Source organism: Salmo salar, chromosome ssa06, assembly GCF_905237065.1.
Source record: "Salmo salar chromosome ssa06, Ssal_v3.1, whole genome shotgun sequence".
NCBI classification, from domain to species: Eukaryota; Metazoa; Chordata; class Actinopteri; order Salmoniformes; family Salmonidae; genus Salmo; species Salmo salar.
Genome location: NC_059447.1, coordinates 89,585,103 through 89,720,894, shown reverse-complemented (window position 1 = coordinate 89,720,894; position 135,792 = coordinate 89,585,103). Strand labels below are relative to the sequence as shown.

At 43.4% G+C, this 135,792-nt stretch overlaps 3 protein-coding genes across 22 annotated transcripts; 2 read left to right on the top strand and 1 right to left on the bottom strand.

The window, feature by feature from the left end:
* The first annotated feature begins 46,758 nt into the window (after positions 1–46,758).
* ylpm1 (YLP motif containing 1) lies at positions 46,759–94,571 on the top strand. Its single transcript, XM_045719537.1, has 24 exons — positions 46,759–47,642; positions 48,145–48,354; positions 49,400–49,591; positions 50,724–50,924; positions 51,173–51,636; positions 51,871–52,756; positions 52,868–54,711; positions 57,558–57,702; positions 64,557–64,704; positions 66,415–66,516; positions 66,665–66,851; positions 67,153–67,179; positions 70,954–71,156; positions 73,392–73,555; positions 73,885–73,947; positions 75,553–75,672; positions 76,223–76,399; positions 76,619–76,702; positions 76,898–76,981; positions 77,774–77,851; positions 82,545–82,596; positions 85,440–85,567; positions 85,981–86,171; positions 94,232–94,571. The coding sequence occupies exons 1-23, from the start codon at positions 47,040–47,042 to the stop codon at positions 86,125–86,127; spliced, it is 6,309 nt and encodes a 2,102-aa protein (XP_045575493.1). The 5' UTR covers positions 46,759–47,039; the 3' UTR covers positions 86,128–86,171; positions 94,232–94,571.
* A 3,236-nt stretch (positions 94,572–97,807) lies between these two features.
* LOC106608298 (prospero homeobox protein 1) lies at positions 97,808–110,812 on the bottom strand. Its single transcript, XM_014206165.2, has 5 exons — positions 110,545–110,812; positions 108,167–109,790; positions 104,335–104,436; positions 102,623–102,817; positions 97,808–98,222 (listed from the first exon to the last, which is right to left on the bottom strand). The coding sequence occupies exons 2-5, from the start codon at positions 109,787–109,789 to the stop codon at positions 98,052–98,054; spliced, it is 2,091 nt and encodes a 696-aa protein (XP_014061640.2). The 5' UTR covers position 109,790; positions 110,545–110,812; the 3' UTR covers positions 97,808–98,051.
* A 209-nt stretch (positions 110,813–111,021) lies between these two features.
* Positions 111,022–126,033, top strand: LOC106608299 (dihydrolipoyllysine-residue succinyltransferase component of 2-oxoglutarate dehydrogenase complex, mitochondrial). 20 transcript variants are annotated; one of them, XR_006770368.1, is made up of 16 exons: positions 111,038–111,175; positions 115,320–115,353; positions 115,877–115,919; positions 116,120–116,187; positions 116,294–116,527; positions 116,716–116,824; positions 116,946–117,074; positions 117,238–117,311; positions 117,484–117,581; positions 119,003–119,133; positions 120,068–120,141; positions 120,739–120,822; positions 120,999–121,166; positions 121,438–123,445; positions 123,631–123,670; positions 123,991–126,033. XR_006770368.1 is itself a non-coding variant. In XM_014206166.2 (15 exons), exons 1-15 carry the CDS (start codon positions 111,113–111,115, stop codon positions 121,570–121,572), a joined length of 1,341 nt encoding a protein of 446 aa, XP_014061641.1. In that variant the 5' UTR covers positions 111,022–111,112; the 3' UTR covers positions 121,573–126,033. The 20 variants fall into 20 exon arrangements, 6 of the variants coding, with proteins under 6 accessions (XP_014061641.1, XP_045577111.1, XP_014061642.1 ...); XM_014206166.2 differs by having other exon boundaries at positions 111,022–111,175; positions 116,294–116,368; positions 116,472–116,527; positions 121,438–126,033; XM_014206167.2 differs by having other exon boundaries at positions 111,029–111,175; positions 116,123–116,187; positions 116,294–116,368; positions 116,472–116,527; positions 121,438–126,033.
* Positions 126,034–135,792: the final 9,759 nt, after the last annotated feature.

Here is a 135,792-nt window from a genome sequence, read left to right as displayed (position 1 = left end):
CTCAGACCTCTCAACAATAATAACATGGTGTATGGACTCTGACCTCTCAACAATAATAACATGGTGTATGGACTCAGACCTCTCAACAATAATAACACGGTGTATGGACTCAGACCTCTCAACAATAATAACACGGTGTATGGACTCAGACCTCAACAATAATAACACAGTGTATGGACTCAGACCTCTAGTCAACAATAATAACATGGTGTATGGACTCAGACCTCTAGTCAGCAATAATAACATAGTGTATGGACTCAGACCTCTAGTCAGCAATAATAACATAGTGTATGGACTCAGACCTCTCAACAATAATAACATAGTGTATGGACTCAGACCTCTAGTCAGCAATAATAACATAGTGTATGGACTCAGACCTCTAGTCAACAATAATAACATAGTGTATGGACTCAGACCTCTAGTCAACAATAATAACATGGTGTATGGACTCAGACCTCTAGTCAGCAATAATAACATAGTGTATGGACTCAGAACTCTAGTCAACAATAATAACATGGTGTATGGACTCAGACTTGTAGTCAACAATAATAACATAGTGTATGGACTCAGACCTCTAGTCAGCAATAATAACATAGTGTATGGACTCAGACCTCTAGTCAACAATAATAACATGGTGTATGGACTCAGACCTCTAGTCAGCAATAATAACATGGTGTATGGACTCAGACCTCTCAACAATAATAACACGGTGTATGGACTCAGACCTCTCAACAATAATAACACGGTGTATGGACTCAGACCTCTCAACAATAATAACACGGTGTATGGACTCAGACCTCTCAACAATAATAACACGGTGTATGGACTCAGACCTCTAGTCAACAATAATAACATGGTGTATGGACTCAGACCTCTAGTCAACAATAATAACATGGTGTATGGACTCAGACCTCTAGTCAAAAATAATAACATGGTGTATGGACTCAGACCTCTAGTCAACAATAATAACAGTGTATGGACTCAGACCTCTAGTCAACAATAATAACAGTGTATGGACTCAGACCTCTAGTCAACAATAATAACATGGTGTATGGACTCAGACCTCTCAACAATAATAACATAGTGTATGGACTCAGACCTCTAGTCAACAGTAATAACATGGTGTATGGACTCAGACCTCTAGTCAACAATAATAACATGGTGTATGGACTCAGACCTCTAGTCAACAATAATAACATAGTGTATGGACTCAGACCTCTAGTCAACAGTAATAACATGGTGTATGGACTCAGACCTCTAGTCAACAATAATAACATGGTGTATGGACTCAGACCTCTAGTCAACAATAATAACAAGGTGTATGGACTCAGACCTCTAGTCAACAATAATAACATGGTGTATGGACTCAGACCTCTCAACAATAATAACACGGTGTATGGACTCCGACCTCTAGTCAACAATAATAACATAGTGTATGGACTCAGACCTCTCAACAATAATAACATGGTGTAGGGACTCAGACCTCTAGTCAGCAATAATAACATAGTGTATGGACTCAGACCTCTAGTCAGCAATAATAACATGGTCTATGGACTCAGACCTCTAGTCAGCAATAATAACATGGTGTATGGACTCAGACCTCTCAACAATAATAACATGGTGTATGGACTCAGACCTCTCAACAATAATAACATGGTGTATGGACTCAGACCTCTCAACAATAATAACACGGTGTATGGACTCAGACCTCTCAACAATAATAACACGGTGTATGGACTCAGACCTCTCAACAATAATAACACGGTGTATGGACTCAGACCTCAACAATAATAACACAGTGTATGGACTCAGACCTCTAGTCAACAATAATAACATGGTGTATGGACTCAGACCTCTAGTCAGCAATAATAACATAGTGTATGGACTCAGACCTCTAGTCAACAATAATAACATGGTGTATGGACTCAGACCTGTAGTCAACAATAATAACATAGTGTATGGACTCAGACCTCTAGTCAGCAATAATAACATAGTGTATGGACTCAGACCTCTAGTCAGCAATAATAACATAGTGTATGGACTCAGACCTCTCAACAATAATAACATAGTGTATGGACTCAGACCTCTAGTCAGCAATAATAACATAGTGTATGGACTCAGACCTCTAGTCAGCAATAATAACATAGTGTATGGACTCAGACCTCTAGTCAGCAATAATAACATAGTGTATGGACTCAGACCTCTCAACAATAATAACATAGTGTATGGACTCAGACCTCTAGTCAACAATAATAACATGGTGTATGGACTCAGACCTCTAGTCAGCAATAATAACATAGTGTATGGACTCAGACCTCTAGTCAACAATAATAACATGGTGTATGGACTCAGACCTCTAGTCAGCAATAATAACATGGTGTATGGACTCAGACCTCTCAACAATAATAACACGGTGTATGGACTCAGACCTCAACAATAATAACACAGTGTATGGACTCAGACCTCTAGTCAACAATAATAACATGGTGTATGGACTCAGACCTCTAGTCAGCAATAATAACATAGTGTATGGACTCAGACCTCTAGTCAACAATAATAACATGGTGTATGGACTCAGACCTGTAGTCAACAATAATAACATAGTGTATGGACTCAGACCTCTAGTCAGCAATAATAACATAGTGTATGGACTCAGACCTCTAGTCAGCAATAATAACATAGTGTATGGACTCAGACCTCTCAACAATATTAACATAGTGTATGGACTCAGACCTCTAGTCAGCAATAATAACATAGTGTATGGACTCAGACCTCTAGTCAGCAATAATAACATAGTGTATGGACTCAGACCTCTAGTCAGCAATAATAACATAGTGTATGGACTCAGACCTCTCAACAATAATAACATAGTGTATGGACTCAGACCTCTAGTCAACAATAATAACATGGTGTATGGACTCAGACCTCTAGTCAGCAATAATAACATAGTGTATGGACTCAGACCTCTAGTCAACAATAATAACATGGTGTATGGACTCAGACCTCTAGTCAGCAATAATAACATGGTGTATGGACTCAGACCTCTCAACAATAATAACACGGTGTATGGACTCAGACCTCTCAACAATAATAACACGGTGTATGGACTCAGACCTCTCAACAATAATAACACGGTGTATGGACTCAGACCTCTCAACAATAATAACACGGTGTATGGACTCAGACCTCTAGTCAACAATAATAACACGGTGTATGGACTCAGACCTCTAGTCAACAATAATAACATGGTGTATGGACTCAGACCTCTAGTCAACAATAATAACATGGTGTATGGACTCAGACCTCTAGTCAACAATAATAACAGTGTATGGACTCAGACCTCTCAACAATAATAACATGGTGTATGGACTCTGACCTCTAGTCAGCAATAATAACATAGTGTATGGACTCAGACCTCTAGTCAGCAATAATAACATAGTGTATGGACTCAGACCTCTAGTCAGCAATAATAACATAGTGTATGGACTCAGACCTCTCAACAATAATAACATAGTGTATGGACTCAGACCTCTAGTCAACAATAATAACATGGTGTATGGACTCAGACCTCTAGTCAGCAATAATAACATAGTGTATGGACTCAGACCTCTAGTCAACAATAATAACATGGTGTATGGACTCAGACCTCTAGTCAGCAATAATAACATGGTGTATGGACTCAGACCTCTCAACAATAATAACACGGTGTATGGACTCAGACCTCTCAACAATAATAACACGGTGTATGGACTCAGACCTCTCAACAATAATAACACGGTGTATGGACTCAGACCTCTCAACAATAATAACACGGTGTATGGACTCAGACCTCTAGTCAACAATAATAACACGGTGTATGGACTCAGACCTCTAGTCAACAATAATAACATGGTGTATGGACTCAGACCTCTAGTCAACAATAATAACATGGTGTATGGACTCAGACCTCTAGTCAACAATAATAACAGTGTATGGACTCAGACCTCTAGTCAACAATAATAACAGTGTATGGACTCAGACCTCTAGTCAACAATAATAACATGGTGTATGGACTCAGACCTCTAGTCAACAATAATAACAGTGTATGGACTCAGACCTCTAGTCAGCAACAATAACATGGTGTATGGACTCAGACCTCTCAACAATAATAACATGGTGTATGGACTCTGACCTGTAGTCAACAATAATAACATGGTGTGTGGACTCAGACCTCTCAACAATAATAACATGGTGTATGGACTCAGACCTCTAGTCAACAATAATAACACGGTGTATGGACTCAGACCTCTCAACAATAATAACACGGTGTATGGACTCAGACCTCTCAACAATAACATAGTGTATGGACTCAGACCTCTAGTCAGCAACAATAACATGGTGTATGGACTCAGACCTCTCAACAATAATAACATGGTGTATGGACTCAGACCTCTCAACAATAATAACATGGTGTATGGACTCAGACCTCTCAACAATAATAACACGGTGTATGGACTCAGACCTCTCAACAATAATTAAAAATCAATCAGGATATATTAGCAGTAATTACAATTTATGCATTTACATTACTAGCATATCTCGAACTATTGTTCTTTATCCAGAGAAGTTTATCCAGGATATGTCATTGTGTAACTTATGTGCCATTTAGAGTACTCAAACATCTGGTGGAGAATGCAGTCACAGTGACGGTCTGTCATGGGTTTTTCTATTTTATTTATTTATTTCACCTTTATTTTGCCACGACACCAGTATGGCTGCACTGTCACGGGGTTGCCACGACACCAGTATGGCTGCACTGTCACGGGGTTGCCACGACACCAGTATGGCTGCACTGTCACGAGGTTGCCACGACACCAGTATGGCTGCACTGTCGCGGGGTTGCCACGACACCAGTATGGCTGCACTGTCACGGGGTTGCCACGACACCAGTATGGCTGCACTGTCACGGGGTTGCCACGACACCATTATGGCTGCACTGTCACGAGGTTGCCACGACACCAGTATGGCTGTACTCAGAGGTATCGCGGTAAGGAAAAAAACATGAAGCGGCCTGTTTTTTTCATGAGGAAAAAAACCTGTTTTAAACACACAGCCTTTTGTTGTCACCCAGAGTCCCATTTTTTTTTTTTTTCCCCATAGACTAAATCACACAGCATTTTGTTATATTTTCCCCCATAGACTAAATCACACAGCATTTTGTTATATTTTCCCCCATAGACTAAATCACACAGCATTTGACATAAGGCAGGTTTTTAAATGACCATAGAGTTTAGTCTCTTTGTTTTATTTTTTTATTTTTATTTTTGCTTTGGATAATTGAGTACTGTTGTATTGCAAAACTGGTATTGTGTGAACCGTATTCTGTCCTACCCTGGGCAGAGAGAGAGGGAAGAGAGAGAGGGAAGAGAGAGAGGGAAGAGAGAGAGGGAAGAGAGAGAGGGAATAGAGAGCCCTGTTGCCCTCTTCAGAGATCCATGTGGGGAACAGACACAGTATGAAGTTCCATTGACTCACAGTAATGTAATGCGTAGCAAATTATAGCTCAATACAGTAGAGACAGACAGCCATTCCCACGGCACCACCAACCTCCCTCCTCTCAAAGATGGAACTATTCCTTTAAACCCATACACTGTTCAAAACATCTCTTCTACTGTCAACCATAGGAAATGGACGTTAGTGTTCTGCTAACAGTGTCCCTGTCCCCATAACGGGCTCGAACCAGTGATCCTCTGCTCGCAGACACACATGACCACGCTCTTTGACAACGTACCAGCCATTTGATCTATCGAAGAAAAAAAAAAGTAATTTGGTAGCTCCATCTGCAATCGTTCAAGCTAGCTGTTGAGTGAGCTTACAGTACGTTTCTGTTACACCTAGTCGACTGTAATGTTGTTGAGGATGAGAGGGTTATTAGGCAAAAAAGATAACTGACTAATTCAGTGATTTAAAAAAATAAAAATAATAATGTAAGGATGTTATTAGATCAGAGACACCATGCCCTATGTGCTGCTCCAGAATCAGTTATCTCCCCCAATGGTAAACCACACCTGCTGTGCATCTAAAATACACAACTGTCCCCAGGTCAGATTTTACCACAGTATTGTAATATATTTGGAATTAAGTTAGCTATGCACATGCTCAGTTCGTGTTATAATGGATCAGAAAAGGCTAAAACCAGAATTTACATTATTATGGTGTTGGGTTAAATGCAGAAGATGCATTCAGTTGTACAACTGACAAGGTATCCCCCCCCTTTCCCTTATTTATTATTATTATCATCCATTCTAATAACAGACTAAGAATTCAATCCCGTTATGTTTTGTCGGCTATAAACCTTTTTTTAAAGGCAATGTTCCCACGCACAGTAAATGCTGCATGTGTCGGCTAAATCGGAAATGACCTATAAAAGTCTAGCTCTGAATCTACCCCTGATCAGATTGAATCCTAAGACAAAGACAGTTTCCCTCCGTGTGTCTCTCTCTCTCCAATGAGTGGTAAGTTTCACTTCTATTCCCTCCTCTGTTCCCAACTCCCCTCCCCCTCACGCTCAATTAATGTAAGAAAATAAAAGGGAAAAATGCTTAATTTATTTTAAAGAGGCTTAAATGGTCATATATCCAATTAATTTGAATTGTCTTCATAAGCTGATGATCCTCAATAGAAATAAGGCAGTTAAATGTCAGCATTGACTCCATCACCTCTGGGACCGAGAGGAGACCGGTTTAACAGGCTTGGCACTGAAGGGTTTGGCTAAATGGTTCTAGACCCCCCCCCCTAATACAATTTCATGGGTGTCTTTAACAGTTTAATAACAGTTATTAAGATGAGATATAACTGTTATATTAACAGTGTTATAATAAAAGTGATCACTGGGCTATGCAAAAAAAGCCAAATATGGACAATGTTTGTATTTACGCTGACTGTTTCATTTTTTTAATTTTTGGTTGCACTTTGTTTACAATGTTGAAATGACAATTGAAATAAACTGGAAGTGTGAGCCGTTAAGGGTTGAAGCTGCACTGATGCAACGGTTCTGAATCCTAAAATACTATACATGTTTGGATTTGGCCCTGTGCTTTCACAATGTGTTTTTGTTTTGATTCAGTATTTAAAATAAATTAAGTATTATATTTCTAACTAATATATTATTAAACACCTATTTTGAGAACTGAACATTTTAAAGAGATATACAGTTAGCTATATTTATTTAAATGATCTCTAGATGTGTTTGGGAAACTTAGAAGCCATGTGTCCTGATGTCTCTAAATGGTGGGAAATAACATAATAATTATATAAGAACAGAGCAGACATAACATGTAATGCAGAAGACCGTCTTTGTCCATACTTTAATTCAGATTTTGAAATGACTCCTGGTTAGGAAGCGGGCCATGCTTTTCCCCTGAGACCTGGTGGCACAAAAAAATAATCTAACATCCTTGTCTGTCGGTATTAAAAACATGTAGATGAACCTGTCGGGGGGGGGGCAGGGGCATTCCTGGGAGGAAGAAAGCTTCTTATTTGCTGTTCCATTTGTGGAGGACTAGAGTTTCTTATCACCATGCACATAGAGATTACTAGATTTACATAAAAACACGGACGACAATGTGTCTCCGGGTTTGTTGTGGCCCGTGGTGTACTAACCAGTGAAGGTATGGGACACAGTATGCACCGTAGAGATTTGATTACCCTAGAGGGGTGGATTCCACCTTAAATATGGTAGTTTGTTATGTATGATTTATCAGGGTAAGAACGAAAGCTTTGGTTCATTGTGATACTTCTAAATGTATCCCACCTTTTTAAAGAGAGACTAGGGATAACTGCATGTATTTTCATCTCAGAAGCCAAATAGAATAATGTAGTTATTTGGTACAAAATTAAGGAAAACATATTAGGGAAAGATTATGGGGCATTTGATGTGTTTTGTTGTGTTCATGCTCACTGTATTCATGTGTAAATATGTGTTTTTGCTTTTATTTGACTGGGTCAGTTCTACCAGTGCACTAAATGTACAGTGACAATAAAATCTCATGGTTTATTCATCACAGTGTTTGTTTTTTTGTTTACCATTCTGTTGCAATATTTCAGAAATATACAACATCTAGAAATATTCTTACAGGCCCCCTTTTGAGGCTAGCCTGGATACCAGTCTTGTAACTAACATTCCACTCCTTGCCACTCCTGTCTTTGGCTAATAACAATAAAGACTGGTACCCAGGCTATTTTGAGGCCAGTGTCGCAATGAAAGGTCAACGTTAGCTGTGGCAGTCTATTTTTCCATCTAGAGGAGAAACAACGACATAAAATAATCTCAATCTGTTTGACAGAGATCCTTTTTAGCACGGGATGTTGTGGATGATTTTGAGAAAGGGGGTGGGTGGGGGGCCGGGGAAGGGGCTGTACGGTAAGTTGATTAAACATGGCCCCCCATCTCTCCTCAAACTATCCCCATCCCCCCCCCCCACATTGACTAAGCCTAAAAGCCTGAAAGACAGACGCTAAATGAATTGACTTCTACTGGATGAACCACAAAGGAAGTGAATGTGTCATCGGTTGGATGTGCTTTCAAGTCTTCATGTTGTTAGCTAGCCACCACAAGGTCAAACGGGACACTGTGTTGACAGCCATGCAGCCGACCAGCTGACAGTCGGGGGGGGGGTTACACCCCAAGGCATTGTCCTTCCAGCTCCCAGACGGACACAGAATTGACCGCCAAGCGTTTCCTTTCACTGTTCATTTAACGTTATTATTATTCGTGAGATGTATAGGGAGGAGGGGGGAGAAAGGCTGGTTGGGGGGGTGGGGGTAATAGGGGGGTAACCTGCCTGCCCTTGTCAACTGTCTATCCCCTCTAGGCCCAAATGACCTAACTTATCATTGTGTCATGGACTTGAAAGGGCTTTCCCCCACCCATTTTTTTTATAATGTAAACTTTATTTTACTAGGCAAGTCAATTAGGAATGTCGTCCTACCAACAGTAGGAGACCAATACTACCTACCTGTCCTACCAACAGTAGTAGACCAATACTACCTACCTGTCCTACCTACCTGTAGGAGACCAATACTACCTACCTGTCCTACCAACAGTAGGAGACCAATACTGTGTCTCCTACAGGAGACGGGGCTGGGGTTAAAAATAAAAATGTGGGACAAAACTCACATCAGGACAAGAGAGACACCACAACACTACATAAAGAGAGACCTAAGACAACACAGCATGGCAAAAACACATGATAACACAACATGGTAGAAACACATAACACAACACAAAATGGTAGCAACACAGCATGGTAGCAACACAGCATGGTAGAAACACAACATGGTAGAAACACAACATGACAACAATACAAAATGGTTGCAACACAGCATGGTAGCAACACAACATGACAACAATACAAAATGGTAGCAACACAACATGGTAGCAACACAACATGACAACAATACAAAATGGTAGCAACACAGCATGGTAGCAACACAACATGACAACAATACAAAATGGTAGCAACACAACATGGTAGCAACACAGCATGGTAGCAACACAACATGACAACAATACAAAATGGTAGCAACACAGCATGGTAGCAACACAACATGACATCAACACAACATGGTAGCAAAACAACATGATAGCAACACAAAATGGTAGAAACACAACATCAAATAAAATTGTATTTGTCAAATGAACCAAATACAACAGGTGTAATGCTTACTTACCCACCTGAAACCAACAATGCAGTTTTAATTATAAAAATAAAAATAACAAATACTTAAAGAGCAGCAGTAAAATAACAGTAGTGAGGCTATATACAGGGGGTACCGGTACAGAGTCAATGTGTGGGGGCGCAGATTACTCGAGATAATTGAGGTAATATGTACATGTAGGTAGAGTTAAAATGACTATGCATAGATAATAACCAGAGAGTAGCAACAGCGTAAAAGAGTGGGTGGAAGGGGGGGTCTTATTGGGGGTAGAAGCTGTTAAGAAGCCTTTTGGTCCTAGACTTGGCACTCCGGCACCGCTTGCCATGCGGTAGCAGATCGAACAGTCTATGACTAGGGCGGCTGGAGTATTTGACTATTTTTAGGGCCTTTCTCTGGCACCGCCTGGTATGGAGGCCTCGATGGCAGGAAGCTTGGCACCAGTGATGAAGTGGGCCATACTCATTACCCTCTGTAGTGCCTTGCGGTCGGAGGCCGAGCAGTTGTTATGGCTTTACACCCCCTGCTATATTGTGGATAAAGATTTACTCGTCGAACAGAACACAGAGGGTGTTCTTTAATAGAAGCGTCTCCGACAAAATCCAGGTAGAATCAGGAATTCCCCATGGCAGCTGTCTAGGCCCCTTACTTTTTTCAATCTGTACTAAGGACATGCCACTGGCTTTGAGTAAAGCCTGGGTGTCTATGTATGCGGATGACTCAACAATATACATGTCAGCTACTACAGCGACTGAAATGACTGCAACACTTAACAAAGAGCTGCAGTAAGTTTCAGAGTGGGTGGCAAGGAATAAATTTGTCCTACATTTTTCAAAAACTAAAAGCATTGTATTTGGGACAAATCATTCACTAAACCCTAAACCTCAACTAAATCTCGTAATGAATGAAGTGGAAATTGTGGATACTTAACTGCCTGGATTGTAAACTGTCATGGTTATAACATATTGATACAACAGTAGCTAAGATGGTGAGCAGTCTGTCTATAATAAAGCGCTGCTCTAACTTCTTCACAGCACTATCAACAAGGCAGGTCCTACAGGCCCTAGTTTTGTCGCACCTGGACTACTGTTAACTTCTATGGGCTAGCGTCCCACCGTAGTCAACAGCCAGTGAAATCGCGTGGCGCGAAATACAAATACCTCAAAAATGCTATAACTTCAATTTCTCAAACATATGACTATTTTACATCATTTTAAAGACAAGACTCTCATTAATCTAACCACATTGTCCCATTTCAAAAAGGCTTTACAGCGATAGCAAAACATTAGATTATGTCAGCAGAGTACCCTGCCAAAAATAATCACACAGCCATTTTCAAAGCAAGCATATATGTCACAAAAATCTAAACCACAGCTAAATGCAGCACTAACCTTTGATGTTCTTCATCAGAAGACACTCCTAGGACATTATGTTATACAATACATGCATGTTTTGTTCAATCAAGTTCATATTTATATCAAAAAACAGCTTTTTACATTAGCATGTGATGTTCAGAACTAGCATACCCACCGCAAACTTCCGGTGAATTTACTAAATTACTCACGATAAACGTTCACAAAATATATAACAATTATTTTAAGAATTATAGATACAGAACTCCTTTATGCAATCGCGGTGTCAGATTTTAAAATAGCTTTTCGGCGAAAGCACATTTTGCAATATTCTGAGTAGATAGCTCGGCCATCACAGGCTAGCTAATTTGACCCACCAAGTTTGGTGCTCACTAAACTCAGAATTACTATTAGAAAAATTGGATTACCTTTGCTGTTCTTCGTCAGAATGCACTCCCAGGACTTCTACTTCAACAACAAATGTTGTTTTTGTTCCAAATAATCCATAGTTATATTCCAATAGCTCCGTTTTGTTCGTGCGTTCAGGTCACTATTCGAAGGGTGACGCGCGAGCGCATTTCTCTTGAACGCGCATCTCAGTGTCACTGTCCCCAGGCTGACCACTCACAAACAGAGCTGTTGTACTTGGCCCAGAGACAGCAGACACCCCAGTCCACTTTCTGGCAGCTTTAGAGAGCCAATGGGAGCCTTAGAAAGTGTCACGTTACAGCACAGATGCTGTATTTTCGATAGAGATGCAACAGAAGGACAACAAATTGTCAGACAGGGCACTTCCTGTATGGAATCTTCTCAGGTTTTGGCCTGCCATATGAGTTCTGTTATACTCACAGACACCATTCAAACAGTTTTAGAAACTTTAGAGTGTTTTCTATCCAAATCTACTAATTATATGCATATTCTAGTTTTCTGGGCAGGAGTAGTAACCAGATTAAATCGGGTACGTTTTTTATCCGGCCGTGCAAATACTGCCCCCTAGCCCCAACAGGTTTTAAGTTGTGTAGTCAGACGCCACAAAGAGGGACTTAGGAAATGTGCAATTGCCTCAGAACAGGGCAGCACGGCTGGTCCTTGGATGTACACAGAGAGCTAACAATAATATGCATGTCAATCTCTCCTGGCTCAAAGTGGAAGAAAGATTGACTTCATCTACTTGTATTTGTGAGAGGTATTGACATGTTGAATGCATCAAGCTGTCTGTTTGCACTACTGGCACACAGCTCGGACACCCATGCATACCCCACAAGACATGCCACAAGAGGTCTCTTCACAGAACAGACAATGGGATGCGCACAGTACTACATAGAGCCATGACTACATGGAACTCTATTCCACATCAGATAACTCTTTGATTTAAAAAACATATAAAAATACACCTTATGGAACAGTGGGGACTGTGAAGAGACAAACATAGGCACAGACACATGCATACAAACAAACGATAACATACACACACATACAGTGGGGCAAAAAAGTATTTAGTCAGCAACCAATTGTGCAAGTTCTCCCACTTAAAAAGATGAGCGAGGCCTGTAATTTTCATCATAGGTACACTTCAACTATGACAGACAAAATGAGAAGAAAAAAATCCAGAAAATCACATTGTAGGATTTTTAATGAATTTATTTGCAAATTATTGTGGAAAATAAGTATTTGGTGAATAACAAAAGTTTATCTCAATACTTTGTTATATACCCTTTGTTGGCAATGACACAGGTCAAACGCTTTCTGTAAGTCTTCACAAGGTTTTCACACACTCTTGCTGGTATTTTGGCCGATTCCTCCATGCAGATCTCCTCTAGAGCAGTGATGTTTTGGGGCTGTCGCTGGGCAACACGGACTTTCAACTCCCTCCAAAGATTTTCTATGGGGTTGAGATCTGGAGACTGGCTAGGCCACTCCAGGACCTTTTGTGCCTTTTTCTTTTGTGCCTTTTTCACCACACTGTCTATATGGGTGGACCGTTTCAGTTTGTCCATGATGTGTACACTGCGGATCTTTCCACCTTCTCCATTGCTGTCCCGTTGATGTGGATAGGGGGGTGCTCCATCTGCTGTTTCCACGATCATCTCCTTTGTTTTGTTGACGTTGAGTGAGAGGTTGTTTTCCTGACACCACACTCCGAGTGCCCTCACCTCCTCCCTATAGGCTGTCTCGTCATTGTTGGTGATCAAGCCTACTATTGTTGTGTCGTCTGCAAACTTGATGATTGAGTTGGAGGCATGCATGGCCACGTAGTCGTGGGTGAACAGGGAGTACAGGAGGGGGCTGAGAACGCACCCTTGTGGGGGCCCCAGTGTTGAGGATCAGTGAAGTGGAGATGTTGTTTCCTACCTTCACCACCTGGGGGCGGCTGTCAGGAAGTCCAGGACCCAATCGCACAGGGCGGGGTTGAGACCCAGGGCCTCAAGCTTAATGATGAGCTTGGAGGGTACTATGGTGTTGAATGCTGAACTGTAGTCAATGAACAGCATTCTTAAATAGGTATTCCTCTTGTCCAGATGGGATAGGGCAGTGTGCAGTGTGATGGCGATTGCATCGTCTGTGAACCTATTGGGGCGGTATGCAAATTGCAGTGGGTCTAGGGTGACAGGTAAGGTGGAGGTGATATGATCCTTGACTAGTCTCTCAAAGCACTTCATGATGACAGAAGTGAGTGCTATGGGGCAATAGTCATTTAGTTCAGTTACCTTTGCCTTCTTGGGTACAGGAACAATGGTGGGCCCTCTTGAAGCATGTGGGGACAGCAGACTGGAATAGGGAGAGATTGAATAGGTCCGTAAACACACCAGCCAGCTCGACTGCGCATGCTCTGAGGACACGGCTAGGGATGCCGTCTGGGCCGGCAGCCTTCCGAGGGTTAACACGTTTAAATGTCTTACTCACGTCGGCCACAGAGAAGGAGAGCCCACAGTCCTTGGTAGCGGGCTGCGTCAGTGGCACTATGTTATCCTCAAAGCGAGCAAAGAAGGTGTTTAGTTTGTCTGGAAGCAAGACGTCGGTGTCAGTGTTGTGGCTGATTTTCTTTTTGTAGTCCGTGATTGTCTGTAGACCCTGCCACATATGTCTTGTGCCTGAGCCGTTGAGTTGCGACACCACTTTGTTCCTTTACTGACATTTCGCTTGTTTGATTGCCTTGCGAAGCGAATAACTACACTGTTTGTATTCGGCCATATTCCCGGTCATCTTTCCACGGTTAATGCGATGGTTCGCGCTTTCAGTTTTGCGCGAATGCCGCCATCTATCCACGGTTTCTGGTTAGGGTAGGTTTTAATAGTCACAGCCGGTAAAGCATCTCCTATGCAATTCCTTATAAACTCACTCACTGAATCAGCGTATATATCTATATTATTCTCTGAGTCTACCCGGAACATGTCCCAGTCCACGTGATCAGAACAATCTTGAAGCGTGGATTCTGATTGGTCAGACCAGCGTTGAATGTTCCTTGTCACGGGTACATCCTGTTTGAGTTTCTGCCTATAGGAAGGGAGAAGCAAAATAGAGTCGTGGTCAGGTTTTTTAAGGATCCCCATTAGTTTCTGCCAAGGCAGCAGCCTTTACAACCCCAAGAACACCATCCCAACCGTGAAGCATGGAGGTGGAAACATCATTCTTTGGGGATGCTTTTCTGCAAAGGGGACAGAACGACTGCACCGTATTGAGGGGAGGATGGGGGGGGCGGAGGGACCTCCCGCACTTCAGCGTTCTGCATTGGACCAGCTACCACCGGCCTGAGGAGAGACACATGAAACGAGGGGTTAATATGGTAATACGAAGGAAGCTGCAACCTATAACACACCTCGTTTATTCTCCTCAGGACTTTGAACGGCCCCACAAATCGCAGACCCAACTTCCGGCAGGGCAGGCCGAGGGGCAGGTTCCGAGTCGAGAGCCAGACCCTGTCCCCCGGAGTAAACACGGGGGCCTCACTGCGGCGGCAGTCAGCGCTCTCCTTGTGCCGCCCCCCAGCCCGTTTAAGGGATTCCTGGACGGCACTCCAGGTCTCCTTAGAGCGCTGTACACAGTCCTCCACCGCAGGAGCTTCAGTCTGGCTCTGATGCCAGGGCACCAGGACCGGCTGGTAACCCAACACCACCTGAAAGGGCGACAGGTTAGTGGAGGAGTGGCGAAGAGAGTTCTGCACCAACTCGGCCCACGGTACAAACCTCGCCCACTCTCCCGGCCGGTCCTGGCAATAGGACAGCAGAAACCTGCCCACATCCTGGTTAATTCTCTCCACCTGCCCATTACTTTCGGGGTGAAAACCCGAGGTCGCTCCATAAACGCCCTCCACACTCGGGACGTGAACTGGGGACCTCGATCAGAGACGATGTCTTCAGGCACACCGTAGTGCCCGGAAGACATGCGTAAATAGGGCCTCCGCAGTCTGTAGGGCTGTAGGAAGACTAGGCAATGGGAGTAGACGGCAGGACTTAGAGAACCGATCCACAACAACCAGGATCGTGGTGTTCCCCTGAGACGGCGGGAGATCCGTGAGGAAATCCACCGACAGGTGGGACAATGGCCGCTGTGGAACGGGGAGGGGCTGTAGATTCCCTCTAGACAGGTGTCTAGGCGCCTTACACTGAGCGCACACCGAACAGGAGGAGACATAGAGCCTCACGTCCTTCACCACAGTGGGCCACTAGTACTTCCCTCTAAGACCTCGCACTGTCCGTTCAACCCCAGGATGACCCGAGCAGGGTAGCGTGTGTGCCCACTGAATCAGGCGATCGCGAACACCGAGCGGGACGTACTTCCGCCCTGCAGGACATTGAAGGGGAGGGGTTTCTGCATCCACCTCCCAGACCACCGGTGCCACCAGACAGGAGGCTGGAAGTCTGGGAGTGGGGTCGATGGTCCGCTCCTCGGCGTCATAGAGAAGAGACAGTGCGTCAGCCTTGGTGTTCCGGGAACCTAGGATGTACGAGATAGTAAACTGGAATCTCGTAAAAAACATAGCCCACCTGGCTTGGCGTGGGTTCAGTCTCCTCGCCGCCCGGATGTACTCCAGATTACGGTGATCAGTCCAGATGAGGAAAGGGTGTTGCGCCCCCTCTAACCAATGTCTCCACACCTTCAGGGCTCTAACCACAGCTAGCAACTAGTTTTCCGGACCCCTCTTTACCTTTCATAGTGGAGGTGGACGCGTCCACCTCCACTATGAATGGTAAAGAGGGGTCCGGGTGAGCCAGCACCGGAGCGTCGGTAAACAGGGCCTTAAGCCGACAAAAAGCTATGTTCGCCTCCGCCGAGGAGCCGCACCGGGCCCCCCTTCATCAGTGAGGTAATGGGAGCCGCCACCTGACCAAAACCCCGGACAAACCTCCGGTAGTAATTGGCAAACCCTAAGATCCGCTGCTCCTCCTTAACCATGGTCGGAGTCGGCCAATTACGCACGGCCGAAATGTGGTCACATTCCATCACCACCCCAGATCTGGAAATGCGATACCCCAGAAATGAGACGGCTCGTTTGGAGAACTCACACTTCTCAGCCTTGACATACAAGTCATGCTCCACCAGTCACCCAAGCACTTTACGCACCAGGGACACATGTTCGGCGCGTGTGGCGGAGTAAATCAGAATGCCGTCGATGTACACCACCACACCCTGACCGAGCAGATCCCGGAGAATCTCATACACAAAGGATTGGAAGACGGCTGGAGCATTCTTTAACCCATATGGCATGACGAGGTACTCATAATGGCCAGATGTAGTACTAAATGCGGTTTTCCACTCGTCCCCATCTCGGATATGCACCAAATGGACGCGCTCCAGAGATCCAACTTTGTGAAGAAGCGCGCCCCGTGAAATGACTCCACCGCCGTAGCGATGAGAGGTAATGGGTAACTGAAACCCACCGTGATGGCATTTAGACCTCTATAATCAATGCACGGATGTAAACCTCCATCCTTCTTCTTCACAAAAAAGAAGCTTGAGGAGACAGGTGATTTGGATGGCCGAATGTATCCCTGCCTCAAGGACTCAGTGACGTATGTCTCCATAGCCACTGTCTCCTCCTGAGACAGAGGATACACGTGACTCCTGGGATATGCAGCATTAACCTGGAGGTTTATCGCACAATCTCCTCGTCGATGAGGTGGTAATTGAGTCGCCTTCGTTTTACTGAAGGCGTTAGCCAAATCGGCATACTCTGAGGGAATGTGCACGGTAGAGACTTGGTCTGGACTCTCCACCGTAGTAGCACCGATGGAAACCCCTATACACCTGCCCGAGCACTCCCTCGACCACCCCTTAAGAGCCCTCTGTCTCCACAACATTTTGGGATTGTGAGTGGCTAACCAGGGAATACCCAGTACCAACGGAAATGCTGGGGAGTCAATGAGGAAGAGGCTGATACGCTCCTCATGACCCCCCCGCATCACCATAACCAGTGGCGCAGTAACCTCCCTAACCAGGCCCGACCCAAGTGGTCGACTGTCTAGGGCGTGCACGGGGAAGGGTTGGTCCAACTGGATAAGGGGAATCCCTAACTTATGGGCGACCCCACGGTCCACAAAACTCCCAGCCGCGCCTGAATCGACTAGTGCGGGGAAAACTCAGGAAAAGACACTAAGACATGCATGTGGCCAACAGAGTTTCAAGCCCTGTTTCTTTGTGTTCTGGAACGTAGCCCTGTTTCTTTGTGTTCTGGAACGTAGCCCTGTTTCTTTGTGTTCTGGAACGTAGCCCTGTTTCTTTGTGTTCTGGAACGAAGCCCTGTTTCTTTGTGTTCTGGAGCGTAGCCCTGTTTCTTTGTGTTCTGGAACGTAGCCCTGTTTCTTTGTGTTCTGGAACGTAGCCCTGTTTCTTTGTGTTCTGGAACGTAGCCCTGTTTCTTTGTGTTCTGGAACGTAGCCCTGTTTCTTTGTGTTCTGGAACGTAGCCCTGTTTCTTTGTGTTCTGGAACGTAGCCCTGTTTCTTTGTGTTCTGGAACGTAGCCCTGTTTCTTTGTGTTCTGGAACGTAGCCCTGTTTCTTTGTGTTCTGGAACGTAGCCCTGTTTCTTTGTGTTCTGGAACGTAGCCCTGTTTCTTTGTGTTCTGGAACGTAGCCCTGTTTCTTTGTGTTCTGGAACGTAGCCCTGTTTCTAAGTGTTCTGGAACATAGCCCTGTTTCTTTGTGTTCTGGAACGTAGCCCTGTTTCTTTGTGTTCTGGAACGTAGCCCTGTTTCTTTGTGTTCTGGAACGTAGCCCTGTTTCTTTGTGTTCTGGAACGTAGCCCTGTTTCTTTGTGTTCTGGAACGTAGCCCTGTTTCTTTGTGTTCTGGAACGTAGCCCTGTTTCTTTGTGTTCTGGAACGTAGCCCTGTTTCTTTGTGTTCTGGAACGTAGCCCTGTTTCTTTGTGTTCTGGAACATAGCCCTGTTTCTTTGTGTTCTGGAACGTAGCCCTGTTTCTTTGTGTTCTGGAACGTAGCCCTGTTTCTTTGTGTTCTGGAACGTAGCCCTGTTTCTTTGTGTTCTGGAACGTAGCCCTGTTTCTTTGTGTTCTGGAACGTAGCCCTGTTTCTTAGTGTTCTGGAACGTAGCCCTGTTTCTTTGTGTTCTGGAACGTAGCCCTGTTTCTTTGTGTTCTGGAACGTAGCCCTGTTTCTTTGTGTTCTGGAACGTAGCCCTGTTTCTTTGTGTTCTGGAACGTAGCCCTGTTTCTTTGTGTTCTGGAACGTAGCCCTGTTTCTTTGTGTTATGGAACGTAGCCCTGTTTCTTTGTGTTCTGGAACGGAGCCCTGTTTCTTTGTGTTCTGGAACGTAGCCCTGTTTCTAAGTGTTCTGGAACGTAGCCCTGTCTTTCATTTTTGTTCATTGGTTTCACCTGTGTTAATTACTCCCCTGTTTTCATCAGCTCCTTATTTAGTTCAGTTCATTCTGTTTGGGCCTTTGTGAGATATTGCTCGTCTTGACTCTACTAAGCCTTTTCCTAGCTCGTTTGTGAGAACCAGTTATAGCCTTCAGTCCTAGTTTTGATTCACCTGCCTGTCTGCCTACCTGTGTATGACCATTGCCTGCCTGTGACCACGATTCCTGCCTTCTGCGAAGGTGAAATAATCACCTGCCGCGCTCTGCGCGTCAATCTACACCTTTTTCTCCCTGAGTATTCATTACATTCAGCGCATGTGACAAATAAAATTTGATTTGATTTGATTTGGTGTCAGGCAGTGGCTGAGACAGCGGATGTTCTGACTTTATACACTGCACTCTTTGAGAGAGGTAGTTAGCAAACCAGGCCAAAGACCCCTCAGAGACACCAATACTCCTTAGCCGTCCCACAAGAATGGAATGGTCTACCGTTTCAAAAGATTTGGCCAAGTCAATAAAAATAGCAGCACAACATTGCTTAGAATCAAGGGCAATGGTGACATCATTGAGGACCTTTAAGGTTGCAGTGACACATCCATAACCTGAGCAGAAACCAGACTACATACCAGAGAGAATACTATAGACATCAAGAAAGCCAGTCAGTTGATTATGGACAAGTTTTTCAAACACTTAATAAATGGTCCCGTATAGTCCCGTGTGGCTCAGTTGGTTTCCAATAATCTGAAAGAACAGAAGAAGGAAACCATCAATATGAAACCAGGTGAGAGAGAGAGAGGAGTGAGTAGTGGAGATAGACCAGGTGAGTGAGTAGTGGAGATAGACCAGGTGAGTGAGTAGTGGAGATAGACCAGGTGAGTGAGTAGTGGAGATAGACCAGGTGAGTGAGTAGTGGAGATAGACCAGGTGAGTGAGTAGTGGAGATAGACCAGGTGAGTGAGTAGTGGAGATAGACCAGGTGAGTGAGTAGTGGAGATAGACCAGGTGAGTGAGTAGTGGAGATAGACCAGGTGAGTGAGTAGTGGAGATAGACCAGGTGAGTGAGTAGTGGAGATAGACCAGGTGGGAGAGAGAAGTGAGTGAGTGGAGGAGATAGACCAGGTGGGAGAGAGAAGTGAGTGAGTGGAGGAGATAGACCAGGTGAGAGAGAGAAGTGAGTGGAGGAGATAGACCAGGTGGGAGAGAGAAGTGAGTGGAGGAGATAGACCAGGTGAGAGAAGTGAGTGGAGGAGATACAGGTACACCAGGTGAGAGTCAGTGGAGGAGATTGTCATAGAATGGAACTACATCAATATGCTCAGTGTGTAATTAAAGGAGGAGGAGGTCATGATTTACATCTTCTGGCGTTTGACCCCTACATGACCAAAAGTATGTGGACACCTGCTTGTCTAACGTCTCATTCCAAAATCATGGGCATTAGTATGGAGTTGATCCCCCCCTTTGCTGCTATAACAGCCTCCACTCCTCTGGGAAGGCTTTCCACTAGATGTTGGAACATTGCTGTGGGGACTTGCTTCTATTCAGCCACAAGAGCATTAGGGAAGTTGGGTACCGATGTTGGGGCGATTAGGCCTGGCTCGCTGTCTGTTCTAATTCATCCCAAAGGTGTTCGATGGGGTTGAGGTCAGGGCTCTGTGCAGGTTCTTCCACACCAATCTCAACAAACTATTTCTGTATGGACCTCACTTTGTGTATGGGGCCATTGTCATGCTGAAACAGGAAAGGACCCTTCCCCAAATTGTTGCCACAAAGTTGGAAGCACAGAATTGTCTAGAATGTTATTGTATACTGTAGCGTTAAGATTTCCATTCACTGGAACTAATGGGCCTAGCCTGAACCATTAAAAACAGCCCCAGACCATTATTCCTCGTCCACCAAACTTTACAGTTGGCACTATGCATTCGGGCAGGTAGCGTTCTCCTGGCATCCGCCAAACCCAGATTCGTCCATCGGACTGCCAGATGGTGAAGCGTGGTTCATCACTCCAGAGAACTCGTTTCCACTGATCCAGAGTCCAATGGAGGTGAGCTTTACACCACTTCAGCTGATGCTTGGCATTTCGCATGGTGATCTTAGGCTTGTGTGTGGCTGCTTGGCCATGGAAACCCATTTCATGAAACTCCCGACAGACAGTTATTGTGCTGACGTTTCTTCCAGAGGCAGTTTGGTACTCAGTAGTGAGTGTTGCAACCAGAGGACAGACGATTTTTATGCACTACGCGCTTTAGCACTGGGCGGTCCCATTCTGTGAGCTTGTGTGGCCTACCACTTTGCGGCTGATCCGTTGTTGCTCCTAGACTTTTCCACTTCACAATAACAGCACTTACCGTTGACTGGGGCAGCTCTAGCAGGGCAGAAATTTGACGAACTGACTTGATAGAAAGGTGGCATGAGTCACTGAGCTCTTCAGTTAAGCCATTCTACTGCCAATGTTTGTCTATGGAGATTGCATGGCTGTGTGCTCGAATTTATACACCTGTCAGCAACGGATGTGGCTGAAATTTCTCTCTCTAACCTTTATTTAACTAGGCAAGTCAGTTAAGAACAAATTCTTATTTTACAATGACGGACCTACCCCGGCCAAACCCGGACGACGCTGGGCCAATTGCGCGCCACCCTATGGGACTCCCGATCATGGCCGGTTGTGATACAGTCCGGGATCGAACCAGGGTCTTTAGTGACACTTCTAGCACTGAGATGCAGTGCCTTAGACTGCTGTGTCATTCGGGAGCCAAATCCACTCATTTGAATGGGTGTCCACATACTTTTGTATAGATAGTGTACCATAACATGATAGATAGTGTTTTCCTCTCCTCTCCCTCCCTCTCCCACTCTCCCTCTCCCTCCCTCTCCCACTCCCCCTCTCCCTCCCCCTCTCCCTCTCCTCCACTCTGCTGGCCGTCTCAAGGACAGGTAAGGGTGCCTTTCCCTGTCTACCTCTCTCGCTTTTTCTTTCTCTCTCTCTCTCTCTCTCTCTCTCTCTCTCTACCCCTCCCTCTCCATCCCCCTCCCCCTCCCCTCCCTCTACCCCTCCCTCTCCATCTCCCTCCCCTCTCCACCTCCCTACCCTCTCCTCTCCACCTCCCTCCCCTCCCTCTCCCCTCTCCAACTCTCCCCCCTCTTCCTCTCCCTCTCCCCTCTCCTCCTCCCTCCCCTCCCTCTCCCCTCTCCACCCCCCTCATCTCCATCTCATCTCCATCATCTCCCTCCCTCCCTCCCCTCCCACTCCCTATCCCACTCCCTTCTCCCTCTCCCCTCTCCATCTCCCCCCCCTTCCCTATCCCCCTGAAGTGAGTGCCATCTATAGCTCACTGGAGGTACTGACTCAGGAGAAAGCTGGGAGAAGATTACTCTGGTATTCCAACATGTATTTTGGACTTTACAACTATCTCTATACCACAGGACATATAGAAGGGAACAGCTGTAGACTGACTCACAACACCTGCAAACAACACACCCATGACATTACACATTACTTTTGTCCTGCAGACAGTCCTGTTGTACTGGTTTTAGTGTAGATTATCCTGCAGACAGTCCTGTTGTATTGGTTTTAGTAAAGATTATCCTGCAGACAGTCCTGTTGTACTGGTTTTAGTGTAGATTATCCTGCAGACAGTCCTGTTGTATTGGTTTTAGTAAAGATTATCCTGCAGACAGTCCTGTTGTATTGGTTTTAGTAAAGATTATCCTGCAGACAGTCCTGTTGTACTGATTTTAGTATAGATTATCCTGCAGACAGTCCTGTTGTATTGGTTTTAGTGCAGATTATCCTGCAGACAGTCCTTTTGTCTGCACTATGTAGGGAATAGGGTGCCATTTGGAACACAGTCAGGGTGAAGAATATGCTTCAGCCCCAGAATATTCTTCAACCCCAGAATATGCTTCAGCCCCAGAATATTCTTCAACCCCAGAATATGCTTCAGCCCCAGAATATGCTTCAACCCCAGAATATGCTTCAGCCCCAGAATATGCTTCAGCCCCAGAATATGCTTCAGCCCCAGAATATGCTTCAGCCCCAGAATATTCTTCAGCCCCAGGGGAAACGGCTGCTCAGAGACGACTAGATTTTGGCTTCAGGGTCGTGACAGCTGCTTAAATACACAAAGATAAGAAAATAAAAGATAAATTAGGCCCTCACAGAAAGGCATTGACAACAGGAATCGAATTAAATCAAATGTTATTGGCCACATACACATGGTTAGCAGATGTTATTGCAGGTGTAGTGAAATGCTTGTGCTTTTGGATCCAACAATGCAGTAATATCTAAAAAGTAATCTAACAATTCCACAACAACTACCTAATACACACAAATCTAAAAAGGGTGAATGAGAATATGTAGATATAAATATATGGATGTGCCATGACCGACCGGCATCGGCGAGATGCAACAGGTGGTATAAAATACAGTATAATGATATGGGATGAGTAATGCAAGATATGTAAACATCATTATTAAAATGGCATTACTAAAGTGACTAGTGATCCATTTGTTAGAGTGGCCAATGATTTCAAGTCTGTATGTAGGCAGCAGCCTCTCTGTGCATTTGTAAAAGTTTGTGAGGGTTTTAGGTGGGTATGGGTGGACCATTTCAGTTTGTCCATGATGTGTACACTGCGGATCTTTCCACCTTCTCCATTGCTGTACCGTTGATGTGAATAGGGGGGTGCTCCATCTGCTGTTTCCACAATCATCTCCTTTGTTTTGTTGACGTTGAGTGAGAGGTTGTTTTCCTGACACCACACTCCGAGTGCCCTCACCTCCTCCCTGTAGGCTGTCTTGTCGTTGTTGGTAATCAAGCCTACCGCTGTAGTGTCGTCTGAAAACTTGATGATTGAGTTGGAGGCGTGCATGGCCACGCAGTCGTGGGTGAACAAGGAGTACAGGAGGGGGCTGAGAACGCACCCTTGTGGGGCCCCAGTGTTGAGGATCAGTGAAGTGGAGATGTTGTTTCCTACCTTCACCACCTGGGGGCGGCCGTCAGGAAGTCCAGGACCGAATTTCACAGGGCGGGGTTGAGACACAGGGCCTCAAGCTTAATGATGAGCTTGGAGGGTACTATGGTGTTGAATGCTGAGCTGTAGTCAATGAACAGCATTCTTACATAGGTATTCCTCTTGTCCAGATGGGATAGGGCAGTGTGCAGTGTGATGGCGATTGCATCGTCTGTGGATCTATTGGGGCGGTATGCAAATTGCAGTGGGTCTAGGGTGACAGGTAAGGTGGAGGTGATATGGTCCTTGACTAGTCTCTCAAAGCACTTCATGATGACAGAAGTGAGTGCTATGGGGCGATAGTCATTTAGTTCAGTTACCTTTGCTTTCTTGGGTACAGGAACAATGGTGGGCCATCTTGAAGCATGTGGGAACAGCAGACTGGGATAGGGAGAGATTGAATAGGTCCGTAAACACACCAGCCAGCTGGTCTGCGCATGCTCTGAGGACGCGGCTAGGGATGCCGTCTGGGCCGGCAGCCTTCCGAGGGTTAACACGTTTAAATGTCTTACTCACGTCGGCCACAGAGAAGGAGAGCCCACAGTCCTTGGTAGCGGGCTGCGTCAGTGTCACTATGTTATCCTCAAATCGAGCAAAGAAGGTATTTAGTTTGTCTGGAAGCAAGATGTCGGTGTCAGTGATGTGGCTGATTTTCTTTTTATAGTCTGTGATTTTCTTTTTATAGTCTTTTATTGTCTGTAGACCCTGCCACATATGTCTTGTGTCTGAGCCGTTGAGTTGCGACACCACTTTGTTCCTTTACTGACATTTCGCTTGTTTGATTGCCTTGCGAAGCGAATAACTACACTGTTTGTATTCGGCCATATTCCTGGTCATCTTTCCATGGTTATATGCGGTGGGTCGCGCTTTTAGTTTTGCGCGAATGCCGCCATCTATCCACGGTTTCTGGTTAGGGTAGGTTTTAATAGTCACAGTGGCTACAACATCTCCTATTCAATTCCTTATAAACTCACTCACTGAATCAGCATATAAATCTATATTATTCTTTGAAGCTACCCGGAACATGTCCCAGTCCGCGTGATCAAAACAATCTTGAAGCGTGGATTCTGATTGGTCAGACCAGCGTTGAATGTTCCTTGTCACGGGTACATCCTGTTTGAGTTCTGCCTACAGGAAACTCACGGAAGTTAGAGTAGCAATGATCCAGAGTTTAACCAGCCCTGGTACTACAATCAATATTTTAGGTAGCCTTGTTCTCAAATTTACTTTGTTAAAATCCACAGCTACAATAAATGCAACCTCCGGATATATGGTTTCCAGTTTGCGGAAACCAGTGGAGTTCCTTGAGGGCCGTCGTAGAATCGGCTTGAGGGGGGGATATTCACGGTTGTGACAATAACCGAGGAGAATTCTCTTGGAAGATAATAAGGACGGCATTTGATTGTGAGGAATTCTAGGTCAGGTGAACAGAAGGACTTGAGTTGCTGTAGGTTGTTACAATTACACCATGATTTATTAATCATTAAACATACACCCCCTTCCCATCTTCTTCCCTGAGAGATGTTTATTCCTGTTGGCGCGACACGCAAAGAATGCCGGTGGATGTACCAATGTAGGGTTGTGTGTGTGTGTGTGTGTGTGTGTGTGTGTGTGTGTGGGGACGGGGCGGGGCAGGGGGACGGGGTGGTTGTTAGGGATGGGATGCAGACAGTAAGACCTGTTGGTATTTCCTCAGACATATAGTCAATGGCTGCTGCCAATACGTTCAGCGGGTCCTCAATGGGGATGGTCACATCCTCATCGGTGACAGATGGAAAACACACACACTCTAGTGGCTTCAACTGTGTTCCATTGTATTGGCACTAGCCTGATCTGTGTTCCATTGAATTGGCACTAGCCTGATCTGTGTTCCATTTAATTGGCACTAGCCTGATCTGTGTTCCATTGAATTGGCACTAGCCTGATCTGTGTTCCATTGAATTGGCACTAGCCTGATCTCTTGTTCCATTGTATTGGCACTAGCCTGATCTGTGTTCCATTGAATTGGCACCAGCCTGATCTGTGTTCCAACAGAGGACATATTGAAATAGCATACTGTAAGGCCAAAAGGATTTCTGCAGTGGAGTTGTTCTTCTTTGCTTCATCATCATCATCATCGGCCTCTCCCTCCATTCAGCCATGCACAACAACAACAATAACAACAACAACAACATACCACCTCTCTGAGTGCATCAGTCGTCCTTGTGGCTCCATGACACTACCTTTCACGGTGTGACAGGTGCTCTGTAACCCCCCCCCCACAATTACTTTTCAATTAGCAACGATGAGCGTTAGTCATGGAGCGTAGCCGGCGTTATTTTACAGCCCGAGTGTCTTAGTCCATTAGTGACGGTGTGTGTGTTTGTGTTTGTGTGTGTGTGTGTGTGTGTGTGTGTGTGTGTGTGTGTGTGTGTGTGTGTGTGTGTGTGTGTGTGTGTGTGTGTGTGTGTGTGTGTGTGTGTGTGTGTGTGTGTGTGTGTGTGTGTGTGTCTCCTGAGGAGAAAGAGAAGAGGAGAGATAGCAGCCAGCGCCCCACTTAATAGAGGGAGAAAGTAAAAGCAATTAACGCTACATTAACATTGTGCTAATAAGGCTGTGTGCTGCAGAGGGCTGTGTGCTGCAGAGGGCTGTGTGTGGCTGTAGGACTACAACAGTGGTTGGGACAGAGAGATGGCTAGAAACAACCCTTATGCAGTAGCCCCTACCCTCATAGCACTTGTTGGCAGCTGAAAGGACTGGATACCTACATTATATGCAATATGGTAGCTAATCCACCATGCCTAAAGGCTTCAGCATGCCACAGTTCGGCTGACGCCTAGACAAGCTCGGCAAGCTCGAATAAGATGGCGTCGCAGAACATGGCAGACGTTTTACATTCTCCCAACCAATTGTGCTATTTTTTCATATTTTTTTTCGTTTTGTGTAACTTCTTTTTTTTTACTTATTGTGTACATAATGTTGTTGCTACCGTCTCTTATGACCAAAAATAACTTCTGGACATCACTCAACGCGGACTGGAAGAAACTCTTTCCTTTAACGAGTCCGACGAGAAGGATATCCTGCTTTCACTGGAACAGGCCCAGATGCAAGCCTTTTGCGTGAAGAAAAGACGCCGGAAAAAGGGGCCGCAGATCGGGCAGCCTTCTGAGAATCTGGGGGCAAGCGAGTAAAACTCCCACTGCCTTCCGTTCTTCTTGCTAACGTGCAATCATTGGAAAATAAAATTGATGACCTACTATTAAGATGATCCTACCAACGGGACATTAAAAAGTTTAACATCTTATGTTTCACCGAGACGTGGCTGAACGAAGATAGACAATATAGAGCTAGCGGGATTTTCCATGCACCAGCAGAACAGAGACACTACCTCTGGTAAGACGAGGGCTGGAGGTGTGTGTCCATTTGTCAATAACAGCTGGTGCGCGATGTCTAATATTAAAGAAGTCTCTAGGTATTGCTTGCCTGAGGTAGAATACCTCATGATAAGTTGTAGACCACACTATCTACCAAGAGAGTTCTCATCTGTATTATTCGTAGCCGTCTATTTACCACCACAGAACGAAGCTGGCACTAAGACCGCTCTCAACCAGCTGTATAAGGCCATAAGCAAAGAAGAAAATGCTCACCCAGAAGCGGCGCTCCTAGTGGACAGGGACTTTAATGCAGGCAAACTTAAATACGTTTTACCAAATCTTTACCAGCATGTCACGTGCAACCAGGGGGGAAGAATCCTTGACCACCTTTACTCCACACACAGAGAACACAGAGACGCATACAAAGCTCTCCCCCTCCCTCCATTTGGCAAATCTGACCATAATTCTATCCTCCTGATTCCTGCTTACAAGCAAAAACTAAAGCAGGAAGTACCAGTGAATCGCTCAATATGGAAGTGGTCAGATGATGCGGATGCTACACTACAGGACAGTTTTGCTAACACAGACTGGAAAATGTTCTGTGATTCATTCAATGGCAGTGAGGAGTACACCACCTCAGTCATCAGCTTCATCAATAACTGCATCGATTTAAACAGGTCAACATACACAAGGCTGCGGGGCCAGACGGATTACCAGGACGTGTGCTCCGGGCATGTGCAGACCAACCGGCAGGTGTCTTCACTGACATTTTCAACATGTCCCTGATTGAGTCTGTAATACCAACATGTTTCAAGCAGACCACCATAGTCCCTGTGCCCAAGAACACTAAGGTAACCTGCCTAAATGACTACCAACCCGTAGCACTCACGTTCATAGCCATGAAGTGCTTTGAAAAGGTTGGTAATGGCTCACATCAACACCATTATCCCAGACAGGCTAGACCCACTCCAATTTGCATACCGCCCAAACAGATCCATAGATGATGCAATCTCTATTGCACTCCACACTGCCCTTCCAACCTTCCAACCAATAGTGCCCACGAAGCTCATCACTAAGTTAACCTGTTATGGCTAGGGGGCAGTATTTTCACGGCTGGATAAAAAACGTACCCGATTTAATCTGGTTACTACTCCTGCCCAGTAACTAGAATATGCATATAATTATTGGCTTTGGATAGAAAACACCCTAAAGTTTCTAAAACTGTTTGAATGGTGTCTGTGAGTATAACAGAACTCATATGGCAGGCAAAAACCTGAGAAGATTTCATGCAGGAAGTGGCCTGTCTGACAAGGTGTCGTTCTTCTTGTCTCTGTTTATTGAAGAGTGAGGATCTTAGCTGTCCCATGACACTTCCTACGGCTGCCATAGGCTCTCAGAAGGCGGCAAAATGCTGAATCGTGGCTTTGCAGGCTCTGGCTGAAAAAAAGTAGCGCGTTTGGGTAGTGGCTGGTTACAGTACTGTGAGACTCAGGCTCGTGCCCGCGTCGACCGAAAGCTTTGTTTTCTTTCCTCTGTTTAGCTAAATGGACATTCCCGGTCGGAATATTATCGCTTTTTACGAGAAAAATGGCATAAAAATGGATTTTAAACAGCGGTTGACATGCTTCGAAGTACGGTAATGGAATATTTAGATTTTTTTGTCACGAATTGCGCCATGTGCACGACCCTGATTTACCATTTCGGATAGTGTCTGGGACGCACGAACAAAACGCCGCTATTCGGATATAACGATGGATTATTTTGGACCAAACCAACATTTGTTATTGAAGTAGCAGTCCTGGGAGTGCATTCTGACGAAGACAACAAAAGGTAATCAAACTTTTATAATAGTAAATCTGATATTGGTGAGTGCTAAACTTGCCGGGTGTCTAAATAGCTAGCCCGTGATGGCTGGGCTATGTACTTAGAATATTGCAAAATGTGCTTTCACCAAAAAGCTATTTTAAAATCGGACATATCGAGTGCATAGAGGAGTTCTGTATCTATAATTCTTAAAATAATTGTTATGCTTTTTGTGAACGTTTATCATGAGTAATTTAGTAAATTGTTAGCAAATTCCCTGGAAGTTTGCGGGGGGTATGCTAGTTCTGAACGTCACATGCTAATGTAAAAAGCAGTTTTTTGATATAAATATGAACTTGATTGAACAAAACATGCATGTATTGTATAACATAATGTCCTAGGTGTGTCATCTGATGAAGATCATCAAAGGTTAGTGCTGCATTTAGCTGTCTTCTGGGTTTTTGTGACATTATATGCTAGCTTGAAAAATGGGTGTCTGATTATTTCTGGCTTGGTACTCTGCTGACATAATCTAATGTTTTGCTTTCGCTGTAAAGCCTTTTTGAAATCGGACAGTGTGGTTAGATAAAGGAGAGTCTTGTCTTTAAAATGCTGTGAAATAGTCATATGTTTAAAAAATTGAAGTTTTTGTATTTTTGAGGAATTTGTAATTCGCGCCACGCCTATCATTGGATATTGGAGCAGGTGTTCCGCTAGCGGAACGTCTAGATGTAAGAGGTTAAGGACCCTGGGACTAAACACCTCCCTGTGCAACTGGATCCTGGACTTCCTGACGGGCCGCCCCCCAGGTTGTAAGAGTAGGCAACAACACGTCTGCCACACTGATCCTTAACACTGGGGCCCCTCAGGGGTGTGTACTTAGTCCCCTCCTGTATTCCCTGTTCACCCATGACTGCGTGGCCAAACATGACTCCAACACCATCATTAAGTTTGCTGACGACACAACAGTGGTAAACCTGATCACCGACAACGATGAGACGGCCTATAGGGAGGAGGTCAGAGAACTGGCAGTGTGGTGCCAGGACAACAACCTCTCCCTCAATGTGAGCAAGACAAAGTAGCTGATAGTGGACTACAGGAAAAGGCGGGCCGAACAGGCCCCCATTAACATCGACGGGGCTGTAGTGGAGCGGGTCGAGAGTTTCAAGCTCCTTAGTGTCCACATCACCAACGAACTATCATGGTCCAAACATACCAAGACAGTTGTGAAGAGGGCACGACAAAACATTTCCCCCTCAGGAGACTGAAAAGATTTGGCATGGGTCCCCAGATCCTCAAAAGGTTCTACAGCTGCACCATCGAGAACATCCTGACCGGTTGCATCACCGCCTGGTATGGCAACTGCTCGGCATCTGACCGTAAGGCGCTACAGAGGGTAGTGCGAACAGCCCAGTAAATCACTGGGGCCAAGCTTCCTGCCATCCAGGACCTATATAATAGGCGGTGTCAGAGGAAAGCCCATAAAATTGTCAGAGACTCCAGTTGCCAAAGTTATAGAGTGTTTTCTCTGCTACCGCACAGCAAGCGGTACCGGAGCGCCAAGTCAAGGACCAAAGGGCTTCTTAAGAGCTTCTACCCCCAAGCCATTAGACTGCTGAACAATTCATAAAAATCACCACTGGACAATTTACACTGACCCCCCCCCCCCCCCTTTTGTACACTGCTGCTACTCGCTGTTTGTTTGTTACCTATGCATAGTCACTTCACTCCCACCTACATGTACAGATTACCTCAACTAACCTGTATCCCTGCCCACTGACTCGGTACTGGAGCCCCCTGTATATAGCCTCGTTAGTTATTCTTATTGTGTTACTTTTAATTATTACTTTTTTATCTTAGGCTACTTGGTAAATATTTTCTTAACTCTTCTTGAAATGCACTGTTTGTTAAGGGCATGTAAGTAAGCATTTCACGGGAAAGTCTATACTTGTTTTATTCGGCGCATGATGACAAATAAAGTTTGATTTGATTTGATTTGAAGGGGTGTGCTAACATGAAATACCATTGGTTGAAAAACGAGAAAAAAGCAGCACGTTTGTCCATTTTGAGACGCAGTCAGAATTCATCTAAGATAACTCAAGAAATCTGTCATTAATTTTGACGTTGTCGTCGAGGAGATTTTACATCTGACTAGGATGTTTGGTGTGCAGTATTTCTGAAGTGAAAAGAATGGCATGAGGACGAATCATCTCTAGTTGAATGACAACAGGCACTTCACTGAAGAATCCCTACTGTTGACCAATTGGTCGACGAGGGGGCATAAACTTCGGCTACTGACTTCGGCTTGCTTCGAGAAAAAAATTCTAAAACGTCACAAAATATCAACATAATATATCGTGTGCACAAACTGTTCCAAACTGTTTCGGCTGGGAAACATGCGAACCCCTTAAGAGGACTGCAAGGACAAGGACTACAACAAACTACACCCAACACCCTTCAGCGACGCACACCAAACTACACCCAACCAACACCCTTCAGTGATGCACACCAAACTACACCCAACACCCTTCAGTGATGCTCACCAAACTACACCCAACACCCTTCACCGACGCACACCAAACTACACCCAACACCCTTCAGCGATGCACACCAAACTACACCCAACACCCTTCAGCGATGCACACCAAACTACACCCAACACCCATCGGCATCACATCGGGGCTCATGAGAATCCCATACGACAGCTTCCCAACCATCATGACCTCTGTCGCATTCAGCCTCGTCTTTCAACAGTAATGTGCTCCTCCTCAGTTTCACTCGCACGCATAAGAACAAACTTCAATCTCAGCGCTTAAAACTGAAATCTCAAGAGATTATTTAAGGGGTTTTAGCTGCATTTTCAAATAATTACATGCTATTTATGGTTGAAATGAAGCAGGGTTTAACGATAAGCTGGCAGGATGTGGTTTAACTGTTGTCTGTTCCACTGTTTGATGATACAAAAGCATCAAAGTAATATAGTGTCTATATTATTCACTAATTCCAGCCTGTTAGTTCTGCTGATTAAGGTTATTATGTTGTGTTAATAGATGAAGTTGTGTTAATTGTTTTTTGTTTTTTTCTATTATAACGTCACACTCATTAGCTTAGCGGTCACTCTGAATGGCCTTTGATTGGATAACAGGTCAAAGAGACTGAGTCACTTTTCTCTGATTAAAGGTTATTGGTTCCTGATGAAATTGACCCTATCAGACCACTCGGTACCACAGCCGTGGGAAACATCCCCGATCCCAGTATTTTACGTCAGATAGCGCGACAATTCCGCATGCACCGAGGGACGAGCGTCACGTAGGAATGATGACCACCCCGATGATGTAAGACAATGCAATTTTACAGCTTCAGATGTGAGAATAAGGCCCAGTTCATATCATGCTTTTATTCTTCACGTTTGTGTGTTGTACCAATTAGTTTAACGTTTGTTTTTAAATATCTATTATGATGGAATTATTATGAATTATGATGCCTTCAAATGGACTTTCGGGGACAATTAAGATTTACTGAATCGGGGCCCCCGTATTTACAAAGTGTCTCAGAGTTGGCGTGCTGATTTAGGAACAGTTTTGACATTTAGATTATAATAAATAACAGGGGGAGCCTGATCCTAGATCAGCCCTGCTACTTGTTAGAAGTAGCAATGAAAAGGAGCAACAGAAACACTCAATCACTGACCTATATACCAACAAGCGACACTCCTAAATTGGTTGTGTAGTCCAACTGCACAGACGCAAGAATCAAAATACACCCAGCTATACCGTACATGTACAGACAGAACCAGACGGATTAAAGCTACAAGAATAATGCCTCTCTCCTCATGCAGAGGCTGATAGGGATATCAGGGGAGATGTGAGTGTCGCAGGCCGCAGGAAGTGGAATACAACACTGGACTTAATAAAGCATCAGAAGTCGAAGAGATAAGGCTCTAACACCCTTCTACTAGGCCTCCCAAATGTCAGCAGTGACAGCACCATCACTCATTACAAATGGGTCTCTCTTGGCGTACGTTTGTGTGTGTGTGTGTGTGTGTGTGTGTGTGTGTGTGTGTGTGTGTGTGTGTGTGTGTGTGTGTGTGTGTGTGTGTGTTGTGATCCTCCAGGGTCTCTATGTCTGCTGAGAGCCGACACACTGGTGATGCTGGGAGGAGATATGCAATTATTCAAAACAGGAGAGGAGTAGAAGCCCGGACTCGGCTGTACAGTGGTGATGCTTGGGGGGCTGTAACAGTTCTGTCCTCTCACGTTTTCTCTGTTTCTCACTTTGTTTTGTATGACTGCATCAACTCAACTGAAAGAAAGCCTGATGGCTAAACGCAACTAAAATTGTGTGATAGTAGTTTCGTGTAACACACCAACCTAACACTTTGAATGTTTCTTCATAATCCCTAGAGAGCTCCTGAATGATAATCAGGATGGGGATGCCGTTTGCCTTTTGTATATAATACATGTTTGCCTTCCCATTCAGGGGTATGCCCGTGCAGGTTTGAATCCTGCCGACTACGCCAAATGTAACAAAGGGGGATTATGCCATCAATATAATATCCTATGCACTTTTTTGTATGATGAGGTGAGACCTTAGAGATACATGAGATTGTCATAAATATGCTTGTGAAGTAGATTATTATAAAAACAAAGCCATAACAATCATCTATGCACCCCCATCCTGCTAACTCTGGCTAACACACGTCCTATCCATATAGCGACATCATTAATAAGATCCAATAATACAGGTAGTGGGTTCCATTGGTTGAGAGGGAGGTTTGACTAATTACTTTAATGTATTGGAGTCATGCTCATTAAATATCTAAATTGTGTTCTGTGGGGAAGGCTTGGTTTCCATGATCAATCTTGTTATGGACAAGCTTACAAGAGAACAGCTTTTCATTGTAAAATGAAAAACACCACACGCAGACGGGGACACACACATACTCGTCCCAGTCTGGCAATGTGGTGTGGATGTTCTCATATTTTTGCCATCTCTATTGCGTTTATTTTTTTTGTCTTTTCATCTGTTGTTGTTGTTGTTGAATGAGGAACAAACGTATCTGAATTTTATAAAGGGGGAGAGAGATATTTGCAGATTGTGGAGATCAGATAACATCTGGATCCCCCCCTCACCAAAAACATCCCCATTATTCTATCGTCCACTTCTGCCCCTTGCATTTCAAACAACATCATACTTTTAAATGTGGGAATGCCTTATTCATACCTCTGGTTATCTGAAATATCATTTTGAGGAATTATATTATAGACCCATGACATTATAGTCTCTTTAAGATACATGCAATAGAATAAACACAGTCTGTTCAACTCACTGGCAGGCCCGGCTATTCGTATAAATCAAACAGCTAAGTTCCTTTATGACACAAAGCAAATAGTCACAAATGCGCTCTCCTAATAGTCTGTCTGGTTACAATCATACTATTACATGTTATCGTTATCATACCAGGCATTCACCTCTTTTTTCATAGGTATCATTTATAACCAGTGGACAGCTGGTTCTGTAATGATATTCAAAGCAGGCTATTGGGTCTAGGGATCTTCCTCTCTGTTTAGCTGGATTTACATATATTTCTGTGTGTTTATTTTTCAACATTGTCCAAGTATGATGAATGCATAGCTGTGGTCTGTCTGGGGGTCTGGGACAGAAACAGGCACTATATATACACACACAATATATCTGAGGCCAGGAAAGTTACAGTTCACATTTACAACAAGGTTAGGAGTCTGTCTATTGGAATGAAATATCTTATTATTACAAATGTATTAATTGTATTTAGACAATATATCAGAGGACACAGGGAAGTTTACAGCAAAGTTGCCAATGTGTTTTGGTTTTAAATGAGTTGCTATTTTAAAATTAACATCTTAATCACCATTTTATTATGTTTGCAATCGCAACAAATAATCTGCTCAGACCCCAACCAAGGAGCATCAAAAGACGTGCTATAAATTCTCAGACAACCCAAAGATTCCTTGATGCCCTTCCAGACTGCCTCTGCCTACCCAAGGACATCAGAGGACAAAAATCAGTTAACCACCTAACTGAGGAACTCAATTTAACTTTGCGCAATACCCTAGATGCAGTTGCACCCCTAAAAACTAAAAACATTTGTCATAAGAAACTAGCTCCCTGGTATACAGAAAATAGACGAGCTCTGAAGCAAGCTTCCAGAAAATTGGAACGGAAATGGCGCCACACCAAACTGGAAGTCTTCCGACTAGCTTGGAAAGACAGTACCGTGCAGTATCGAAGAGCCCTCACTGCTGCTCGATCATCCTATTTTTCCAACTTAATTGAGGAGAATAAGAACAATCCAAAATGTATTTTTGATACTGTCGCAAAGCTAACTAAAAAGCAGCATTCCCCAAGAGAGGATGGCTTTCACTTCAGCAGTAATACATTCATGAACTTCTTTGAGGAAAAGATCATGATCATTAGAAAGCAAATGAATCTGCACAACTCTGCCAGGACCTAGGATCAAGGGAGACACTAAAGTGTTTTAGTACTATATCTCTTGCCACAATGATGAAAATAGTCATGGCCTCTAAACCTTCAAGCTGCATACTGGACCCTATTCCAACTAAACTACTGAAAGAGCTGCTTCCTGTGCTTGGCCCTCCTATGTTGAACATAATAAATGGCTCTCTATCCACCGGATGTGTACCAAACTCACTAAAAGTGGCAGTAATAAAGCCTCTCTTGAAAAAGCCAAACCTTGACCCAGAAAATATAAAAAACTATCGGCCTATATCTAATCTTCCATTCCTCTCAAAAATGTTTGAAAAAGCTGTTGCGCAGCAACTCACTGCCTTCCTGAAGACAAACAATGTATATGAAACGCTTCAGTCTGGTTTTAGACACCATCATAGCACTGAAACTGCACTTGTGAAGGTGGTAAATGACCTTTTAATGATGTCAGACTGAGGCTCTGCATCTGTCCTCGTGCTCCTAGATCTTAGTGCTGCTTTTGATACCATCGATCACCACATTCTTTTGGAGAGATTGGAAACCCAAATTGGTCTACACGGACAAGTTCTGGCCTGGTTTAGATCTTATCTGTCGGAAAGATATCAGTTTGTCTCTGTGAATGGTTTGTCCTCTGACAAATCAACTGTAAATTTCGGTGTTCCTCAAGGTTCCGTTTTAGGACCACTATTGTTTTCACTATATATTTTACCTCTTGGGGATGTCATTCGAAAACATAATGTTAAATGTCACTGCTATGCGGATGACACACAGCTGTACATTTCAATGAAACATGGTGAAGCCCCAAAATTGCCCTCGCTAGAAGCCTGTGTTTCAGACATAAGGAAGTGGATGGCTGCAAACTTTCTACTTTTAAACTCGGACAAAACAGAGATGCTTGTTCCAGGTCCCAAGAAACAAAGAGATCTTCTGTTAAATCTGACAATTAATCTTGATCGTTGTACAGTCGTCTCAAATAAAACTGTGAAGGACCTCGGCGTTACTCTGGACCCTGATCTCTCTTTTGAAGAACATGGACTGTTTCAAGACTGTTTCAAGGGCAGCTTTTTTCCATCTACGTAACATTGCAAAAATCAGAAACTTTCTGTCCACAAATAATGCAGAAAAATGAATCCATGCTTTTGTTACTTCTAGGTTGGACTACTGCAATGCTCTACTTTCCGGCTACCCAGATAAAGCACTAAATAAACTTCAGTTAGTGCTAAATATGGCTGCTAGAATCCTGACTAGAACCAAAAACTTTGATCATATTACTCCAGTGTTAGCCTCCCTACACTGGCTTCCTGTTAAGGCAAGGGCTGATTTCAAGGTTTTACTGCTAACCTACAAAGCATTACATGGGCTTGCTCCTACCTATCTTTCCGATTTGGTCCTGCCGTACATACCTACACGTACGCTACGGTCACAAGACGCAGGCCTCCTAATTGTCCCTAGAATTTCTAAGCAAACAGCTGGAGGCAGGGCTTTCTCCTATAGAGCTCAATTTTTATGGAATAGTCTGCCTACCCATGTGAGAGATGCAGACTCGGTCTCAACCTTTAAGTCTTTACTGAAGACTCATCTCTTCAGTGGGTCCTATGATTGAGTGTAGTCTGGCCCAGGAGTGTGAAGCTGAACGGAAAGGCTTTGGAGCAACGAACTGCCCTTGCTGTCTCTGCCTGGCCAGTTCCCCTCTCTCCACTGGGATTCTCTGCCTCTAACCCTATTACAGGGGCTGAGTCACTGGCTTATTGGTGTTCTTCCATGCCGTCCCTAGGAGGGGTGCGTCACTTGAGTGGGTTGAGTCACTGACGTGGCCTTCCTGTCTGGGTTGGTGCCCCCCCTTGGGTTGTGCCGTGGCGGAGATCTTTGTGGGCTATACTCGGCCTTGTCTCAGGATGGTAAGTTGGTGGTTGAAGAAATCCCTCTAGTGGTGTGGGGGCTGTGCTTTGGCAAAGTGGGTGGGGTTATATCCTTCCTGTTTGGCCCTGTCCGGGGGTATCGTTGGATGGGGCCACAGTGTCTCCTGACCCCTCCTGTCTCAGCCTCCAGTATTTATGCTGCAGTAGTTTATGTGTCGGGGGGCTAGGGTCAGTCTGTTATATCTGGAGTATTTCTCCTGTCTTATCCGGTGTCCTGTGTGAATTTAAGTATGCTCTCTCCAATTCTCTCCTTCTCTCTTTCTTTCTTTCTCTCTCTCGGAGGACCTGAGCCCTAGGACTATGCCTCAGGACTACCTGACATGTTGACTCCTTGCTGTCCCCAGTCCACCTGGCCGTGCTGCTGCTCCAGTTTCAACTGTTCTGCCTGCGGCTATGGAACCCTGACCAGTTCACCGGATGTGCTACCTGTCCCAGACCTGCTGTTTTGAACTCTCTAGAGACAGCAGGAGCGGTAGAGATACTCTCAATGATCGGCTATGAAAAGCTAACTGACATTTACTCTTGAGGTGCTGACTTGTTGCACCCTCGACAACTGTGATTATTATTTGACCATGCTGGTCATTTATGAACATTTTAACATCTTGACCATGTTCTGTTATAATCTCCACCCGGCACAGCCAGAAGAGGACTGGCCACCCCTCATAGCCTGGTTCCTCTCTAGGTTTCTTCCTAGGTTTTGGCCTTTCTAGGGAGTTTTTCCTAGCCACCGTGCTTCTACACCTGCATTGCTTGCTGTTTGGGGTTTTAGGCTGGGTTTCTGTACAGCACTTTGAGATAGCTGATGTAAGAAGGGCTATATAAATAAATGTTATTTGATTTGATTAGTATATAATTGCATATTTATATATATACATATATACAGTACCAGTCAAAAGTTTGGGCACACCTACTCATTCAAGGGTTTTTCTTTATTTTTACTATTTTCTACACTGTAAAATAATAGTGAAGACATCAACACTATGAAATAACACATATGGAAACATGTAGTAAACAAAAGTGTTAAACAAATCAAAATATATTTTACATTTGTGATTCTTCAAAGTAGCCACCTTTTGCCTTGATGACAGCTTTGCAAACTCTCGGCATTCTCTCAACCAGCTTGGCGGTCGTCATGAGAGCCAGTTTCATCATAGCGCTTGATGGTTTTTGTTTCTGCACTTGAAGAAACTTTCAAAGTTCTTGACATTTTCCAGATTGACTGACCTTCATGTCTTGAAGTAATGATGGACTGTTGTTTCTCTTTGCTTATTTGAGCTGTTCTTGCCATAATATGGACTTGGTCTTTTACCAAAAAGAGCGATCTTCTGTATTCCAACCCTACTGTCACGTTCGTCGTAAGGATTAGACCAAGGCGCAGCGGGAATGTGTATGCTCATCTTCTTTATTATGAAGAAAAATTAAAAAAAACACTTAATCAAAACAACGACAAGAAAACAGTCCTGTAAGGCACACAGCTACACTTACGGAACAACTACCCACAAAAACCCATGAAAAAACACCCCTTCTAAATAGGACCTTCAATTAGAGGCAACGAGAAACAGCTGCCTCCAATTGAAAGTCAAACCAATAAACTAAGCATAGAAATAGATAAACTAGACACAGACATAGAATAGACTAACATAGAACAACAAACCCCAAAAGACATTAAACAAACACCCCCTGCCACGTCCTGACCAAACTACAATAACAAATAACCTCTTTACTGGTCAGGACGTGACACCTACCTTGTCACAACACAACTGATTGGCTCAAACGAAATTCCACAAATGTACGTTTAACAAGGCACACCTGTTAATTGAAATGCATTCCAGGTGACTACCTCATGAAGCTGGTTGAGAGAATGTCAAGAGTGTGCAAAGCTGTCATCAAGGGAAAGGGTGGCTACTTTGAAGAATCTCAAATATGAAATGTATTTTGATTTGTTTAACACTTTTTTGGTTACTACATGATTCCATATGTGTTATTTCATAGTGTTGATGTCTTCACTATTATTCTACAATGTAGAAAATAATAAAAATAAAGAAAAACCCTTGAATGAGTAGGTGTGTTCACACTTTTGACTGGTAAAATGGAAAACTGGAAACCAAAACAGGCAGGGTATTTATAAACCATCTGTGTTGTAGACCTATACTCCCCCTTTAATTTGTAGAGCGTTGATTAAATAATTAATATTCCTCTCTCAAGGACTTTTTATAAATCTCATCATTAATAAAAACAGACATTCAATTAGCAACCAAAGCTTGATAGCCAATTTTGTCATCATAACAGTCTCTCTCTCTCTCTCTCTCTCTCTCTCTCTCTCTCTCTCTCTCAGCTGGAGGGATGGTGTGAAAGGGAGGGAAAAATTAACTAATTTCATTCATCTCATTGTCATCCCTTTTCAAGCGGCCGCTAATAACTACAAATTAATATGATTAATCAAATTGACTACATCAACTCATTCCAGGTTTTCAAAGGCGAGTGGGTGTGTTGAGGTGATATGGAGGGAAGAGAGGATGAAGAAAGCAGAGAGGACAGAAGAACCTATCCCACTAAATGACACCACAGTGGGGTATTAAACCATCAGGGGAAACAACACCCAGATGAAGATGAGACCTGGGAGCTTTAATCTTCTTCTACCCCATTCAAAGCTCTTTCTATTTGACTTAAAGACAATTCAAATATTAGATGCACACACTTTAACGGGATCTACATTGTGTATAGTGTTATATTGCAATAAGCATCAGACGGCCTTTTTATTTAATGTTATTCGCCCTTTGGTTTCATTTCACCCAATCAGAATTTACTATAGGCCAATACCATTCAGTCTCAATGAGGATATATTAATCATACCTGAAGAAACAGCTCTGCTTTTGTTCTGACATCGGATGAATCAGCTGGGGGAGGGGGGAATAAAGCATCATCACTATTAGACTGAACATCTTATTGTAAACAGAGTATATATATTTAATCAAATATAAATATATACTAAATATGTTAATAACATATTGACTGTAGTCATACTGAACATAATGTTTCAGCTTCATCTTATCAGGATGGCATCATTATAGGTGATGTTCTGTATTAATCAGCTTCATCATTATAGGTGATGTTCTGTATTAATCAGCTTCATCATTATAGGTGATATTCTGTATTAATCAGCTTCATCATTATAGGTGATGTTCTGTATTAATCAGCTTCATCATTATAGGTGATATTCTGTATTAATCAGCTTCATCATTATAGGTGATATTCTGTATTAATCAGCTTCATCATTATAGGTGATGTTCTGTATTAATCAGCTTCATCATTATAGGTGATGTTCTGTATTAATCAGCTTCATCATTATAGGTGATGTTCTGTATTAATCAGCTTCATCATTATAGGTGATGTTCTGTATTAATCAGCTTCATCATTATCGGTGAGGTTCTTTATTAATCAGCTTCATCATTATAGGTGATGTTCTTTATTAATCAGCTTCATCATTATAGGTGATGTTCTGTATTAATCAGCTTCATCATTATAGGTGATGTTCTGTATTAATCAGCTTCATCATTATCGGTGATGTTCTGTATTAATCAGCTTCATCATTATAGGTGATGTTCTGTATTAATCAGCTTCATCATTATAGGTGAGGTTCTTTATTAATCAGCTTCATCATTATAGGTGATGTTCTGTATTAATCAGCTTCATCATTATAGGTGATATTCTGTATTAATCAGCTTCATCATTATAGGTGATGTTCTGTATTAATCAGCTTCATCATTATCGGTGATGTTCTGTATTAATCAGCTTCATCATTATAGGTGATGTTCTGTATTAATCAGCTTCATCATTATAGGTGATATTCTGTATTAATCAGCTTCATCATTATAGGTGATGTTCTGTATTAATCAGCTTCATCATTATAGGTGATATTCTGTATTAATCAGCTTCATCATTATAGGTGATATTCTGTATTAATCAGCTTCATCATTATAGGTGATGTTCTGTATTAATCAGCTTCATCATTATAGGTGATGTTCTGTATTAATCAGCTTCATCATTATAGGTGATGTTCTGTATTAATCAGCTTCATCATTATAGGTGATGTTCTGTATTAATCAGCTTCATCATTATAGGTGATATTCTGTATTAATCAGCTTCATCATTATAGGTGATGTTCTGTATTAATCAGCTTCATCATTATCGGTGATGTTCTGTATTAATCAGCTTCATCATTATAGGTGATGTTCTGTATTAATCAGCTTCATCATTATAGGTGATATTCTGTATTAATCAGCTTCATCATTATAGGTGATGTTCTGTATTAATCAGCTTCATCATTATAGGTGATATTCTGTATTAATCAGCTTCATCATTATAGGTGATATTCTGTATTAATCAGCTTCATCATTATAGGTGATGTTCTGTATTAATCAGCTTCATCATTATAGGTGATGTTCTGTATTAATCAGCTTCATCATTATAGGTGATGTTCTGTATTAATCAGCTTCATCATTATAGGTGATGTTCTGTATTAATCAGCTTCATCATTATAGGTGATGTTCTGTATTAATCAGCTTCATCATTATCGGTGAGGTTCTTTATTAATCAGCTTCATCATTATAGGTGATGTTCTTTATTAATCAGCTTCATCATTATAGGTGATGTTCTGTATTAATCAGCTTCATCATTATAGGTGATATTCTGTATTAATCAGCTTCATCATTATAGGTGATATTCTGTATTAATCAGCTTCATCATTATAGGTGATGTTCTGTATTAATCAGCTTCATCATTATAGGTGATGTTCTGTATTAATCAGCTTCATCATTATAGGTGATGTTCTGTATTAATCAGCTTCATCATTATAGGTGATATTCTGTATTAATCAGCTTCATCATTATCGGTGATATTCTGTATTAATCAGCTTCATCATTATAGGTGATGTTCTGTATTAATCAGCTTCATCATTATAGGTGATGTTCTGTATTAATCAGCTTCATCATTATCGGTGATATTCTGTATTAATCAGCTTCATCATTATAGGTGATGTTCTGTATTAATCAGCTTCATCATTATAGGTGATGTTCTGTATTAATCAGCTTCATCATTATAGGTGATGTTCTGTATTAATCAGCTTCATCATTATAGGTGATGTTCTGTATTAATCAGCTTCATCATTATAGGTGATGTTCTGTATTAATCAGCTTCAGCTCATATTGCTGCTGTGCTACACTGTATATTGGTATTATCTTTCAGATCCTCTGTCTCCTAATTGGAGAAGTGAGGGCATTACAGACTAGATACAGACCAGACGATCTGGGGTTGCATCCCAAATGCCACCCTAGCTATTCCTTATATAGTGCACTACCCTGGTCAAAGGAAGTGCACTATATGGGGAATAGGGTGCAAATTGGGACGTAGTTCTGTGTTCGATTGGAGAGGAGGAGAGCAGAGGAGAGGAGTTGAGAGGAGAGCTTGGAATGCTGCTGACAGTCGAGAGAGAGAGAGGAGGGAGGCTTTTAAATGTCACACCAATTCATCTATCCAGCCATCAAACAATATTCTGGAAAACAAAGTCAGAGGCTGATCAATCGGCATCACTCTTCCCCTCACAGGGTTATGGGAAAATTGATTTGTCAAACAAAGCAAAGCGTTTTGAAAGCAGCCAGCCAGCCAGCCAGCCAGGGAACAACTATGGATACATGGGCTTGTGCTGAATCCATTAGACCGCTTTGAGCATTTTGTTTAACATAGGATTTTCATCACAGGAGAAAATGCACTGTCCTCAATATTGTGTAACTGTCCAATTTTAAGTGTTTGAAATTGTTCAAACAGCTTTGGAAAGGGTTGTGCTGTTAAGTACATAATACGCTGTGCTACTCTGTTCTATAATACTACATGCTTGTAGATGTTTCACTTCTAGACACCATTAGGACCACGACGTATATTAACTTGCTCAGAAATAACCACATAATAAAAAAATATGGATATTGTTTACAAAAATGATCTCACTTTTCACATTTCTTCCATACGTCACTCAAATAATGGTAACTGCAACAATAATGAAAACATTTGAGTAAATGAGGGATACAAAGTATATTGAAAGCAGGTGCTTCCACACAAGTGAGTTCATTAATAAATTAACATCCCATCATGCTTAGGGTCATCTATAAAAATGGGCAGACCATTATTTGGTTGATTCCATATATCACACAAATACTATATTATAGTGGTACAGTGTAGTATCACCAGTTACCTGTCCATCATAGTGGTACAGTGTAGTATCACCAGTTACCTGTCCATCATAGTGGTACAGTGTAGTATCACCAGTTACCTGTCCATCATAGTGGTACAGTGTAGTATCACCAGTTACCTGTCCATCATAGTGGTACAGTGTAGTATCACCAGTTACCTGTCCATCATAGTGGTACAGTGTAGTATCACCAGTTACCTGTCCATCATAGTGGTACAGTGTAGTATCACCAGTTACCTGTCCATCATAGTGGTACAGTGTAGTATCACCAGTTACCTGTCCATCATAGTGGTACAGTGTAGTATCACCAGTTACCTGTCCATCATAGTGGTACAGTGTACCCTATACCAAAAGATACAAAGGCCTACTCTTCTAAACTGTAATGGTATATCCTGCTATTCAATACAGCACTGCCCGAAACTGCACCATTCTATTCCCTGGTCCCCCCTCCACTCTATTCCCTGGCCTGCTCCATGCTGTTCCCTAACCCCCCCACCACTCTATTCCCTGGCCTGTCCATGCTGTTCCCTAACCCCCCCACCACTCTATTCCCTGGCCTGTCCATGCTGTTCCCTAACCCCCCACCACTCTATTCCCTGGCCTGCACCATGCTGTTCCCTAAAACCCCCACCACTCTATTCCCTGGCCTGTCCATGCTGTTCCCTAACCCCCCACCACTCTATTCCCTGGCCTGCACCATGCTGTTCCCTAACCCCCCACCACTCTATTCCCTGGCCTGTCCATGCTGTTCCCTAACCCCCCACCACTCTATTCCCTGGCCTGCACCATGCTGTTCCCTACCCCCCCACCACTCTATTCCCTGGCCTGTCCATGCTGTTCCCTAACCCCCCCCACCACTCTATTCCCTGGCCTGCACCATGCTGTTCCCTAACCCCCCACCACTCTATTCCCTGGCCTTTCCATGCTGTTCCCTAACCCCCCACCACTCTATTCCCTGGCCTGTCCATGCTGTTCGCTAACCCCCCACCACTCTATTCCCTGGCCTGTCCATGCTGTTCCCTAACCCCCCCCCACCACTCTATTCCCTGGCCTGTCCATGCTGTTCCCTAACCCCCCCACCACTCTATTCCCTGGCCTGCACCATGCTGTTCCCTAACCCCCCCACCACTCTATTCCCTGGCCTGTCCATGCTGTTCCCTAACCCCCCCACCACTCTATTCCCTGGCCTGCCCATTCTATTCCCTGGCCCCCCTATGCTACACAGTCTAGTGTTCTAATCTAAACAGAACTGTATCAGTGTGCCCGTCATGCTTTTTAAAGGAGAGAGCTCAGCTTCCTTCCTGTTTAGGGATTCCTCCACCCTCCACCGCATCCCTCCTCCCCATTCCCCACTCCATCCCTCCTCCACACTCCCCCTTCTATCCCTCCCTCCACCCCATTCCCCCTTCTATCCCTCCCTCTACCCTCCTCCCCATTCCCCGCTCCATCCCTCCCTCCATCCCTCCTCCCCATTCCCCCTCCATCCCTCCTCCCCATCCCCCCTCCATCCCTCCCTCCATCCCTCCTCCCCATTCCCCCTCCATCCATCCCTCCATCCCTCCACCCCATTCCCCCTTCTATCCCTCCCTCTACCCTCCTCCCCATTCCCCGCTCCATCCCTCCCTCCATCCCTCCTCCCCATTCCCCGCTCCATCCCTCCCTCCATCCCTCCTCCACACTCCCCCTTCTATCCCTCCCTCTACCCTCCTCCCCATTCCCCCGCTCCATCCCCCCTCCACCCCCCATTCCCCCTCCATCCCTCCCTCCATCCCTCCTCCCCATCCCCCCCTCCATCCCTCCTCCCCATTCCCCCTCCATCCCTCCCTCCATCCCTCCTCCCCATCCTCCCCCTCCATCCCTCCCTCCATCCCTCCTCTCCATTCCCCCTCCATCCCTCCCTCCATCCCTCCTCCCCATTCCCTGCTCTATCCCTTGACAATGTATCTGTATCCCTCCCTAAAGGTCAGAGCTCGTAGTGTGACCTTGTCTTCCATCAGGGAGGGCGTCCCGTCTTGAGAGTATAAAGAGCTGGGCCAGCATCCAAAATGGCCCCCTATTCCCTATATCCCTCAAACTCAACTCTGGACCTCCAAGCCAGTTCCACTGCATTGTTTCCATTGTTGCCCTCTAATCAGGGACTGATTTAGACCTGGGACAACAGGTGTGCGCAATTAATTATCAGGTAGAACAGAAAAGCAGCAGGCTCCGGACCTCGTAGGGTAAGAGTTTAGTACCCCTGCCCTATATAGTGCATAGGGATTTGGTCAAAAGTAGTGCACTATATAGGGAATAGGATGCCATTTATTCTCTGTTTAACACCCCTTTAATGTCATCATGAAATATGAGGTCATTAGGAGATATTAAAACACTGCTGACAAACTCATTAACAGGAGACATTAAACGGGGCGGGGGTTGATTAATCCGCTTTAACGATTATTTTTAAGTGGTTCTGGTTTAAACTTAATACAGATTTACTGGGGATCTAACTGAAGACAAAACAGTAACACTGTGTGAAGGGTAGGGAGTCGAGAGGCCCTGAAGGGCAAGATAAAGTCATTGGCGTTTGACCACAGCATGTGTCCTCTCTCCTTCATTCCCTTTTAGCTGAACTTCAAAGGGCTCAAGGGGAACCAATATTATTTCCAAACCATCCCAACAGTCCTACATTTTGTTAGTGGTTCAGACTTTTGGGATGGAGATCATTAGAAATATACCTATTTTAAAAGGTATTCAACAAAGGCTGCACACACACACACACACACACACACACACACACACACAGGTTTTATTTTTAAGCCATATTGTAGGCCTTCAAAGCACAATTATCTGATCCAACTCTTAAAAAAAAAAACAGAGCCTTTTGTTTTGACCCAATAATTTACTGTTTGACCCAATAATCTATCTGATTGGTTCCAAAAACCCTTTTCTCATCATGTTGTTTTGGACTACTGAAATCTGGTTGTGGCATGTGAGGCCTGTGTGTTTATGTAGAAATGTCACCCTCTTGTGGAATGGAAAAATAACAACAATTTGGGCGATCCGGAAATGATGTACTCATGACGTACATCCGTCATACCAACCAATCAGCGTGTACGTTTCCCACGTCTCCCTCCACAACCAGCTAGTTAGCTTTCTAGCTAAATGATACGGAACCCGAAAACCAAAGCGAACAACGCATTTTCTTTAATTTGTTAACGTTTACTGATACAACAAACGCGATCAATAATCAGCGTTTGTTTACGGTTTGTAACGCGCGTGAAAACGTACCTCTATAATCGAGGGTAGCGTCGCATTACCTTGTATTTTTCCACTGCACCGGTTTTATGTGAGCACAAAGGCCCATACAGCCCGCTGTTTCCAAGCATGTATCCTTGGGGTACTAACTACGGTGGTGGCCATCAACCACCTTCGCAGCAGAACTTTGGTGCGCCGTCTCCTCAAGGCGAAGGCTTCGGAGGAGGATTCGGGAGCTACGGAGCCGCTACGCCCGCAGCTACACCCGGTTCGACTTTCAACAGCCTGCGGGAGCAGCATCTCCAGCAGATGCAGCAGCTGCAACAGCTCCACCAAAAACAACTCCAATCCGTGCTGCACCACGACAGGAACGTAGATGCAAACCCCTATGGCGGCGGTGGTACTGCGGCCGAATCGTGGCAAGGCAGTACGGGATATGGGTATGGTCCAACGGGGCCCGGTGCCCCTTCCCCTTATCAAGATGAGTATCAGACCGTGCAAGCCGGCCCCCCCGGACCACAACAGCAGCTGCCGCCGCAACCACCACAGTCCCCGCAGTCCAAGGAGGCCCAGCCTCCCCCACCAGATTCGACCCTTCCGGTGCCCACTCAGAACAATGGTACTCCAGCGACTAAAGAGGTAAACAAGAAAGAATCTTTGGCCTCGAAAGACCAGGCACATTCCTCTGCGTCGGAGGAGGAAAAGCCCGATTTTACGTCAATGTCGTTGCAGGTAATATCTTGGATGTGTATTTCACATTGCAGCAGTAGGTCTCCTTTCCACGGCGCATGCAAACGTACCGTACTTCATCTCAGGAATGACGAGAATGTAACTTATATGATTTGCAATTACTCATTGCATCAGGAAGTCGTTGTTTCTGCGTGCTATTGTCATAGCCTGACCCCAGATTTGTTTGTGTTGTATAGCAAGCTCCTATGATTTATCAATGACCGTAGGAGTCTGCAAAACAGCACAAACAGATCTGGGACCAAGCTAGTAGTATTGTTAGTTTCTAATTGTATTTTGATCTTCTCATCACCCATCTTGCATGAGATAGGCCTGCTTATCATTCCCCCACTCATCTCTCAGAGCAGGGTTTTAACTATAACACAATAGTAGCCATGTTTATTCCATCATATTTACAACAAGCAGGAAGGGAAAGGGGGCTGCACATCCTAACCAGCGTGTCTAATATTGTCATGTTGATATTATGTTTGTTGTTCTTGTCATCCAGGAGCAGCAGCAGTACTGGTACAAGCAGCATCTCCAGAATCTGCAGAGGCTGAAAGCAGAGAAGGCCAAACAAGGCCTGGGTGATGGCCCAGCGCCCCGGCCCCACTCGGCAGCCGCGCCTCCCCCTCCATCGGAACCCCCTAAGAACGCCCCTCCACCACCTCCACCCAAAGAGCAGCCCCCACCACCACCTCCACCAGAGGACAAAACGGTAAGGAGAAACCTGACTGTTTCACACGTCTGACATTAGAATTGTAGGTAAATGTATTGGTCTGTGAGACATATCCCATTTATAACAGACGATGTGATATGTTACCTGTAAAAAAAGAATATATGAATTAGTGTGATTTTTCTCTGTGTATGAAAGGGATAATGTTGACATACGCAATCTTCTCCACACAATCGTCTCCTGAGAGTGTGATATGTTTTAAAATGCAACATCTTCAGAATGTAATGACTGTGTGGTAACAATTCAGTGATATGGTAGGTATTCACGTATCGGTTAACCAATGTCACGGGAAAAAATACAAATCATTGAATGGGAATGTTAATTAAGCTGCCTCACGCTACAGAAACAAGAGAAAGGCTCCTGCCCCTATATGTCATTCTGACTGGGACAAGGCTAAAGGCTCTTGCCCCTATATGTCATTCTGACTGGGACAAGGCTAAAGGCTCCTGCCCCTATATGTCATTCTGACTGGGACAAGGCTAAAGGCTCCTGCCCCTATATGTCATTCTGACTGGGACAAGGCTAAAGGCTCCTGCCCCTATATGTCATTCTGACTGGGACAAGGCTAAAGGCTCCTGCCCCTATATGTCATTCTGACTGGGACAAGGCTAAAGGCTCCTGCCCCTATATGTCATTCTGACTGGGACAAGGCTAAAGGCTCCTGCCCCTATATGTCATTCTGACTGGGACAAGGCTAAAGGCTCCTGCCCCTATATGTCATTCTGACTGGGACAAGGCTAAAGGACTCTTCGCTCTCTGCGTTCTACGTACTTCTGTGCAGATGAATATTTGGAACGGACCGTATTATGATCAGGGGGACCAGTACGGAGGGAAAAAACATTATGAAATGTATGCATTCACTACTGTAAGTCGCTCTGGATAAGAGCGTCTGCTAAATGATGTAAATGTAATGATGATCTGTTGCTCTTTTTGCGTGGATTTTGTAGAGCCCTTAAACTCTTCCAAGGCGTCCTTCCTTACTTAGTTAGTTTGGGTTAACTTTACTACTACTCCTCTCCACCTGCAGCCTGCACCCCCAGTCCAGGACCCAGCAGAGGCAGCCCGGCTGCAGCAGCTCCAGAGCGCAGCGGCCCAGTGGCAGCAGGCCCAGCAGCAGAGAGCGGGCTACCAGTACCAAGCCCTGATGCGTCACCATGCTCAGCTACAGACCATCCTCAACCAGTACCAGCAGTGTATCCAACAACCTGCACATCTAGAGGTAAGCAACGCTCTAATGACACAATATTATTTCCATCCTTTCTAACTAGGCCTATGTCTAACTCGGTCTTACTGGGCCTAGGTCTTACTGGGCCTAGGTCTTACTGGGCCTAGGACTACTGCTTCCACCAGAATCCAGCAGCTGTATACAAGTTTGTGGTCTGTTCAACTAGTTTAATGCTAATAGCAATCCACTTTATTTGCACAGAATCTTGCACTGATAAAATAAAATAACATTTTGGAGTGAGCATAGAAAGTATCATCGTATCGTGCTGTCTCTTTGCTCCTGTCAAAGTGTGTGCTGTCTCTTTGCTCCTGTCAAAGTGTGTGCTGTCTCTTTGCTCCTGTCAAAGTGTGTGCTGTCTCTTTGCTCCTGTCAAAGTGTGTGCTGTCTCTTTGCTCCTGTCAAAGTGTGTGCTGTCTCTTTGCTCCTGTCAAAGTGTGTGCTGTCTCTTTGCTCCTGTCAAAGTGTGTGCTGTCTCTTTGCTCCTGTCAAAGTGTGTGCTGTCTCTTTGCTCCTGTCAAAGTGTGTGCTGTCTCTTTGCTCTTGTCAAAGTGTGTGCTGTCTCTTTGCTCCTGTCAAAGTGTGTGCTGTCTCTTTGCTCCTGTCAAAGTGTGTGCTGTCTCTTTGCTCCTGTCAAAGTGTGTGCTGTCTCTTTGCTCCTGTCAAAGTGTGTGCTGTCTCTTTGCTCCTGTCAAAGTGGGTGCTGTCTCTTTGCTCCTGTCAAAGTGTGTGCTGTCTCTTTGCTCCTGTCAAAGTGTGTGCTGTCTCTTTGCTCCTGTCAAAGTGGGTGCTGTCTCTTTGCTCCTGTCAAAGTGGGTGCTGTCTCTTTGCTCCTGTCAAAGTGGGTGCTGTCTCTTTGCTCCTGTCAAAGTGTGTGCTGTCTCTTTGCTCCTGTCAAAGTGTGTGCTGTCTCTTTGCTCCTGTCAAAGTGGGTGCTGTCTCTTTGCTCCTGTCAAAGTGGGTGCTGTCTCTTTGCTGTCAGGGTATTTATAGTTTCATTTTGAAAGACGAACAGATTAAGCCTGTTCTATTCTCCTCAATGTCCTCTAGACAATGCCATGGACACGCAGCTTAAATTTCCACTTTTATTTGGGTCCAATAAAAGTTTTTCTAATTCCCACCTGTGTAGACGATGGCTATGGCCATGCAGCTGGGTCACTATGAGACGCAGCAGCAGCAGTTTGTCCCGGTGTTTGCAGACTGGGGCCGCACCTTCAGCCAGTGGCAAGAGCAGTTCCAGTCCTACCCACATAAAGACCAGCTACAGGACTATGAGTTACAGTGGAAACAGTGGCAGGAACAGATGAACTCCACCTCAGCACACCTACAGGTACAGTACAGCCTGAAGAGGAGAGGCCTCCCCTCTGCCTCTGGGGTCTGTTCAGTAGGATGTAATGTTACAGGACGTTTTAGATATATATGTTCATCTGTCACATACAATAAGGGACTAGATTCAGCTGTAGTCATTGCATTTCTATCTGCAGCGTTTTAGGTTGCTGAATACATCCCCAGGCAGCTTCATGTAAAGGCGCTGCTGATGTGAAAAGAGGCTTCATAAATTTGATTGATTTGTTGCAGGAGAGGGTCACCACCCTGCGAGCCATGCAGCAACAGTACGGAGGCGGTGGACAGTACGGCGCTGATCAATACAGTAGTAGTAATCAGTATGGTAGTGGAGGGTACGGGGACCAGTATAACCAATATGGTCAGTACCCACACTCTGGACCGGACTCACAGATTCAACAAGGTCACATGGTGAGCCCGTCCATGCCGTCCCAGCCAGGTAGCCAGCCCTCGTCCGCCTCTGGATCCATGTCGCAGGGCCCTCGACCAGGGCAGCAAGGCCCCTCAAATGCCCAACGCATGGGAACCCCCACAGGAGAACCACACCAAGGGCCTCAGGCAGAGCAGTACAACCTGTCTGGACCTCCAGGGAGAGGGGCAGGCCCAGGAGGGGCAGGCCCAGGAGGGAGAGGGGCGGCCAGACCACCAGTTCCACCACCAGGACAGCCTCCACCCTACCAAGGCCCCAGAGGACCAAGGTAACTTGTGTATTCATGACATAATGATATTCAAACTGTGTGATTGTGTTTCACTTGGGGGCTAACCTCTTGACCAGAGAGATGTTGTTTGTACCTGAACATGATAATCTGGAGGTTAAATTAATAAATGAAAATAATTGTGGCTTGGACAATGGTTCAAAAAAAAAAAACAAAGTTGCAATTTCCAAAAACAGGCTGTTGACAGACATTCATGTGATTTGCTTTCTTTTCGAGGTTTGATGGTCCGAGAGGGAACGGCCCGCTGTTTGACCAGCAGCAGCAATCTGGACAACAGCAGAGGTTTAATGTTCCACCAGGCCCCAGGTTCAACGAGCAGCGCCAGAGGTTCGACCAGCCTGGCCCCAGAGGACCAGGGCCTCGATTTGGGCAGCAGGGGTCCCGGTTTGACCAGCCCCCGAGACAGAGCCCCCCTGGCCGCTTTGAAAGACCACCTGGTCCCCCAGTTCCCCATATAGGCCCACAGCCTAAACCAGACACTGGTAAAGACACACAACCACTACAGGGTAAGACTGAGACGCCGGCGGGCTCCAAGCCTCCTACTAATAAACCTACCGGGCCAGCGAAACCAGGAGCAGAACCGGAGGATATGTCAGAGGACATGTTGGACTCACTGGACGGCTTCTTCGTCCAAAATGACCCCATCCCTCAGACGAAGGCAGAAGCTGACGCTGCTGCTGCTGATAGTAAGGGATCCACCACCAACATGGAGAAGGTGAGCCCTACTGGTCCTGCCGGTGCCAAGCCCCATGTGTCCACCGACGCCTCGGTGTCCCAGAAAACCGCTTTCAAACCAGGTGGACCAGATGGGCCATTGAAGAATAATGTCAATAACAACAACAGGCCTCAGGGACCACCGGGGCCGAAGCCCCACGGACCGGAGCCTTCGAAGACAGACCCAATGACCAACCAACCTCCTGGTCCTCCGGGGCCCATGGGACGTGGTAGAGGGGGACGTGGCCAGCCGCTAGGGTCTGTCAGAGGAAGAGGGGAGGTGGATTTAGGGATGAGGGGAGGTAGAGGACGAGGAGAGGCGGATGGAGGGATGAGGGGAGGTAGAGGACGAGGAGAGGCGGATGGAGGGATGAGGGGAGGTAGAGGACGAGGGGAGGTGGATGGAGGGATGAGGGGAGGTAGAGGACGAGGGGAGGTGGATGGAGGGATGAGGGGAGGTAGAGGACGAGGGGAGGTGGATTTAGGGATGAGGGGAGGTAGAGGACGAGGGGAGGTGGATTTAGGGATGAGGGGAGGTAGAGGACGAGGGGAGGTGGATGGAGGGATGAGGGGAGGTAGAGGACGAGGGGAGGTGGATGGAGGGGTGAGGGGAGGTAGAGGACGAGGAGAGGCGGATGGAGGGATGAGGGGGCGAGGAGGAAGAGGTGGTCTGAGTGGACGTGGAGGAAAACAGCCCGGTATCCCAGACTTCAGTCCCAACACTATCCCCCTGGGAGGTGGGAGGACGGAGGACGACATGGAGGGTGTTCCTTACGACTACAGACCTCCACAACATGGAGATTACAACATGGAGATCAACATGAGATCACAACATGGAGGACCAGAGGAGGACTGGCAGCAGGACCCTTCACTGGAGAAACCTGGAGGTCCTCCTCTGCCTGAAGAGGAGATGTGGGTCCCTGAAGAACACTACTACCCTCCAGAGGACTACTACGAAGACGCAGGGAGAGGAGGTCCCCCTATGGGGAGAGGAGAGCCTCTAGACGGGCACCACTGGGAGGAAGCAGACCCCCCACCTCCAGAGTACTGGGGAGAGGAAGGAGATCCCTACTGGATGGACCGGAGGCCCCCTCCTCATGGCATGAGAGGAGGCCCCCGAGCCCCCTTCCCTCCTGGGCGTGGTCGCCCTCCACGCGGCCGACCCGGCTTCATGCACCAGGGGGGTCCCAGACGCCCCCTTCCTCCTCCTCACGGAGCCATGGACCCCCATGACCCTCTAGGGTCCCCCATGGGGCCTCATGATGACATGGACCCTCTGGGACCCCCGCTGCATCGAGACTACAACCCCAGAGGGCCGCCCATACACCACGATATGATGGAGCGAGACATGAGGGGACGGCCTCCTCCACCAAGAGAGATGATGGACAGAGATCTGATGGGGCCTGGTGATCCTCCTCCATACCATGACATGGATAGGGACCTTGGCTGGCCCCCGGGCCCAGGACGACCCCCCAACCGCGGCAGAGTTGGGCCAAGGGGTCCACCTCCCCTTGAGATGATGATGGAGCGAGGGGGGATGAGGAGGCGTCCTACAGGCCATCGGGGAGCCCTGATGGGCCGGGGCATGATGCAGCAACCACCTCACCCACACGAGGAGCTGGAGGGGTACCCCCACGACGGGTATGGGGAGGAGTTTGGTGGTCCTGATGATGACGGGTATGGAAGACCGCTACCGCCACGTGATTGGCCGAACCGCCCGCCACATGAATACGAGCGTGAGGAGGAGTATTATCCCCATGATCAGCCTCCTCGCGGTGGGGAGTGGGACAGGGAGAGAGGACGACCACTACCAGAGAGAGACTACCCTCCCTACCCTCCCCCAGACCGCTTCAGAGAGGACGAGTGGACTGATGAAAGGGACCAAGATCGTCCTCCATTCGCCTACGAGGGAGACAGAGATCGTCCTCCATTCGCCTATGAGGGAGACAGAGATCGTCCTCCATTCGCCTACGAGGGAGAAGAGCATGGAAGAGGAGGCAAGCTACAAAGTCGCGACTACCCGGACGACCCTCCTTACAGGCACGATGAACCCCCCTACTTGCCCCCTCCAGAGTGGGAGAGATCAAGACCACCCCTTCCGGAGAGAAACTACCACCCAGACTTTGAGGAGCGTAGGCCCCATTACGACGGGCGAGCCGAACCACCTAGATCAGATCTAGGTATCCCTCCACCCACACCTTCCCAGGCCCCTGCTCCTCCCAGTACTGGACCAGACAGTTCCTCGGAATCAGCCTCACAGGGAACTGGACCGGGCATACTGGCTCTGTCACAACGACAACATGAGATCATCCTGAAAGCTGCCCACGAGCTGAAGCTTATCAGGTAAATTAGAGACATCGGGGTCGGGTTCAATTCGGGAAGTACATTCCAATTCTCTTCCATGCTTTTCAATTAGGAAAATGTGGAATTGCAATTTGGTTTACTTTTGTAATTGCCTGGAATTGAAATGGAATTGACCCCCAACCCTAAGAGATATGTATGTATGGAAAGGGTTGCCCATAAGATAGAAACTGTCTTGGTGAAACCTTGTAATTTTTTAAAGACCACAATATATATCAAACTATACATTACATTTGGAAAGTATTCAGATCCCTTGACTTTTCCCACATTTTGTTACGTTACAGCCTTATTCTAAAATTGATTCAAAAATTATTTTTTTAAATCTGATCAATCGACACACAATACCCCATAATGACAAAGCAAAAACAGTTTTAGATATCTTTGCAAATGTATAAAAAATGTAACCTTAAATATCACATTTATATAAGTATTCAGACACTTTACTCAGTACTTTCTTGAAGCACCTTTGGCAGCAATTACAGCCTCAAGTCTTCTTGGGTATGATGCTACAAGCTTGGCACACCTGTATTTGGGGAGTTTCTCCCATTCCTCTCTGCAGATCCTCTCAAGCTCTGTCAGGTTGGATGGGGAGCGTCGCTGCACAGATATTTTCAGGTCTCTCCAGAGATGTTCGATCAGTTTCAAGTCCGGGCTCTGGCTGGGCCACTCAGAGACTTGTCCTGAAGCAACTCCTGCGTTGTCTTAGCTGTGTGCGTTGGGTCGTTGTCCTGTGGGAAGGTGGACCTTTGACCCAGTCTGATGTCCTGAGCTCTATGGAGCAGGTTTTCATCAATGATCTCTCTTTACTTTGCTCCGTTCATCTTACCCTCGATCCTGACTAGTCTCCCAGTTCCTGCCGCTGAAAAACATCCCCACAGCATGATGCTGCCACCACCATGCTTCACCGTAGGGATGGTGCCAGGTTTCCTCCAGATGTGACGCTTGGAATTCAGGCCAAAGAGTTCAATCTTGGTTTCATCAGACCAGAGAGTCTTGTTTCTCATGGTCTGAGAGTCCTTTAGGTGCCTTTTGGCAAACTCCAAGTGGGCTGTCATGTGCCTTTTACTGAGGAGTGGCTTCCTTCTGGCCACTCTACCATAAAGGCCTGATTGGTAGAGTGCTGTAGAGATGGTTGTCCTTCTGGAAGATTTTCCTGGTCACCTCCCTGACCAAGGCCCTTCTGCCCCGATTGCTCAGTTTGGCCCGGCGGCCAGCTCTATGAAGAGTCTTGGTGGTTCTAAACTTTTTCCATGGAGGTCGCTGTGTTTTTGGGGACCTTCAATGCTGCAGAAATGTTTTAGTACCCTTCCCCAGATCTGTGCCTTGACACAATCCTGTCTCGGAGCTCTATGGACAATTCCTTCGACATCATGGCTTTGTTTTTGCTCTGACATGTACTGTCAACTGTGGGACCTTATATAGACGGGTGTGTGCCTTTCCAAATCATGTCCAATCAATTGAATTTACCACAGGTGGACTCCGATCAAGTTGTAGAAACATCTCAGGGATGATCAGTGGAAACAGTAATGCACCAGCTCAATTTCAAGTCTCATAGCAAAGGGTTTGAATACTTAAGGAAGGAGGTTTTCCATTGCTGTAAAGTACTTAAGTAAAAATACTTGAAAGGTCATCCTAAGTAGTTTTCTTGGGTATCTTTACTTTACTATTAATATTTTGGAAAACTTTTAATTCACTACATTCCTAATGAAAATAACGTAATTTTTACTCCTTACATTTTCCCTGTCACCCAACAGTACTCCATTACATTTTGAAGGCTTAGCAGGACAGGAAAAATGTCTAATTCACCACTTATCAAGAGAACCCTGGTCATCCCTACTGCTTCTGATCTGGCGGACTCACTAAACACATGCTTCATTTGTAAATTATCTTTGACAGTTGGAGCGTGCCCCTGGCTATCTTTTAAATACATTTAAAAAAAACTAGACAATGTAGTGGTCTGGTTTGCTTTAATATAAGAAATTTGAAATGATTTATACTTGTACTTTTTGATACTTAAGTACATTTTATCAATTACATTTTCTTTTGATACTTAAGTATATTTAAAAACATAATCTTTTAGACTTTTACTTAAGTAGTATTTTACTGGGTGACTTTCACTTTTACTTGAGTCATTTTCTATTAAGGTATCTTTACTTTTACTCGAGTATGACATTTGGGTACTTTTTCTACCGCTGGGTATTTCTATTTTTTTATTCGCAATCATTTCTAAAACCCTGTTTTTGCTTCGTCATTATGGGGTATTGTGTGTAGATTGATGAGGGGGAAAAAACAATTGAATCCATTTTAGAATAAGGCTGTAACATAACAAAATGTGGAAAAAGTCTAGGTCTGAATATTTTTAGTTTTTCTTTATTTTTACTATTTTCTACATTGTAGAAAAATAGTGAAGACATCAAAATCATGAAGTAACACATATGGAATCATGTAGTAACTAAAAAAGTGTTAAATAAATCCAAATATATTTGAGATTTTCCAAAGTGGCCACCCTTTGCCTTGATGACAGCTCTGCACATAGTTTTGATGTCTTCACTATTCACTTGAATGAGTAGGTGTGTCCAAATTTTTTACTGGCAATGTATAGTTTTTTGAAATGCTGTTTTTCACAACTGTTTTTTTGTGAGACACCTCTGTATGTAGCCTGAGGACCTGTCTGTTTGTGCTATCATTCTACTCATTGGCACCCTTTTGTGATACCATGTTTGGAGTACACGGAGAGGAATGTTAGCACAAAATAGGTTCTGGATTCCAGGCTACTCTGTACATGCATATTAGCAAATGAATCACACAGCACTTTAAATACAATATAGGTCTGTTTCTCTGGTACTGAACAGAGAAATGCAGGAGAATTTGACCGAGGGAGAGGCCCTATCCATCACGTCTGACCCCAAGACGGAGCTCCCTGCTGGGCTACTGGGGCTGGAGATACCCCCTGAGGTCCGGAGTGCCCTGCAGGTAAATAACCACACCTTATTGATATAAAATAGTACTAAATCATTTATATATTTCACATAAAGTATAGAATTGAACTGTTTGACATTTACATATAGAATTTAGCTTCAGGTAAATCTATAGACATTTGTTTGACATATTACAGTTTTGTGTATTTTCTTTCAAGCTGTTCTTGTATGTATGTATGTATGTATGTATGTAGGGTTGCAAAATTCCGGGAACTTTGAATGAAATCCTGGTTTAGAGGGTTCCAGGTTTCCTGCTTGTTCCCTCCTGATTCCGGGAATCCGCCAATCGGAATTTGGGAAAAGCAGGGAATTTATTGAAAGTTCTTGGAACCCTATGTATAACTGTTCAATCTTACAGTTGAGTCATGTCACTAGCTAGGTTTCCATCCAATTGGCGACAGATTTGCATGCAAATATTCAAAGAAATCAGCGTGAATTATACACATTTTCCCCACCAGAGATGTTTCCATCCAAATGACTTTTTCCCTTGTATTTTCATCTCTGCTGATGGTTTTGGCACAAAAGAAAATGGTTGAGTTTTATAAAGCAAATGTGCCCTGTGTTTATTTCCACGTGCTTTAGCCAACATCTCTCAGCCAGTGCAGGTAGACTACCTACATGATGAGATTATTATGGATAAGAGTCATGCTATTTTGATTTGTCAAATGGGCAGCCAAGCATCAATCATCATGTCACCAGAATAAGACCCTCGATATTTATTGGAAAGGAGCATCACGCTCATCACCGTGCTCTTTCACCAGCATGTGAAGTTCAGAACTTATTTCATCTGTAGTCTGATAAACTGCGTGGGTTTACCCAGTCGTAGTGAGAGGAGCACACAACAACGTTTCCACCTCCATTTCTTGCACCAATTTATTTTACCGACTCAAGCGCCCACCTTGTCAAGCGTGTTTTGTTTTTTCGACAGAATGTTTACTGCCAGATTTGTGGTTGTCATCAGGCCTCTCGTGGCATTTTAGTCATTTTTTATTATACTGTATGTACTTTACTCTCATAAAAAGTTTGGTTGGAAACCTGGTTATAATAGTTGGTTATAATAGTTGGTTATAATAGTTGGTTATAGACCTGGTTATAATAGTTGGTTATAATAGTTGGTTATAATAGTTGGTTATAATAGTTGGTTATAAACCTGGTTATAATAGTTGGTTATACACCTGGTTATAATAGTTGGTTATAGACCTGGTTATAATAGTTGGTTATAAACCTGGTTATAATAGTTGGTTATAGACCTGGTTATAATAGTTGGTTATAGACCTGGTTATAATAGTTGGTTATAATAGTTGGTTATAATAGTTGGTTATAATAGTTGGTTATGATGTTGGTTATGAACCTGGTTATAAAAGTTGGTTATGAACCTGGTTATAATAGTTGGTTATAAACCTGGTTATAATAGTTGGTTATACACCTGGTTATAATAGTTGGTTATGATGTTGGTTATGAACCTGGTTATAATAGTTGGTTATGATAGTTGGTTATAAACCTGGTTATAATAGTTGGTTATAATAGTTGGTTATAAACCTGGTTATAGACCTGGTTATAATAGTTGGTTATAAACCTGGTTATAATAGTTGGTTATGATGTTGGTTATGAACCTGGTTATAATAGTTGGTTATAAAAGTTGGTTATGAACCTGGTTATAATAGTTGGTTATACACCTGGTTATAATAGTTGGTTATAATAGTTGGTTATACACCTGGTTATAATAGTTGGTTATAAACCTGGTTATAATAGTTGGTTATAAACCTGGTTATAATAGTTGGTTATACACCTGGTTATAATAGTTGGTTATGAACCTGGTTATAATAGTTGGTTATAAAAGTTGGTTATGAACCTGGTTATAATAGTTGGTTATACACCTGGTTATAATAGTTGGTTATAGTAGTTGGTTATACACCTGGTTATAATAGTTGGTTATAAACCTGGTTATAATAGTTGGTTATACACCTGGTTATAATAGTTGGTTATAGACCTGGTTATAATAGTTGGTTATGATGTTGGTTATAATAGTTGGTTATAAACCTGGTGATAATAGTTGGTTATAGACCTGGTTATAATAGTTGGTTATAGACCTGGTTATAATAGTTGGTTATAGACCTGGTTATAGTAGTTGGTTATAGACCTGGTTATAATAGTTGGTTATTACATTTAAGTCATTTAGCAGACGCTCTTATCCAGAGCGACTTACAAATTGGTTATGATGTTGGTTATGAACCTGGTTATAATAGTTGATTATAAACCTGTTTATAATAGTTGGTTATAGACCTGGTTATAATAGTTGGTTATGAACATGGTTATAATAGTTGGTTATAATAGTTGGTTATAAACCTGGTTATAATAGTTGCTTATAAACCTGGTTATAATAGTTGGTTATAAACCTGGTTATAAACCTGGTTGTAATAGTTGGTTATAAACCTGGTTATAATAGTTGGTTATAAACCTGGTTGTAATAGTTGGTTATAAACCTGGTTATAATAGTTGCTTATAAACCTGGTTATAATAGTTGGTTATAATAGTTGGTTATGATGTTGGTTATGAACCTGGTTATAATAGTTGGTTATGATGTTGGTTATGAACCTGGTTATAATAGTTGGTTATAAACCTGGTTATAATAGTTGGTTATGATGTTGGTTATGAACCTGGTTATAATAGTTGGTTATAATAGTTGGTTATAAACCTGGTTATAATAGTTGGTTATGATGTTGGTTATAGACCTGGTTATAATAGTTGGTTATAAACCTGGTTATAATAGTGGTTATAGACCTGGTTATAATAGTTGGTTATAAACCTGGTTATAATAGTTGGTTATAAACCTGGTTATAATAGTTGGTTATACACCTGGTTATAATAGTTGGTTATGAACCTGGTTATAAAAGTTGGTTATAAAAGTTGGTTATGAACCTGGTTATAATAGTTGGTTATACACCTGGTTATAATAGTTGGTTATAATAGTTGGTTATACACCTGGTTATAATAGTTGGTTATAATAGTTGGTTATAATAGTTGGTTATAATAGTTGGTTATAGACCTGGTTATAATAGTTGGTTATAATAGTTGGTTATGATGTTGGTTATAAACCTGGTTATAATAGTTGGTTATGATGTTGGTTATGAACCTGGTTATAATAGTTGGTTATAATAGTTGGTTATAATAGTTGGTTATGAACCTGGTTATAATAGTTGGTTATGATGTTGGTTATGAACCTGGTTATAATAGTTGGTTATAAACCTGGTTATAATAGTTGGTTATGATGTTGGTTATGAACCTGGTTATAATAGTTGGTTATAATAGTTGGTTATAATAGTTGGTTATGATGTTGGTTATAGACCTGGTTTTAATAATTGATTATAAACCTGGTTATAATAGTGGTTATAGACCTGGTTATAATAGTTGGTTATAAACCTGGTTATAATAGTTGGTTATAATAGTTGCTTATAAACCTGGTTATAATAGTTGGTTATATAGTTGGTTATATAGTTGGTTATAATAGTGGTTATAGACCTGGTTATAATTTTTACATTTAAGTCATTTAGCAGACGCTCTTATCCAGAGCGACTTACAAATTGGTGCATTCACCTTATGATATCCAGTGGAACAACCACTTTACAATAGTGCATCTAAATCTTTTAGGGGGGGGGGGGTTAGAAGGATTACTTTATCCTATCCCAGGTATTCCTTAAAGAGGTTGGGTTTCAGGGGCCTCGGAAGGTGGTGATTGACTCCGCTGTCCTGGTGTCGTGAGGGAGCTTGTTCCACCATAGGGGTGCCAGAGCAGCGAACAGTTTTGACTGGGCTGAGCGGGAACTGTGCTTCCTCAGAGGTAGGGAGGCGAGCAGGCCAGAGGTGGATGAACGCAGTGCCCTTGTTTGGGTGTAGGGACTGATCAGAGCCTGAAGGTACGGAGGTGCCGTTCCCCTCACAGCTCCGTAGGCAAGCACCATGGTCTTGTAGCGGATGCGAGCTTCAACTGGAAGCCAGTGGAGGTAGCGGATGCGAGCTTCAACTGGAAGCCAGTGGAGAGAGCGGAGGAGCGGGGTGACGTGAGAGAACTTGGGAAGGTTGAACACCAGACGGGCTGCGGCGTTCTGGATGAGTTGTAGGGGTTTAATGGCACAGGCAGGGAGCCCAGCCAACAGCGAGTTGCAGTAATCCAGACGGGAGATGACAAGTGCCTGGATTAGGACCTGCGTGAGGCAGGGTCGTACTCTGCGAATGTTGTAGAGCATGAACCTACAGGATCGGGTCACCGCCTTGATGTTAGTGGAGAACGACAGGGTGTTGTCCAGGGTCACGCCAAGGTTCTTAGCACTCTGGGAGGAGGACACAATGGAGTTGTCAACCGTGATGGCGAGATCATGGAACGGGCAGTCCTTCCCCGGGAGGAAAAGCAGCTCCGTCTTGCCGAGGTTCAGCTTGAGGTGGTGATCCGTCATCCACACTGATATATATGTCTGCCAGACATGCAGAGATGCGATTCGCCACCTGGTTATCAGAAGGGGGAAAGGAGAAGATTAATTGTGTGTCGTCTGCATAGCAATGATAGGAGAGACCATGTGAGGATATGACAGAGCCAAGTGACTTGGTGTATAGCGAGAATAGGAGAGGGCCTAGAACAGAGCCCTGGGGGACACCATTGGTGATTATAATAGTTGGTTATAAACCTGGTTATGATGTTGGTTATAATAGTTGGTTATAGACCTGGTTATAATAGTTGGTTATAGACCTGGTTATAATAGTTGGTTATAAACCTGGTTATAATAGTTGGTTATAGACCTGGTTATTATAGTTGCTTATAAACCTGGTTATAATAGTTGCTTATAAACCTGGTTATAATAGTTGGTTATAATAGTTGGTTATAGACCTGGTTATAATAGTTGGTTATAGACCTGGTTATAATAGTTGGTTATAATAGTTGGTTATAGACCTGGTTATAATAGTTGTTTATAGACCTGGTTATAATAGTTGGTTATAATAGTTGGTTATAATAGTTGGTTATAAACCTGGTTATAATAGTTGGTTATAAACCTGGTTATAATAGTTGGTTGTAAACCTGGTTATGATGTTGGTTATAATAGTTGGTTATAGACCTGGTTATAATAGTTGGTTATAATAGTTGGTTATAGACCTGGTTATAATAGTTGGTTATAAACCTGGTTATAATAGTTGGTTATAGACCTGGTTATTATAGTTGCTTATAAACCTGGTTATAATAGTTGCTTATAAACCTGGTTATAATAGTTGGTTATAATAGTTGGTTATAGACCTGGTTATACTAGTTGGTTATAGACCTGGTTATAATAGTTGGTTATAATAGTTGGTTATAGACCTGGTTATAATAGTTGTTTATAGACCTGGTTATAATAGTTGGTTATAATAGTTGGTTATAATAGTTGGTTATAAACCTGGTTATAATAGTTGGTTATAAACCTGGTTATAATAGTTGGTTATAAACCTGGTTATAATAGTTAGTTATAGACCTGGTTATAATAGTTGGTTATAATAGTTGGTTATAAACCTGGTTATAATAGTTGGTTATAATAGTTGGTTATAGACCTGGTTATAATAGTTGGTTATAAACCTGGTTATAATAGTTGGTTATAGACCTGGTTATAATAGTTGGTTATAAACCTGGTTATAATAGTTGGTTATAAACCTGGTTATAATAGTTGGTTATAAACCTGGTTATAATAGGTTATAATAGTTGGTTATAAACCTGGTTATAATAGTTGGTTATAGACCTGGTTATAATAGTTGGTTATAATAGTTGGTTATAATAGTTGGTTATAAACCTGGTTATAATAGTTGGTTATAAACCTGGTTATGATGTTGGTTATGAACCTGGTTATAATAGTTGGTTATAATAGTTGGTTATAATAGTTGGTTATAGACCTGGTTATAATAGTTGGTTATAAACCTGGTTATAATAGTTGGTTATAAACCTGGTTATAATAGTTGGTTATAAACCTGGTTATAATAGTTGGTTATAAACCTGGTTATAATAGTTGGTTATAATAGTTGGTTATAGACCTGGTTATAATAGTTGGTTATACACCTGGTTATAATAGTTGGTTATAGACCTGGTTATAATAGTTGGTTATAGACCTGGTTATAATAGTTGGTTATAATAGTTGGTTATAATAGTTGGTTATAAACCTGGTTATAATAGTTGGTTATAATAGTTGGTTATAGACCTGGTTATAATAGTTGGTTATTGACCTGGTTATAATAGTTGGTTATGAACCTGGTTATAATAGTTGGTTATAATAGTTGGTTATAATAGTTGGTTATAATAGTTGGTTATAATAGTTGGTTATAAACCTGGTTATAATAGTTGGTTATAGACCTGGTTATAATAGTTGGTTATAAACCTGGTTATAATAATTGGTTATAATAGTTGGTTATAAACCTGGTTATAATAGTTGGTTATAAACCTGGTTATAATAGTTGGTTATAATAGTTGGTTATAAACCTGGTTATAATAGTTGGTTATAAACCTGGTTATAATAGTTGGTTATAAACCGGTTATAATAGTTGGTTATAGACCTGGTTATAATAGTTGGTTATGAACCTGGTTATAATAGTTGGTTATAGACCTGGTTATGATGTTGGTTATAATAGTGGTTATAGACCTGGTTATAAACCTGGTCGTAATATGGGTATAAACCTCGTTATAGTCCAACAATATATTTGAAGAAGACCACTTCGTTGTCATTTCCAGGTCACATTCATATTTCTGACTCTTTAAAAAAAAAATAGTTTTAGTTATAAATGATAGATATTTACCCATTTTTAAATGTGTTTTTAACCCACATCACTGTGTCTCCACCCCAGGCGACCAATCTCATTTCTAGCTCAACTGCTGCAAAAACAGTGGCGTGGGGAGACACCAAACCTCAAGATACTGGGTACCTGTCCTCCGTTCCTCCAGTGTCCAACACATCAGTCATCCCTAAGACTGTCGACTATGGACATGGACATGGTAGGGAAAGAAATAGGAAGCAGGGTTGGGGTCAGTTCCTGTTCCAATTCCATTCAATTCAGAAAGTAATCTAAATTCCAGTTCCAATTCCAAATGTCCTTTATTGAAAAGCATTAAAGAGAATTGGAATGCGTATTGGAATTTGTTTAGGAATTGGTACTTCCTTAATTGACTGATGTTAAAATGGAATTGCTTCTGTAAAAATATATAAATGTTAACTAAAGGGTGCTCATTGGAAACATAGAGAGAGAACACAGGAAGTTGTGGCTTGTATCTTTAAAAACTATAGGCCTGAAAGGTTTTAAATGAAGTGGTTATTCTGCTTCAGAAACACACCGTTGCCTCCTTGTTTATTTTTCTATTTTATTTTACAAATCAAATGTATTTGTTTCATACACATGGTTAGCAGATGTTAATGTGAGTGTAGCGAAATGCTTGTGCTTCTAGTTCCGACCGTGTAGTAATATCTAACAAGTCATCTAACCTAACAATTTCACAACAACTACCTTATACACACACCTTTATTTAACCAGGCAAGTCAGTTAAGAACAAATTCTTATTTACAATGACGGCCTAGGAACGGTGGGTTAACTGCCTTGTTCATGGGCAGAACGACAGATTTGTACCTTGTCAGCTCGGGGATTCGATCTTGCAACCGTTCGGTTAGTAGTCCAACGCTCTAACCACTAGGCTACCTGCTGGTTACTAGTCCAACGCTCTAACCACTAGGCTACCTGCTGGTTACTAGTCCAACGCTCTAACCACTAGGCTACCTGCTGGTTACTAGTCCAACGCTCTAACCACTAGGCTACCTGCTGGTTACTAGTCCAACGCTCTAACCACTAGCCTACCTGCTGGTTACTAGTCCAACGCTCTAACCACTAGGCTACCTGCTGGTTACTAGTCCAACGCTCTAACCACTATGCTACCTGCTGGTTACTAGTCCAACGCTCTAACCACTAGGCTACCTGCTGGTTACTAGTCCAACGCTCTAACCACTAGGCTACCTGCTGGTTACTAGTCCAACGCTCTAACCACTAGCCTACCTGCTGGTTACTAGTCCAACGCTCTAACCACTAGGCTACCTGCTGGTTACTAGTCCAACGTTCTAACCACTAGGCTACCTGCTGGTTACAGTCCAACACTCTAACCACTAGGTTACCTGCTGGTTACTAGTCCAATGCTCTAACCACTAGGTTACCTGCTGGTTACTAGTCCAACGCTCTAACCACTAGCCTACCTGCTGGTTACTAGTCCAACGCTCTAACCACTAGCCTACCTGCTGGTTACTAGTCCAACGCTCTAACCACTAGGCTACCTGCTGGTTACTAGTCCAACGCTCTAACCACTAGCCTACCTGCTGGTTACTAGTCCAACGCTCTAACCACTAGGCTACCTGCTGGTTACTAGTCCAACGTTCTAACCACTAGGCTACCTGCTGGTTACTAGTCCAACGCTCTAACCACTAGCCTACCTGCTGGTTACTAGTCCAACGCTCTAACCACTAGGCTACCTGCGGGTTACTAGTCCAACGTTCTAACCACTAGGTTACCTGCGGGTTACTAGTCCAACGCTCTAACCACTAGGTTACCTGCCGCTCCAGGTACCTGGAGGTAGGCTGTGCATGGTAGGCTGTGCATGTGTGTGTGTGTGTGTGTGTGTTTTCCCTCCCCAAGACATTGACCCCCACATTTCCATGTTGCTATCCAGACCTGGGTGCTGCCACGGTGGAGCGAATCTCTTACGGTGAGAGGATTGTGTTGAGGCCTGATCCTTTACCTGACAGAGAGAGGGAGAGGAGCTATGAAAAAGGTGACTGTGTTTATTTTTGGATGGTTCGTCGTTTTGAGACTTGCTAGCATTGGTTTTGCAGGTAGCAGCTAATTCTGTATGTCGCTTTGGATAAAAAGTGCCTGCTAAATGGCATCGATAATAACGATATGCTCCTTTCCCCCTATAGAACTGCTGGGCCCCCTGAGAGAGAGAGACCCCTACCACAGAGACCTGTACTACGACAGACGACCGGTAGACCCCTACATGGGGCGCAGGGAGTACAGCAGAGAGAGGGAGATGTACAGAGAAAAAGCTCCCGTGGACTTTGAAAGAGAGCGATACGAGAGGGAGCGTTATCCGCCTCGAGATGACAGGTATACCCGGTTACATTTAGTGGGGATTAAACTAGATTATTGAATAATACATGATATTGCTCTGGGTTTAACGACGCCCACAGTGAATGCTACGGTGTGTGTGTGAAATAACTACAAGCTCCACTAATGAATGTTGTCTTCTGTTCTTCTTAATGCAATCAGTCTATCAATCAAATCTATTTCTAAAGCACTTTTTACCTCAGCAGTTGGACTGCTTTTACACAACTGTGTGACAATGCTATGTAGAACTACAGTAAACGTGTAACATTTTGTTTTTGTGTTCTGTTCTTGCTGCTTCAAGCAAACACTTCATGGATGTTGATGAAAGGTATTATTTCACCCTGTGTTGCTGTGACTAGTCCAGCTGGTATTATATCACCCTGTGTTGCTGTGACTAGTCCAGCTGGTATTATATCACCCTGTGTTACTGTGACTAGTCCAGCTGGTATTATATCACCCTGTATTGCTGTGACTAGTCCAGCTGGTATTATATCACCCTGTGTTACTGTGACTAGTCCAGCTGGCATTATATCACCCTGTGACTAGTCCAGCTGGTATTATATCACCCTGTGACTAGTCCAGCTGGTATTATATCACCCTGTGTTGCTGTGACTAGTCCAGCTGGTATTATATCACCCTGTGTTACTGTGACTAGTCCAGCTGGTATTATATCACCCTGTATTGCTGTGACTAGTCCAGCTGGTATTATATCACCCTGTGTTACTGTGACTAGTCCAGCTGGCATTATATCACCCTGTGACTAGTCCAGCTGGTATTATATCACCCTGTGACTAGTCCAGCTGGTATTATTTCACCCTGTGTTGCTGTGACTAGTCCAGCTGGTATTATATCACCCTGTGTTACTGTGACTAGTCCAGCTGGTATTATATCACCCTGTGACTAGTCCAGCTGGTATTATATGACCCTGTGACTAGTCCAGCTGGTATTATATCACCCTGTATTGCTGTGACTAGTCCAGCTGGTATTATATCACCCTGTGTTACTGTGACTAGTCCAGCTGGCATTATATCACCCTGTGACTAGTCCAGCTGGTATTATATCACCCTGTGACTAGTCCAGCTGGTATTATTTCACCCTGTGTTGCTGTGACTAGTCCAGCTGGTATTATATCACCCTGTGACTAGTCCAGCTGGTATTATATCACAATGTGTTGCTGTGACTTGTCCAGCTGGTATTATATCACCCTGTGACTAGTCCAGCTGGTATTATTTCACCCTGTGTTGCTGTGACTAGTCCAGCTGGTATTATATCACCCTATGTTACTGTGACTAGTCCAGCTGGTATTATATCACCCTGTGTTGCTGTGACTAGTCCAGCTGGTATTATTTCACCCTGTGTTGCTGTGACTAGTCCAGCTGGTATTATATCACCCTGTGTTGCTGTGACTAGTCCAGCTGGTATTATATCACCCTGTGACTAGTCCAGCTGGTATTATTTCACCCTGTGTTGCTGTGACTAGTCCAGCTGGTATTATATCACCCTGTGACTAGTCCAGCTGGTATTATATCACCCTGTGTTGCTGTGACTAGTCCAGCTGGTATTATATCAGCCTGTGTTGCTGTGACTAGTCCAGCTGGTATTATATCACCCTGTGACTAGTCCAGCTGGTATTATATCACCCTGTATTGCTGTGACTAGTCCAGCTGGTATTATATCACCCTGTGTTACTGTGACTAGTCCAGCTGGTATTATATCACCCTGTGTTACTGTGACTAGTCCAGCTGGCATTATATCACCCTGTGACTAGTCCAGCTGGTATTATATCACCCTGTGACTAGTCCAGCTGGTATTATATCACCCTGTGTTGCTGTGACTAGTCCAGCTGGTATTATTTCACCCTGTGTTGCTGTGACTAGTCCAGCTGGTATTATTTCACCCTGTGTTGCTGTGACTAGTCCAGCTGGTATTATATCACCCTGTGTTGCTGTGACTAGTCCAGCTGGTATTATATCACCCTGTGACTAGTCCAGCTGGTATTATTTCACCCTGTGTTGCTGTGACTAGTCCAGCTGGTATTATATCACCCTGTGACTAGTCCAGCTGGTATTATATCACCCTGTGTTGCTGTGACTAGTCCAGCTGGTATTATATCACCCTGTGTTGCTGTGACTAGTCCAGCTGGTATTATATCACCCTGTGACTAGTCCAGCTGGTATTATATCACCCTGTGTTACTGTGACTAGTCCAGCTGGTATTATATCACCCTGTGTTACTGTGACTAGTCCAGCTGGTATTATATCACCCTGTGTTACTGTGACTAGTCCAGCTGGCATTATATCACCCTGTGACTAGTCCAGCTGGTATTATATCACCCTGTGACTAGTCCAGCTGGTATTATATCACCCTGTGTTGCTGTGACTAGTCCAGCTGGTATTATATCACCCTGTGTTGCTGTGACTAGTCCAGCTGGTATTATATCACCCTATGTTACTGTGACTAGTCCAGCTGGTATTATATCACCCTGTGTTACAGTGACTAGTCCAGCTGGTATTATATCACCCTGTGACTAGTCCAGCTGGTATTATATCACCCTGTGTTGCTGTGACTAGTCCAGCTGGTATTATATCACCCTGTGACTAGTCCAGCTGGTATTATATCACCCTGTATTGCTGTGACTAGTCCAGCTGGTATTATATCACCCTGTGTTACTGTGACTAGTCCAGCTGGTATTATATCACCCTGTGTTACTGTGACTAGTCCAGCTGGTATTATATCACCCTGTGTTACTGTGACTAGTCCAGCTGGCATTATATCACCCTGTGACTAGTCCAGCTGGTATTATATCACCCTGTGACTAGTCCAGCTGGTATTATATCACCCTGTGTTGCTGTGACTAGTCCAGCTGGTATTATTTCACCCTGTGTTGCTGTGACTAGTCCAGCTGGTATTATTTCACCCTGTGTTGCTGTGACTAGTCCAGCTGGTATTATATCACCCTGTGTTACTGTGACTAGTCCAGCTGGTATTATATCACCCTATGTTACTGTGACTAGTCCAGCTGGTATTATATCACCCTGTGTTACGGTGACTAGTCCAGCTGGTATTATATCACCCTGTGACTAGTCCAGCTGGTATTAAATCACCCTGTGTTACTGTGACTTGTCCAGCTGGTATTATATCACCCTGTGACTAGTCCAGCTGGTATTATATCACCCTGTGTTACTGTGACTAGTCCAGCTGGTATTATATCACCCTGTGTTGCTGTGACTAGTCCAGCTGGTATTATATCACCCTGTGTTACTGTGACTAGTCCAGCTGGCATTATATCACCCTGTGACTAGTCCAGCTGGTATTATATCACCCTGTGACTAGTCCAGCTGGTATTATATCACCCTCTGTGACTAGTCCAGCTGGTATTATATCACCCTGTGTTGCTGTGACTAGTCCAGCTGGTATTATATCACCCTGTGTTGCTGTGACTAGTCCAGCTGGTATTATATCACCCTGTGTTACTGTGACTAGTCCAGCTGGTATTATATCACCCTATGTTACTGTGACTAGTCCAGCTGGTATTATATCACCCTGTGTTACGGTGACTAGTCCAGCTGGTATTATATCACCCTGTGACTAGTCCAGCTGGTATTAAATCACCCTGTGTTACTGTGACTTGTCCAGCTGGTATTATATCACCCTGTGACTAGTCCAGCTGGTATTATATCACCCTGTGTTACTGTGACTAGTCCAGCTGGTATTATATCACCCTGTGTTGCTGTGACTAGTCCAGCTGGTATTATATCACCCTGTGTTACTGTGACCAATCCAGCTGGTATTATATCACCCTGTGACTAGTCCAGCTGGTATTATATCACCCTGTGTTGCTGTGACTAGTCCAGCTGGCTGGTGTGGCCTTGTGAATGCTGCCTGCTCCAGGGCCTGCGTGTTCACAAAGCATCTAAGAGTTAGGAGTGCTGATCTGGGATCAGGTCCTCCTTGTCCATATTATCATATTCATTATGATCTAAAAGGAGAATCTGATCCAAGATCAGCACCCCCATTTAAAAAAAAAAAAACTATTTTGTAACTAGGGGTCCAGATATGCAATGTTCTGAGGTGTTTTCATCGTGTGTCTCTATCTCTCCAGACAACCCCCGGGCCATCCTCGCCCCGGCCCCCCACCTCCTCGCCCGGGCTACAGGGACAGAGACATGAGGGAGAGGGAGGGCAACCGGACCAGTAGAGACAGAGAGGATCCTTATGGAAGGCCTGGGGGTTATGACAGACCTCCGTTCGAGCGCGGGCCTGAACGTGGGCCTGAGCGCTACGACCATGGTGCCTCGACATATGGTAAGACATGCTATGTACTGCGTTCTCTAACAAACATATGGTAAGACATGCTATGTACTGCGGTCTCTAACAAACATATGGTAAGACATGCTATGTACTGCGGTCTCTAACAAACATATGGTAAGACATGCTATGTACTGCGGTCTCTAACAAACATACACTACCTTTCAAAAGTTTGGGGTCACTTATAAATGCCCTTGTTTTTGAAAGAAAAGCACATTTTTTGTCCATTAAAATATCATCAAATTGATCAGAAATACAGTGTAGACATTGTTAATGTTGTAAATGACTTTTGTAGCTGGATACGGATGATTTATTAATGGAATATCTACATAGGCATACAGAGGCCCATTATCAGCAACCATCACTCCTGTGTTCCAATGGCACGTTGTGTTAGCTAATCCAAGTTTATAATTTTAAAAGGCTAATTGATCATTAGAAAACCCTTTTGAAATTATGTTAGCACAGCTGAAAACTGTTGTGGTGATTAAAGAAGCAATAAAACTGGCCTTCTTTAGACTAGTTGAGTATCTGGAGTATCAGCATTTATGGGATCGATTACAGACTCAAAATGGGCAGAAACCGAAGCACTTTCTTCTGAAACTCGTCAGTCTATTCTTGTTCTGAGAAATGAAGGCTATTCCATGTGAGAAATTGCCAAGAAACTGAAGATCTGGTACAACGTTGTGTACTACTCCCTTCACAGAACAGCACAAACTGTCCCTAACCAGAATATAAGGAGGAGTGGGAGGCCCCGGTGCACAACTGAGCAAGAGGACAAGTATATTAGTGTCTAGTTTGAGAAACAGACACCTCACAAGTGCTCAACTGGCAGCTTCATTAAGTAGTACCCACAAAACATTGCCTTGATGACATCTTTGCACACTCTTGGCATTCTCTCAACCAGCTTCACCTGGAATACTTTTCCAACAGTCTTGGAAGGAGTTCCCACATATGTTGAGCACTTGTTGGAGGTGTGTTGGATATGTATTGTGTGTGTCCTGTTGAAAAAATAAATGATAGTCCGACTAAGCGCAAGCCAGATGAGATGGCGTATCGCTGCAGAATGCTGTGGTAGCCTTGCTGGTTAAGTGTGCTTTGAATTTTAAATAAATCACTGACAGTGTCACCAGCAAATCACCATCACACCTCGTCCTCCATGCTTTACAGTGGGAAATACACATGCAGAGATTATCCGTTCACCCACACTGCGTCACACGAAGACACAGCGGTTGGAACCAAACATCTCAAATTTGGACTCATCAGACCAAAGGACAGATTTCCACCGGTCTAGTGTCCATTGCTCGTGTGTCTTGGCCCAACCAAGTCTCTTCTTGTTATTGGTGTCCTTTAGTAGTGGTTTCATTGCAACAATTCAACCATGAAGGTCTGATTCACACAGTCTCCTCTGAACAGTTGATGTTGAAATGTGTCTGTTACTTGAACTCTGAGGCGTTTATTTGGGCTGCAATTTCTGAGGCTGTGCAGCAGAGGTAACTCTGGGTCTTCCTTTCCTGTGGTGGTCCTCTTCAGAGCCAGTTTCATCATAGCACTTGATGGTTTTTGCGACTGCTCTTAAAGAAACTTTCAAAGTTCTTGAAATTTTCCGTATTGACTGACCTTCATGTCTTAAAGTAATGGTCTGTCGTTTCTCTTTGCTTATTTGAGCTGTTCTTACCATAATATGGACTTGGTCTCTTATCAAATAGGGCTAGCTTCTGTATACCCCCCCACCTTGTCACAACACAACTGATTGACTCAAATGCATTAAGAAGTAAAGACATTCCACAAATCAACTTTTAAGAAGGCAAACCTGTTAATTGAAATGCATTCCAGGTGAGTACCTCATGAAGCTGGTTGAGAGAATGCCAACAATGTGCAAAGCTGTCATCAAGGCAAAGGGTGGCTATTTGAAGAATCTCAAATATATTTTGATTTGTTTTACACTTTTTTGGTTACTACATGATTCCATATTTGTTATTTCATAGTTTTGATGTCTCCACTATTATTCTACAAAAAACCCTTGAATGAGTAGGTGTTCTAAAACTTTTGACCGGTAGTGTACATGCCGAAAAACACGTTGGTTTTAACAATCAAAATGGTGTTTGTGAAGACAACTTCCATTGTCCTGCTAATTTTCAGTTTGCTCGTCTTTTCATGCCTCTTGGTTGTAAAGTAAAATTGCGACAGGTTTCTATTTTCGCTTTGCACTGACTGTCCTGTCTTGTGGTCTAGGTGAACGGAGGAGTTACCCAGAGGAGAGAGGAGGAGGAGGCCCCACGTCGTCTCACCCTCCTCCCCCACCGACTGCTCCTCCTTCCAGGATGGAGAAGAAACCTGAGACCAAGAACGTGGAGGATCTTCTCAAACTGCCAGGCCGAGACACCCGTCCAGAAAGGGTGCAAATAAATGACTGCTCGCTCGCTCACTCTCAATCATCTTACTCTTCATTCACTTACTTCCTCATTCACTTCAATACAACTTTAAATACAGTACTTCCTCATTCACTTCAATACAACTTTAAATACAGTACTTCCTAATTCACTTCAATACAACTTTAAATACAGTACTTCCTAATTCACTTCAATACAACTTTAAATACAGTAAGAAATGCGTTCCTAGGATAATAACATCCTCAAGCTATAGTACAGCAAGAGTACACAGATCTCATATCCCCAGATACATGTCTACTGTATGAGTGAGTTCCATAACCTCTGATGTTTCTCAGATCGTTATCATAATGAGAGGCCTACCAGGAAGTGGAAAAAGCCATGTGGCCAAGCTGATACGGGTGAGTAGAACCTTAAGTTACCATCGTCCAACGTGGCTGTTCTGTTGTGGTAGTAATAACTTATCTGGGATTAAATGTTCGCTCCTGTCATGCGTTTCCTGTTTTCCAGATATAATAATATATTATAGATATCCCAGAGTTCTTTCACAAAGGTCAAATACCTAGCCTCGTTCCACCATCCTGATCTTGAGAGCTACGAGAGAGCGACGGTCAGGATGGTGGATCAGGTTAACCTAAATAGCTACACCACTCGTCCTAAACACACGTTGCTATCCATTTCTACCTGCACCACTCGTCCTAAACACACGTTGCTATCCATTTCTACCTGCACCACTCGTCCTAAACACTCGTTGCTATCCATTTCTACCTGCACCACTCGTCCTAAACACACGTTGCTATCCATTTCTACCTGCACCACTCGTCCTAAACACTCGTTGCTATCCATTTCTACCTGCACCACTCGTCCTAAACACACGTTGCTATCCATTTCTACCTGCACCACTCGTCCTAAACACACGTTGCTATCCATTTCTACCTGCACCACTCGTCCTAAACACTCGTTGCTATCCATTTCTACCTGCACCACTCGTCCTAAACACTCGTTGCTATCCATTTCTACCTGCACCACTCGTCCTAAACACTCGTTGCTATCCATTTCTACCTGCACCACTCGTCCTAAACACTCGTTGCTATCCATTTCTACCTGCACCACTCGTCCTAAACACTCGTTGCTATCCATTTCTACCTGCACCACTCGTCCTAAACACTCGTTGCTATCCATTTCTACCTGCACCACTCGTCCTAAACACATGTTGCTATCCATTTCTACCTGCACCACTCGTCCTAAACACTCGTTGCTATCCATTTCTACCTGCACCACTCGTCCTAAACACTCGTTGCTATCCATTGCTACCTGCACCACTCATAGTTGTCGTCTTCCCTGAAACTTCTCGAGCGCTGCCTTCTCTCACTGAAATACCTTGTCGTTACTAGCTCAGACTTTTCTGCTAGCGGCTTTATTGAGGATTTTTTTACTGTGACTGTGATAGGTGGTTGTCTCATCTAACTACCTTTTTTAAAGATGAGTACACTATAATTGTAAGTGGCTCTGGATAAGAGAGTCTGTTAAATGACTCACTACTGTAGTGTCTCTGGAATAAGAGAGTCTGCTAAATGACTCACTACTGTAGTGGCTCTGGATAAGAGAGTCTGTTAAATGACTCACTACTGTAGTGGCTCTGGATAAGAGAGTCTGTTAAATGACTCACTACTGTAGTGGCTCTGGATAAGAGAGTCTGTTAAATGACTCAGTACTGTAGTGGCTCTGGATGAGAGAGTCTGCTAAATGACTCACTACTGTAGTGGCTCTGGATAAGAGAGTCTGTTAAATGACTCAGTACTGTAGTGGCTCTGGATATGAGAGTCTGTTAATAAATGACTCACTACTGTAGTGTCTCTGGATAAGAGAGTCTGTTAATAAATGACTCACTAACTGTAAGTGGCCTTGGATGAGAGAGTCTGTTAAATGACTCACTACTGTAAGTGGCTCTGGATAAGAGAGTCTGTTAAATGACTAAAATGTTAAATGTTGTTGCGTGGGTTAAGGATAAGGAGGTGGAGTGTGGAGGGGCTCCTCCCAGAGTGCTGGGATTAGACGACTACTTCATGACGGAGGTGGAGAAGGTGGAGAAGGACCCAGAAACAGGGAAACGGGTTAAACTCAAGGTGTGTCCTTCTGTTTGCTCTCTGACTGACTTAAACCTCTGTCTCTGCTTTATGTGGAGCATAAAGGCTTTCTACAAGAGAGCAGTTTAGTCAAATACTATCTCTCTGTAGGAGATGACTGTAGGCCTTAAGAAAACATGCCCGTGTGTAACGTGGTGCCTCACTGGAGCTATTGTTATACATGAATACAAATGGCCCCATTTTAGGCTGTTGTTTTAATTAAGCAATAACGCACCGAGAGGGTGTGGTATATGGCCAATATACCACGGCTAAGGGCTGTTCTTATGCGCAACGCAGAGTGCCTGGATACAGCCCTTTGCCGTGGTATATTGGCCTTAAATCACAAACCCCTGAGGTGCCTTATTGCTATTATAAACTGGTTAGCAAAAAAATAAAATGTTTTGTCATACATACGGTCTGATATACCACGGCTTTCAGCCAATCGGCATTCAGGGCTCGAACCACCCAGTTTATAATTTAATATTTGAACACATGTTTATTTTGTATTTTAACATCAATTCATAACATTTATTTTTTGTATTTTTGTCAGTGTCTGGAATACGAGTATGAAGCCGAGATGGAAGACACGTACAGGAACAGTATGCTTAAAACATTCAGGAAGACCCTGGACGACGGCTTCTTCCCCTTCATCATCATCGACGCTATTAATGACAGGGTTAAATACTTTGATCAGTTCTGGAGTGCTGCCAAGACTAAAGGCTTCGAGGTGAGTTAACGTTTTCATACCTTGAAATATCAAAATGCGGATATACACCGATAACGCGTTCCTTAGTCCATACTAGCTTACCATTTTAGAATTCATGCCCAATAAATGACCTAATTGGAAGTAGTTATACTAGTGTGGAGATTGGAACAGAATTAAACCTATACATGCCTGATGTGGCCTATATAAAAGTGTAAACGTGTCAATGTATTTTTATGCCAGGTGTACTTGGCTGAAATCACTGCAGACAATCAGACTTGTGCTAAAAGAAATGCCCACGGACGGAAGATTAAGGATATTCAAAAGGTACCGTACTGTGTCCTCGCGTCCACAACCCAAGAGCTCTTCTACATTTTAATGGTATCAGGGCTCATATTTATCAAGGCATTGATAATGACAGTGTCTGTATAGTATTTTTTTATTTAAAGTAATTCATGACAGTATATTGTGTTTTATTCCCAGTCTGTTTTATATGTATATTTCTGTTTTCTGTCCATCTAGATGTCCAGTAACTGGGAGTCATCTCCACGTCACATGGTGCGTCTGGATGTCCGGTCCCTGCTTCAGGACGCTGCTATTGAGGAGGTATATAGTATTGGAACATTTCACAATATGTTGACATTTTGGTTTTTATACCAGTTTTAGGGGCTTTAAAGGTGCTACACATAGGATTTGTTTGAATATCGGCAGTAATGGTGAAATTAGTGTTTCACAGTATTTCTTATCCGTCAGTGTTGTGATTGGCTGGGATATTTGCCTTTTTGATTTCTCCCGACCAGAGTGGCATTTGTTGTCAAAATGAGAAACCTGTTTTTAAATCAGGTCAAGTGGCCAATGTAGAAATTGCTCTGTCATTTCCTGCTTGATAAAATTGTACACTGTTCACTCAATTTCAGTTTGTGAGAAAACAAGCACTGAATAGTGAAGAGGAATCATTGTACCAATCTAAATCACTGTCAAATATAATTTTCAATAACCAGAAATATTGTTTGTGAAGCTGGTGGACCAAAACAGAAAGTATGAGGCTCAAGGCCCGAGGCTCAAGGCCCGAGGCCCGAGGCTCCACCTTGTTACGGTGAAATGGAATGCAGGAGGGGATTTATTTGGAATGCAGCCAAGTGCTGTTCCAATTCACCTAGCATCCACATAGGGGATCCATTCTAGGCATAGCACCTTTTTACCTTGAGTGTTTTTATAATGGGTTTCTGTTATTAGAGTGAACCTTGTCCTCTCTTAAAAGATGTGTAATACCTGTTGGCACTGTCCTCAATGATTTCCATGTAGCCACTTGTGTGGTTGTAAAATATTATTCTACCTAATGGCATTAAAAAAAAAAAAAATCAATGAAATTAAATGGAAACATTTTGTGTTTTGAAGGTTGAGATGGAAGACTTCAATCCTGATGACGAGCCGCTGAAGGAGCCCAAGAAGGAGGAGGAGGAGGAAGATATTAAGGTAGGATCCAGTCAGCAAGCCTTTATATCTGTTATTAAGGTAGGATCCAGTCAGCAAGCCTTTATATCTGTTATTAAGGTAGGATCCAGTCAGCAAGCCTTTATATCTGTTATTAAGGTAGGATCCAGTCAGCAAGCCTTTATATCTGTTATTAAGGTAGGATCCAGTCAGCAAGCCTTTATATCTGTTATTAAGGTAGGATCCAGTCAGCAAGCCTTTATATCTGTTATTAAGGTAGGATCCAGTCAGCAAGCCTTTATATCTGTTATTAAGGTAGGATCCAGTCAGCAAGCCTTTATGTCTGTTATTAAGGTAGGATCCAGTCAGCAAGCCTTTATATCTGTTATTGTTCTTATAGGGATCTACTGATCCCTCATATCCACTCGAGCAGGACTCTCCAACCTTGTTCCTGGAGAGCCTACCCTCCTGTAGGTTTTCACATCTTATCAACCAGCTAATTACTAGAATCAGGTCGGCCAGGTGCACTAGGACGGTAGCTCTCCAGGAACAGGGTTGGAGAGCCCTGCACCAGAAACACATTGGTCCATTTTGATATGATGTCATGGCAGTAGGGAAGAAATGCTAGGTTGCTTGCAGGTACAGTGAGGGACTTGCTGGCTCTTTTAAAGAGCGTAGGCCGTTGACGAATGGCATTATTGCAGCTAGAGCAGTTTATTTGTTTTTTGTTAAAGGCCCAGTGTAGTCAAAAATGTGATTTCCTGTGTTTTATATATAGATATATAACCACACTATGAGTTTGGAATAATACTGACTTTGTGAAAATTATATTGAATTTTTTGTGTAAGAGCTGTAAATTGTAGCTCGTTTCCCTCCCCACTCAGATCCCTCCGACAGTCTTAGCCAGATTCTTGCTAGAGATATTGGTCTTTGCTAAGAAACTATATTTGTTTATTTTTTCACATTTGAATAGAAGGCAATCACAGTAAAGTACTTAATTTCTACCCAGAAATGATTTGATATTGAGATAAAAACGGCTGCGTTGGACCTGATGTTTTTTTTTAATTTCGGTCTTGTTTGATCGATTACTGTCCTCCGTTGTGCTGAGATTAATCAAATTGATCCAAAATATCTCATCATATTAATGACAACTTTATAAAGTTATAAACCCAAGTCAAACTTCCTATACAGGGATATTAAATACAAGCATACCAGAATGAGGAACATCATGACATTTGGAAACGTGATAAAAATGGAGGAAGTAGTGTATGGAGAGACTGTGGTCTGTGGTCTAGTGGTTAGTTGACCCCAACACGTTTATCAGAGAATCAAACCCACAATCCTTCTGACTCGGCCTTTCCTGTTGTCTCTTCACTGTCCTATATGTTCAATAAAACCACAAGGATACAGAAGAAGTGGGATTTCCCACATATAAATATATTTTTTTTTAAAGATTACAAATAAGTAAATGGAAAAAACATTCATTTTGCCGAGGTAATGTGGATGCTTTTTAGGATGGTATACTTAAGTGATTTGACTTTTCTTTTCTTTTCTTTATTATCTAAATAAGCCTAAATTAGTTCTGGATTTCTTCTGTAATCAAACTCTACTTGAGTAAAACAAAATATGTTTGTGTTGCCATGGTGTTAGTTCCTTACTAGATGGTAAGTACAAGCGTAATGTTTTACAGTTAGAAAATGTGTGATTAACACATCCTAGTTATTGTTGTGTATTACATGGGAGAGCCGTGTAGAACTTTTTATTATGGTATGTAGGCCAAACCTTCACATTTTAATGACGATCTGTGTTCTTGCAGTTCCTCCTGATGCATGCTTCTATCATGAAACTTGACTTTGTGAAAATGACTACTTGTGATGTAGAAGTTAGTGCAACACCTGTGTTGCGCTCTACTATATCTGACCTTCCTTTCCTTTTCTCACTGGAAATAATATCCAGGTCAATTCATAAAAAAAATTATCTGTTAATGTTAATTTCCTCGTGACTCAAGTGACGGCTATAACATGTCTGACTTGAATCATCCAGTAGTTAACATTAATAGATCAATGTGGGTGTCGTAACATTGATTTTCAATGTAATTAACGGATATGAATTGATAATAATGACTTGATAATGACTTGATACTTCCACAGTCAGGTTTATAATAAGAATTTGTAATTTCTACAAACAGCACCATATATATTGTGTTTTTCTCATGTATTTAGCAAATAATATATATTTTGTAGTGGTACCTAAGGAAGTAGATATACAAACATATTTTCAAATATTTCCCAAATGGGTCGCCCGGTGAAGGAATGGTGACCTGTGTGGGGGGGGGGAACATGAACAATAAGTAGTGGTCTTGTGGTGCCTGGATAAGTTTTGCCCAAAATGTTGCTAAAAATTCAACCAAGACATCAGACCAAACCTTTTCAATAACTGGTTTGCAAACCCGTTGTTGCCTTAGTTAGAATTGACTTGTAGATATCATAAGTTAAAACGTCTTTCCTACCCTACTGGCTACACATGTCGTTCAGTTCTGTGAACCGCTCCATGCGACAATAAGTTGAGAGCTGAGCGCTCTTGCTGCCTGATATTCGGCTGAAACAAGCTATGTGGGGCACACTATTAAAATATATAACCTGAACAGAAATATAAACGCAACAATTTCAAAGATTTTATTTTATTTTAGCTGATTAAACACTTTACATGTTGCTTTTATATTTTTGTTCAGTATATTTCACCTGCTTTGCGATTGTGTAGGCAACTTTGTGCATGATTTCTCTATTGTACTACATCATTGATAAGTTGTATACCTCCACTACACTACTTTGATATGCATCAGTAGGGATTAAGAAGTGAGTATAAGCAATGCCCACTGAAAGAAGAGTGGGTATGCAGCGTATACCCTCCACTACAGGCTCCCGAGTGGCGCAGCGGTCTAAGACACTGCATCACAGTGCAAGAGGCGTCATTACAGTCCCTGGTTCGAATCCAGGCTGTATCACAGCCGGACGTGATTGGGAGTCCCATATTGGCAGCGCACAATTGGCCCAGCGTCGTCCGGGTTTGGCCCGGGGTAGGCCGTCATTGTAAAATAAGAATTTGTTCTTAACTGACTTGCCTAGTTAAATAAAGGATCAATTTTAAATAAAAGATTAAAAGGTAATTAAATAAAGACGCCCCTTCTAGGAGCCTATTTCACAACCTCGCCTGCTGAATTTGCAATTTTTCTTTCGATATTTTCATTTTTTTCTTCAACCAATGAAAACGTGGCACTGACTGGCCCATGGATTGATGTTTCAGCATTGTCTCGATAAACAGTTTAGTGTTCGGCTAGCTACGTGTGACATGGGGACGAGCAAATCAACCGCTGTAGTACGGACGAAGCCTGAGCTGGAATGTGAAGCTAACTGAAGCTGGCTAGCTTTAGAAAACTTTCAGTAGATCTAGCTGGCTTCATAGAAAACCTGCAGGAGGGGGATAGGTGCCCTTTTTAATTAAATTGCACACCTAGCAAGAGATCATTTGGCTAGCTGTGTTTCTGTACTGTACAATGTAGGCCTACTGTGTACATTTGATGGAAGACTTTGCCAAACAAATGCCCTCCCGATTGATAACAGAGGATTTGTATCATTCTGCCAGGTAGGCATACTTTGCAGTGCCAGTCAACATTTAATTGGGGGGAAAGACCTACGAACTTTTCATTAAAAACGTGCATGATGACTTGATTGTGCATCGTAAAGATTCAACCAACACATCAGACCACAAACTTTTTAATTGAATCAATCTCTGAGTATGTTATCTCCACTGCTACCAGAATCCCACCTCAAACACCCAGGGACGGTCCTTCCAAAACTATTATTATTCACACAATTCATTAGATGATAGATCCATTTATTAGAAATTGTAAGAAAATGATGTTAGGATCATAATGTGAACATGGTTACTGAAGCACAGAGAGAGCTACAGTACACCAGGAAACAAATCTCACTCAGAAGTTGAATGGGATTGGACATTAAGGAAGTGGATATATCCACGACAGGTTCCTGTGTTGGAAGCATATGGTTTGAGAGGTTAAACAACTAGCCTGATTTTGACTTTTTTCTAACATGTGTTTGGAACTGAAGTTTTGACCCAGAATACTTGTATTTCACGTTCTTCATTTATTTACCAAATGCTGCAGAATAAAAGACGATTTAATGTCCAACTTGTGCACATCAGTGTTGTGTTGGGGGGGTTTAACTAATAGTCTAACTTCTTCTTCAGTAACTAGGCTGTATAATCTGTTTCGATTTAGTGTGGAACCACGATTAACACAAAGTGTTGATCAAATCTAGTTGTGCACTTGTAGTAGGCTAGCTTCTCTATCAACTAGCTGTTTTCTGATGTGTCTCAAAAATGCTTTGATCATGGCTAACGCCAAAGGCAAATCTTCTCAACCCGAGGTGTCATAGTGACATCTGACATGTTTGCATGCCAACATCTTAAAAAAAACAAATGTTTATATTGTCTTATGTCGTGTCATTCTTACGATTCTCCTGATTTGTACTGATATTGTTTGATTCACGTAACTATTTCAACGCCTTCTCTCCGTCACCGAAACTCATCTCTCTTGCTCTCTCTCTCCCTCTCTCTCTCTCTCTCATATATTCATTCATTCATATCCTCCTCCTGACCCCTAGCTCCTTGCCGCTCAGAGGCCTAACCCTTGCGGTCTCTTCTCTGTATAATTTAGGGTTACATTCCACAAAGCAAATGGGAGATGGACACTTCTGATGCCAAACTCGGTAGGTATTCCCTTTGTTTTCTGATCTTACTAATGTACATGCTGTTCACTAACAACTATGGAGTGAATCCAAACACGTCTTTTGATTCCATTTACAGTGCCTTCGGAAAGTATTCAGACCCCTTGACCTTTTCCACATTTTGTTACATTACAGCCTTATTCTAAAATATATAAAATAGTTTTTCCCCGTCATCAATCTATCCCTCATCAATACCCCATAATGCAAAGCAAAGATGGGTTTTTAGCCATTTTTGCTAATTTATTTAAAAAAAATTATAAACTGAAATATGATATTTACATAAGTATTCAGAACCTTTACTCAGTACTTTGTTGAAACACGTTTGGCAGTGATTACATCCTCGAGTCTTCTTGGGTATGACGCTACAAGTTTGTCACGCCTGTATTTGCGGAGTTTCTCCCATTCTCCAATCAAGCTCTGTCAGGTTGGATGGGGAGTGTCACTGCACAGCTATTTTCAGGTCTCTGCAGAGATGTTCGATCGGGTTCAAGTCCGGGCTTTGGCTGGGCCACAAAGGATATTCAGAGACTTATCCCGAAGCCACTCCTGCATTGTCTTGGCTGTGTGCTTAGGGTCGTTGTCCTGTTGGAAGGCGAACCTTCGCCCCAGTCTGAGGTCCTAACCTGCTCCAGAGCGCTTTTCATCAAGCGTCTCTCTGTACTTTGCTCTGTTCATCTTTGCCTTGATCCTGACTAGTCTCCCAGCATGATGCTGCCACCACCATGCTTCACCGTAGGGTTGATGCCAGGTTTCCTCCAGACGTGACCCTTGGCATTCAGGCCAAAGAGTTCAATCTTTGTTTCATCAGACCAGAGAATCTTGTTTCTCATGGTCTGAGAGTCTTTAGGTGGCAAACTCCAAGCGGGCTATCATGCCTTTTACTGAGGAGTGGCTTCCGTCTGGCCACTCTACCATAAAGGCCTGATTGGTGGAGTACTGCAGAGATGGTTGTCCTTCTGGAAGGTTCTCTCATCTCCACAGAGGAACTCTAGAGCTCTGTCAGAGACCATCAGGTTCTTGGTCACCTCCCTGACCAAGGCCCTTCTCTCCCGATTGCTCAGTTCGGCATGGTGGAAAGTTCTAGGAAGAGTCTTAGTGGTTCCAAACTTCTTCCATGTAGGAATGATGGAGGCCACTATGTTCTTGAGGACGTTCAATGCTGCAGAAATGTTTTGGTACCCTTTCTCGGATCTGTGCCTGGACAGAATCCTGTCTCTGAGCTCTACGGACAATTCCTTCGAAGTAATTGCTTAGTTTTGGGTGTGTGCCTTTCCAAATCATGTCCAATCTATAGAATTTACCACAGGTGGACTCCGAATAAGTTGTAGAAACATCACAAGGATGATCAATGGAAACAGGATGCACCTGAGCTCAATAGCAGAGTCTCATAGCAAAGGGTCTGAATACCTATGTAAATAAGGTTATTTCTGCTTTTTGTTTTTAATACATTTGCATAAATGTCTAAAAATCTGTTTTTGCTTTGTCATTTTGGGGTATTGTGTGTAGATTGCTGAGGAAATTGTTTTATTTAATAAATGTTATAATAATGCTGTAACGTAACAAAATGTGGAAAAAGTCAATGGGTCTGAATACTTTCCCGAAGGCAATGTACATGATGTTCACTAACAACTTTTGCTTCCAGTAGATGTTCACTTTTTTTCCACAGTGATATCCTTTTCATCTCCATCCTCTAAACCAGTGGTTTTCAAACTTCTCCTCCGGGACTCCCAGACTTTGACAATTTTGTTGTTGCCCTAAACTAGCTCACTTGATTTAATCAATCAAATGTATTTATAAATCCCTTCTTACATCAGCTGATGTCACAAATGCTGTACAGAAACCCAGCCTTAAAACCCCAAACAGCAAGCAATGCAGGTGTAGAAGCACGGTGGCTAGGAAAAACTCCCTAGAAAGGCCAGAACCTAGGAAGAAACCTAGAGAGGAACCAGGCTATGAGGGGTGGCCAGTCCTCTTCTGGCTGTGCAGGGTGGAGATTATAACAGCACATGGCCAAGATGTTCAAACGTTCATAGATGACCAGCAGGATCAAATAACAATAGATAATTTAAGTAGTCAATGTCTTGATAACTAGTTGGCAAGTTGAATCAGGTGTGCTAGCTCTGGAATGGTTCAAATACATGGAACGGTTGGGGTTCCCCAAGGAGAGACACTCGGCCCTCCATGGAACGGTTGGGGTTCCCCAAGGAGAGACACTCGGCCCTCCATGGAACGGTTGGGGTTCCCCAAGGAGAGACACTCGGCCCTCCATGGAATGGTTGGGGTTCCCCAAGGAGAGACACTCGGCCCTCCATGGAATGGTTGGGGTTCCCCAAGGAGAGACACTCGGCCCTCCATGGAATGAGTTTGACCCCGGTGGTCTGAACTGTTTCCAGTCTCCTCCTTTATTATAGACAAATATGTAGAAATGCTGAATACAAAAAAATGATCTGATCAAAACACACACAGATAAAAATAGTACATTTTAAAATAAATAACATCCCCACTTATATTTACAAAAAAACAAGATGTTCTATAAAGGAACACATTTGTGCTGGCTTTAAACCGCACACAGTTTGCTTCAATATCAAAATGAGAGGAGACAACTCATTGACTGAGAGGGGATCCTTGGTAATACATTTGGAAAACATGGAAAGTTTCTTACAAGCATTACAAATATTTATAGATGGAGCAAGATAATGGCGTTATACAGAATCTAAGCAGTGTCGGGCATCGTCGTCACGGTGACCATGACGTCAGTGAAGTAGCAAGTATTTCTCATTTTGCTGAGTCGTGAGTTGACGTGGCGAGCGCTCTTCTCCTTACAGACAAGCTGGACGGCTTGGTGATGGGGGGGAAGAGGAAGAGGGAGGGAGACGATGTGGCAGGCATGGATGACTTTCTTCAGCTGCCGGACGACTACGCCACACGCCACTCTGAGCCCGGCAAGAAGAGGGTAAAGTGGCATACACTATTATATCCCGTTTCCTGTTTTACAGACCCAAAACCCCTCCATCCTGTCTAATCTTATTCATGCATTTTTTGTTTGTTAACCTTTATTTATCCATGCAAGTCTATTCTTATTTACAATGACTGGCCATATAATATGGTTTGTGGACAGTAACATTTTATCGTTTGTGACAAGTCAATCTCTGTATTTCAAGGCAGATCATTTCATCACAAAAACAGGATTATCTATTGGCGAGAATTTGGTTTGATGTGCTCCCTAAACACTGTTTCACAAAATTACTTGAATATTTAAATTGCAATGCGATTTCTGAACAGCGAGCTAGCATCAGTAGATCATGCCTGCTCATGACCCATTTCCTGCTCATGACCCCGCTGGATGTTTTCCTTCCTGTCGTCTAGGTTCGCTGGGCTGACCTCGAAGAGCAGAAGGATGCAGAACGCAAGCGTGATATCGGCTTTGTGGTGGGTCAAACAGACTGGGAGAAAATCACAGACCAGAGCGGACAGATAGCTCAGAGAGCTCTCAACCGCACTAAGTATTTCTAGTAACAGAAGATCACTGCCCTCACCCCCTGCTTCTTGATTTATAGGTATGTACATTACATTCTATTAATAATCTAATTTGATAGAGTATTTCCATGTTTGTGTAATGGTTTGTCTTTGTTTATTACAGTTAGGAGAGAGGGCTAGTAGTTATACCAGTAGTTATTTGGAGGTTACGAAACGTATGTTTTATATCCGGGTTAGTTCCCCAATAGGCGGACCCCAAGTTCTTTTTGTATATATATATACATACAGTCGTGGCCAAAAGTTTTGAGAATGACACAAATATTAAATTTCACAAAGTGTGCTGCCTCAGTTTGTATGATGGCAATTTGCATATACTCCAGAATGTTATGAAGAGCGATCAGATGAATTGCAATTAATTGCAAAGTCCCTCTTCGCCGTGCAAATGAACTGAATCCCCCCCAAAAAACATTTCCACTGCATTTCAGCCCTGCCACAAAAGGACCAGCTGACATCATGTCAGTGATTATCTCGTTAACACAGGTGTGAGTGTTGACGAGGACAAGGCTGGAGATGACTCTGTCATGCTGATTGAGTTTGAATAACATACTGGAAGCTTCAAAAGGAGGGTGGTGCTTGGAATCATTGTTTTTCCTCTGTCAAACATGGTTACCTGCAAGGAAACGCGTGCCGTCATCATTGCTTTGCACAGAAAGGGCTTCACAGGCAAGGATATTGCTGCCAGTAAGATTGCACCTAAATCAACCATTTATCGAATCATCAAGAACTTCAATTGTTGTGAAGAAGGCTACAGGGCGCCCAAGAAAGTCCAGCAAGCGCCAGGACTGTCTCCTAAAGTTGATTCAGCTGCGGGATCGGGGCACCACCAGTACAGAGCTTGCTCAGGAATGGCAGCAGGCAGGTGTGAGTGCATCTGCACGCACAGTGAGGCGAAGACTTTTGGAAGATGGCCTGTTGTCAAGAAGGGCAGCAAAGAAACCACTTCTCTCCAGGAAAAACATCAGGGACAGAATGATATTCTGCAAAAGGTACAGGGATTGGACTGCTGAGGACTGGGGCAAAGTCATTTTCTCTGATGAATCCCCTTTCCGATTGTTTGGGGCATCCGGAAAAAAGCTTGTCCGGAGAAGACAAGGTGAGCGCTACCATCAGTCCTCTGTCATGCCAACAGTAAAGCATCCTGAGACCATTCATGTGTGGGGTTGCTTCTCAGCCAAGGGAGTGGGCTCACTCACAATTTTGCTTAAGAACACAGCCATGAATAAAGAATGGTACCAACACATCCTCTGAGAGCAACTTCGGTGACTAACAATGCCTTTTCCAGCATGATGGAGCACCTTGCCATAAGGAAAAAGTGTTAACTAAGTGGCTCGGCCAACAAAACATTGGTATTTTGGGTCCATGGCCAGGAAACTCCCCAGACCTTAATCCCATTGAGACCTTGTGGTCAATCCTCAAGAGGCGGGTGGACAAAAAAAAACACAAATTCTGACAGACTCCAAGCATTGATTATGCAAGAATGGGCGGCCATCAGTCAGGATGTGGCCCAGAAGTTAATTGACAGCATGCCAGGGTAGATTGCAGAGATCTTGAAAAAGAAGGGTCAACACTGCAAATATTGACTCTTTGCATCAACTTCATGTAATTGTCAATAAAAGCCTTTGACACTTATGAAATGCTTGTAATTATCCTTCGGTATTCCATAGTAACATCTGACAAAAATATCTAAAGACACTGAAGCAGCAAACTTTGTGAAAATTAATATTTGTCATTCTCAAAACCTCTGGCCACGACTGGACAGTACCATACATCTTCTCATTCAAGGGTTTTTCTTTATTTTTACTATTTCTACATTGTAGAATAATAGTGAAGATATCAAAACTATTACAGAACACATGGAATCATGTAGTAACCAAAAAAGTGTTAAACAAATGAAAATATATTCTTCAAAGTATCCACCCTTTGTCTTGATGACAGCTTTGCACATCATATCTCTCATACATACACACTACATGGCCAAAAGTATGTGGACACCACTTCAAATTAGTGTATACGGCTATTTCAGCCACATCCGTTGCTGAAAGGTGTATAAAATTGAGCGCACAGCCATGCAACATTCATAGACAAACATTGGCAGTAGAATGGCCTTACTGAAGAGCTCAGTGACTGTCAACGTTGCACCGTCATAGGATGCCACCTTTCCAACCAGTCAGTTCGTCAGATTTCTGCCCTGTTATTGTGAAGTGGTAGGCCACAACACGCTCACAGAACGGGACCGCTGAGTGCTGAAGCGTGTAGCGCGTAAAAATCATCTGTCCTCAGTTGCAACACTCACTACCGAGTTCCAAACTGCCACTGGAAGCAACATCAGCACAAGAACTGTTCGTCGGGAGCTTCATGAAATGGGTTTCCATGGCCGAGCAGCAGCACACAAGACTAAGATCACCATGCGCAATGCCAAGCGTCGGCTGGAGTGGTGTAAAGCTCACCGCCATTGGACTCTGGAGCAGTGAAAACGCGTTCCCTGGAGTGATGAATCACACTTCACCATCTAGCAGTCCGACGGACAAATCTGGCGGATTTGGCGGATGCCAGGAGAACACTACCTACCCCAATGCATAGTGCCAACTGTAAAGTTTGGTGGAGGAGGAATAATGGTCTGGGGCTGTTTTTCATTGGTTTGGGCTGGAGCCTTGGTTCCAGTGAAGGGAAACCTTAACGCTACAGAATTTTGGGCTTCCGAGTTGCGCAGCAATCAAAGGCACTGCATCTCAGTGCTAGAGGCGTCACTACAGACCCTGGTTCGATTCCAGGCTATCACAACCAGCCGTGATTGGGCGTCCTATAGGGCGGTGCAGAATTGGCCCGGCGTCGTCCAGGTTAGGGTTTGGCCGGGATAGGCTGTCATTGTAAATAAGAATTTGTTCTTAACTAACTTGCCTAGTTAAATAAAGGTTAAAGAAAAAGAAAAATACACTGACAGCGAGGTCCGTACAGGAATGGTTTATTGAGATCGGTGTGGAAGAACTTGACTGGCCTGGACAGAGCCCTGACCTCAACCCCATCAAGCACCTTTGGGATGAATTGGAACGCCGACTGCGAGCCAGAACTAATCGCCCAACAACAAGCTCTAATGGCTGACTGGAAAAAAGTCCCCGCAACAATGTTCCAATATTTAGTGGAAAGCCTAACCAGAGGAGTGGAGGCCGTTATAGCAGCAAAGGGGGGACCAACTCCATATTAATGCCCATGATTTTGGAATGAGATGTTCGACGAGCGGGTGTCCACATACTTTTGGCCATGCAGTGTATATGTGTGATTTTGTTTTTTGGGGACATAAGACTGTAAAATCGCCAGCAAATCAGCTCAATCATTTTACATTTAGGAAATCTGTTCCCAAGTATTCCCGTGCATAAATAGAGGCAAACAGTGCCTTCAGAAAGGATTCATACCTCTTGATTTATTCCACATTGTTGTTACAGCCTGAATTCAAAATGGATTACAAAAAAATGCTCACCTATCAACACACAATACCCCATAATGACAAAGTGAAAACAAAACGTGCAAATATATTAAATAAAATGCGGAAAATATCTAATTGACGTAAGGACCCAATACATGTTAGAATCACCTTTTGGCAGTGATTACAGCTGTGAGTCTTTCTGGGTAAGTCTCTGAGAGCTTTCCACACCTGGATTGTACCATATTTGCACTTTTATTCTTTTACAAATCCTTCAAGCTTTGTCAAGTTGGTGTTTAATCATTGTCAGACAGCCATTTTCAAGTCTTGCCATAGATTTCCAAGCCGATTTTTAAGTCAAAACTGTAACTAGGCCCTCAGGAACATTAAATGTCATCTTGGTAAGCAACTCCAGTGTATATTTGTCCTTGTGTTTTAGGTTATTGTCCCGCTGAAAGGTGAATTTGTATCCCAGTGTCAAATCGACTTGTATTCGGCGCAGGTGGAAAAATACAACTGGTGTAGACTTTACCGTGAAATGCTTGCTTACGAGCCCTTCCCAACAATGCAGAGTTTAAAAATAATACAATTGAAATAGTAACACGAGGAATAAAAGAAAGTACACAAGAATGAAGCTACAGTAGCAGATCAATGTTCAGACGTACGATATGAGGTAGATATGTACAGGAAGGCAGAGTAAAGTGACGAGGTATCAGGATAGATCATTTGAGGTAGATATGTACATGAAGGCAGGGTAAAGTGACTAGGCATCAGGATAGATAATAATAAGGTATTTGAGGTAGATATGTACATGAAGGCAGGGTAAGTGACTAGGCATCAGGATAGATAATAATAAGGTATTTGAGGTAGATATGTACAGGAAGGCAGGGTAAAGTGACGAGGTATCAGGATAGATCATTTGAGGTAGATATGTACATGAAGGCAGGGTAAAGTGACTAGGCATCAGGATAGATAATAATAAGGTATTTGAGGTAGATATGTACATGAAGGCAGGGTAAAGTGACTAGGCATCAGGATAGATAATAATAAGGTATTTGAGGTAGATATGTACAGGAAGGCAGGGTAAAGTGACGAGGTATCAGGATAGATAATAATAAGGTATTTGAGGTAGATATGTACATGAAGGCAGGGTAAAGTGACTAGACATCAGGATAGATAATAATAAGGTATTTGAGGTAGATATGTACATGAAGGCAGGGTAAAGTGACTAGGCATCAGGATAGATAATAATAAGGTATTTGAGGTAGATATGTACATGAAGGCAGGGTAAAGTGACCAGACATCAGGATAGATAATAATAAGGTATTTGAGGTAGATATGTACATGAAGGCAGGGTAAAGTGACTAGGCATCAGGATAGATAATAATAAGGTATTTGAGGTAGATATGTACATGAAGGCAGGGTAAAGTGACTAGGCATCAGGATAGATAATAATAAGGTATTTGAGGTAGATATGTACATGAAGGCAGGGTAAAGTGACCAGGCATCAGGATAGATAATAATAATAACAGTAAAATAAAGAACAGAGTAGCAGCAGCAAAGGGTGTGTGTGCGCATATGTAGTGAATTTGTGTGGCAGTGTCAATGTAGTGTGTGCATGTACATATAGTCTAGTGACTGGCCTGTCCGCATCACCCGCTGTAGCGCTTTGCGGTCAAGGGCGATGCATTTGCCATACCAAGCGGTGAAGCAGCCAGTCAAAATGTTCTCGATGGTGCAGCTGTAGAACCTTTTGAGGATCCGAGAGCCTCCTGAGCGGGAAGAGGGACTGCCGTGCCGTGTGGGTTTTGTGTGAACCTTAGCGATGTGGACGCCAAGGACCATGAAGTTCTCAACCCCTTCCACAACAGGCACGTAGAGGGGCGTGGGGCTCTCCCCTTTTTCTCCTCGGTCTTACTGACGTTGAGGGAGAGGTTGTTGTCCTGGAACCACACTGCTATGTCTCTGACCTCTTCCCTGTAGGCTGTCTTCGCTGTCGGTGATCGGGCCTACCAACGTCGTGTCGTCAGCAAACTTGATGATGGTGTTAGAGTCATGGGTGGCCACGCAGTCATGAATGAACAGGGAGTACGGGAGGGGACTAAGCACACACCCATGAGGGGCCCCCATATTGAGGGTCAGCGTGGCAGATGTGTTGTTGCCTTGCCTCACCACCTTGGGCCGGCCTGTCAGGAAGTCCAGGATACAGTTGTAGAGGGAGGGGTTCAGTCCCAGGGTCCCCGGCTTGGTGATGAGCTTGGAGGGGACTATGGTGTTGACCACTGAGCTGTAGTCTATGAACAGCATTCGCACATAGTTATTTCTCCTCTTGTCCAGGTGGAAGAGGCCAGTGTGAATTGCAATTGAGATTGCGTCATCTGTGGATCTGTTGGGCTGGATATGTGAATTGGAGTGGCTCTAGGGTGTCTGGGATGATTGTGTTGTGTGTCATGACCAGCCTTTCAAAGCACTTCATAATTACAGATGTGAGCGCGACGGGGCGGTAGACATTTAGGCAGGTTACTTTGGAGCTCTTGGGAACAGGGACAATGGTGGTCAGTTTGAAACATGTTGGGATTACAGACTGAGACAAGGAGAGATTGAACATTTCCGTCAAGACACTTGCCAGCTGGTTTGGGCATGCTTTGACAACGTGCCCTGGTATTCCGTCTGTCCCGGCGGCCTTGTTATTGTTTACATCGGCTACGGAGAGCGAGATCAGAATCATTCAGAAAAACATGGGCTTTCACGCAAGGCACAGTGTTATATTCCTCAAAGCAAGCATAAAAAGGCATTTAGCTCGTTTGGTAGTTCTACATCGCTGGGCATCTCACGGCTGGGTTTCCCTTTGTAATCAGTCGAGCATCTGAGCCAGTGTAATAGGATTCCTCCTTCCTTCTATATTGTTTTATTTTTTTGCATGTTTGATATCTAGTCAAGAGGTTGTAGTGCGCTTGTTGTTTGCGTACATGTCTGTGTCCTGTTCCTTGTAAGTGGTAGCTCTAGCGTGGATATTGTCTGTTGGAATGCATACTGAACCAGGTTTTCCTCTAGGATTTTGCCTGTGTTTAGCTTTACTCCCTAGTCCTTGCTGATGACAAGGATACATACCCATAACATGATGCGGCCACCACCATCCTTGGAAATATGAAGAGTGGTACTCAGTGATGTGTTATGTTGGATTTGCCCCAAACATAACGCTTTATATTCAGGACATTAAGTTTTTTTTAAATGTCACATTTGTTGCAGTTTTGCTTTAGTATCTTATTGCAAACAGGATGGATGTTTTGGAGTATTTTTATTCAGTACAGGTTTCTTCTTTTCACTTAGGTTAGTATTGTGGGATAACTATAAAATGTTGTTGATCCATCCTCAGTTTTGTCCTATCACAGCCATTAAACATTTTGAGAGGGATACTTCGAGATTTTGGCATGGAGGCCCTTTATCTACCCGTGGATACCATTTGTATGTCTCTGTGTCCAGTATGAAGGAAATTAGAGGTAGTTTTGTGAGCCAATGCTAACTAGCGTTAGCACAATGACTGGAAATCTGGACTTTCACTCATTCTGCTAACTGTAGTTAGCATTGGCTCACAAAACTACCCCTAATTTCCTTCATACTGGACACAGAGACCTACAAATGGTATCTTCGAGTTCATCTGACTCTGGGGAAGTAGATAATGGCCTCATTGCAAAAACCCAGAAGTATCCCTTTAAAGTCACCATTTCATGGTGAAATCCCTGAGCAGTTTCCTTCCTCTCCGGCAACTGAGTTAGGAAGTACGCCTGTAATTTTGTAGTGACTGGGTATATTGATGCAGCACCCAAAGTGTAATTATTAACTATACTACGCTTAAAGGATATTCAATGTCTGTTTTTATTTTATTTTTATCCATCCACCAATAGGTGCCCTTCTCTGCGAGGCATTGGAAAACCTACCTGGTTTTTGTGGTTGAATGTTTGAAATTCACTGCTCGACTGAGGAGACCTTACAATTATCTGTATGTGTGGGGTACAGAGATTGAGGTAGTCACTCAAAAATCATGTTCAACACTATTATTGCACACACAGTGAGGCAATGCAACTTATTATGTGACTTGTTTAAGCACCTGTTTACTCATGAACATATTTAGGCTTTCCATAACAAAGGGGTTGAATACTTATTGACTCAAGACATTTCAGCTTTTCATTATTAATTCATTAGTAAACATTTCTAAAAACATAATTCCACTTTGACATTATGGGGTATAGTGTGAAGGCCAGTGACACAAAAAAAATCTCAGTTTAATCGGCAGTGTAACAACTAAATGTGGAAAAGGTCAAGTTGTGTGAATACTTTCTGAAGCCACTGTATGTGATCGTATCCCAATGTAATCAAGGTTTAAAATCATTCTGTTTTTCGTCATACTATATTTGTTGACCATCCACTCAAAGAAAAATCTGCCCATGTAAACCACTTTGTTGGGTGAACAGAAAAGCACTGTTTTAATCCATTGACGAGATGTCTATTATCTTTGCCTAGTCAAAGGAAGATATATTATGTTCTTGTAAGATAATTTAATTGAAAAGTTCATTGGATGGATGTAGCAATTACAGATTGCCCCTGTTTTTGTTTTTATATATTTGTGGCATATATTTCAATCGGTTTTCTTCCTTCCTCTAGGTCTGCAGACTGTGAATATGCTTAACCCGTTTCTCGGAAAAACAAAGTCATGAAGACTACTCATTCTACCTGTTGACTTTTAGGAGATCCATAGTTGTTTATTCCATTATTAGAATACAGGATAGCTTTATCTTGCGTTAAAAAAAAAAGTAATAATAATAATTATTGATCTTCAATTTGAGTATTTTTAGTTGTTATTCCTTCCTCTTTTCGATGGTAAAATTCATGCACCAGTTTATCTTGAGCTTTGCTTCTCATTTTATACTGTAATGTCTACCTGTATGTTAGCACTGTTGCTTATTTTATTAAATAAACAATAAGAGTTTCACACACAAAACAACCAGGAGAGTCTCATGTGAGTGGTCATGTGGGCTACGCCATGGAGAGTCTTCTGTGATGTCTGTTTTCATGTGGACCACATACAGTACAACCTCAAAGATACAAAACCCTTTTTATTTTTTTTTGTGATGTTTTATTTTTAAGAAATATATTTACAAGTTTCAAACATTTCAGTATTTCAAACAACTTTCATTCCCGATGTGTTTGTGTCTGTGAGGTCCTACTGTGTTACAAGAGGTACATAGCCACTGTTTGAGTGGTGGGACAGTAGCCGGAAGGTTCTTGGTTCAAGCCCTGAGCCAGGCGATGAAGTGGGAGCTGAACTGACAACCGTAGGGCTGCTGGCCTCTTCGCCACTGGCTGCCATTGTGCCCTTGAGCAAGGCACTTGGCTCTCAAACCGCTGCAGGGAGGCTGCACAGTGGCTGACCCTTTGCCTCAATGTATGTGTGTGTCTAAGGGGGTTGGGTAAGACAAAATTAAATGAGTTTTCAGTGCTCAAATCAAACCACACACACACAGTATCACTTTCTCATATTTAATTATATTTCAACTTTCACGTTGCATTCTCATAAACTCCTAAACTTTTGGAGTTAAGAAAAAGTTCACATTCACTGTTTCTTCCAACAAATCAAATACTGAATTGACAGTATGTATATTTTGTGCTGTTTTAATGATGACATGACAAAGTGACACAGCATCCCTTGCGTGTAAAACAAACAAAATATCAAGATTATAGTAAAGGTCAATTCTACACTATCAACTTGCTAACTGAAGCAAATGCCATGTTCCTTTATGGTTTTGTTTTCTGTACAAAGATGCCCTATAGGTATGGCACGCAAGCCAAAACAACTGAGCCAACAGTGGTCACCTGTCTTTTTCCACAGTACGATCTCGTTAGCAACGGCAAACTTTACCAGCCCATATTTGCCGCAGTTTGTATATATATATTTTTTTTTTGTAAAATGACTTTCCCTCCTTTTGCTAATTTCACTGGAATAAATTCTGACTACACAGCTATAATCCAGATTGTCCGTTTCTGAATTTGTCAATCTGAGATTATGCTGCAGTGGTTTTATGATAATCTAAGTGAATATTAGCAATTATGACAATCTGAGAGAATATATCCTCTAGTGTAGTTGTGAATGGCCATAGAAAGGCACTCTGTAACATTTAAACAGCTGTGTACCAAAACCATATGGTTCTGGCAGGGGCGGACTGGGACCACAGTCGGCCCAGGCATTTCTGACCCACCGGACCATTATTTTTTTTGAGGCCCTTATTATTATTAGCCTAATAATGATCATTCTGTGCAAAACATCCAATTTAGTAAGGCCCACTGAGTCATTACTGTAGACAGCTCTATTTATTATTATTTAACCTTTATTTAGCTAGGAAAGTCAGTTAAGAACAAATTCTTATTTACAATGACGACCTACACCGGCCAAACCCGGACGACAATTGTGCTCCGCCCTATGGGACTCCCAATCACGGCCGGTTGTGATACAGCTTGGATTCGAACCAGGGTGTCTGTAGTGACGCCTCTAGCACTGAGATGCAGTGCCTTAGACCGCTGCGCCACTCAGGAGCCCACTCTAAAGAGAGGCACTACTGAAGGCAGCTCTAGAGAGAGGCACTACTGAAGGCAGCTCTAGAGAGAGGCACTACTGCAGGCAGCTCTAGAGAGAGGCACTACTGCAGGCAGCTCTAGAGAGAGGCACTACTGCAGGCAGCTCTAGAGAGAGGCACTACTGCAGGCAGCTCTAGAGAGAGGCACTACTGAAGGCAGCTCTAGAGAGAGGCACTACTGCAGGCAGCTCTAGAGAGAGGCACTACTGCAGGCAGCTCTAGAGAGAGGCACTACTGCAGGCAGCTCTAGAGAGAGGCACTACTGCAGGCAGCTCTAGAGAGAGGCACTACTGCAGGCAGCTCTAGAGAGAGGCACTACTGCAGGCAGCTCTAGAGAGAGGCACTACTGCAGGCAGCTCTAGAGAGAGGCACTACTGCAGGCAGCTCTAGAGAGAGGCACTACTGCAGGCAGCTCTAGAGAGGCACTACTGCAGGCAGCTCTGGAGAGAGGCACTACTGCAGGCAGCTCTAGAGAGAGGCACTACTGAAGGCAGCTCTGGAGAGAGGCGTTAGACTACGGCTCTGTGATTTCCTGGAGATGCACTCAACAGAACACTGCTGGAGGGCGAATCGACTGTTATTGCCGGGATATATGAAGACAAACCCACAAGTCACGTTTGAGGTCACACCTGTTGAAAACCATGTCTGATTGAAATATCCAAAATGGAGCGTTTTGACTTTTCCTCTTCCTGTGAGATGTGCTGGAACTTTTAGCAGAGACGTCAAGGTGAGTATATTGATAATGATAAAGAAGAGGTGTGACGTAAACTAGTTTTGAAATCCGTTGGTTAAAGAATGTTGTTAATAGTCAAATGTCCAGGAAGTCTCCTCCTTTCGCCAGAGTCCATGCAGTATGTACTGAATATTTAATTAAAGCGCTTCCTTTCACCTCTGAAGAGAAATAGGATCGTTGTACAGACTACACTGTACATGTTGGACTTGAAGACACATCACATTCTTAGTATAATTGGTTTTTAGTATTTAAAAAAATTAATTAAATAATTGATACTCCCTTTTGATTGTGGTTCCCTTGATGGCCATAAAGTGCCTCGTGTCCTTTATAATATTAAGGTGACGTCAATGTTAATTCAGTTTAGGTTTGACACGTTATAACAGGTTTCATTGTTCTGATACACCAGGCTAGTAGAATGAGACGCATGCTGACAGAAAACACTGCACCTATTGTATATTAAAGGATTTTGTACTTGTGTGGCTTGTGCTTTTTGTTGTTGTTGTCGTCTGTCCAGTTGTTTCTTTACAGCAGTTTAGAAACCATCAGTGGTCTCATGAAACTTAAACCATTTTAGATGATCTAATGAGATAACGGCGTCCTCCCGTTCACTGACATGCCTGAAACGGCCTTCGGAATTGACACATACTGAACAATTCAAAATGAAGGTCTCTTGTATTATTGCTACATTAATCTGATTTGATGTAGCAAAAATACAAATTTAATTCACATGCGCCAACACGGGTTGATAATAGATTCTACAGCAACGCATGCCTCAATGTCAATCAAAATTGTATACATTGTTTTTTTGTTTTTTTATTGAAACTATATTGCAATTTGTTCTACAATCCTCCAACTGTGAATATAAAACCCAGCTGTGACATTGGCCTACTGTACAGCCACACATTTCATATGACTGTCCTCTGGGAAATGGTGTTACAATGCTTATTTACCAGACACTGTTATCCAAAGCCACTTAGAGAACTGTCAACATTGACCATATATTGAAATACCAGGTACCCTGTCCTGCTGTTGTACATTTTAGCATGGCTTCTATTCAGTACATGGCCCATGCAAGAAATATACACTTTGTTTTTAATACAGCACCTCTGTCTGTCTCTTTCTATGTTGTGATGGGGGGGGCTTTGAATTCAGCCGGTACGTCACTGTCCAGTTTACTGATGACCTTATAGATGGCTTTCTTCCAGGATGGGTCTGAGTCTCTGGCCAGGGAGATGGAGATGTAAAACTCCTGTAGTGTGATCTCAGCCACTTCAAGGAACCTGTCAGGGACCTGTAGATTAAAGGCACAACCTGTAAGATATATGTAAATGGTCAATCTGCAATTCAAACAAAGCCGTCACCATTTTGGTAAAAAAAACGGGTGTGGAGAAATGTAACCACTCGAATGTATAGACGGAGCTATAGATGCAAAGAATGGCCATCTGAGTCACAGCTCATATGGAAATCAGTCAATTGTAATGCATTCATTAGGCCCTAATCTATGGATTTTCACATGACTGGGAATACAGATATGCATCTGTTGGTCACTGATACCTTAACAAAAATATTGTGGGCGTGGATCAGAAAACCAATCAGTATCCGGTGTGACCATTTCCTTCGCATAGAGTTGATCAGGCTGTTGATTGTGGCCCGTGGAACGTTGTCCCACTCCTCTTCAATGGCTGTGCGAAGTTTCTGGATATTGGCGTAAACTGGAACACGCTGGTCGTACACATCGATCCAGAGCATCCCAAACATGCTCAATGGGTGACATGTCTGAGTATACAGGCCATGAAAGAACTGGGACATTTTCAGCCTCCAGGAATTGTGTAACAGATCCTTCTGACATAGTACATTATAATGCTGAAACATGAGGTGATGTCGGGCAGATGAATGGCACTTCAATGGGCCTCAGGATCACGTCACGGTATCTGTGTGCATTCATAGTTGCCATCGACAAAATGCAATTGTGTTTGTTGTCCGTAGCTTATGCCTGCCCCGTAGCATAACCCCACCGCCAGCATGAGGCACTCTGTTCACAACATTGACATCAGCAAACCGCTCACCCACATGACGCCATACACTCTGTCTGCCGTCTGCCCGGTACAGTTGAAACTGGGATTCATCCATGAACAGCACACTTCTCCAGCGTACCAATTGCCATCGTCGGTTACGACGCCAAACTGCAGTTAGGTCAAGACCCTGGTGAGGACGAAAAGCACCTAGATGAGCTTCCCTGAGACGTTTCTGACATTTTCTACAGAAATTCTTTGGTTGCGCAATCCCACTCTTTCATCAGCTGTCCAGGTGGCTGGTCTCAGACGTTCCCGCAGGTGAAGAAGCTGGATGTGGAGGTGTTTGGTTGGCGTGGTTACACGTGGTCTGCGTTAGGCCGTTTTGGACGTACTGCCAAATCCTCTAAAATGACATTGGAGGCAACTTATGGTAGAGAAAGGAACATTCAATTCTCTGGCAACTGCTCTGGTGGATATTCCTGCAGTCTGCATGCCAATTGCACGCTCCTTCAACTTGAGACATATGTGGCATTGTGTTGTGTGATACAACTGCACATTTTAGAATGGTCTTTTATTGTCCCCAGCACAAAGTACACCTGTGTAATGATCATGCTGTTTAATCAGCTTCTTGATATGCCACACCGTTCAGGTGGATGGATTATCTTGGCAAAGGAGATAAGCTTTTTGTGCGTATGGAACATTTCTGGTATATTTTATTTCTGCTCAGTAAACATGGGACCAACACTTTACATGTTGCGTTTATATTGTTCAGTGTACAGTCGTGGCCAAAAGTTTTGAGAATGACACAAATATTAATTTTCACAAAGTCTGCTGCCTCAGTTTGTATGATGGCAATTTGCATATACTCCAGAATGTTATGAAGAGTGATCAGATGAATTGCAAAGTCCCTCTTTGCCATGCAAATGAACTGAATCACCCAAAAAACATTTCCACTGCATTTCCGCCCTACCACAAAAGGACCAGCTGACATCATGTCAGTGATTCTCTCGTTAACACAGGTGTGAGTGTTGACGAGGACAAGGCTGGAGATCACTCTGTCCTGCTGATTGAGTTCGAATAACATACTGGAAGCTTCAAAAGGAGGGTGGTGCTTGGAATCATTGTTTTTCCTCTGTCAACCATGGTTACCTGCAAGGAACCACATGCTGTCATCATTGCTTTGCACAGAAAGGGCTTCACAGGCAAGAATATTGCTGCCAGTAAGATTGCACCTAAATCAACCATTTATCGGATCATCAAGAACTTCAAGGAGAGCGGTTCAATTGTTGTGAAGAAGGCTTCAGGGCGCCCAAGAAAGTCCAGCAAGTGCCAGGACCGTTTCCTAAAGCTGATTCAGCTGCGGGATCGGGGCACCACCAGTACAGAGCTTGCTCAGGAATGGCAGCAGGCAGGTGTGGGTGCATCTGCACGCACAGTGAGGTGAAGACTTTTGCAGGATGGCCTGGTGTCAAGAAGGGCAGCAAAGAAGCCACTTCTCTCCAGGAAAAACATCAGGGACAGACTGATATTCTGCAAAAGGTAGAGGGATTGGACTGCTGAAGACTGGGGTAAAGTCATTTTCTCTGATGAATCCCCTTTCCGATTGTTTGGGGCATCCGGAAAAAAGCTTGTCCGGAGAAGACAAGGTGAGCGCTACCATCAGTCCTCTGTCATGCCAACAGTAAAGCATCCTGAGACCATTCATGTGTGGGGTTGCTTCTCAGCCAAGGGAGTGGGCTCACTCACAATTTTGCCTAAGAACACAGCCATGAATAAAGAATGGTACCAACACATCCTCCGAGAGCAACTTCTCCCAACCATCCAGGAACAGTTTGGTGACGAACAATGCCTTTTCCAGCATGATGGAGCACCTTGCCATAAGGCAAAAGTGTTAACTAAGTGGCTCGGGGAACAAAACATTGATATTTTGGGTCCATGGCCAGGAAACTCCCCAGACCTTAATCCCATTGAGAATTTGTGGTCAATCCTTAAGAAGCGGGTGGACAAACAAAAACCCACAAATTCTGACAAACTCCAAGCATTGATTATGCAAGAATGGGCGGCCATCAGTCAGGATGTGGCCCAGAAGTTAATTGACAGCATGCCAGGGCAGATTGCAGAGGTCTTGAAAAAGAAGGGTCAACACTGCAAATATTGACTCTTTGCATCAACTTCATGTAATTGTCAATAAAAGCCTTTGACACTTATGAAATGCTTGTAATTATACTTCAGTATTCCATAGTAACATCTGACAAAAATATCTAAAGACACTGAAGCAGAAAACTTTTGGCCACGACTGTAGTTTGAGTTTTATAAAAACATTTATATTTCGATTTTATATTATTTAGTTTAAGTTTTGGTGTCAGAGAAAGTAGTGGATTTGTTCCCTGTTAGCTAGTGATACATAGTGATGCACAAGCTAAGTCTGTTTGAAACATCACAATCTCCTGGAAGCATTTACCCTCTGGATTCTCAAGCTTGAAAACCAAAGAAAAAAGTTTGAAAACCCCTTTGATTTTTGTCCCCCCCAAAAAATGACAAAAACTGAACATATTCATGTCGGTTTTTATTTTTGGTTGTTTTTTTAAAGATAATAGTTTTACTTTTTCAAACAAGTTTCTTTAATTATTTTATTTCAGTTTATGAAATAGTTTTTTTAAGGATTATTTTTAGTTTCAGTTTTAGTTTACTATACTAACCTTGGTAACATAGCACATTTTCTGATACACAAAGTCATTCTGTCACCTGGCTGGCAGATGTGTTGATGGTAAGTTTTACGTGCTTTTAATGCCAAAACATATGGATTTTTCAACCGCAGGAAATCTTTCTGTGGATTCTTTTGAACTGTCAGTATTTTCTTTGTAGTGTCATTTGTAGTCGTTTTGTAAAGTTGTTTGTAATGTCGTTTTGGCAAGATCACAATGCTTGGGTAAGTAAGCAGGCCGGTAGCAGGCTGGTTTGAATCCAGGTCCAGGGAAAGAAGTCAGATGAATTGGCAACAGGTTTAAAATCTCCTGCCGTTGTTCCCTTGAACAAGGCATTTAAACCTCAAAAATAGTTCTAGGAGTATTGCACTGCAGTTGACCCTGTGATCCAGCCAAAATGTGAGTTGTGTGGTGTCCGGGGGGAGCAGAGTAGAATAAACAGTTGATTCTGTTGATGGATGAATAAAAATCATATTCTATTCTCCATTATGACATCAGACAGAATAACAAAACATCAAATGTAATCAATTCCACCCCTCTGAACTAACAGGTTTTATCTGTCTGGCCTATTAACCTTTGGCCCATTTTAAAGTGTTTTGTTTGTTTTCAACTCACCATACTTTAATTGATCTTTGTAGACATGTACAGATTTAAATCTTAAAAAAAAATATATATATATTCTGTGCTTAGACCCCCATTAACATATCTGTTGTGCATGCTGACCACCCATAAACAATGTATTGTGCATACCATCTTATCTTTGGATCAGATTGACTGTCTGTACAGGAATCCAACTGAACACAATGGAGACGTAAGGATGAAGGGATGTCTTTAAAAATACATGAGAGAGATGAAGTCATGAGCAGCACAATGAAATCAAACCGTGTGAATCCACTTTAGCGAAACAGAATGTAGGCTCGTGAGATCAGGATGGTCATATGATTTTTAATGAATACAGAGATTTACAGTACCTGAAAGTCATTGGCCTTGTTGTAATGCATGTTGAGGGCTCTGAAGAGCTCCGAGTCTCTCCTCACTGCTACATCCCTCACACTGTTAACCCCTTCCACTCGGGCCTGACGGGCAAACTTCTCCATCTGAATATAGTAGAACTCTCTGAAGTTACTGAACCATTTAATCAGCTGGGACATGATGCAGCGAGTGAGCTGTATGGGAACACACACAAAAAATAAATAAATTGGGTAAGTACATTCTAAGTTATTTTAAAATGAGTGATAGTTATGTCTGGGTTATTTCACTTTGTATGATGTAGGTTTAATTTAGTTGCTTTTAGTATGTGTGAGAATTTGGTTCATCCCACTTTTTCTGCTTTCTTTGTAAATATGTCAATAAATCATGTATAAACTATTTTGAATAAAACAAATTGCCCACAGTTATGTGTGTAGTGATTGTTTTCAATGAGGGGATTCTATCTCAACATTTCAGGTATTCACTCTACCAGTACTGGTAACAGCATAGTAAAGGTCATTCATTAAAATCTGTATAATTCTCTGGATATATAACACGCCATTTATAACAAATTTAAATCTGTATACACTATATATACAAAAGCATGTGGACACCCCTTCAAATTAGTGGATTTGTTTATTTCAACCACACCCGTAGCTGACGGGTGTATAAAATCGTGCACGTAGCCATGCAATCTCCATAGACAAACATTGGCAGTAGAATGGCCTTACTGAAGAGCTCAGGGACTTTCAACGTGGCACTGTCATAGGATGCCACCTTTCTAAAAATGTCAGTTGGTCAAATTTCTGCCCTGCTAGAGCTGCCCCAGTCAACGTTAAGTGCTGTTATTGTGAAGTGGAAACGTCTAGGAGCAACAACGGATCAGCCGCGAAGTGGTAGGCCACACATATGCTCAAAGAACGGGACCGCCGAGTGCTGAAGCATGTTGCGCATAAAAATTGTCTGTCCTCGGTTGCAACACTCACTAACGAGTTCCAAACTCCCTCGAAGCACCGTTAGCACAAAAACTGTTCGTCGGGAGCTTCATGAAATGGGTTTCCATGGCCGAGCAGCCTCACACAAGCTTAAGATCACAATCCGCAATGCCAAGCTTCGGTTGGAGTGGTGTAAAGCTTACCGCCATTGGACTCTGGAGCAGTGAAAACGCGTTCTCTCTCGAGTGATGAGTCACGCTTCACCATCTGGCAGTCCGACGGGCGAATCTGGGTTTGACGGATGCCACGAGAACGCTACCTGCCACAATGTATAGGGCCAACTGTAAAATTTGGTGGAGGAGGAATAATGGTTTGGGGCTGTTTTTCATGGTTCGTGCTGGGCCCATTAGTTCCAATGGAGGGAAATCTTAACGCTACAGCATACAATGACATTCTAGACGAATCTGTGCTTCCAACTTTGTGGCAACAGTTTGAGGAAGGCCCTTTCAGCATGGAAATGCCTCCGTGCACAAAGCGAGGTCCATGCAGAAATGGTTTGTTGAGATCGATGTGGAAGAACTTGACTGGCCTGCACAGAGCCATGACCTCAACCCCATTGAACACCTTTTGGGATGAATTGGAACGCCGACTGCGAGCCAGACCTATGTTCCAACATCTAGTGGAAGGCCTAAGAAGAGTGGAGGCTGTTATAGCAGCAAAGGGGGGGCCAACTCCATATTAATGCCACATGCTTTTGGCCATGTAGTGTATTTCATTACCTGGACATCGGAGAAAAAGGTTGTGAGCACGTTAGAGCTAGGGTAGCGAGTATAGAAGAACATCAACTTGGCTTTCTTCAGGTGGTGTGTGGTCAGACCCTCCTACAGGTCAGGTTATGGAGCTAACAAATTTAGATGTTGTGTGGTCAGACCCACCTACCAGTCAAAAGTTTGGACACACCTACTCATTCCAGGGTTTTTCTTTATTTTTTATTATTTTCTACATTGTAGAATAATACTATGAAATAACACATATGGAATCATGTAGTAACCAAAAAGTGTTAAACAAATCAAAATATATTTTATATTTGAGATTCTTCAAAGTAGCCACCCTTTGCCTTGATGACAGCTTTGCACACTTTTGGCATTCTCTCATCCAGCTTCACCTGGAATGCTTTTCCAACAGTCTAGAAGGAGTTCCCACATATGCTGAGCACTTGTTGGCTGCTTTTCCTTCACTCTGCGGTCCAACTCATCCGAAACCATCTCAATTGGGTTGAGGTCGGGTGATTGTGGAGGCCAGGTCATCTGATGCAGCACTCCATCACTCTCCTTCTTGGTCAAATAGCCCTTACACAGTCTGGAGGTGTGTTGGGGTCATTGTCCTGTTGACAAATGATAATCCCACTAAGCGCAAACCAGATGGGATGGCGTATCGCTGCAGAATGCTGTTGTAGCAATGCTGGTTAAGTGTGCCTTGAATTCTAAATTAATCACTGACAGTGTCACCAGCAAAGCAGCCCCACACCACCTCCTCCATGCTTTACGGGGGAACCACACATGCAGAGATCATCCGTTCACCTACTCACAAAGACACGGTTGGAACCAAAAATCTCCAATTTGGACTCATCAGACCAAAGGACAGATTTCCACCAGTCTATTGTCCATTGCTCATGTTTCTTGGCCCAAGCAAGTCTCTTCTTCTTGGTGTTCTTTAGTAGTGGTTTCTTTGCAGTAATTCGACCATGAAGGCCTGATTTCACACAGTCTCCTCTGAACAGTTGATGTTGAGATGTGTCTGTTACTTGAACTCTGTGAAGCATTTATTTGGGCTGCAATCTGAGGTGCAGTTTTATTTTTTTTACCTTTATTTAACTAGGCAAGTCAGTTAAGAACAAATTCTTATTTTCAATGATGGCCTTGCAAAGAACGACAGATTTGTACCTTGTCAGCTCGGGGATTCGAACTTGTAACCTTCCGGTTACTAGTCCAATGCTCTAACCACTAGGCTACCCTGCCGCCCCAGTTCTATTAATGTATAATCTGCAGCAGAGGTAACTCTGGGTCTTCCTTTCCTGTGGCGGTCCTCATGAGAGCTAGTTTCATCATAGCGCTTGATGGTTTTTTGCGACTGCAATTGAAGAAACTTTCAAAGTTCTTGACATTTTCTGGATTGACTGACCTTCATGTCTTAAAGTAATGATGGACTGTCATTTCTCTTGGCTTATTTGAGCTGTTTGTGCCCTAAAATGGACTTGGTATTTTACCAAATAGGGCTGTCTTCTGTATACCACCCCTACCTTGTCACAACACAACTAATTGGCTCAAATGCATTAAGAAGGAAAGAAATTCCACAAATGTACTTTTTAACAAGGCACACCTGTTAATTGAAATGCATTCCAGGTGACTACCTCATGAAGCTGGTTGAGAGAATGCCAAGAGTGTGCAAAGCTGTCATCAAGGCAAAGGGTGGCTACTTTGAAGAATCTCAAATATAAGATTTGTTTAACACTTTTTTTGGTTACTATATGATTCCAATGTAGAAAATAGTAAAAAAGAAAGAAAAACCCTGGAATGAGTAGGTGTGTCCAAACTTTTGACTGGTGCTGTATATTCAGGTTATGGAGCTTAACACATTCAGATGGTGTGTGGTCAGACCCTCCTACAGATCAGGTTATGAAGCTTAACACATTGAAATGGTGTGTGGTCAGACCCTCCTACAGATCAGGTTATGAAGCTAACACATTGAAATGGTGTGTGGTCAGACACTCCTACAGATCAGGTTATGAAGCTAACACATTGAAATGGTGTGTGGTCAGACCCTCCTACAGATCAGGTTATGAAGCTTAACAGATACACTACTCAAGTCATTCATACATCAGAATAATATGAATGGGAGAAAATACATAGTATTCCTAAAGAAAATCATGTCGTCTACTCTGTTTTCACATGTCAACAGGTTTCGCTATGTTGCTACACTTTTACTTCAATATTTATACCGTTGAAAACAAGCTTCTGTTCCTGAATCCTGACAATTATTTTCAAAGACAGATATTATTTTACATCAATGTTTTTCTCTGTCCTGCAACTATTAGACTACACTCAGATAGTAGAAGCAATTTCCTTTCGAAGTAGAGATCACAAGATCAAAGGGTATATTCTCCTTGAAGTGCATCCTACCACAGCTACTAATGCTCCCCCAAGCCTCATAGATATTGTTCTCCTGGAAAGAGAAAACTGAATTGATTTTTGTTTATAGACTATCCATGTGGGCAGAGGAAGGTTATTATGAGACACTTAGCGAAACCTCAAAGAAAGGCAATCTTTCTTAGGCACAGTATTGTGGATATGAGTCATCATACCTGAAGCCAATTGCCTCACTAAAGAAAGCCAACCAAAGAATCTATCATTTGGTGGAAATGAAAAATACAGATCATCATGGATGACCACAACATATTACAGATTGACTGACTGACTAATATTACAGATTCACTAAATCAATGAAAAGTATATAGTAGTATTCTATAGTAAAATATCGGTGCAGAGCCCGTGGTAACACTCCCTGGCACGTCGCAAATACTTTTTACACCACCGGAGACCAGTGGTGTAAAAATACTTTAAAGTACTACTTAAGTATCTGTACTTGACTTTACTATTTATATTTTTAGCAACTTTTACTTTACTACATTCCTAAAGAAAATGATATCCTTTTTACTCTACATTTTCCCTGACAGCCAAAAGTATTCGTTAAATTTTGAATGCTTAGCAGGACAGGAAAATGGTCTAATTCACCCACTTATCAAGAGAACATCCCTGGTCATTACTACTGCCTCTGATCTGGTAGGACTCACTAAACAGAGAACATCCCTGGTCATCCCTACTGCCTCTGATCTGGAGGACTCACTAAACAGAGAACATCCCTGGTCATCACTACTGCCTCTGATCTGGCGGACTCACTAAACAGAGAACATCCCTGGTCATCACTACTGCCTCTGATCTGGTGGACTCACTAAACAGAGAACATCCCTGGTCATCCCTACTGCCTCTGATCTGGAGGACTCACTAAACAGAGAACGTCCCTACTGCCTCTGATCTGGAGGACTCACTAAACAGAGAACATCCCTGGTCATCACTACTGCCTCTGATCTGGTGGACTCACTAAACAGAGAACATCCCTGGTCATCCCTACTGCCTATGATCTGGCGGACTTGCTAAACACAAATGCATCTTTTGTAAATTATGTTTGAGTGTTGTAGTGCCCATTGCTATCCGTACATTTTAAAAACAAAACAAATGGTGCCGTCTGTTTTGCTTAATAAAAGTAACTTGAAATTATTTATACTTTTGATATTTAGAACCAAATACTTTTAGACTTTTACTCAAGTAGTATTTTACTGGGTGACTTCCACTTTTACTTGAGTAACTTTCTATTAAAGGTATCTATAATTTTTACTCAAATATGACAATTGGATACTTTTTTCCACCACTGCTGGAGACAAGGGTTCTGTTTCTCCTACTTGCCTGTGTCTCCCCATCTCATTTCCTTACTGTCTGAATAATGTGGTAAAACACCAAAATGTTAAAAAAAATAAATACTATTTTCAAAGGATACATTCAGCACATATGAGGTCCTCTTCACCATACTCTGAAAGCTACCATACTCCATCTTAACGTGAGGGAGACAGGAACTGTCCAGAAGCACATTATGCCCTGTGGCTATGGGGTGGTGAACCTGTGGACTCCTGGGTGGCCTGGAGGTCACCTTGGACTTCACTTTGACCGGATCCCACAATAAGTCAACCCTCTCTGGGGTAGGTAGACCCGTGGTAGTAGGTGCACACTGGAGCCCTCCGAAGGTATCATGATGGAAGCTGTTGTGTTTCAGGTTATCCAGTAGTTGGTGGTCTTCCTGTAGATCAGTGGGGTGGTTGTATAGGAGTGAGGGCTGATGGAAATGGAGAGGCCTTTTCACTGTTAGGTTTAGAGAACATGGGCGAGTCATTGAAGCAGGCTTTTGAACCACCAGAGATAGAGCCTCGGTTTGAATCTCTGGTAGTTGTTGGGCCATACCACTCTTGGAACATGGGGGGAGTCGTGACATGCTGTCTACATGGGTGGATGATGACGCTGGCTCGTGAGAGCTGAGGAACATGGTCTCGTCGTCTGTTTCCACCATTCCCCCATCCTTGATGTGTAGCTGTGGTGACTTGAATAATGTATGTGATATGTTTTTGAAAATCGAGTCAACGCTTGAGTTCACGGCTCTGGAGAGCTCATACTTGAGAATATCTGCTAGGAGTTTGTCTTCTTTGTCTGGGTTTGAGTGGATGTAGTCAGTTAGCTTGTGATTCTTCCACCCCAGATGACCTCTATCTAAAGGCCCTCCATTGTTAAACTCACTGTAAGGGTCCATAAACACCTCTGTCTCCGGGTATCCTTTGTTCCAAGTACTTTGGTGGTCGTCCTCCATCACACCTGTTGAAAACGTCCCATCACTGACGTCCTCCTGAGACTCAGTCTGATACTCGTAGATCTGGATGAACCTGGCCTGGAGTTGACCCAGAAGCCTCTGCATGGTTTGAAGCTGCTTCTTCAGGTTATGGCCTTCGTCCGTACTCTTCCCGCTAGCGCCCCCCGTCGTCAGGAGGTCCTGGTGCTGCGACACCCTCTGTTTCCTTTTGTTCTCTTGTTTGTTTTCCATTGTCTCACTCTGAAGGTTACTGGTAGGAGTGGTCTCTCCATCTGTACAATGAACACTGGGACTGGGAGGAGAGACTGCTATGCCTCTGATGATGTTCTCCACTCTGGCACGCTTCGCCTGGCGTCTATCCCCCAGCTCCAGGGTCCAGTCCTGGTTCGACCCGGCTCCATTGGGGCTGGCCCCGGTGGATGCCTGGCTGGCTGGAGACAGAGGCTCAATGGTGGTGCTGCTGCTCTTGGAAGAAGTGCTGCTGTGATGATCCACCAGTCTAGGGCTCGTCAAGGCAGAGAAGGAAATATGAGCATCGGGGTGGTAATATGCAGCAGAGCTCTCCTGGAGGATCTGTTCACTCTCAATGGTTTTCTGTAGGAGCATAGAGATAAGGGATCCTCCGCTTGAGCGAGAGGAGGATGGAGGGGTGGACGAGTTGTATGTGTTGTCGTGTAGAAAGTAGGGAGGATGCTCTGCTCTGTCCTCTGGGTAGGTGCTGCTGGGGAAATGATGCATGCTGTGGTCCAGAAGGCTTGGGTTCATGCTTCATGCAAAATAAAGACAAATGTAGTTTATCTTAACAAACGGTTTTAGAAATTAGACACAGTTCTACTGAAATCTTAAAGGAAAACAATATTGTTCATGGAAAACCAACAATACGGCAAAATGTAAAGTTATTTCCCCCAGAAAACAACATATTTTTTTTTATAATAAAACTATATTTAGCAGATCTGCTATAGTATTTATTAATAAATCAATAATTTTGCAATTGGTAATACCTATTAAATACTGTATTTTGTCCGTAAACAGCAGTTTGAAAGTTATACGTTTTGTGAAGTCAAATCTACCAGACAACAATAGCTGTATTCATAGTGTGCAACTCGTAGAATATTACTCACATTTTAACTCAAAACTATGTGGACATAATGTCAATGCTAGAAAGAGAATATGCATCCTGTAAAGAAGCACAATTTAAATGTCTTTATTTTTAGATAAAATCTGTTGACCGATAAGACTGGAACTAGCACTACTTTTATAAGTGACGAGATGTTCTAATGTACCGTTGTTAGCAACAGACACGTTTTAAGACCCAAATGACGACAACCTGCTATTCATTTGATGAAATCCAATCACACTATTTATTTTTAATAAAAAATAAAAAATATATATATTTGAGCTATTACTTTCAAAAAATCATTATCGTTGTTTAGAATATTGTTACAGCCTATTGTCTACATTTCACCTGTCTTATTTCCTAAGATCCCACAGACACAAACAAGGAAAGGATGTCTGCCTACCTGTTGCTCGGAGTGAAGATAGCTGTCCAGAAAAGAGAGAAGAATTGATGCTTGCCACAGGAGAGGAGGGTTATTATAACAGGCAATACTGTATTTCATACAACCCAATAAATCCACACAAGGAGGGGGCGTGCCACCTTATAATAATTAGCAACCTCATGATCAATTAGCTCATACCATCAGCCTCTGTGGGAACGAAATCACAGACAAAACCTTTCCTCATTTTGTTTTGCACAATATCACACCGCATGTTTTTGAATGGCGCAGGTTTATTATTTAGCCTTTTATTTCCATACATTGATCACTAAAATACGATTGAATTCATGAGTTTCTTCAATAATTCTAATAGGATGTGTCATGTTTAATATTTTAGACAACAAAACGCAGCCTGAAGTTAAGACTGTAGGAGTGCAGGCAGGCCTAACAGGAATGAGCTACTTCCCCTATCATTAAAACGACATTGGTTTGTCCCTAATCGCTTTCCGTCGGCGCAGAGTCTTGACGACAGCTTCTACTTAGAGACCTTCGTTACCACTCCCTCGGTCGGTTTGCCACCACGGTAGAAGCTATGTTATCGCATTCCCGATGTCTTTCCCGGACACTTGGGCGTTCTCTGTCTGCGTTAAGTCAGGTAGGAGAGAAATACCGATTACATTTCCCGTGTACCGAATCTTTGTGTTCGGCAAAACTTTTTTGAACGCCATAGCTAGCAGGGAACAGGCCTCACCCGAACCCAAGGACATAATGACAACCCGTCCTACTACTACTGTCTAACTAAGGAAATGGCTTGTTTTTCCCCTCAATACGTTATGAAATATAAGTCTTTCGATATGCGTAGTTAGTAGGAATATCACCAAAACCATTAACTTAGCTAGCTAAATGATTTAAAGACCAATCGGACTGTCACAGCTGGATAAATCGGTTAAACTAACTTAGTTAGCTAGCTAGCATTATGGTATTCTTTTTTTTTTTTTCTTACTGGGATTTGCATGTTGGCTTTACCTGAATAGCTAGCTAAGTATCTTGTTATCTAACCTGCTAGCTAGCAAGGTGTCGAGCCTAACTACCATAAGATTACTAGCTAACTAGTTAGTTAGTTGTCCTCTACTGCTCTATAATCCATGGTGGGTTCCACATTAACAGGCGTGAGTTGTCATGTATGCAACATTTAATACCGCACATGGCTCGGTAGTAACTCGCTGTACACATTTTAGGATTGTCAAGACACACTTGAGCCACACTTCTCATGCATATATGCTGCAGTGTTATTCCCCAGCTAGCAGTTAGTTTGTCGTATATTTTCCAGCTGACCTCTGTTTGAAACTTGCGCCAGAAATAGCCCGTGTCATGTCAGGCATGAAGGTGTCGTGTGTGAAGCTCATCTGTTATTAGCTGAGGAACGCTAAACTCGGTTCTATTATATCAAGGGAGACGTCGGTGGTTTTATTCGATACTTTAAACAATTACAAATGTAATAAACTTGTATGCATTTCAGCACCCCGCGGAAGGTGCAGCATTTGTAAAGGACAAACAGGTACTGGTAAGCGTTTTCAGAATTGATATTTGTACAAGTATCGACTGATGGTATCTCAATGTTGTAGCTAGCAAATCACACGACGGGTTATCGATATAAGATCATGTAGTTGAGCGTTCCTCAGCTGTCTCTGCATCCCCACTTTCACTACACCAAGTTACGATACTTTGCCACCATGGCCTTTTTTGCCTTTACCTCCCTTATCTCACCTCATTTGCTCACATTGTATATAGACTTATTTTTCTTCTGTATTATTGACTGTATGTTTGTTTTACTCCATGTGTAACTCTGTGTTGTTGTGTGTGTCGAACTGCTTTGCTTTATCTTGGCCAGGTAGCAATTGTAAATGAGAACTTGTTCTCAACTTGCCTACCTGGTTAAATAAAGGTGAAATAAATAAATAAATAAAAATCTGCTGTAGCAAAACGTCAGGCTGTTACCATGGTTACGCCATGACATCAGTCTGAAAGAAGTCCCTGTAAAAAAAATACAAACCGATTCAATACATATTCAATAAGGCAGAATGTTGAATAAAATGATAATTACAATTACTTTACCGGTTGTACATGCTGGGTGGGGGGGGGACTGCGTTTGAGGAACCCTGGTCTAGAGGACTAGTAGTCAGTAGACCTAATTGTATCAACTTTTATTAGGTAATGGGGTTTAACATGAAAACCATTGACAAAAAAAAAAATATATATATAAATAAGGAAAACGAGAAAGGGGCAAAACGGAAGGGGGGTAACGGTATCAAGGTGACGGAGGGGTGTATCTAAGGTGACGGAAGGGGGGTAATGTGTATCTAAGGTGACGGAAGGGGGGTAACGTGTATCTAAGGTGACGGAAGGGGGGTGTAACGTGTATCTAAGGTGACGGAAGGGGGGGTGTAACGTGTATCAATGGTGACGGAAGGGGGGGTAACGTGTATCAATGGTGACGGAAGGGGGGGTAACGTGTATCAATGGTGACGGAAGGGGCGGGTAACGTGTATCAATGGTGACGGAAGGGGGGGTAACGTGTATCTAAGGTGACGGAAGGGGGGGTAACGTGTATCTATGGTGACGGAAGGGGGGGGTAACGTGTATCTAAGGTGACGGAAGGGGGGGGTAACGTGTATCTAAGGTGACGGAAGGGGGGTAACGTGTATCTATGGTGACGGAAGGGGGGGGTAACGTGTATCTATGGTGACGGAAGGGGGGGGTAACGTGTATCTAAGGTGACGGAAGGGGGGGGTAACGTGTATCTAAGGTGACGGAAGGGGGGGGTAACGTGTATCTATGGTGACGGAAGGGGGGGGTAACGTGTATCTAAGGTGACGGAAGGGGGGGGTAACGTGTATCTAAGGTGACGGAAGGGGGGGTAACGTGTATCAATGGTGACGGAAGGGGGGGGTAACGTGTGTGTCAAGGGGGGGTAACGTGTATCTAAGGGGGGGTAACGTGTATCTAAGGTGACGGAAGGGGGGGTAACGTGTATCTATGGTGACGGAAGGGGGGGTGTAACGTGTATCAATGGTGACGGAAGGGGGGGGTAACGTGTATCAATGGTGACGGAAGGGGGGGTAACGTGTATCAATGGTGACGGAAGGGGCGGGTAACGTGTATCAATGGTGACGGAAGGGGGGGTAACGTGTATCTATGGTGACGGAAGGGGGGGTAACGTGTATCTATGGTGACGGAAGGGGGGGTAACGTGTATCTAAGATGACGGAAGGGGGGGTAATGTGTATCTAAGGTGACGGAAGGAGGGGTAACGTGTATCTATGGTGACGGAAGGGGGGGGGTAACGTGTATCTATGGTGACGGAAGGGGGGGGTAACGTGTATCTAAGGTGACGGAAGGGGGGGTAACGTGTATCTAAGGTGACGGAAGGGGGGGTAACGTGTATCTATGGTGACGGAAGGGGGGGGTAAAGTGTATCTAAGGTGACGGAAGGGGGGGTAAAGTGTATCTATGGTGACGGAAGGGGGGGTAACGTGTATCAATGGTGACGGAAGGGGGGGTAACGGTGTCAAGGGGGTAACGTGTATCTAAGGGGAAACGGTATCTAAGGTGACGGAAGGGGGGGTAACGTGTATCTATGGTGACGGAAGGGGGGGTAACGTGTATCTATGGTGACGGAAGGGGGGGGTAACGTGTATCTATGATGACGGAAGGGGGGGTAACGTGTATCAATGGTGACGGAAGGGGGGGTAACGTGTATCTATGATGACGGAAGGGGGGTAACGTGTATCTAAGGTGACGGAAGGGGGGGTGCGTGTGTCAAGGGGGGTAACGTGTGTGTGTCAAGGGGGGGTAACGGTATCTAAGGTGACGGAAGGGGGTGTTCAGTGACGGAAGGGGGGGTAACGTGGGGGGGGTAACGTGTGTGTCAAGGGGGGGGTGAAACGTGTTTCAAAGGAGCTCCCGAGTGGCTCAGCGTTCTAATGAACTGCATCTCAGTGCTCGAGGCGTCACTACAGACCCTGGTTAGTTTCCAGGCTGTATCACAACCGGCTGTGATTGGGAGTACCATAGGGCGGTGCACAATTGGCTCAGCGTCGTTAGAGTTTGGCCTGGGGGGGGGGGGGCGCCAAGGCGACTCAATCACTGTGTCAGTTCTGTGGCATTAAACTCCAGCTGTGCTGTTGGAAGGTGTCTGGATTCAGGAACACGTCGTGGCCAGATGTTTTGTCTCGTTATGCTGAGATGCAGAGTGACCATGAAAGTAGGGGTGTTTTCAGTTACGACAGAACTGTGCGCACCGTTAAATTCAATGGAAACGGTACTGTACTGAACATTCTGTTGATTAAAAAGCTGTGATTATGGTGTCCAAGAGGTCTATTGTGTATGGTGTGCTCCACGGGTTATCCGATTTCACTCACACCCATATAGATCAGCCCACACCTCACCCACCAAAATGTCCCTGAAAGACTGTTGGAAGAATGGTGCGCACCGTTTTCGGGGAAACGTTTTGTTTCGGTACAAACCATTAAGCAACGTAGCAAACACTGAACTGAACGCACCCCAGTGCTTCATTTTTGTGTTTTTGAACTTTTTCCCCTTTGACTTCAAAGCTATTTGTTTGAATCATAGAGATTTAATCTAATCACACCTTTGCCTCAACTGCTACAAATGCAAAAGCTCCCTTAATGCAAGCATGCATATTGAATGAAGATGTAGGCCGAATTGATTCTGAAGCAGCCCAGCAAAGAATTCAATTGAAAGGATATTTATCTTCTTCCCTTTCCCGTTTCTTTTCAGGGGAATAATGTGCTGGCTGGAAGGACTGATTCAGGTGAGTGGGCCTCTCTCTTCCTCCTCTGTCTGTAGGGTTGAGCACTACACGGTCCTGTTCATTAAGGCACGCCGTAACAAAACCATTTGCAATGGAAAACAAAAACACACTTTCCTCATTGGACAAGTCCATGTAAGCCCTTCCCTGTTTCAATCTGTTTTGTTCCGTTGTATGCCTGATGAACACAGCCCACCCAGGACTAATGTAAGATCAGGGGCCTTTGTTCCTCGTAATAAATCTGAATAAACATGCTCTGTATGGATGGTGAATCATGGCTCAGAAGACTGTAATACCCATGAAGTATCAAAGAGTACTGGAGGGCCTGTGAGTGGTTAAATATGCCCCATCATCAAGGAGCTGTTTATGTATTCTCCCGGCCCAGGGTTCTCAAGAAGACTGACTCAACACTGGCAGCCATGGTTATCACTGTTAATAATTATGATCATCATATCCCTTCCTCTCTCTCCCCCCTCTTTCTTCCCTTCTCTGTCTCTCGGTCTGTCTTCGTTTTATCTCCTTGAAGGCCTATCCGCTGGCAGCAGGCTTCTCTACAGGAACAGTCAGTCGTAAGTGTCCTCTCTGTCCTGGGTTTTTGTCAGTATGTTTTGCCTCAGGCTGACAAACAAAAATCTGAAGATGTCCAATGTCTGCTACAGAATACTTTTCAGTCTTTTAGTGTGTGTTGCTCTAGTTTTAAGCCACTTGTTTTACAACGGGCTACTTTATAGCCTGCTACATAATGACATGTTTTTTCTTCTGTGTTTAGTAGATCTGAATCTCTGTCATCAGTTGGTGTCTTCCACGTCAGATACTTCAAGACGTCTTCAGCACACAGTACGTATTCAAACCCCTGTCTCGTCTGCCTCTGGGACCTGTGTATTTAAACACGGCCTTGTATTAAATAACATCTCACTCTGACATCTTTGTTTTTTTCGATCAGGGGATGGAGTTGTCACCGTCAACACTCCTCCGTTCTCCGAGTCGATCACAGAAGGGGACGTCAGGTGGGAGAAAGGTCTGTGTCCTGGATTGTTTGTGTGGAGCCGGCTTTGGTTTAGTATGTCGTTCCCAGGAAGGTTTTGTGCAGGACAGTAATACCTTCCTTTGGCCTTTTCCAGCTGTTGGAGATTCAGTGAAAGAGGATGAGGTGGTGTGTGAGATCGAGACTGACAAGGTACTGTAAATACTAAGAAGTCACACATTGGAATGGAATACAAAATATAGCCTTGACCTATGTGTTTAAAAACATTTTGTGGAATGAAGAAATGGCGTTGATGATCAGATATTTAGAAAAGGCGAGCTGTCAAATGCTGAGTTTGTCATTTCAGTAACTGTTTTGATAAGAATACGGTGTTCTCTCAGACCTCGCTGCAGGTGCCGTCTCCGGCGGCCGGTGTGATCACGGAGCTGCTTGTGCCAGATGGAGGGAGGGTGGAGGCCGGGAATCCCCTCTTCAAACTCAAAAAAGGAGGTACGCTCTTCCTCTTTCCTCTCATCTAACTGATCCTTTGATCTTCATAGTACCATTCATATCAGGAGTTGATCTGAAAATCACACAATCATGATGTCAATGTCTCTTCTACTCTGGTCAGCTGCAGCAGCCGCTTCTGTCCCAGCAGCAGAGGCCCCTGCAGCAGCCGCTCCTCCAACCCCAGCTGCCATCCCTGTCGCCATGCCCGCAGTGCCTCCCGTGCCAGCACAAGCAGCCCAATCCAAACCTGGTACGTCAGCTGTTATAAACTGTTATAAAAGTGCATTTAGATTCATGTTAACTTTAGTAGAATTATAAAAAAAATATATATATATATTTAAGCGGGGTTCTGACAATTTATTTTATCATTATAAGCTTTTTTTGCAATAAAGTGTGTCTTATGCTCTTTGTAGTTTCTGCAGTCAAGCCCAGCGCAGCAGCAGCAGAACCAGCAGCAGCAGCCCATGGGGCCAGGACAGAGAGCAGAGTAAGACCTCTCCACACTAGGCCAGCTTCACGCCAGCTTCACGCCAGCACTCCCATACTGACAGAACAAGATGAAATGGCAGGGGAAAAGCCTTCGGCTAGTTTCGAACCAAGAGAAGTGGTCTTGCTGTGATTTATTGAGAAACCAAACAATTGTCTTATTATTCGTCCAGGTCAAGATGAATCGTATGAGGCTGAGGATCGCCCAGAGGCTGAAAGAGGCTCAGCAGACCTGTGCCATGCTCACCACCTTTAACGAGATAGACATGAGGTACTAGACAATACAACTTTATTTGTCCTCTATGGTCTAGTGGTTTCAGGACTACAGCAGGTGCAAACATGCACAAATAGACACTTCATAAATGGCCTGTTTACTCTTGGAAATGTTGTTGTCCCCCAAATGACCACCCAGCAGGAAGCTCCATGAAGATGGTTTCCTGACGCGACACACACCCTCACCTTTAATGCTTGTTGTCTCCCATCCCTCACCTTTAATGCTTGTTCTCTCCCATCCCTCACCTTTAATGCTTGTTGTCTCCCATCCCTCACCTTTAATGCTTGTTGTCTCCCATCCCTCACCTTTAATGCTTGTTCTCTCCCATCCCTCACCTTTAATGCTTGTTCTCTCCCATCCCTCACCTTTAATGCTTGTTGTCTCCCATCCCTCACCTTTAATGCTTGTTGTCTCCCATCCCTCACCTTTAATGCTTGTTCTCTCCCATCCCTCACCTTTAATGCTTGTTCTCTCCCATCCCTCACCTTTAATGCTTGTTCTCTCCCATCCCTCACCTTTAATGCTTGTTCTCTCCCATCCCTCACCTTTAATGCTTGTTCTCTCCCATCCCTCACCTTTAATGCTTGTTCTCTCCCATCCCTCACCTTTAATGCTTGTTCTCTCCCATCCCTCACCTTTAATGCTTGTTCTCTCCCATCCCTCACCTTTAATGCTTGTTCTCTCCCATCCCTCACCTTTAATGCTTGTTCTCTCCCATCCCTCACCTTTAATGCTTGTTGTCTCCCATCCCTCACCTTTAATGCTTGTTGTCTCCCATCCCTCACCTTTAATGCTTGTTCTCTCCCATCCCTCACCTTTAATGCTTGTTCTCTCCCGTCCCTCACCTTTAATGCTTGTTCTCTCCCATCCCTCACCTTTAATGCTTGTTCTCTCCCATCCCTCACCTTTAATGCTTGTTGTCTCCCATCCCTCACCTTTAATGCTTGTTCTCTCCCATCCCTCACCTTTAATGCTTGTTCTCTCCCATCCCTCACCTTTAATGCTTGTTGTCTCCCATCCCTCACCTTTAATGCTTGTTGTCTCCCATCCCTCACCTTTAATGCTTGTTCTCTCCCATCCCTCACCTTTAATGCTTGTTCTCTCCCATCCCTCACCTTTAATGCTTGTTCTCTCCCATCCCTCACCTTTAATGCTTGTTCTCTCCCATCCCTCACCTTTAATGCTTGTTGTCTCCCAACCCTCACCTTTAATGCTTGTTGTCTCCCATCCCTCACCTTTAATGCTTGTTCTCTCCCATCCCTCACCTTTAATGCTTGTTGTCTCCCATCCCTCACCTTTAATGCTTGTTCTCTCCCATCCCTCACCTTTAATGCTTGTTCTCTCCCATCCCTCACCTTTAATGCTTGTTGTCTCCCATCCCTCACCTTTAATGCTTGTTCTCTCCCATCCCGCCGCAGCAACATCCAGGAGATGAGGAAGCTCCATAAAGATGCTTTCCTGAAACGACACAACATCAAGCTGGGCTTCATGTCAGCCTTCGTTAAGGCTTCAGCACACGCTCTGATGGACCAGCCTTCTGTCAATGGAGGTAAGACCCTCTACCCCCACAGACTAACCCTCTACCCCCACAGACTAACCCTCTACCCCCACAGACTAACCCTCTACCCCCACAGACTAACCCTGTACCCCCACAGACTAACCCCACAGACTAACCCTCTACCCCACAGACTAACCCCACAGACTAACCCTCTACCCCCACAGACTAACCCCACAGACGAACCCTCTACCCCCACAGACGAACCCTCTACCCCCACAGACGAACCCTCTACCCCCACAGACGAACCCTCTACCCCCACAGACGAACCCTCTACCCCCACAGACGAACCCTCTACCCCCACAGACGAACCTCTACCCCCACAGACGAACCCTCTACCCCCACAAGACTACCCCCACAAGACTACCCCCACAAGACTACCCCCACAAGACTAACCCCCACAAGACTAACCCCCACAGACTAACCCCTACCCCCACAGACTAACCCCCCCCACAGACTAACCCCCCACAAGACTACACCCCACACAGACTAACCCTCTACCCCCACAGACTAACCCTCTACCCCCACAGACTAACCCTATCTCTGTTGGAGATAAGACTCTCTACAGACTCCCACTTCTCTCTCTCAAATTCCATGAACTTTCCCCAAACTCCCTGGTTCTCCAGAAATCCCAGTTGGAAGATTCCTGGAATCAGGATAGAGTAAGCAGGAAAACCAGGATTTCTTGAAGACCAGGGAGTTTTGATAGTTAGTTACCAGAACCCCACAGTGACATGTTAAAGTCAACAGGCTTTTGATTTAGTTATATGGTATTCTGTTACTGGGAGGAATCTCATGTACCAATTTATAATTACTTAGTAGTCTCAAACTGAATTTATTTACCAGAATCCCCAAAATGGATGAAATGAAACAGAAATGGCATTGAGGTTAAAATGTGAGGATGATTTCAGTCTCTTTCCGTCCCCAGTGATTGATGATACAACCAAAGAGATAGTTTACAGGGATTATGTCGACATCAGTGTTGCTGTGGCAACTCCCAAGGTAAGGCACCGAGGACACGTGACCTATACATTCTGTTCTCTTATTCATTTCATCATTTTTAGAACTGCCCCTTATTGTCCTGGTTCTGAGCTGTTGGAGGGAGACGGGATTGAGACGGGATTGAGACGGGATTGAGACGGGAGGGAGACGGGCTGGAGACGGGGAGGGAGACGGGCTGGAGACGGGGAGGGAGACGGGCTGGAGACGGGGAGGGAGACGGGGGGGAGGGAGACGGGAGGGAGGCTGGGAGACGGGAGGGAGGCTGGGAGACGGGAGGGAGCGAGGGAGGGAGGAGACGGGAGGGAGGGAGGGAGACGGGAGGGAGGGAGACGGGAGGGAGACGGGAGGGAGGGACGGAGACGGGAGGGAGGTTGGACCAAATCTATACATTAAATAGTGGTCATTTTATTAGTGGATTGATCATGGGCTAGAGATCCTTGTACAGTAGGATTTTGTGTTTGTGTTCTTTGTTGTGTGTCGGTGGTTTCTTCTGTGTGTTGGGTCAAAATTCTATAAAAATGTAACCGGAAAGGTCTGGGTTTCTTGCTTTGTGTGTGTGTGTGTGTGTGTGGGGTCTCATCTGCTCCTCTTCACCAGGGACTGGTTGTTCCGGTTATTCGTAATGTAGAGACCATGAACTTCGCTGACATTGAGAAAACCATCAACGGTCTGGGAGAGAAGGTACTGTACAAGGCTTTGAGTGGGATGAATGTCACTGTTGTAGACATACCATCCAACAGTCTGAGATTCTGTCACCACATCAATATGACGAACGGCGCCCAGGAGCTCTTCGAACAGGAGATCAAAGAAGAACAAGTTGAATAACGACAGGACTGTCTCCTGTGTGTTTCGTCCAGGCTCGTAATAATTTGCTGGCTGTGGAGGACATGGACGGAGGGACCTTCACCATCAGTAACGGAGGAGTGTTTGGTTCCATGTTCGGCACGCCCATCATCAACCCACCCCAGTCTGCCATCCTGGGCATGCACGGTATCTTCGACAGGCCTGTGGCCATCGGCGGCAAGGTGGGTCACACCCGCAGTACATGCGCTTCTCTGTATGTCAACACATTCAATTCATCTCCATCCAGAAGTTTAATTGGACATTATTTGCCGCAAATCTATGAATGCATGTTGTCATGCCAACAAAGTTATATTTTCTAAAATCTAGATACTATATGTAAGTTTCAACCTCAGTCAGTTATTTTATCATGATTTTATTATGACTAAATGACAGCGGCGCGGTCGGTTCTGTGTGCTAGCTACTAGTTGTTCTCATCTTGTTTCTCTCCATCAGGTGGAGATCCGGCCCATGATGTACGTGGCTCTGACATACGACCATCGGCTGGTCGACGGCAGAGAGGCCGTCACCTTCCTGCGTAAGATCAAGTCAGTGGTGGAAGACCCCCGTGTTCTACTGCTCGACATGTGATCCCCAACCTCCCATCACTACAGCAGGGCCACGTTCAGTACACAGTACTGTTGCCTAACATTAGAGGGATATGCTATAACGCAGATTCAGAGTTAGCCAGCTAACTTTGATCAACAACCAGAAATAACTGATTGTTGATCTGGTTCATTAAGAAAGCTCAACTTAGAATTGCGTTTTTGGTTGTTGGGTCATTTTTGACCATGCTCAATTCAAGGTTATCTTTCCCCCCCAAAAAAATGTTAAAGTTATTTCCAAATATTTAGGCAAGTTATCTGGCTCTCGTTGACCCTGCTTTGTAGTATACCCCTCAGACAGCAGTGTCGTGAATAGAGCGGACTTGATTCCTTCTTATACCCTCGAGAGGGATGTTTCAACATAATGCTCTAAAACGTTGTGCCCTGCTGAACGCACCCCAAAGCTATTTAAACATCACTCAGCCTCTGTATAAAACCAACCCATCCCTCCCCCCCAAAAAAACACAAGCGACAGCCAAATCTTATGTACTGCTTTTGGAGAGAGAGAACAAGACAAAACAGCTATATGGGAATCACGCAAAGAAAGAATTTAATGTTGAGATGATTCACTTTATTATTGGGTGGTATTATTATTGGGTGGTATCATTCTGCAGGTTTTGCTCAGATGGACATGTCAGATTGATTCAACAGTTGGTCAACATCATACGGTGTTACCACTGGCTCTCTGACGAACCTACCAGGTCTGATCTCTCACAATATTATACTGACTCTCTGACGAACCTACCAGGTCTGATCTGTCTCAATATTAGACTGACTCTCTGAACCTACCAGGTCTGATCCGTCTCAATATTAGACTCTCTGAACCTACCAGGTCTGATCCGTCTCAATATTAGACTCTCTGAACCTACCAGGTCTGATCCGTCTCAATATTAGACTCTCTGAACCTACCAGGTCTGATCCGTCTCAATATTAGACTCTCTGAACCTACCAGGTCTGATCCGTCTCAATATTAGACTCTCTGAACCTACCAGGTCTGATCCGTCTCAATATTAGACTCTCTGAACCTACCAGGTCTGATCCGTCTCAATATTAGACTCTCTGAACCTACCAGGTCTGATCCGTCTCAATATTAGACTCTCTGAACCTACCAGGTCTGATCCGTCTCAATATTAGACTCTCTGAACCTACCAGGTCTGATCCGTCTCAATATTAGACTCTCTGATGAACCTACCAGGTCTGATCCGTCTCAATTTTAGACTGACTCTCTGAACCTACCAGGTCTGATCCGTCTCAATATTAGACTGACTCTCTGATGAACCTACCAGGTCTGATCCGTCTCAATATTAGACTGACTCTCTGATGAACCTACCAGGTCTGATCCGTCTCAATATTAGACTGACTCTCTGATGAACCTACCAGGTCTGATCCGTCTCAATATTAGACTGACTCTCTGATGAACCTACCAGGTCTGATCCGTCTCAATATTAGACTCTCTGATGAACCTACCAGGTCTGATCCGTCTCAATATTAGACTGACTCTCTGAACCTACCAGGTCTGATCCGTCTCAATATTAGACTGACTCTCTGATGAACCTACCAGGTCTGATCCGTCTCAATATTAGACTGACTCTCTGAACCTACCAGGTCTGATCCGTCTCAATATTAGACTCTCTGAACCTACCAGGTCTGATCCGTCTCAATATTAGACTCTCTGAACCTACCAGGTCTGATCCGTCTCAATATTAGACTCTCTGATGAACCTACCAGGTCTGATCCGTCTCAATATTAGACTGACTCTCTGAACCTACCAGGTCTGATCCGTCTCAATATTAGACTGACTCTCTGACGAACCTACCAGGTCTGATCCGTCTCAATATTAGACTCTCTGAACCTACCAGGTCTGATCCGTCTCAATATTAGACTGACTCTCTGATGAACCTACCAGGTCTGATCCGTCTCAATATTAGACTGACTCTCTGAACCTACCAGGTCTGATCCGTCTCAATATTAGACTGACTCTCTGATGAACCTACCAGGTCTGATCCGTCTCAATATTAGACTGACTCTCTGATGAACCTACCAGGTCTGATCCGTCTCAATATTAGACTCTCTGAACCTACCAGGTCTGATCTGTCTCAATATTAGACTGACTCTCTGATGAACCTACCAGGTCTGATCCGTCTCAATATTAGACTGACTCTCTGAACCTACCAAGTCTGATCCGTCTCAATATTAGACTGACTCTCTGAACCTACCAGGTCTGATCCGTCTCAATATTAGACTGACTCTCTGATGAACCTACCAGGTCTGATCCGTCTCAATATTAGACTGACTCTCTGAACCTACCAGGTCTGATCCGTCTCAATATTAGACTGACTCTCTGATGAACCTACCAGGTCTGATCCGTCTCAATATTAGACTGACTCTCTGAGGAACCTACCAGGTCTGATCCGTCTCAATATTAGACTCTCTGAACCTACCAGGTCTGATCTGTCTCAATATTAGACTGACTCTCTGATGAACCTACCAGGTCTGATCCGTCTCAATATTAGACTAACTCTCTGATGAACCTACCAGGTCTGATCTGTCTCAATATTAGACTCTCTGATGAACCTACCAGGTCTGATCCGTCTCAATATTAGACTGACTCTCTGAACCTACCAGGTCTGATCCGTCTCAATATTAGACTGACTCTCTGAACCTACCAGGTCTGATCCGTCTCAATATTAGACTGACTCTCTGACGAACCTACCAGGTCTGATCCGTCTCAATATTAGACTGACTCTCTGATGAACCTACCAGGTCTGATCCGTCTCAATATTAGAACTGTACGTTCAAAGCACTTGCATTGCTTTCTGGAAGGAACCTGGAAGTCATCATTTCATTGGCCAGTGTACTGTACCATGTGTATCCAGTACACACGACTAATAGAAGTGAACTTGAAAAAAGAAACGAACACATGTATTTTTCTTCAAAGCATCATGAATTTTGTGTGTACCTTTTTTTTTTTTAACACCGACATTTTCATTGAGCTGTACATGTAATCTATCCATGCTAGAGATTTAAAGGTAATACATGTTTTTATAACGCTACCCTAAAGAAGTGCTCAGTCGGACAAGATGAAGTCCATTCTGAAGCTCCTGTGCTGTGTTGACTGGCCCATGTCCTGGTTCTGTGTTTTGACAGAGCTATTCATGGGGGATACAGAAGCCTGTCTCCCCTGTATGTCTAGTCTCTTGGCTTCCCACTGTTGCAGTAAAGTTGGCTAATTTTGGGGTGACTGTCCACTGAGCAGCGTTGGAAGTGATTGGAATCTCATGGAAACTGCCACACACATTGGATGCGTCCATAATGGCATCATATATAGTGCCCTACAAAAGTAGGGCACTATATACGGATTAGGGTGCCATTTCAGATACAGACATCGTCTTTGAGCTTTTGGTAGAGAAGGGGAATAACCACTGTTCCGTCGTCTCTCTAGATGTACGTCTGTCTGTCCATGAGAAGGTACCGTGCTATAGAACACCCGGACGCTAGTTTTGTTCAGGACTTAAACAACGTCGTTTTGGGAGTAGTTTTCAAGAAGCACAATTTAGCAGCATGCACAATATATTTGTCATGATAAACTCCTTATTGAACCCACCCAGGTAAAGAGATGTCTTTCTGTGCTGTATACAATGCTTCGTAACTGTTTAAAACAACTATTGTAGGTAGTAATGCTTAATAACGCCACGTAATATAGCATTTATAATGGATTAGTAAATAGTTTATTCATCATTACTCCATAAGATGTTTAATATAGGTCATTTATAAACCATTTAGTTAAGTATTTTTTGCTTGTCCTCATCTAAAGTGTGGGTTATTTATATTATATAAATATGTATTGTTTTGTGAGGGTGGAGACTTTGCAAACCCGGAACTCCCAGAACTAAATCTACCCCACTGACAAAACGATGCAAAGTTTCCGTTGTGGGTTAATTGAGAGAAGACTGCTCTAAGGCATGACTGCAAACCACACTTTGCTTTTGGTAGAAGGGTCACTGCCAAGAAACGCTAATGTTCAAATCAACCTCGGTGTTGTGGGCTTATTGTTTTAACCGTTGATAAAGTTCGAGGGGACATTTTGAGACCCTTAAAGGAGCATCAGGTACTTCTGGAATGTCTACCAATGACATGTCCATCTTTTTGGTGAGAGATTACACTGATCCCTCAAAACATTTTATAAAGTATAAATAGCCAACTTTTAGATTAGGCCATGCAAAAATACTTGACTAATAATTAGTAGACGGTTAAGAAGGACTTATATTAAACATCTTAGGAAACATTATTAAATACTTAGTTCTTTTATAAATGTGTGAATAACTAGGTTACTAACATTTTTACAAATGTGAGTAATGATGAATAAATGATTTACTAATCCATTATAAAATGCTTTTATGCAGAGTTATTATAAAGTGCCACCCAACATTAAAACATCTTAGTTTAATTTACATTGTCTTGTTTTTTTTATCCTTCCCCTCTCTGAGCCTATCTACTGACTGTGCTTACCATTTACAACCACTGTTATCATCTTGAAGAATAATCTGGCTTTAAATGGCCATGTACTGTTATTTTTATTGTATTTGTATTTATTAAGGATCTCCATTTTTAGTTCCTGCCAAAAGCAGCAGCTACTCTTCCTGAGGTCCAGCAGAATTAAGGCAGTTTATACAATTGTAAAAACATTACAATACATTGACAGATTTCACAACACACTGTGTGCCCTCAGGCCCCTACTCCACCACTACCACATATCTATCTAATCTCCACCCGGCACAGCCAGAAGAGGACTGGCCACTCCTCAGAGCCTGGTTCCTTTCTAGGTTTCTTCCTATGTAGGTTCTTGCCTTTCTAGGGAGTTTTTCCTATCCACCGTTCTTTTACATCTGCCTTGCCTGCTGTTTGGGGTTTTAGGCTGGTTTTCTATACAGCACTTTGACATCTGCTGATGTAAAAAGGGGCTTTATAAATACATTTGATTGATCTAATGTATTTATATAGCCCTTCCTACAGCAACATGGATCACAGTAGAGCAAGTAGAAGCACCGTGGCAAGGACTAGGAAGCTTAGTTTTAAATGTAGCGATCAAGCACATCCAGTAACATGCAGATGCTGTTTACACAAAATAACCAAATGAAATAAAGGATAGATGCACCATGGGAAATGTTAGACAAAACTGTGGGAACATTTTTATCAGTGTTCTGGTGTCTATTCTTCATAGAAAATGAGGAACCAGTAAAGCAGACCATGTGCCCCATCCTACTCTTGATGTAGTGTAACGGGGTATAATCGAACGGACAATCTGCAGTTCCAACCATAACGAAGCAGTCACCCCGCCACTTTCGGTTAACAGCTGAGGGAGTAACAAATCTCAAATTCATAGATAGAGCTATAGATGTATGGTGTGACCATCCATCATATAAAAATGATAGTTTTAACCATGTATTAAGGCTATACAGTATTTGTTTACAAACAATGGCTTAAAACATGCTTAAATTTAACTAAGCTCATGAGGCATTTATTAATTATATTGTTCCGGAATCCAAAATTTAATGTAGCAATCGCAGATTGTCCCTTTTCATAAAGAGGAAGCGGGACGAGAACATTTTGTTCCTTAGCTGCTGTCTGTCGTTACACTGCTGGACTGCACCCAGATGAGTCCCAACCCAATGCTGGATCTGGGCCCTGTTCATTAAGGCACACTGTAGCAAAACCTGTTTCAATGGAAAGGGGGAAACAAGCAGTTGTTATTGAGTCCTGATAGTCCCTGTCTGTTTTCTTCCCTTTGGTGCTTAATAAAGACGACCCTGATCTTCAAAGCTAATTATCGTAGTGCTCTGCTGTTTTCTAGAAGCCTCTGAATAATGGGCTCACCTCTCTAACAGACAGTCTTGAGGGTTGCTTGGACCGGGCCTTTCCTCCCTCTCTTCCTCCCCTCAAGTGCCTGCAGCTGCCTCCGTAAGACGAGCACCCTCCACTCTGTTTACTTTAATAATCATGGAGGACAATGGTTGTCTTTGTTTCTGTGCCAGAACCTACACAAACGTCTGAAAAACACCATTTGGAAGGAGCAACAAAAAAAAACACGGGTTCATTCATTATGTTGAACACAAAATAAATAAAAGAAATATCCTGATGTTAGATTAGCATGAGAATACAGGAGGCCTTGATGCTTCATGAATACAGGGAACAATAACACCACGGGGTCTTTTCATTTAATGATTTACTTTTATTGGCCACTCAAGATTCCATTAGCTCTATGGAGATAATTTATAATGTGCTGAATACTCTATTAGGCCAAGCCTACACTGCAAGGTGCATAGATATCCAAGGGGTTTTCATTCTGTTGTTTTATGTCTCGTCTTGAAAATTTGGCCCAACGTGAATATCCAATGGAAAAGGCCTCGTTGAATAAGACGAGGCCTGTGTTAATTCAGATGAAAGATGCACCATTAGGAACAGGACAGTTAGATATTTAATTTCATTAAGCCAACATCAGAGAGGTAATTTTACCTCAAATTATTCTGTTATTTTTTTCCCCCCCTTTTTGAAACAGGCCTGTTGGCATATACAGAGCCTTCAGAAGGTATTCACACACCTTAACTTTTTCCCTCATTTTTGTTGTTGTTTCAGCCTGAATTTAAAATGGATTCAATTTATATTTTGTGTCACTGGCCTACACACACAATACCCCATATGTCAAAGTGGAATATTTTTGTTTTAGAAATGTTTAGAAATTAGTAACTGAAAAGCTGAAATGTCTTGAGTCAATAAGTATTCAATCCCTTTTGTTATGGCAAGCCTAAATATGTTCAGGATAAAAAATGGGAATACCAAGTCACCTAAATTGCATAGACTGTGTGCAATAATAGTGTTTAACATGATTTTTGAATGACTACCTCATCTCTGTACCCCACACATGCAATTATCTGTAAGGTCCCCTCAGTCGAGCAGTGAATTTCAAACACAGATTCAACCACAAAGACCAGGCATGTTTTCCAATGCCTCGCAAAGGGCACCTATTGGTAGATGGGTAAAAAATAAATCAAGCAGACATTGAATATCCCTTTGAGCATGGTGAAGTTATTAATTACACTTGGTGAAGTTATTAATTACAATTACACCCAGTCACTACAAAGATACAGGCGTCCTTCCTAACTCAGTTGCCAGAGAGGAAAAATTATTATTATTAAACCGCTTAGGGATTTCACCATGAGGCCAATGGTGACTTTACAACAGTTACAGAGTTTAATTGTAGTGGTTGGAGAAAACTGAGGATGGATCAACAATATTGTAGTTACTCCACAATACTAACCTACTTGACAGAGTGAAAAGAAGGAAGCTTGTACAGGATACATTTTTCCAAAACATGAATCCTGTTTGCAATAAGAAAATAAATTAACTTAATGTCCTGAATATAAAGCGTTATGTTTGGGGCAAATCCAACACATCACTCAGTACCAACTCTTCATATTTTCATGCATGGTGGTGGCTGCATCATGTTATGGGTATGCTTGTCATTAAGGACTAGGGAGTTTTGGGGGGGGATAAAAAGAAACAGAATAGAGCTAAGCACTGGCAAAATCTGAGAGGAAAACCTGGTTCAGTCTGCTTTCCAGCAGACACTGGGAGTTTAATTCACCTTTCAGCAGGACAATAACCTAAAACACAAGGCCAAATCTACACTGGAGTTGCTTACCAAGATGACATTGAATGTTCCTGAGTGGCCTAGTTACAGTTTTGACTTTAATCGGCATGAAAATCTATAGCAAGACTTGAAATGGCTGTCTAGCAATGATCAACAACCAGCTTGAAGAATTTTTGTACAATCCAGGTGAGCAAAGTTTTTAGAGCCTCCCAGCTGTAATCACTGCCAAAGGTTATTCTAACATGTATTGACTCAGGGGTTGTGAATAGTTATGTAATCAAGATATATTCGTCTTTTATTTTGTAACACTTTACTTGACACCCAGCGTTATAACACGCTATGACACGATCATAACCATGTCATAATGACATAACAGCTGACATAACTTGTCAAACTCTCATAAAATGGTCATAACACGGTCATGACCCATATATTTAAACCTGTTGTGACATATATTGTGTTATTTTATGTCTGGTTATGACACCTACATAAGAGTGTCAAAACCCAGAAAACCTACCAAACAAGGCAGAACATTCCATTACACCATAACCTGTCTGTCAAATCAAATTTTATTTGTCACATGCGCAAAATTCAACAGTTGTAGACCATACAGTGCGGCAGGTAGCCTAGTGGTTAGAGCGTTGGGCCAGTAACTTAAAGGTTGCTAGATCAAGTCCCTGAGCTGACAAGGTAAATATCTGTCGTTCTGCCCCTGATCAAGGCAGTTAACCCACTGTTCCTAGGTCGTCATTGTAAATAAGAATTTGACTTGCCTAGTTAAATAAAGGTTAAATACAATTCTTAAAAATACAGTGAAATGCTTACTTACAAGCCCTTAACCAATAATGCAGTTTTAAGAAACCCCCCCCCCAAAAAAAGTAAGAGATAAGAATAACAAATAATTAAAGTGCAGCAGTAAATAAAAATAGCGGGGCTGTATACAGGGGGAACCGGTACAGAGTCAATGTGGAGGCTATATACAGGGGGTACCGGTACAGAGTCAATGTGCAGGCTATATACAGGGGGAACCGGTACAGAGTCAATGTGGAGGCTATATACAGGGAGTACCAGTACAGAGTCAATGTGGAGGCTATATACAGGGGGTACCGGTACAGAGTCAATGTGCAGGCTATATACAGGGGGAACCGGTACAGAGTCAATGTGGAGGCTATATACAGGGAGTACCAGTACAGAGTCAATGTGGAGGCTATATACAGGGGGTACCGGTACAGAGTCAATGTGGAGGCTATATACAGGGGGAACCGGTACAGAGTCAATGTGGAGGCTATATACAGGGAGTACCAGTACAGAGTCAATGTGGAGGCTATATACAGGGGGTACCGGTACAGAGTCAATGTGGAGGCTATATACAGGGGGTACCAGTACAGAGTCAATGTGGAGGCTATATACAGGGGGTACCGGTACAGAGTCAATGTGGAGGCTATATTCAGGGGGTACCGGTACAGAGTCAATGTGGAGGCTGTATACAGGGTGTACCGGTACAGAGTCAATGTGGAGGCTATATACAGGGGGTACCGGTACAGAGTCAATGTGGAGGCTATATACAGGGTGTTACGGTACAGAGTCAATGTGGAGGCTATATACAGGGGGTACCGGTACAGAGTCAATGTGGAGGCTATATACAGGGTGTACCAGTACACAGCGGGGCCACCGGTGTCGAGGTAATTGAGGTAATTATGTACATGTAGGTAGAGTTATTAAAGTGGCTATGCATAGATAACAGAGAGTAGCAACAGTGTGGGGGGGGGGCAATGCAAATAGTCTGGGCAGCCATTTGATTAGATGTTCAGTAGTCTTATGGTTTGGGGGTTGAAGCTGTTTAGAAGCCTCTTGGACCTAGACTTGGTGCTCCGGTACCGCATGCCGTGCGGTAGCAGAGGGAACAGTCTATGACTAGGGTGGCTGGAGTCTTTGACAATTTTTAGGGCCTTCCTCTGACACCGCCTGGTATAGAGAAGAAAAAACAAGGAAACCGCCAACCGTTTGTTATAGAACATTTTCTAAAATTGACCATATTAAATGATCATTGTAATTGAGCACACATTGATGTCAGACATGCACCTACCCCAATCAAATCAAATTTCAAATCAAATGTATTTATATAGCCCTTCTTACATCAGCTGATATCTCAAAGTGCTGTACAGAAACCCAGCCTAAAACCCCAAACAGCAAGCAATGCAGGTGTAGAAGCACGGTGGCTAGGAAAAACTCCCTAGAAAGGCCAAAACCTAGGAAGAAACCTAGAGAGGAACCAGGCTATGAGGGGTGGCCAGTCCTCTTCTGGCCCCAATGCTCTGTTGCTGATGACTGGGATGAATGCAGGACAAGACATTCTCTTTTTGACTGATGACTGACATAAGGGCATGTACGTGATAGGCCTATCTGGCTTATATGATTATGATGGTCATAATGCTTCTTGACAGTGTCGTAAAGGTTATTATCTTAGTCCAAGTAAAGTGACAAAGGATGATCATAATTCATAACAAAGGACTTTTCAAACGAAAGGCAACTTCTTGGCAGAGAAAAAAACACATTTGAATAAATGTGGGTTTTGACACTCTTATGTAGGTGTCATAACCAGCCATAAAATAACACAATATGTCACAACAGGAGTAATTATATTTATCATGACAGCTGTTATGACCATATTATGACAGCTGTTATGACCATATTATGACAGCTGTTATGACCATATTATGACAGCTGTTATGACCATATTATGATAGCTGTTATGACCATATTATGACAGCTGTTATGACCATATTATGACAGCTGTTATGACCATATTATGATAGCTGTTATGACCATATTATGACAGCTGTTATGACCACATTATGACAGCTGTTATGACATTATGATGTGGTTATGACCATATTATGACAGCTGTTATGACATTATGACGTGGTTATGACCATATTATGACAGCTGTTATGACATTATGACGTGGTTATTACCATATTATGACAGCTGTTATGACATTATGACGTGGTTATGACCATATTATGACAGCTGTTATGACATTATGACGTGGTTATGACCATATTATGACAGCTGTTATGACATTATGACGTGGTTATGACCATATTATGACAGCTGTTATGACATTATGACGTGGTTATGACCATATTATGACAGCTGTTATGACATTATGACGTGGTTATGACCATATTATGACAGCTGTTATGACATTATGACGTGGTTATGACCATATTATGACAGCTGTTATGACATTATGACGTGGTTATGACCACATTATGACAGCTGTTATGACATTATGACGTGGTTATGACCATATTATGACAGCTGTTATGACATTATGACGTGGTTATGACCACATTATGACAGCTGTTATGACATTATGACGTGGTTATGACCATATTATGACAGCTGTTATGACATTATGACGTGGTTATGACCACATTATGACAGCTGTTATGACATTATGACGTGGTTATGACCACATTATGACAGCTGTGATGACATTATGACGTGGTTATGACCACATTATGACAGCTGTTATGACATTATGACGTGGTTATGACCATATTATGACAGCTGTTATGACATTATGACGTGGTTATGACCACATTATGACAGCTGTTATGACATTATGACGTGGTTATGACCATATTATGACAGCTGTTATGACATTATGACGTGGTTATGACCATATTATGACAGCTGTTATGACATTATGACGTGGTTATGACCACATTATGACAGCTGTTATGACATTATGACGTGGTTATGACCATATTATGACAGCTGTTATGACATTATGACGTGGTTATGACCACATTATGACAGCTGTTATGACATTATGACGTGGTTATGACTGAGTGTTTTATGTTTCATGATTGTTTTTTTGTTTTTTTACAAATGTTATAATTTACAAATGTTATAATATTATAATTCTTTGGCTTTTGTCATTACAGAGTATTTTGTTTAGATCGTTGACAAAAATATGACAATTCATTTCACTTTAATCTCACCTTTTGTAACACAACGACAGGGATGTGAATAGTTTCTGTAGTCTTGCTACTCTCTGTAGCGAGTCATCTTGGGTTGCATTATTTTTACATTTTACATTTTTTTATGTTACCTTTATTTAACTAGGCAAGTCAGTTAAGAACAAATTCTTATTTACAATGACGGCCTATGAACAGTGGGTTAACTGCCGTGTTCAGGGGCAGAACGACAGATTTTTACCTTGTTATCTCTCTAACCACTAGGCTTCCTGCCGCCCAAAGAGGCATTAGTGGGCAGAGTGATATTTTATAACAGATACAACTTCCAAACCTCTCCTCAGGGACCCCCAGCCGTTCTAAACCTCTCCTCATGGACCCCCAGCCGTTCTAAACCTCTCCTCAGGGACCCCCAGCCGTTCCAAACCTCTCCTCAGGGACCCCCAGCCGTTCCAAACCTCTCCTCAGGGACCCCCAGCCGTTCTAAACCTCTCCTCAGGGACCCCCAGCCGTTCCAAACCTCTCCTCAGGGACCCCCAGCCGTTCTAAACCTCTCCTCAGGGACCCCCAGCCGTTCCAAACCTCTCCTCAGGGACCCCCAGCCATTCCAAACCTCTCCTCAGGGACCCCCAGCCGTTCTAAACCTCTCCTCAGGGACCCCCAGCCGTTCCAAACCTCTCCTCAGGGACCCCCAGCCGTTCCAAACCTCTCCTCAGGGACCCCCAGCCATTCCAAACCTCTCCTCAGGGACCCCCAGCCATTCTAAACCTCTCCTCAGGGACCCCCAGCCATTCCAAACCTCTCCTCAGGGACCCCCAGCCATTCCAAACCTCTCCTCAGGGACCCCAAGCCGTTCCAAACCTCTCCTCAGGGACCCCCAGCCATTCCAAACCTCTCCTCAGGGACCCCCAGCCGTTCCAAACCTCTCCTCAGGGACCCCCAGCCATTCCAAACCTCTCCTCAGGGACCCCCAGCCGTTCTAAACCTCTCCTCAGGGACCCCAAGCCGTTCTAAACCTCTCCTCAGGGACCCCCAGCCGTTCCAAACCTCTCCTCAGGGACCCCCAGCCATTCCAAACCTCTCCTCAGGGACCCCCAGCCATTCCAAACCTCTCCTCAGGGACCCCCAGCCGTTCTAAACCTCTCCTCAGGGACCCCCAGCCGTTCTAAACCTCTCCTCAGGGACCCCCAGCCATTCCAAACCTCTCCTTAGGGACCCCCAGCCGTTCCAAACCTCTCCTCAGGGACCCCCAGACGTTCCATGTGTTTGATCTATTCCAGAGTTAGCACCTGATTCAACTTGTCAACTAATCATCAAGCCCTTGATTAATTAGGTGAATCAGTGAGCTAGTTCAGAGCTACACGTCTTGGGGTCCCTGAGGACCACTATCTTATAATGTCAGATGAAGCTCATGTATCCTACGTAATGCTTCATAAAACAGTATTAAAGCAACGTTTTTAAGTTTCAAAAATCTCCATCTTGGTGCAATAGTGTTCTTTACTCAAGAGCAATGACCAGCTATCAAGTTAGCAGAGGATACAGGCACCACAATGTCCCGCACCACAATGTCAAGTGCATCAGATTCACAAAATGTCAATTTTTGCGTTACCGATGGGTATCTATCCTCCCATTGAGAAACATAGCGCCAAATCAAATCCATTTTAAACAACTAAAGCCTTTGAACCAGATATTTCCTCGAATGACAGTCCAACAGCAAATTGAACCAATCAGTGGGCTAAAAGCTCTTTATGAAACAAGTGGTTGTAGTCATGTTCCAGCCACACTCTGAGCTGAACAGCACACGTCTGTCACATCAAAACATCAGGAGAGGGTGAGAACATCTGACGAGTTGTGCTTTTATGGCTATTTACCAGAGCTACAGAGAAGTCAATCAAATGGCAAACGTGCGTAAAGATGTCAGAATTCGATATGGCGTCATTGTTTTAGCACAATCCAATAGAGTTCAATGTGCCTATAAATCAGCAGTATCCTTTTTTCTTCTCAAAATGCCAGCGTCTCGGAGCTGAAAACGGGGATCATGTATATTGTGCCTAATGACGATACAAAAAAAAAAGAGAAACGGAAGAGCAACGAGGACTTAGCAAATGAGGTCTTTATGCACCGCCGCAGGTAGAACACCGAGATTCCATTTTCAGTTTGGAATTAGAATTTGGAATTAGAACTTTCTGAATTTACTGGAATTTTAAATGGGACTGAGCCCAACCCTGCTACAGTACGTACAGTAGGCTATGCAAACAATGCCCTTTGACCTCCTCCTCACAGAGACCCACCCAGGTCATGGCAACAATGTGACCGACCAGGGTTGGAACCCTGTTGTCCTGTGCCACATATAAGACTAGCTGCTGAGCTAGGCAGGCACGGTTACACATAAGATGAGCGTGGCTCACCAAACCACAGGCATGGTTACTCACCAAACCACAGGCATGGTTACTCACCAAACCACAGGCATGGTTACTCACCAAACCACAGGCATGGTTACTCACCAGGTAGCTCACCAAACCACAGGCACGGTTACTCACCAAACCACAGGCATGGTTACTCACCAAACCAC

Bases quoted from the DNA above. Each gene is read 5' to 3' on its own strand.
- ylpm1 (XM_045719537.1), top strand. From the start codon at position 47,040: ATGTATCCTTGGGGTACTAACTACGGTGGTGGCCATCAACCACCTTCG. The intron at 51,637-51,870 runs GTAACTTGTGTA...TTTCTTTTCGAG, and splicing joins CAAGGCCCCAGAGGACCAAG to GTTTGATGGTCCGAGAGGGA. The intron at 52,757-52,867 runs CGAGGGGAGGTG...ATGAGGGGAGGT, and splicing joins GGATGAGGGGAGGTAGAGGA to AGAGGACGAGGGGAGGTGGA.
- LOC106608298 (XM_014206165.2), bottom strand. From the start codon at position 109,789: ATGAACCCAAGCCTTCTGGACCACAGCATGCATCATTTCCCCAGCAGC. The intron at 104,437-108,166 runs GTATCCTTTGAA...CCTGACCTGTAG, and splicing joins GGACCTCATATGTGCTGAAT to GAGGGTCTGACCACACACCA. The intron at 102,818-104,334 runs GTAATGAAATAC...GTTCCCATACAG, and splicing joins CCTTTTTCTCCGATGTCCAG to CTCACTCGCTGCATCATGTC.
- LOC106608299 (XM_045721155.1), top strand. From the start codon at position 115,327: ATGTGCTGGCTGGAAGGACTGATTCAG. The intron at 117,312-117,483 runs GTAAGACCTCTC...TTATTCGTCCAG, and splicing joins GGGCCAGGACAGAGAGCAGA to GTCAAGATGAATCGTATGAG. The intron at 119,134-120,067 runs GTAAGACCCTCT...TTCCGTCCCCAG, and splicing joins CCAGCCTTCTGTCAATGGAG to TGATTGATGATACAACCAAA.